The sequence below is a fragment of the Lissotriton helveticus genome, chromosome 11 (genome assembly GCF_964261635.1).
Source record: "Lissotriton helveticus chromosome 11, aLisHel1.1, whole genome shotgun sequence".
In the NCBI taxonomy this organism is placed as follows: domain Eukaryota; kingdom Metazoa; phylum Chordata; class Amphibia; order Caudata; family Salamandridae; genus Lissotriton; species Lissotriton helveticus.
Window position 1 is genome coordinate 57720338 of NC_136072.1, and position 130523 is coordinate 57850860.

Genomic DNA, 130523 nt, shown 5'->3' on the forward strand with positions numbered 1-130523 from the left:
CTTTTGGATTCTATCAACATGTTCTCTAAACACCAGATACTAGATAGGCTTTAGGTACATGTCGCTCTGACACTCCAGACTTTCGTCTCCTCTTCTAGTGCAGAAGTCATAGCCCCAGCTCCTCCTGGTAACACGTCATTGCCAGCTTGCGCGCACCACTAGGTCAGAGGTCCCGGCTCCTTAGGTAGCCCCCTCCATGTTTCCACCCCTTTTATGACATATTCTGTTACGTTTGCATCACATGTCTATGTATCCGCCTTGTACACACCTCTTGTTACACCCACTTTATGCCTTATCTTTCGCGACTGCTACAAACCCCGCCCACTGCTACGCCTACTGTACTGAATGCTATGTATTTTGTTTAACTATATATACTTGTGCACTGCTATTAAAAGTTGGTTACCATTCCTTTGTCCTTGCCCCAGGCAGCTGCCATCCCATCCCCGTACAGGCTGTCCTGTTCCAGCCCTTTATGCTTAATTAAAGCCTGTCAACTCTAGCTACCTCGTATCTTGACTCTTATTTATTGAGCTATCTATTTGTATGAGTATCCTGAAAAATAGTACCGGTAATTAATTATTTATTTACCACAGACTCCTTTTGAAAATGATTGACTCTTGCCCTGGAACCTATGGAATCAAATACTACTGCAATCCCACTAGAATAACAGGGACCTCCTTTTTAGAATTTGAACTCCCGGAGGGTATCTCGAGGTAGATCAGACTTACACTGAAGCAGATGTAGATTTAAAGAAAAGGATCCAAATATCACATAAAGGGTGCACAATAACTTGAAAGCCAGAGCAGGCGTATAACTTCATAAAAGTATAAGCCTTTTATTCACATTGAGGTTCAACAGCATTGTTAAAGGGCATATAACTCTATGGGGACTGGGTAAGGCTCATGATCTTTGTAGATCTGAGCATAAGTTTTTCAGAGATTTGGTAATGCTGCCCCAATCCATTCCCCTCACCCCCCTAACGCTTGACATGGGCAGGCGGTCCATTGGTGATATAGGTGATATAGCGTGGCTGAACCCCCTTCTTTCTGGGCCCGCATTAGGTGAACCTCAGTGCTTCTTCCATACGCCAAAGGTTTTACTGAGGTAGTACGATTGGATACCGGCCACAAAATAGGCTAGATCTCCTACGTCAGGAAAGGGATCTTAGCCCTAGATTTTAAAGTGCATTGGAAGGTCAAGAGCCACCTATGAAAGATGAGCTAAAACACTGCTACTGGGAATGGGTGGACCACCAAGAATCATGTAATTCGAACCTAGGTAGACTAATTTGTGAATGTTATCTCCACAAACAAACTAGATGCCTTGAGCCTTTTTCAGACGGTATTCAGGTTCCACGGGACAGGATGCTTTACATTCATTTTAGGCTCGGCACACTTCCTGTTTGTGAGTTCACAGCGAAATGGCACTCGCTTAACCAAACCCCAAAGAATTACCCTTGTTGCGAGGCCACAGTTGAAAGTGTTGCCCATGTCCTGTTTGCCTGCCCGGCTTTCAGCCACCTGAGGGCTAAATGGCTAACACTACTGTGCCAGCAATTGGGAACACGGAATTATCAGGTTGCCTTATGTATTCTTAGGACCGATCCAAGACCCTTCTTTGCGTGTTGCGTGGAAAAATTTCTAGGCCACGCTTGGCAAATCAGACAGAAGTATAGGCCTGGTTTGGCATAGTATATTGCTGAAGCATTCTAACATCCAACAACTATAAGGCTCTCCGCCTGCTTTTCCTTGTCCCTAAATCTTACCTTATGCACTGGCACTTTTTCATTAAAAAACCCATGTGCTGCTATTTTATGGAAGGCGGGAACTTTTTACAAGGTTTTTGGAGGGCTGTATCCTGGTAACCGACTCCACCTAACATGAACTGTCACGTGATTCATTTAATTTCCCTTTTTATTGTATTACTTGTATGTTTTTATTGTTAACAACTTGTGTATATATATATATATATATCTATATATATATATATATATATATTTTATTTTTTTAAAGAAAGGTGGAAAAGGTAAACGGAGCCTAAACGAGGACGCAAGAGTGCCCCTGGACGGGCCATACATTATACCACTTCTCTAGCGCATTGCACTTAAAATCTATGGAACAAGCTGATACTAAAATAGTATAGGGTCCTACGGCTTGCCCTATTAGCCCTACAATTACATGCTGTGCACATGCACTTTTCTCCACTCCTTCTTTTAACGTCATATTTTTTTTATTCGTGGAGGGTTGGGTCTTTTTACAAGGCCCAGGGGGGGTGGCATCCCGTTGCCTGACTCCTCCTACGATGACATGCCACAATGATTCTCTTTTATTCCTCCTATTGCATTGTTTGTATGTTTTTACTGTTATGATCATTTTCACTCTTCAAATGTGGAACTAGGTAACTGTAGTCTATTCCGATGGGGCAGCTGAATATTTGGAGGGTCTAGTATCATATCACCGTTTAGCGCATTGTCGAAACGATAAAACGACTGTGTATTTGTTTTTAAAAGTGTTTTTTTATTGCTTTAATGGCACTGGATGTAGAAATAAAAAATAAATGATGATGTTGATATAACTCTAAAATGTATCTATCTGAAATTTTTAAAGTGAGCTATTACCCCAAATTGTGCTCTGTCCCTGGGATTTGAGTAGGAAGAACACACAAATGTGGATGGGCTGGCAGCCAGGAAATATCAGTGACAAAGCCAATTGAGCTCTCCATTTATATATAAAAAAATGTTTAGAGCTACAGGCTTTAAAATGCCTGGTTACATTCTATAAAATAACTTAAAAAACTAAATTAAATTCCATGAAGGCCATCCATGCACGATCATACGCATAGTGATGCACTGCTTTTTATTTGTTACGTTTTTCTATTAATTTACTGTTTCAAGATGGCCCACAACCATTTATGGTAAATTAAAAAGTTACGTTTGTACGGGACGAAGCAAGCAAGCAGGTAGCACTGTGCAGCTGTCCGGACCTTGCATACATTTTTCTTTTTTAATTAGAGGAGGGAAGGGGATAGTGAAGCCATGCGCTTCCATGGTGTACAAGGACAAAAATTAAAAAGCATTGGTGAAACAATAAATCTAGTGTCATCTAACAACCTTTTGACTTAGACCATGCTAGTTTTGTCACAGTTTTTGTAAACCTCCATTTTTGAGAGCTATTGGACCCTTACCAACACAAAAAAAGACATTGGCTAAATAATGGCTGCATGACAATATCCAGGATTCTACATTGCGTCTCGTACTGGTAAAGACTGGATAACTTTACTGGTGAAGGGAGAGTGCACTACCCAGCCCAGGTAGGCTGAATGCACTGTATTGTCCCTGGACCAGCAGCATGGCTGAAGGCAGTGTGGAATGTGGCCCAGGTGTACTGCTGAAGGAGGTTTGTTCTACTTGACCCAGTGTGCTGTATGTGGTGAACGTATATGGTCAAGGCAATGCTTTGCACCTGGCCCAGATGTACAGATGAGAGCAGAGGAATGTACCACCCCCAGGTATATGACACAAGGCAATGTGTAGTATCTTACTTTTTATACAGTTCAAGGCATATTGCTGTACCTGGTTTACACATATGGCCGAAGGGATTGGTGTATCCGGTTCACCTGTAATGGTAAAGTCAAAGTGATGTATATGGCTGAAAGCAAAGTGTAGTACCTGGCTCAGGTATACTGCTGAAATGAATAAGTTGTTCCTGTACCATGCATATGGCTAACTGTACCTTGCCCATGCATATGGCTGAAGGCAGTACATTCTATCTGACCCAGGTATATGCCTTATGGTACTGTGTTGCATATGTCTGAGGGCAAAGTGCTGTACCTGATCCATATATACAGCTTAATTTAGTGTGTTGTACCTAACCCACAGGTGGTGATTGGAAAAGTATGACCCACTCACCACCTGGCCTGACAATCTGGGACAACCGCCTAAGGAAATAAGAAACCTCAAAATTACCATGGAATCCAAGCTATCAATGAATGCTAAAGTGGACAACTTAGCAAGATCTAGCTTCATTACTTTAAGAACTCTACGATGCTACTTTACGCACCTGGGATTTCACAACAAGTTCCAGGCTACCGTCTCTTTTGCACTGTCTAAACTTGATTATGCCAATCGCCTCTACCACGGATCATCTTTAACAACTATGAAAAGACTACAACAGATCCGGAACTCTGCTGCCAGACTACTCCTACATGTAAAGCCACAAGGCCACTTTTCCCCGGCCTTGAAAACCTTTCATTGGTTACCGGTTGCCAGAATTTACACATTCAAGCTGCCTAGTATCACCCACAAAGCAATACATGGAACCAGGCTGCTCTTCTTCAGGAATTAAATCATCAAATACATTGAACAAATAAACCTCTGCTCTAGATTGGTATTGGTATAAAATTCCCACAATACAAGAAAATACCATAGGTGGCACGTCCTTCTCTGTTCAAGCAGCCAAACTATGGAATTCTTTACCCCAAACATAAAATCCACAGATAACTATCTTATCTTAAGAAGACTACTCAAGAGTTGGCTCATCCCCACATAACCACCATACTCAAACATAAATATACAGCATATTTCTGTGTATAAAAGCAGTTATTTGGATTATATGTGTGTACCTAGATATGTGTATCCCTTTCTATAAATCTGTATAATAATCTTGTTTATAAATATATAGATTTTCATTAGTTCTGCTTAACAATTGTACACATTACTTTGTGTTATATTTTCTTCATGTACAATTGTTTTACTATTGACTTGTTAAAAGGGAATACAATATATTTAAAAACAAATAAATTCACCTAAAGTACAGTAACACTTGAAAGTCTGAGCTTAATAAAACCAACTTAAATCTAGATATATTACCTTCCTTATACATATATACATTCCATATACTTAGGCTCTTCCCACATCTACCCCTCCATCATCTCAAACCTCATTTTCTATTCAGATCTCCCAAACAAGCCTTTCTAAACCCTTCCCTTATGTATCCCTCTTCGACTCATACAATACCTCATCATGCTCCCTAATCCACTTCTAGAGACTCTAACCCTTCCATCTCTCCTTAACCCATCCCAAACCTCTTCCTACTGCTACGATCTCCAAGTAAACACGTTCTAGACCCTTCCCTCTTCTATCCCTCCAATATCCTTTTCAATGCAAACAACAGACTCACATGTCCACCACTCAAATACATTTCATATTTCCTATAGTAACTCACTACTAATCCTTTTTGGGTTCCGGAGTAGCATGCTACTCACCGAAAAGTGCTTTAGAGGACAGTAGGAGTGGCTTACTGGATGCTCCAAAGTGCACATATCACTTTGGACTGCTTTCTTGTGCCTGTCAAAGTGTCATGCTCACTTTGAGGTGCTCCACCTAATAGTCTTGTACAGCTGGGTGGAGACTAAGCACATGCCTACAGTGCCTGAAAGAGTGTCCAGCCAACCTGCTCCATCCAGTCCTGGCGTTCCTCTCACAGCATGAGAGCAGCGCCAGGATTGGTTAAGGGAGTAGGCTGGGCCCATGCTGCGGGAAAGAAGAAGATCGGGACCGAAGTTAGGAGTGCAGTGAGGTAAGTGATTTATTTAACTTTTTTCTTTTTCTTCTGCCCTCTGTTTCCATCCCTCCTGCCCTCCCCGGTCTTCTTAACTGGCAGCCGCCACTGAATATAGTATGAAGAAATTTGTGTGTACATTACGGTTTCTTTTTTGTCTTGAGAAAAAATCAGCTGAATATTTATAAAGCATGGATGGTGGTCCCCATCTATGATGTGAGGATGTGATTCAACCTGTACTTTTTTGGTATAAGTCTGAGTCGGAATACATATTAACACAATACCCCCACTATAAGTCCATAAGCATACCGAAGCTGCAGTCCATATGTTTTATAACCCTCCGCTTGCAAATGAAAGGTAAGGTGGTATTGCTGTGGGGATGGGGTGCTGCCTTTGACCGGATATTACTCCAATGGTGGCCAGTTGATGGTTCTGGACTTAAAAGAGGCTGAAAGATCTGCAAGTTTGGTGGGACGCAAAACCGCTGCTTTACAGCCGCACTACTATCCCATCAAGCTCCAAATTGCCCTCAATCAGTAAAATTTTAAAATGAATACCATGATCCACCACCTTCATAAATAACACAATTATATAAGTAGAATAGATTTAAATACTATGCTAGAAATAAAAAAATTATGACACAATATATGAAGAAATATCTTGTTTTTCAGTAAAGCTGAATACCATCGCATGGTAACCATAGATATGATACACTTACACCCAATGCTTCAGATATCCCCAAAAAGAAACGTCTTTATAAAAAAAACTGCTTACACATTACAATGAGCCAGATATCATGCATATCCAATGGCTACAAGTGTTGGACAAAAAATACATTTGCAATGTCTCCATCTAAGATTCTGCAGAGAGTTATCAAAAAGAAGGAACATTAATGTATGCAAGGTCACTGGCTGTACATCCCAATGATTTAGGCATTCACACATGCAAAATAAATATAGATAAGTGCCTAAAACTGGATCTTGTTGCATTGACAGCCCCCAGTTTACCCTATAAAGTAGTATCACCACATAACATGACATTAATTATTATTGTTCAACACATGAATAACACCACTGTTATTTCGCTATTATTGGCGTATACTTCCCATTCAAAGGAAGCACATTTTATTTTTATTATTTAAAAATAAAGAAACTAAGACCGTGTTTCTTTATGAATGACTCTGTCATGCAAATTTCCATATTGACGTTAAACACTTATGAGTTATGTAATAAAGAGTATCAACATGATTTAATTCCATTTTTCATATAATCCTGAAAAAGTAGTACTATATATTTATAAATGCAGACATCACATGTGCACTAGTAGAATTTAGTCGACTAATCCAGCACGGCCAGTTAGCATACACTTTGAGGCAGTAAAAGAGAGCTGATTTCCACCGATGATATAAATGCAGGCAGACCTTTGGTGTTACCACGGCGGCGACTACTCTATATCCGCCATGGTTACACCCCCTCCGATGGCCGGACAGAGAAGGACTCTCAGAGGTTGACCTGTATGTCTGCCCACCTAACTTAGATGGTCAGACACACATGTCAGTTTTTACTACCCGTCACTGCCAGGAAAACCCTATGGCAAGGGAGGCACTGTTGTTTTTTAGTTTAAAAAAAAAATCCCGCTATTACTTTCCATTTTTGAAAAACTAAATCGCGCTCTCGCTCTCCATCACTCCTATGGAAAACGTGGTTACAGGGGACAGTAAAAACATTTGTATGATCCCCACACCATGGGAGACAACTACCATTGTGTGGGGGTCATTAGTTTTTGTTTTTTCAAATACAAAATACCGGTTTGGAGTTTTGTTTTTTAAAATAAAAAACATTTTGACTTTGCTATAGGGCACAATCATCCTTGACAGAGCTGTATGGAAAAAGTTACAAAACAATGGCAGCAGCTTCCTGTCAATGTTTGAAATGCTCGCCAGCCCGATGGACATCTTAAAATTTGGCATTCAGGACCTCCACCAGGGCGACGGAGTAATTTACTCCATCACCCTCGTGGAAGCCGGCCCGGACGCCAAATATTAAATTAGTCCCAGTGTTTTATATTTTAGTCTTGACTTGCATATCTTTTCAAATATAGGCTTCATGGATCAGTTACAAACAGAAAGGTTATTCTCACTGCATATTCTTTCAAATAAGCACACTTTGTGAACCTTATTTATTTCTTGTTTTGTTTCTCAATAAAAATATCTGATCTGGCTGGCTTTCCTTTTTTAGAATTCGCCTAGGCAGTGCATGCGTTGTCTCGACGAGAGATGCTGTATCCAGTATAGCGAGGCAAGTTCCGCCCACTTTCCGATCATAACTTTGATTGGCTACAATCAAAACTTCTGCATTTTGATTGGTGTCCGGCATTTTTGTCCCGCCTCCTGACTGCCCTGGCGTCATTTTTGCACATCCGAGGCTATCAGCCCCTTTACTTACAAAAACATTTACTTTCCCTCCCTCTCCCCGTTCCCTCCCGCAGTCTTTAACTTCGTGTGTCACAACCACCTCCCCACCCCCTCCCGTTCGTGCCTTCATTCGTGGTCGCTATTCCATTTAAAATGCAATAGCGCTCAGGTAAATCCAAGTCCTGTTGCATTTTCAATGCTTGTTTGCATCGTGATTCGTGGCTTGATTCGCACTCTGTCTTGCATGCGTGCGATGCCTTGCATCTTACGCATGCACAACAAAGCAGTGGCTTTCTTAATTGATGACGGGAGGCAGAGACAGCACAAGCTACACGCGCCTGACTACATAATCTTGCTCTATAAGTACAACCTACTAAAATATCAATTGACTATCTAAAAACAATTGAACATGCCACAGAGTAGCAGTAGCAAAAGCTGCTGGCTCATTTTTTTTACACACTCTCCCTATTGCACACTAATTCGAATGTTTTCCATGAAACGTATGTTGAAATTATTCATAGGAATCTTATGAGTGCCTGGGTGGAAGAGTCTGTTAGTGGTGATGAGCATTGACCCGTTTTCAAAAGTCATCATTTAGAGTTAACGTATCATAGGTCACTTGGCATTTCCTTCGTCTTGCGTGGAATGGCACAGATCTTATACGGATGAGGCTGCAAAGTGGCCAATAAAATAAAGTCAAGTCTCACTTCCTTCACCCCTTCAGGAAGCCGGAGTGTGAATGCCCGGAGGAGGTTGGTGAAGAAGATGAAGAGCTCAATTCTGGCCAACTGCTCCCCCAAACACATGCGGTGTCCTGTCAGAGAGAGAAGGGGGACAGAGGGATAGCTTTTATGGAACTTTACAGAGACAGTGAAGATATGATTGATTAAGTACGCAGGATAAGCAACATTTTGCAGGTAGAGAAAGACAATAAATGCTTATTAGTGAATTTGACAAAAGCAATCATGAACAATTCTTCATTCTTGAAAGGATCCTGGTGGAAACTTCCATGACAGATGCTCACTGCTATGTTTTTGCCTTAGACAATGTGAAATCTCCATGACCCTTCTACTTCTCTTCCAATTTCCATTTTTCATCTACTTTTTTATATACAATGCCCGAGTCACTGCTCTCATGTCATCGTTCACTAGGTCACCTACAGCCTTAGCTGACAGGCCTTTGTTTAGCACATCCAATTTCTATTCACGTTGTCTTTAATAGAACTAGGTCTGGTGGTTCACTGCCATACACCGAAGGGTAACAACTTACCTGTATTGGCGAATATGAGCTATTAACGCATGATGTTTACTATGCATGCGTCTACCACAGATTTTAATGACACGCTGTCATTGACAACGTGATGCTTTACAAGATGTTATTTTACAATTTTACAAGGCATTACTCATTGCAACAACTTATATCCTATAAGTGTGTGCGTGTGTAAAAATACATAGTTGTATGTTTCTGTACACCTATTTTCATTGTTTTATATGTGTGTGTGTGAGTCTGGGTGTGTGTGTGTGTCAGTGTGCGACACACATTAATATGCATGTGTATATACCTCATTTTTATTGGAATATATATTTATATTTAGATGTGTGTGTGTATTTTATTTTTGGAGAAAAAAAAACGTATTTTAAATTGAAGGAAATCTATAAAATTCCCAGTGTTTACATTGTATATAAAACTAGGATATGGTGTTTTTTGGTCGAGGGGTGGCTACGAGCCATTAAAACAACAACAAGGAGCACTGAAACTTTTCAGACACTCACCCCCGGGTTGAATTCATCATCGTTCTTTAGCTTACTTCGACACCTCAGTTCAGCATCCTGGGACCAGTTTCAGTTTAACACGCCTCATCAGCCAGGCTAGCTTGAATCCAGTGGCAAAGAGAGCAAGGGACCCACGTTTGGGCATACCCTGCCAACTTAGGGCGAACAAAGCAAACACAAGGAGATGATAGAAGGAGAACTGAAAGTTTTCAGACTCTCACCACCAGTCACAGATCTAGGATGAATCCATCATCATTCTTTAGCTCATTTCGCCACCCCAATTCAGACTGAGCCATATGCAAATCAGTCTTGACCCTGTTCCTCATGGGAGCAGTCCAGCCCGAACTGCTAAGCCAGGTCTTCCCTGGACCAGAAACAAGCATCCCGGGACCGGTTTTCATATAACACCCCTCATCAGCCCCAGTCATAGATCTGGGTTGACTTCATCATTATTCTTTAGCTCATTTCACCACCCCAGTTTAGACCCAGCCATAAGCAAATCAGTTTTGACCCTGTGCCTCATGGGAACAGTCCAGCCCGAACTGCTAAGACAGGTCTTCCCTGGACCAGAAACAAGCCTCCTGGGACCGGTTTCGGGGTAACACCCTACATTCCTTATCCTGTTGTTTGTCACTTTCACCCCCGCCTCACCGCACTTAACTGCATGGGCCGCTACTGCTTACATCCCTTTACCTCTGGCCACCCCTCGACTCTAAAAACCCTAACCATCATAACCTCTACCCCTTCCTGAACCCTATCAAATCCTTACTTCCTTTTACTTCAACCAACCCCTGAATCCTTACACCGGAACACCCTTTTCTTCTACCTACCTCTGAACCCTAAATACCCCTTACCTCCCTTTACCTCTACCCCTTACCTCTCTTTACCAACACCGGCACTTATGACAGTCTGCCACATGATGGGGATGTTTGTCTTATTTAGAGATAAGCACACCAACAGTTGTTTATTTTTTCAATATACATACAAAATTACTAATACATGCTACCCAGGCCATTCTTATAGCTTTAGGTGCCTGAAATTGTTTGAAGTGTCACATGTGTAGGAGCATGGTGTTAGACTGTTAGCAGATGTGTTTTTACTGTCATTGGCAGTGCTGGCTGGGTTAAAGAGTGATGCAAGCTGCAGTGGTCCCCTGACGAGGGCCCAGATACTTATTTGTTTTTACAAATTTAGTACTTGGTGTCACATAGTAGAGCACATTTGTCACACTAACACATGCATGCCCATGTCTAGACCTGATATGCACAAATTATTGGAAACAAACAATTGAAACACCATATTGGACAAACCCAACTCATGGAAAACCAGTTTTAAGTAAATACAATGAAAAGTAAAGGAAATATTTTAAAGGAAAGATCATTTGAAGGTAAAATCGAAAATTACATTAATTTTGGGTAGAGTTTAGCAGCAGTGAATATGGTTTTGCGTTCAGCGATGGGTAGTGTTGGGATTTGAGGTCAGGTATGGGTGGAGTTTAGAGGTGGTAATAGGTTTTAGGGGTCAGGGATGTGTTGAGCTTATGGGCAGAAAAGGTTTTTGGGTTGAGAAATAGGGGAATTGAGGGTTTTTGAGGGTTCAGAGATGGGTAGAGTTTACGAGGGGTGTGACGTTTCTAGGGATCAGGGTTGTGTCGGGTTCAGAAGTGGTTAGAGTTTTCAAGGGTTCAGGGATGGGTGGGGTTAGGCTTAGAGTGCATCGCCCCATGAGCACTAGTTACCAGACACCATGTCACCCCCACTTGAATGTATACTGCCCCCCCTAAGAAAAATGTAATCACCTAGAAAAGTTGGTTGGTGGGTCTATTCGGAATCTTTGAGCATCCTTTTTGGCTTAGTAGCTAAGCATTGGGCGAGTTCCTCAATATACATGCAGATAAAAGCTTGAAGGGATAGATTGGTCAACATAGCCTGACTCCAAGGTAAAAAACATTATTAGTCACAATTAATGCCAAGTAGCCTGAGGGCCCTTGGGTCCTAAGAAAAGGCCTCACAGGTACAACATTTAATGGGGTATTCCCTCTCCACTAATTGGGGAAGTGCATTGGTATTACCTCTTCCAACTGAAGGACCTAGCATCACCAACCTATGTGCTCTTCCATCATGATTCTACAGTAATGGAAATCCACTGGTGTCGACCCTGTCATCATTCTTGCTCGAATATATGAACATTGTTGATAGAGATTTTAAATACTAACCTAACGTGTGCACAGGACTTGTTGTAAAATTTACAGGGTGGCCCCTTCCCACTCGTTTCAGGGGTTCTTTGGGTCTCCCCTAACCTAGTAGCACCGTGTTTATTCTGTATATGTTTCCTACTTCACCGCTATCAGTTAAGAGCGCCAATCTTCCTCTATACCCAAACCCCCACGTAAAACCCTCTTTGTAATGGAAATCAACACTTAGGCTTCCAAACTACTTGTTCAAAATGGCCATTGGAAAACAGACAGATTTCAAATAATTGAATAATATGGATGCCATTAACAATAACTATACCCCTACTGAACGTCTCAAATGCTGTAGTCTGGTACCATTCACAAGTCAAGGCCACCATAGTTCATACCTTTCAGAACTATTGGTTACCACCTTTTAGATTTTCTAATGCACCAAACATCTTTTAGGGAATGGTTAATTTGTAAAACAAAATAGGTGCTGGGGCTCTTGTCAGGAGGTAGCTTACGCCAGCCCATTTTTACTGTTAGCAGCGCTTAAAACAGAACCAACTACTAACTATGAAAGTTGGGACAGGATCCAGCGTAGTGGCCAGAGCTGCTGACTTCTAAGCTGGGGGACCAGGTTCGAGTCTCGGTGTCGGCTCAACACCCTGTGATTCTGGGCAAATCACTTAATCTCCCAGTAAATGAATGTGTCTTTAATTGGTGCTCTTGAAAAGCACTGGTTTTGATGATTAAATTAAGTGCTGGTGTTGAGCCCTGGAAACCACTGGATCAAATTAAGCACTGCTTTTAGGCATTGCCCTAAAAAATGCTATGCTGGTAGCAGATAAGGGCTTACATTTCTTCACAATCTAATATGAAAAATCTAATTTTGTCAATTATTGAACCGGATGAAGTACTTCATAAGTATCTACTCACTCTAGTGTAAAATATATGAATGGAAAAATAATGCCTGGTAGGTGGAAAACATAACGATGGAGCAGTGCCTAAGATGATTTGTGGTCTGCCCAAAAAGATGTGTCTTTAATTGTATTAGGATGTTGTTGCTGCAAAGTTATAATCCCACAGAAATTAAAGAAAATCTATTACCTGCAGAGAAGGGTAAGAACGCATCCCTGTTGATGAACTTTCCTTCTTGGTCCAGGAAGTGGCGCGGGTTAAACTGCTGTGGTGTCTCCCAGCATTCAGGGTCATACAGGACTGAGGAAATGTTTGGTAAAACAGTGGTTCCCTGCAATGAATTATAGGGGGCAGTCAGTAGGACCAGGAGAAAGAGCCCAGAATTTTGACCTGCATCGCATTTGTCCCCATTGAGATGGAGAGAACATGTCCCACCTAGCTTGGGGAACATCCCACAATGCTCCTCTGTGGTCCAAAGCATCCAGAACCTCTTCAGACAAGAGTGAGACAATAATAAAGCAGACTATGAGAATGATAATCAGAATATATTGTTAAAAGAACTCCCTTGATTTTAGGCTAACACAAAATCTACTCTACCGGATGTGAAGTCCTACATACAGGTCTTGACAATACTGATCAAATAGAATGATTTCAGTCAATTGTATTTATAAACCAGCCGCCCCTAGAGCTGCTCTGATCTGCATCATATAACGTTGCTCCAGTCCCCGATTATATTCTGCAGGGTAGTGGGGGCTTTTACCCGCATAGAGCATTTGTTTGAGATGGCCTAAAAATGACCATTCCAATTTTATGAGAATTACAAAACCTCAAAAATAATCTTAGAGACATGTCTGACAGTTGGGGAGGGTCAATAGTGTGAGGTTAATCAGGGGTCCCTTAATAAAACCACAGAGACATATGGATTGTGTGAGTTTTAATGAATTGTGTGTGTATCCTTTACAAGACAAAAACATAAAAAGCAATTGCAAAGCTTGTAAGTATCACCATTAAAAGGCAAGTGCTGAGCTACTGGCTTTGTAAATGATCCTTTCCACTGGCAAAACCAAAATATGATCTGAAATGGCTACTACAGCATCAGTGCACAAGTGCATGCAAGTACGTTTATTGGATAGTTTTTTCCCATAAAGAAAACACATGCCAAGAGAGGCTACAATGCATGTGTAATAACAGACTAAAGCTAGTTTGGAATGCTTTAAAAAGTTAATTTACAGTCCTAACGTGGTGGACAGCTAGTTTAGAATGGTAAATTGAAAATGAAAACAAAGGGCCCGATTAGGATGGCGGACGGACCAGCATCCGTCCGCCACCCCTGAGGTGGAGGGACCATCCGCTGGGTCTGCGGCGTTCCCTCCTTTGGAATTAGGATGTGACCGCCACCCTGGCGGTCACATCCCCTATATTTAATATTGCGGCGGATGCTGCTTCAAGCAGGACCCGCCGCAAGGTTAAATGTGCATGTTTTCATTTGCATGCACGAAGCGGCAGGCACCGCGTGTGCCTGCCGCTTCGTGCATGCAAAGGCAGGGGGGTACCATAGGTACCCCTCATGTGCACCCTCCACCCCCCAACACCCCTGGGGGCCCGTAACGGGCCCCCATACTCAAAACACCACATGCTTTTCTACGGCGGAAAACCCGCCGTGGAAAAGCATGTCTCCGCCGGCATCCTAATATGGCTGGCGGTGTCTGATAGACACCGCCGCCATATTAGAGCTTTTCCGCCCTGGTCGGAAGGAGACCGCGGCGGAAAAGGGGCGGACGGAAACATGACCCCCCCAGACATCCTAACCTGGCGGGGGTTCTTTTCTGTGTCCGTAGCGGTGAATCCGCATCCTCCGGGCCGGCGGTGGCTTCCGCCGGCCCGGAGTGTGGAATTTTAGTTCATGTACTGAACATCATCTACGCCATCTTGCAGACTCACGTATGAGCATACACGACAGCCATTTTAGGTACCATGGTCTCCCTGTTCACGATCGCCCGTCAGCACACTTCCCTGAACCTTGCAAGCCTTCCCCGCACCTCCTGGCTGCCCCCGCGCTCACATGCACAAGCCATGAAACCCCCCCATGACTCTGTCTCAGGGAATCACACCCCGCGCCTGACCAACACCTCCTTTCCGCCCATGAATACCCCTCCTTTGATGACCCCTTCCTCTGAGCCCGACTGCCTGTACGAACCGCTGGTCATCCCTTAGCCCGAGGATACAGTTTATTGCCCACTACTGCATGCACTCGCTTCTCCTGAAAGGGCTCACTATTGATCATGACGTCCCCACCCCCTGAGATTCGATCAGGCACACACATTCCAAAGGAATCGGCAGAACACTCAGCTGCGTGATGGCCCCTCCCAATCATATGAGGGGAAAGGGCCTCTACTGTTGTCATGTGTTGGAATGGGCCGGAACTGGGGGGGGGGGGTGCCGGTGATGTCGTTCTCATACTTCACAATGTCCCTGTTGTAATAAAGGACGTTCACATGCCTTAAACCAGTGTATAAAAGACCAGGTCTCAAAGAGGTTAGAGAGCACCTCGAGACGATACCTTGTTGTCTGATCTGATGTGTTCTACTCCGACGGAATAAACTTGTTTCCTGTCTTCCTGTCTCCAGCGCCTGCCTCTTTATTGAATAACTTCGTATGGTATTAGAGGCGTTTTACGCCGGGCAAATTTAACTTAGGAAACATCTACTGAAATCGCCTGACCATTTTGAATTGATCTTTAACAATTGGCGTCCCAAACGCGGGGCCCATCAGCGACACGTGGATCCAGTGGGAGAGGTCCCGACGACAGAGTGAACAACTGCAACGATCGGAAAGAGCTCCTGTCCGATAGACCCTCGTCTGACAGCCGATCATCTGAACTTCACTGATTCCGAGCTGACCTCTCCCGAGTGATCTACGGTCCTGACTGGGAACCACCAGGAGTGCCGCGATAGCAACAGAGAGTAGAGGACGATCGGGCGCTGGAAGCGGAAGACGAGAAACTGTCCATGCGGTCCGGGTAAGGTCGTGATACACGACAAATTGCGAAATTGATTGATTGATTGTTTGAAAATACTAGTATTACTTATTGACTGTTCCTGAGGAATTCTCTATTTGCAAACAAGTACAGAATCGCCATACTCTGTTTAGTCTTTGCAGATAGTGAATGGTAGGCAACGCAAGCCTTTAACACGTCGTGCCTATTTTTTTTTCTCCTCATTTGATTGATTGATTGAATCGAGCATTGAATTGTTCGAAGTTGGTTCTCTTAAGGATCTTCTCTGTCCGCAAACGGGGAAGAATAGGAATATTCTCTCTCCCTTTGCCGATAGTGAAGGGTAGGTAACGCAAACCTTTAACACGTCGTGCCTATTTCGTTCCTCATTGATTGATTGTTTGCCCGAACATTGACTGTTTTGGGAATTGGTTCTTTTCGGAGGTATTCTCTGTTTGCAAATAGCGTAGAATAGAATATTCTGTCCAGTCTTTGCAAATAGTGAAAAGATAGGTAGTGCAGGCTTTTGCCCCCATTGTAATCCGTCATGCCTATCTTCTCCCCATTGGTTCATAGTTGGGTCAACCCGGACCGCTTATTAGAGATGAACCATCCAGCTCCACTGGAAGGCACCCCTAATAAGGACATGTTTACTAAGCAAGGACTAGTCGCTATAGCTTATAGTAGGTTATGGCATAAACATACAAAAAAGGATCCTAAAAATCAGTGGCCACTGATAGGTTCTTTTGATAAAAATAAAATAAAAACACTAGAAGCAGCTGTAAAAATAAACAAGGCAACGCCCACTATGCTCGATTGTATTGGCATGTGGCGCAAAGAAGCAGAACATCGCAGGAAAAGAGAGGAAGCGAAAATAGTGAAAGAGTTACGAAAAACAGCCCATCTGGCCGCAAAAGAACTAGATGAAGAAATAAGAAGAAGAGAGGAAGTTAAACAAACGCAAGAATCAGGAATGGCAGGCCAATGCCCTGTCAGGACCACCTCTGCGCTCTACCCGGAGATGCCCTCCAAACAGCGGGCAAATGACGAGTTACTACTCGGTCCTCCAATTATCTACATGCCTCCTCCTTATGCTCCCAGCCAGCCTCTAGCACAACACTCACCAGTCCAAAGTGCAGGCGTGGGTGACTCTAGCGCTAGTGCCCCGGCTCTTACGGCCTTCGCACCAGCCGCATTGGTAACAACAGCAGATGAACATGAGACTAGCAGGCACCTAACAGCCAGACCAAATAGGTTGAGCAAAGATGAGCGGGATGGAATCGACAAGATAGCAAAAACATTGGTAGAACGGAAGGAGAGCGAGGAATATACGATGAATATGCATAATTCACATGCCGGTAGTCACAGACGGCATTTCATTTTACGGTTCAGCTACCACACCCTGAACGCGTATGAGGATAGGTACCAGAATAAAGGTCCTGCTAAATTGACGGCTCTATATAGAAGGGTTGATGTTGGAGATGGAACTGAGAGCGATGTGACGGACCTCTTCATGCAAACGCTTGAGGTCTTCCGCCACCTCACGGAACAGAAACCAGAGGTCAAGATCACAGTCCCTGAGACGATTGAGCCCTCAGTAGAAGCAGCCAACACGATGATGCCCATCAGAGAAGCCGCCCCCTATTGGGTTCCCCCAAGAGGTCAGGGAACAAACGATGATATCAACCACGCAGATGCAAAAGGGAGGGTTGTGTACAACTGGGTTTACCAACCATGGGATCGGCAAGATATTTTAACCTTTAGGCAAACCCTGCCCGATCTGCGAAAGAACCCTACGGCATTTTATACAGAACTAGGCACAGCCTTGGGCTCAACCATAATGACTCTAGCGGACATTGATTTGTTTTTTGGGTTGTGTCTGCCGGCTGATGTGTGGAAGCAAATCCGGAAAGCCGACCACACAGACCTGTTCGGACACACCTGGAAACAACTCGATGACCTAGATAGGCAACGAGAGCCCGGAAAGAAACCTGTAGAAGACATACTGGAACTCCCCGACAAAATAGTGCAGAAGCTAAAGACGTTGATCCCAGAAAAGAAGGTAGACTGGTCGGTAGTCACGGCTTGTCGCCAGTAGCCTCAGGAAGATGTATCAGAATACTTCTCACGATTTGAAACAGTGTTCTCCGACTACAGTGGCCAAGATATGACCACCGCAACCGGACAACACCTATTCGTGCAAAACTACGTAAAGGGGCTATCGCAAGAGGTCTCCCAAAAGTTACAGACTAGCGAGAGTAGTTGGGGAGCCTCTAAACCTGCAGCTATCCTTCAGATGGCTCAGTATTACGAACACCAAAAGAACGAGAACGAAAGGGCAACTGAGAAAAAGAAAAAGGACTTAAAGGAACGAGTAATGATTGCTCAACTGCAGGGAGTGACTACAGGAAGGGAACGGTATAGGGGAAACTACCAGTCGAATGCCCCTAGGAATTCGGCCCCTAGAGACCGCAACCCCACACCTGGCGCTCCACGAACCGACCTCGATGAGAACCAGTGTGCATTTTGCAAAGAATTTGGGCACTGGAAGTCTCAATGCCTGGCCCTTTGGGAAATGATTAGAAATAAAGAAACAAGGGACATGACCAATGGCTCCAAAACTGGAGGGCAAGGACGAGGGCAGACCCGCGACTCCACCAATGACCGATCTGACAGACCAAACACATTTGACCGCCCCCGACAGAATCAGTGCCAACAGTCCGACTGCAACAATGCTCACGACTCTGCATAGGACTGCCAGGGGCAAGGGAGGGATCCAGTCGAGCTCTGTGTTGACCAGCAAGGTCCTTACGTCACTGCTAAGGTCCTGGGTACAAAGTCTCCATTTTTGGTAGACACTGGAGCGACACGTAGTGTATTATCAAAACGACTGATTCCAAGGGCACCCTTGTCTGGCTCACACATTACCTCGATAGGTTTCGATGGAACGCCCTCCACTAATCCCCTGTCTGTACCTATCTCCTTTGACCTAGGAAACAATCCCACTGACACAACGTTTCTGCTCTCCTCCAGCTCCCCTGACGCCATTATGGGTATTGATTTACTGAAACATTTCCGAGCTACTATTAGGTGTTCCCCGGATGGAGTCCGAGTCATCCTGTACGACAACCCGAGCATGTCCAGACCCCAACCCGCACGACATATGTACGCCATAACAGATGCTGACCTATCCTTGCTCGATACCCTACCCCTGTACCTCTGGGCCAGAAACGACTCGGATGTAGGACGAATGATGATCGATCCTGTACACATAACTGTTCGACCAGATGCAATACTCCCGAAACTCCCACAGTACCGGATATCGCCCGAAGGCGAGAAGGCATTGGTAGCGATTATTCAGTCCTTGGTAGATGCAGGAGTGGTAGAGGAAGTGGTTAGTAATGTCTGCAATAGCCCTATCCTACCCATTGTTAAGAAGCAAGGTGAGGGAGATGAGAAAGCGTACCGCTTCATCATCGACCTGCGAGAAGTCAACAAAGTGGTGGTACCACAGTACCCCTTAGTCTCAGACATCGCCACCATTCTGACTCTCATCCCGTCCACTGCCACCACCTTCACCGTCATTGATCTTAAAAATACATTCTTCTCTATCCCCATCCATCCAGACAGCCGTTATCTCTTCGGCTTCACTTTAAAAAACCGTTCGTACCGATTTTGTAGAGCTCCCCAGGGCTACACTGAAAGTCCCAGCATCTACAGCCAGGCCCTCAAAAGACAGCTGGACGCCGTCCAGCTACCAGATGGAGTGGTGTTGATCCAATATGTCGATGATATCCTTCTGGCGGCCGACATCACTCCACTTGCAATCACAGCCACTATCCAACTCTTGCACTTTCTTGCGGAGAATGGCCACAAAGTCTCCAAAAAGAAACTGCAGTTCTGCCAGCCCCAAGTAACATACCTAGGCCATCTCCTGTCCAAAGAAGGGAGGAAACTTACGCCCGACCGAATCCAAACCATCCTAGACACCCCCATTCCAAAAACACATAAGCAAGTCCGTTCATTAGTGGGCCTTACTTCTTTCTGCCGACAATGGTAACCAAATTTCAGTCTCATTATAAAACCCCTACTTTCCCTGTTGGCCAAAGATGTTCCGTTCCCACTCCCTTGGACTCCCGAATGCCAAGCATCCTTTAAGGAGTTGCGGGATGCCCTTTGCTCGGCACCCGTTCTAGGAACACCAGATTACTCCAAGCCCTTCTCCCTCTTCACTCACGAAAGGGAGGGATGCGCATTGTCTGTTCTAACTCAGCCCATCGGCGCCAAACAACGCCCTTGTGCCTACTTCTCTGCCACTCTTGATCCAGTCGCCAGAGCTCTACCTGCCTGCCTTCGAGCAGTAGCCGCTGCTGCTGTCTCTATCCGCCAGAGTGAGGGAATTGTGCTTTCAAGCTCCCTCACGGTATTAGTGCCCCATGCAGTTGACACCCTTTTGAACCAGACTAAGACTCAACATCTGACTAGCGCACGACTAACAGGGTACGAATTGACTCTACTTGCACCCCACATCACCCTGAAGAGATGCACGACATTGAACCCTGCTACACTGTTACCCTTGCCCGAAAATGACCCCGATGTGCCCCCTATACACGACTGTGTGACCCTCACGGACGAACAGACTAGGAGTAGAGTTGACCTCCGAGACATTGCTCTTACAGATCCTGATGGAGAACTATGGGTAGATGGCTCTTGTATCAAACTCCCAGACGGCACCACTTCTGCTGCCTATGCGGTGACGACAGCTCGAACAGTAGTTGAAACCGCTCGCATCACACAACGATCCGCACAGGCAGCAGAACTAATTGCCCTCACACAAGCATGTATCATAGCAGCAGGAACCACGGCAAACATTTACACGGACAGCCAGTACGCCTTCGGGGTGGTTCATCATTTTGGGCTCCTGTGGAGGGAAAGGGGATTCCTGACGTCCCACGGTACACCCATCCTTCACGGAGATTTAGTCTCCGCCCTGATTGAAGCAGTTCTTCTCACCAGACAATTAGCAGTGATCAAATGCCAGGCACACAAGAAGGTGACAGATTTAGTTGGACAGGGAAACGCACTAGCCGACACCACTGCCCGAACCACAGCTGAGAATAGGACAACGACACGCATGTATGTGACCAGGTCACAAGCAGAAAAATGGACCGACGCTAGGGAAACAATCAGGGACATCCAATCGGCCAGCACACCACACGAATTGACTGAGTGGGCGCGGGTGGGTCTAAGGGACGATGAAGGCTGCTGGCGGACAAAAGACACGAACAAATGGTTGCTGCCTGATGCATATTTGATCCCCATACTGACAATGGCACACTCCCCTGCACACATAGGCTCTGCCCCCATGATTGAACTCATTTCCAAAGTTTGGCACAACAACAAGATCCCCGACTCGGCCAAACGCCTAGTCCAGCAGTGCCTCATCTGCTTACAACACAACCCCGGGAAAGGAACTGTGGTACCCCGGGGAGGGTTTGGGATCCCCGACCACCCCTTTGAGGTCCTTCAGATGGATTACATCCAGCTAGAGAGGTGCCAAGGCTTGAAGTACGTATTGGTCATTGTATGTGCCTTCAGCAAATGGGTGGAAGCCTATCCGACCCGTGATAACACTGCCATGACTACTGCCAAAGTACTACTGAAAGAGTTTTTCCCTCGCTACGGCCTTTGTCGAATTTTATGGAGCGACAATGGCCCCCACTTCGTAGCTGAAGTTATCCAACTAATCCTGAAGGGGTTGGGGGTAAAACAAAGATTCCACGCAGTCTTCCACCCCCAATCTGCTGGCCTGGTTGAACGACACAACGCTACACTGAAACTGAAACTGTCAAAAATAGTGGCCACCACAGGACTTAAGTGGCCAGATGCCCTTCCACTGGCATTACTATCGATGCGCTCCACTCCCACTAAGCACCACTTGACCCCCTACGAAGTTGTGTTTGGGCGGCCTATGAACCTCTGGACTGCCCCCAAACCGACCTCCATTCACGACGTCCCCGACGTCCTGCTGTCAGATTATTTGTACAAATTAACTAAAACATTGTCTGTCATTCATCAACAGGTGCAGCAGGCCATCCCCGATGCTTCCAGGGGTCCCGGTCACGATATCCAACCGGGGGACTACATCCTAATCCGGAACTTTCAACGAGCGAAGAGTCTGGAACCCCGGTGGACGGGTCCCTGGCAAGTACTGATCACCACTCGGACGGCTCTTCGAGTGGAGGGGAAAAAGAACTGGCTGCATGCACACCACTGCAAGAAAATTTCCTCGACCCTGGCCACGACAGACAACGTCAGCACCCAAGAAGAGCTCCTGAACAAAGACCGACCATCACTGAACTGCTATCCTGATACCGAGGCACTTGAACTTGCAAAACACTCTGATCCCACTGTGCCATCCCGAGAAGGGTATTTCCTGCGTCGAAAGGAGGGAGCTTCGGCTAAGTAGGCCACTGACTAAGTTAAAAATCTCAGAACGGTGACCCAAAGCAACCAAGGGTTACCCGGAGAGAAGCTAAACGAAGTCTGTGGTTCTGCCCACTACCGAGCACCTTGAAGATGAAGATGATGGAAGCGCCAGATAAGAAGATGATGGAAGCGCCAGATAAGAAGACAGCAACAGGAAATACCCACTACAGGAACCCAAAGACTGACAATTTGCACAAATCAAAGACAATCGCTCTCTTAATTGTCTTCCTCTTTTGCCTCCTCCTCATGACTTCCTTCTGGATCTTGGAGGAAAGCACACCCGCTAACCAGATGTTGCCAACCACTGTCCAGCCAACCACCATGAAAGAGCACCACCTGATCACCCTTTCACCTCAGCTCCGAGAAAGGCGTAGGGAGTTCTGGAACAATTCCTTCGTACAACTGTTGCACCAGCACAACCTTGCTGCAAATGCCACGAACTGCTGGATCTGTGGGTTGCTCCCACATGCTACCGGACACTCCATCCCCTTCATCCCTTCTCCTTTCTCAGTTCACGGCTCCTGCCTCGCCTGGTTGATCCTCATGCAGGAAAGCCACAAGGACAACACCACTTCTTGTGAAACCGTGTCACACTTCTACTATGGGTTCTGGCTGAATAAGACAGGAAAGCCCTTTTGTCCTGCAATTTCAGGTTCAACCTTCCTTACGAACATCCCTGCCAAAGAAAGGGTCGAAATGCAAGTGCTCCACAATCCAGCCAGACCCACCTTCTCCCACCTGCGGAAACAAACGGCTGCCACCCTGACCGTGGCCCTGTCTGTCATCAATGTCATAGGACTCGTATGCCTCGAAGGACAAGGAACGCAGCTGGTGGGTCACAGTTCTTGTCGCATCACCGAAACATTGGTCTCAGCTGACCCCCCCACCTTTGTTGCTTCCCCGAATATGTACTTTGTTTGTGGCACCAAAGCTTACACTTGGCTCCCAAGAGGCTGGAGGGGTACGTGCTACATCGCCTTCATTCTTCCTCCCACGTATGTGGCTTCAGCCAACCACCACCGGCAAAAGCGTGCCGGAGATGTTGAACAAGCCGACTCCACCGGAGCACAGTTCCTGGATGCAGCAAAGGGACTTGTTCCTCTGTGGGGACCAATGGCAAATAGCCGCGCTATCCGGCACCTGACTCAGGCATTAGAAACAACCATTAACATCACCGCTGGCATCCTTGCTAACAACACGGCTGAGCTTCAGGCCGTCCGCCTGGTGGCTCTTCAAAACCGTCTTGTTCTAGATGTGGTTCTGGCAGACCGCGGAGGTGCATGCCGCATCATCGGCTCCAGCTGTTGCACCTACGTGCCAGATAACTCACCTTCAGTCTACAAAGCAATCGAACACCTCCACAGACTGTCCTCGGAGGTTCACCAGGAGCAGGAAGGATGGTCGCTTGGAGGCTGGTTCTGGGACACTTTGAAGAACTGGGGGTGGAGATTGTTCACGTTTTTATTGATACCAATCATGATACTATGTGGGTGTTGCTTAGGTATTCAATGTTTACCACATTTATGTGCACTCATTTCCAACAGTATGTGCCCAAAGACTTTGAACTTTAAACCTGAGCACATGAGTCCCCTATACGAGATAGAGGTGCGTGGTCTCATGGGGATTGATCCGAACTGACAAGCTGGCGAGACATGTTAAAGGGAGGACTGTGGAATTTTAGTTCGTGTACTGAACATCATCTACGCCATCTTGCAGACTCACGTATGAGCATACACGACAGCCATTTTAGGTACCATGGTCTCCCTGTTCACGATCGCCCGTCAGCACACTTCCCTGAACCTTGCAAGCCTTCCCCGCGCCTCCTGGCTGCCCCCGCGCTCACATGCACAAGCCATGAAACCCCCCCATGACTCTGTCTCAGGGAATCACACCCCGCGCCTGACCAACACCTCCTTTCCGCCCATGAATACCCCTCCTTTGATGACCCCTTCCTCTGAGCCCGACTGCCTGTACGAACCGCTGGTCATCCCTTAGCCCGAGGATACAGTTTATTGCCCACTACTGCATGCACTCGCTTCTCCTGAAAGGGATCACTATTGATCATGACGTCCCCACCCCCTGAGATTCGATCAGGCGCACACATTCCAAAGGAATCGGCAGAACACTCAGCTGCGTGATGGCCCCTCCCAATCATATGAGGGGAAAGGGCCTCTACTGTTGTCATGTGTTGGAATGGGCCGGAACTGGGGGGGGGGTGCCGGTGATGTCGTTCTCATACTTCACAATGTCCCTGTTGTAATAAAGGACGTTCACATGCCTTAAACCAGTGTATAAAAGACCAGGTCTCAAAGAGGTTAGAGAGCACCTCGAGACGATACCTTGTTGTCTGATCTGATGTGTTCTACTCCGACGGAATAAACTTGTTTCCTGTCTTCCTGTCTCCAGCGCCTGCCTCTTTATTGAATAACTTCGTATGGTATTAGAGGCGTTTTACGCCGGGCAAATTTAACTTAGGAAACATCTACTGAAATCGCCTGACCATTTTGAATTGATCTTTAACAGGAGGATGCGGATTCACCGCGATCCTAATCGGGCCCAAAATGTGCAGTAGATGCTGGGCCCTCACAGAATTAAAAAAATATAAATATATTATAAAGCATGGCACTGAAATAGCTGATCTGGTAGCAGTGTGCAGATGCTAGATCCTAGTAAAATGTAAAAAAAAGAGAACTATAAAGTTGCAGTGTAGAGTTGCATGGTTGCAACAAATGAGCAGAAGTGGAGAAGTGTGGCTCACTGGTTAGAACAGGCAGACCCTGAAGCAGAGGTCAGACCCGGGACCAGGGTTCAATTCCCGACGCGGCAGGGTCTCGAGCTCAAATGTCCACGGACTCGATAATTCTCGCTTCGGTGCCTGACCTAATCATGGGTTCACACTCTGCAACTCTGGGCATTAAGCTTGCTTAATCTCCACAACGGCCCCCCGCGGCGGGATGCCTGGCTTTCACCTTGGGGATGCCCTGTAGGGGCTATCTCACAGGGAAAAGCCAGGACGGGTTCCCAAGGCTAAAGCGCTTAGAGACCCCTGGGTTATAAGCGCTATATAAATCCAAAAACAAAACAAACAAAAACAAAGGGTTGGTAGCGGCAGTAGGCGGTTCAGAGAGAGAGCAAAGCCATTCACTCCCACAGTGTGCAAAAAGAAACCAATGACAAAGGAGTTTCCACATGTCAGCAGTGGAAGTATACAATTCAACCTATCAAAAGGGTGATAAAGAAACCAAGCTCTAAGGCCAGGGCAAAAACAATAGTGGGAAAAGCCACTGAATCAAGCATAGGGAACTGATAGAGAAGATAAACGTCAAATCTTGCGCAAGGGGATAATTCCAAGCTCTTGGTAATGGCTAGTTGATACTTTTAACTGATTTTTTAAGCCACACGTCTTCAGCCTTCCTTCACTTACCATGATATCATGGCTGTTTTGATACTAAATCCCAGAATGTGTACTTTTTATTACACCTCTTGCTGCTATTATGTCATTAACCATTCGAGCCTTCATATTCTGATCATACTCTCTATTTATAGGTTTCAATACCTATGGTGATGTAACTCTGTATAACCATATTTTTGTTTCCTCTTTAATGTTATTCATTTCTGTGTGGGGATCCTGGGGAAGTTGAAGCTCTCTCATAAGCCATCTGTTGCTCATCATTTAGTTGTTCTACACCGCAAATTATTACACCAATCGCACAATCTGCGTATTTGGAAAATATGCTTACGGTCACGCCTAATATTAATTCTGCAGTCAAGCCTCAGAAGGCTGACCCTACTAAATGCCTTAAATAAGATCTTCCCTCTCCTGATTAAGTATCTTCCTCCATATGCTTTGAAATTCTCCAAGAGGAAATACGGGCTTTGCATCCATTTGTGGAGGAAACTAATATCAGTATACAGAAATTAGATAAAAAAAGGACTTCCATGGAATTTCAAATTACGGAAGCCCAACAATGGATCAGTGATTTTCAAGACAATATTTCAAGATTGCGGTCACACAAAGAGAGATTACCTCACTTAACTAACATGCTGAAGAGCTTAAAAACAAAAAAGAGGCGCAATAAACTTTGCATTTATTGGGTTCTTGAAGATTTTGAGGGCAAAGATCTGGTCTTCTTCTTCACCACTTTCCTGCCACAGATTATTAATCTTCCTCACTCAACCAACCTCAATATTGAAAGTGCTCATAGACTTGGTTGCAAACTCTCTACTTAATCTAAATCAAGAGGTATTATTAACGCCTCTGGAAACTCTCTTCTGTGGATGCTTCTTCAGTTTTACTGAAGAGTGGACTCCGCATTATGGGGGGCAAAATAATTTGAGTAAGCTTCTATTCAGGTATCTCAAAATCCAAAATGATTATGCAAAAGTGGACTCTTTACATTCCTTCATCAGCACACAGATCTTTAAAGATTGTGATATTCTTCATGAATTTACAACATTTTATAAAACACTTTATGCTCCAGAACACCATCCTACAGACTCTGATATTGATTTTTTTCTTTAGACTCTTTGCAAATCAGCTAATTCTATGCCTGGTTTATCCAGTTTAGAACAAGATATTTACCTTTCTGAATTAACACCTGCTCTTTATCTCTTGAAGAAAGGTAATACACCTGGACCTGATGGTTTTATTATAGAATTTTACTCACACTTTGCTATTGTACTACTACCCTAATTCATTTAATCTAATTCACTAAAGGTACCTTTCTAGAAGCAGTTATCTGCCTTATTCTGAAAGAGGGGAAAGATCCCACTTCTTGTAAAAATGATTGCCCTATTTCTCTGATCAATGATGACTATACAATTTTTGCTAACATTTTTTACCCGAGTTACTTAGCCCAGAACAGGCTGGATTTATTAAAGGTCAAATGGGTTCTGACAATACTCAACTGTTTTTTACTGTCTTATATAAAGCCTCTAATTTCAATTATCCCCTTGCTGCCTTTAACATCAAAGAAGAAACCTTCGACACATTTAATTGGTTGTTTATATTTAACGTTTTACAAGGGTATGGATTTGGATATAAAATTCTTTCACTCTTATCCGCATTATGCGATTCTCCCAAACCCTCTGTTATGGTTAATAGCTTAAATTATTCAAACTTCACACTCCAAAGAGGCATCCGACAAGTTGTTCCCTATATCCTCTATTATATATTTGAATTAGAACCACTTTTTTCAAATGTTTGACAAACCCAGTATAAGTCTCATCATTTATAACTAGCTGCATCTGCTGACAATATTATTCGTTTTATTTCGAACTCTGAAACCTCTCTACCACTTCTTTCTCAAGAAATTCTCTTTTTTTTCAAAGGTCTCCAGTTACAAAATCAAACTTGATAAAACTAAAGTTCTACCATTAAATAAGTACTGTGTCAAACCATTATTTGCCTCTTCGGATTTCACCAAGGCTCCTTTCAAAATCATATATTTGGGATTTTGGTTAACCAATTCCATCACTTCTTCTGTCTCCCTTAACTTTTCGGACATTCTTCTTAAAATTGACTCTCTTCTATCCAAATGTAACCTGCTTTTCTTATGTTGGTGGTATCGTTTAGATTCTATCAAGATAACAATTACATCCATTATTCTTTATACTACATCCATTATACCAGTACATATTCCCCTCACATTTGTTTTTAAATAACTCACTTTTATCCAAGTTTTTTATGGAATAAAAATGAATCTCAAATTTCTCTGTCTAAACTCAGGCACAGTAAATGTAATAGTTGGAAGATCTTCCCTGATTTTGAACAGTATCATGTGGCTTTCTCCCTTTGCCAGGCTTCTTATTGGTTAACCAATAACTCTTCCCCTTTCTTACCACTTTGGTTATCTATAGAATTTTTTTTATCCCTCCTTTTTCTTTTCAAGAATATCTGGCTCAATCATGCCACCCCCAACATTTAACTTCCCATTTTCCAACATTTGTGTCAAATACTCCAGTTCCATTCTCCATCTAATTTGTTGAATCATTTTACCTTTTTCCAGCTACCCATATAGTATAATAAGGTCATTATGATTAATAATAGACCCCTTTTTTAGAAAGCATGGAAAGTCGGGGAATTAATTGGGTCGTGATTTCATTGAAGGTGAAATTCTGCTCTCTTTCCCCAATTCCAATCAAACTTTAAGTGCCCTAAATCCTTTCAATTTAAACATTCCATTTCATTGAACATACTATTAGACGTTCTGGTAACTTTGCTCGATAATTCTCCTGAGACTCCTTTTATTAATTTTCTCATTCATATCGTGTCCGGTTGACCCAAAGCCTTTCTCATCTACAAATTGTTAAATGCTTCCCCACGTCTGAGACCTACTTGGTCATTGGAACCATTGTAGGAAACTGACTTAGGCCATACTTGACCAACTTTTCCCTGTAACAAGGTAAGGCTTAAAATTCACAAAACGTTTACAATGGCTACACTTACTCATACTTTATTTTTTGTTTAGGAGAGAATTTATTATAACGCAATCCATGTCTCATTTTTTTTTATTCCAGATGATTCCAAATGTTGGTCCATTCCATTTCCAGATTGCAATCTCAAACACATATTTTTTTTTGTCCTAACGCTTTACTGATTTGGCATAAGGTTTGGTAACAAATTAATTGATATTTCCAAACTTCCATTCCCTTTACTTTTACTTCTCTTTTCCATGGTAGCCTTGACAAGGATTGGCACTCGACTTTTTTCAATAATAAATTATTGGGACTTTCAATTGACATTGCTTTTCAAGAGATTACCATTATTTGGAAGCGTACATCTAACATATCTAATAAAGCCTGTTGGTATGCAGTCTGTCACCACAATTGGCTGGATAGAATTTACAAAGAATCCATCCTATCACCTAAAAATGATTTGCAATGGTTACGTCTTACTTTCTTTTTAAATATAATGTGTGCCCGTTATAATACTATGCAAACTCCATCATTTCATACTTTTAAACCTCACTTATTATTATTAGATCCTCTACTTACCAATTTTTTCATGTTTCCATTTTTGGATACACATTCTCGCTTGTTGTTTATTCAATGAAGGTTATTTATGAAAAATTATATTTCCTAGAAAAATCTATAAAATCCTTAAAAAAGAGATTGCATTATATCTTCAATTAACTAAGCTTTCTCAATGGTAGCCTCTTAAATATTATGTTATTATAATGTTCATCATACATTTTTATGGTTAAGTTTTGTACCTAGACGGATACATGCTTGAATCCCAGGGGGTCCTATTCTATATTTCAAACTTTGTCTGTTCCATCTGTTATATATATATAATGTGATTTTAAGCAGCCTGCATCTGGCTTTTCTCTGGAGGGTTTTATCATCCCGGGAGCAGGGACATGTGAATGGAATAGGCCTAACAATTGGGCCATCCCAAGTTGGACGTGCTCTATGCTGTCCAGATCTGTGTGCTCAGGTTAATTAAAAGAACAGGCACTGGTAACAGAACATCGCAGGAGATAAGACTATCCTCTGGCCAGGCAGGTGACATTCCTTTGAGTGCCTGAGCCAAAGTCAGGCCTCAATACCGTGTATTATCCATGTGCCCCCAAGTCTTGAGATCGCATTGAATTGTTCCCAGCACACATGTGTAAATCATGCCCTATTGCTATGTGAAGGGGAGAATCAATAATAGTCCTTTTCATGCTAGATCCGAAGTGTCTTTGGCCTCATTACTGTCCACTCCCAGCCCAAGGAGCAATAGCAATGCTCTGAGTGTACCTCACAAATCTTTACCCCGTGGTTAAAGGGTGTGGAAAGAGATGGCATTCCCTGCAGTCCTCTGCACTCCTTCAACTTGTAATACAATTAGCTGGTGTTTCCTCTGGAGATGGTGGTAGTGTAAGATGCCTGCATCTAATGCCCATGCTGTAAGTGGACAATATGCCAATGTGATCTAATAATTACCTCTTTTATATCTCTTCATGCCACGCTCTGTCAGCAATCTTAACAATGTAACCAGCAGATGATGCTAGTTAATTTCGCAATGTTCCTCAGTTTATTGTCCTTGAAAGGATAAATAACTGGGTTAACTCAACTGGGATTTGATCCTGTAACCTGCAGGTTTGTGCCAGAGCACTGCATTTTCAGACATTTTCTAAGTTCTTGTTTTTACACATTTAGCGGAGGAGATAGGGAATATTATACTTGACTCTGGCCAATCAGGCCTGGTGCTTCCTGTTGAAGTGTAATTTGCCAGATTGCAGCACAGAAAGGCCTCTTGGAACATCATGTTACTCACACGGAGACGCCTCTTAGAACATGATATTTCTCACAATGAGAGTCCTCCTGGAACATGATGTTACTCACACTAAGAGTCCTCTTAGAACATGACGGTACTCACATCGAGAGCCCTCCTGACACATGAGGGTGTTGAGTAAACAAAATTGTGTACCAAGGCACCTCTTAATGTATGTGAAGTATGTGCTGAAAAACATCTTATGTCAACAGTAATACTGTATCAGAAAAGGCCTTAGGGTTGTTAAGAGTGTAAACCTCTGCTTATCACCCTGTTGGGGTTCAATACTTCAGTCAGAGATGGTCTTCCATGCTTTTAGAGAACAAGACCTTTGCCTCTGTGTTTCCAATTCTGTTAGAAGGTAAAACCTCTGTGGAGCACTCTGCCTGCCAAAGACAACCTCCCAGCTCTTTTAGAAAGAAAGACCTCAGTCAGATGTTGGTCTCCAGTTTTTTTACTCTGGCAGAGACAGCTGAGATTGCAGTTAAACACATCTTGGTAATAGCTCTGTAGTCCTGCCTATGATGTCATCCTGCATCCACCTCAAAGTGACAGAATGCCAGCGGCTTAGAATCCCGCCCAGAGGCCTACTGCACCAGCATACAGGCAGCGGGGAAAAATACCATACAATGTATGCAATTAGTCTTGACTGTAATTAAGAACACATTCCAGGCAGACTTTGGTATTTCAAGCAATTATGTGTGAGTAAATTCTCTCCAGTGATAATATTTCTGCAAAAACATGACTTACTCTTTACTGTGGGTGCTGCTTTGTCCCTCCCTTTCAGGCCTGAGGTCACTGTTGGAGCCTTTGCACAGACCCCACTGTAAATCAAAACCTCAGGCTGCAGCAGGAATTCAATGTCTTAATCTGCCTTTTTATGTACCAATGAAGATGGAACCGCCTATTCCATGTTTCTGTGAGCAGTGTGGATCACTCCCCAAATCTGTTCAGTAATGTGTACTGACACCCTCTTAACCTGATTTGTATTAATGTGCACTGAGGACTCCTCCCCTTTATCTTACTGCACTTGCATCTCTAAAAGGTATTTCTTGGGCAGTGAAACTGCATTGGCAGGTTGTTCTGGCCTGGATCCATGGCCCTTATTAACCTGGCAAGAAGTGACAGCAGTCTGGAGCTCGAGCAGCAGAGGTACTCAAACTGCTCCAGGGCGCTTTGTGAGCCCCACCCCATGCTCGGCTTATCACAGGGTGAAGCATGGCCAGCAAGGTTTGTGGATCCCACACCACTCACTGTCAAGTTGTGAAAGGTACATCCTCACTAACTGATTCACAGCCTTGGGCTGAAGCCTAATGCGCCTGTGCTGTGTTCAATCTGTAAGAATGTTGTGTGTCACAGGTGGGTGTATCCCAACAGGGTCGCAGGCCACAAAGGGTCAAGACTGACATCAGAAAAGCTTTGCAACCGGGGGAGGGGCACATGAGCCCAAGGGAATGCACCTGAGAGAAGTGCCAAAACTCCTGCCTGACCATTTGCACAGAGTGAAAGCAAAATAGTGGCTAACACTGCTGCAAACAAACTTTCAGAATTCAGAGGGAGAACTTGGGGAATAATCGGAGCCCCAACATCCCTTTTAATAAGCCACCACTGCAGTTTAGTGGTGTGTTTCATGCTTGCAATGCAAGCACTGCTGACTTGCTTTAAGACTGTACTTGGAACTATACTTGCATTTTTGGGGTTGCTGTTTTCAAACAGTAGTGTTTCAACAACCTTTATTATTGTAGGTACAATTCTATTCATTATACTTCTGAGGCAATGAGGTTGAATATTCTGTAACCATCTGAGCAACACTGTTGTCATGCTACAACTTTCTCCTTGGGAGTAGATTTGTTGTCCTGCCTGAGTGACCACTGGACCTTGAGCTTTCAAAAGCTTTTACTACCTGTAGTAAGATTGCTCTTCTAGTACCCAATTGTTATCACACTATTGTCTGAAATATCAATTAGGACCAATACATTTTGTTTTCTGTGGATCATTGAGAGCTGATTCAACCAGTGGTGCTGCATTGTTCATATTGTGGTGCTCTGCAGTTGCTTATCATCAACTCTGATTCATATAGTTCACTGTTAATGCTGTCACATGTGCCACAACTGTAAGCTAGAGCTACATTATCTCTGTTCTTAAACTGATTTCGCTCTGTGGCTCATGTACTTCCTGTTGATGCTTCCACACCACCAGTACATTACTGATTCTAATGCCTTATTTGCAAGTATGATCTTAGACTTCACATTTGTGTTTGCATCTTCTGGATATTCACTGACAGTTCTGATGCAACCAGCCCCTTCTGTACATCTGCCTTCTTTGAATTTTGGCCCCGGTTTGTCTTTTTTATTATCTCCTCCAATCTTTGAATCTGGATTCCATGCTTCAGTATTGGAAGTCTCACATTTGCATGTTACACCAAGCTCAGACAAAAGGAACTCAGTTCAACAAGAGATGAGAGATCAGTGGCCATCCTCTTCTAGACAGATTATTATTATTATTATTTTTTTTTTCACGGTCTACAAACAATTTTTATTCAACGCCTAAAAAAAAGAATTTTTTGCAAACCGAATCCTTGTAGTGTACTTCCTATATTCCCAATAGGCTCTGCACATTGGAATAACATAAACGATAGTTTAGAAGTAGGACTGAGGTCGACTAGGTCTCTATTGAATATGTTAGACTTAATTATGAATGCCAGCTAGCTCAGAGGTCACTAGAAGCTTTCTCGAATTCACAAGAAGGGATTAGTTTCTGACAACCACATAAACATGACAACTTTGCTCCCCTAGCACAAGGAGTATATCTCCAGAGTCGCGGACACAATAGATAACTATTTCACTCAGTCAATCATGCATGCTTAGTTTCACCAGGTGTGCAGAGAAATAGAGAGACGGGCGTTTTCAATAAAAGTGGTTATTTATTGAGCAGTCTTCTTTCTCATGCAAGAGAAGTGCATTGCCACAATTGTAATACTTGTTATAAAGTAAAGTGCGTGCAGTAAAAGGAGTATTATGAAATAATACTGTAAAAGCATTTATATGGTTTCTAAGCCATAAGATACTTAAAACGGATAAAATACATACAATGAAAAAAGTTGACTAAACGTACTCAACTGGTGCTTCTAAAATACGCCTACCCCGGTGTACCTAACCTAAGCCTAGTACGTGGGAAGGAGTAAGTGAGATGTAGTTTGAGTTAAGATAGTTTTTGCCAAGAATCTGAATCAAGAATTCTCTAAGGGTCTAATCAGCTCTGTACCTTGGTTATAGAATGAAGGAGGTCTTGAATCTCTCTCTCAGGACTCGATCTCCCAGCAACCCACGAGGGTGACAGGGAAACACTGGAGCTGGATTTCTCGGCAGGCTCTCTCAGTGCGTCAATTGGAGGGTCGGCTTCCTTCGGCACTCGCTTCAGCAGGGCGTTGGGCAAGTAGATAGCCGATCTGCTCCAAACCACCGTGTGTTTTGCTAGGGCAGATGCTGGTATATTTATACCTGAAAGGTGCCGAGTTTGACATAAGGTTGGACATAAGATGTCACTAAGAACTCGTAGTTCTTTCAGGACTCCAGGAGTTCTAGTACAAATCAATACAGAAGCAGGGGGGATTCCCGGGCTGCTGGAGGCTTGGTTTGTTTAAGAACCCGTTGTACTTTCTAGGAGTCTATGGGAGTAGCCTTGCCGTATTTGGACTGCATTGGCTATGACTTAAAATGGGTATGATTCTTATGCCTTTATAAGGATATGATTTGATATAACCACATAAGGGCATGAATGGGGAATATTTAAATAGGGTCCTAGATACGTTTACAACACTCATCTTGTCATGAATTTGAACCCGATATTCCTGTATTTCTGCACAATGCCACAAAAAATGCATGAAGGTTCCAAGCTCCTCGCACTCCCCACTCTCCGCCCGACCCATGTGCACTAGCCGGGGCCCCGTGATATACGACCTGTGGAGAATCTTTAATTGCACAAGCCTAAGTCTCATTTGAGGAGCCACCACCTTTGGAGAAGAGACTGCCTCCCTCCAGTCCTCATCGTCTAGTTCCAAGCCATCGGCGTCCCATTGTGCCCTAATGGTTGCCAGCGGGTCTCCCATATTGTTAATAAGTTTTTTATATATCAACGAAATAGTCTTTTCCTTGAGATGGCCATCTAACACTCGATCTTCCAGGGGGGAGGCGTCTGGGAGTGTGGCGCCTCTGGGAATAAGTGTAAGTAAGGCATGTCTAACTTGGATGTATTGGTAGTGCTCACTCTCCTGTAGGTGGAACTTTTCTTGGAGGGCACCGAATGTAAGAATTGTGTTTTTTCCCCAAATATCCTTGATCTGCGAGATCCTGATGAGGTCCCATTTGTCAAATCCCTTTGTTTTCCACAGGCTGCCCAGCTTCTCCGAGTTCCATAGTGGGGTCGCAAGGGTGAGTTTTCCGTCCCACTTAAGGTGCTGAGTAGCCGCATGCCACACCTGCACTGCGTGGGCCGATGGTCTGACGAGGGGAAATCGGCCAGCCTTGCATATAACGCCCTCGTAAAGTCACCCCCAGGCACCTGCACGCGGTCCATCGCATATCTGGGGTCTGTGGGAGACCCGTAAACTGGGTGGTTCACCGCCGCTAGTTGGGAGGCCCAGTAGTATTTCTGCAGATCCGGCAAGCCGATCCCCCCATCATACCAGGGGGGAGAAAGTTTAGAGAAGGCGATGCGAGGCTTGCCCTCCCAAAGGAGCTGCCATTGAAGGGCCTCAATTTCCCTAAAGTAGAACGATGGCACCGGGTCCATTGCGTTCTGGAGTGCGTACAGGATTTGGGGAAGGGCCATCATCTTGAAGAGTACCGCCCTACCCAAGAGGGAGAGCGGTAGCGCCTTCCACCTCGCCACATTTTTACTAAGCCGGGCCATCGGGGGGCCCAAGTTATTGGCGTATCTGAACTTTGGGTCTAACGTCACATAAATGCAGAGGTATCGGAATCCTACTGGTTCAATTTGTAACGGGCAGGAATTCGGGACTACCGGAGAGTCTCCACTAGGGATAAAAAGCACTGATTTTGACAAGTTAATTGCGAAACCAGAGTACCTCCCAAATATAGTAAGCACATCTAGAAAACAAATCAGCAATTCCCTTGGAGTGGTGAGGTAAAGCAGGATTTTGTCTGCGTCCAACGCAGCCCTCTAATCGACCGGTCCCATCGGACCCATGCCGCCAATGGCTAGAGAGGCAGGGCAAAAAGAAGTGGGGACAGGGGACCCCCCTGTCTCGTGCCTCTGCTCAGAGAAAAGTCAGCGGATTTTCAATTGTTCACCACAACCCTGGCAAGGGGATCTGCTTACAAGAGATGGACCCAGTTGATAAACTCAGGGCCAATGCCCATCTTCCCCAAAACTGCGAATAAGTAGGGCAATTCAACCCTGTCAAATGCCATGGTAGCATCCAATGACACCAGCACCGCCGGCTCATGTATCTTCGAGGAGCCGCCTAATATCCCATGCAGCCTTCGTAAGTTAAGGGCCGTTTATCGATGCGGCATAAAGCCAGATTGGTCCGGGTGAACCAGGGTGGTGATTACTTTAGCTAGTCTCATTGCCAGGAGCTTCGCCAGCACTTTAGGCTCAGCATTTAGTAGTCAAATGGGCCTGTAGGAGGAGTGGTGTGCCTTGGGCTTTCCCGCTTTGTGAATAACTACAATATTCGCTACCCGCTGATCATAGGGAAGCTGACCCCTCTCTTTACTCTCTACAAACATGGCGCAAAAAAATGGAGCAAGCCTATTTGCACTCAATTTATACAGCTCTATAGGGATTCCGTTCGGGCCAGTGGCCTTCCCGGAGTGTACACCTCTAATGGCCTGTGCAACTTCATCATTTGTGAGAGGGGAATCTAGGTAGTTCCGACAGTGCGGGCATACAAATGTCGTGTATCATGGCAGCCCTTTCTGCCTCTGTGTAGACCCCTGCGGACGTATATACTGATCAAAAATATTCAGAGAACTCATTCGCTATAATTTGCGGGTCAGTTATCCTATCCGAGTCACTTTTCTGCAACTCTGGCACTAGCCTCGATGCAAACTTCCCTCTCTCCAGCCACGCTATCAGTTTACCTGCTTTGTCACTGTGTTCATATATCCTGCTCTGAGTGTCTGCGTGCTGTGTTTTGGCCCTATCCCTAGCTAGGCTCCTATATTGATCCTGTAGCAGTTTCAATCGGTGTGTACCCTGGGGGGGTCACATCCTTAGATACCTCAATCTCCATCTTGGTCACTTCTGCCTCCGCACGGTATACTTTGGCCCGATTTGTCCTCTTTTTCCCTGCGACTAATGATAAAACCTCCCCTCGAATAACCGTCTTGTACTCCTCCCACAGGATCAGTGCCGAGTCTACAGAGCCTGTATTATCATGAAAATATCTTTCCGTGCTCTTAACGATTTCCTTCTTGGTGGCGGGGTCTCTTAAGTGCCATGCATTTATGGGGGCTATTCTACCTACGTCGAGTTGGCCAACTTCCACCCAGAGCCAGATCGGTGGGTGATCAGAGATTCCCCTACCCAAGTGTCGCACCTCTCTGACCGTTGCCGCCTGAGCCGCTGGTATCAGTACATATCTATTCTGGATAGGGTGTGGTGTGCAGCAGATGCGTGTGTGTGGTGTATCCCACGTCGTGGCGTCATACGACTGTCCACACCACCCTGCACCCTTACCAACAGGCGGGCCTCACCATGGCAGGGCAGAGTGCACCAAGTCAATGCGCCTCCCGAGCCGTTCCTCACGCAGTGCGGATGATGGGCACCCCCCGCACCACTTGCTCTCATTGCCAGCTTCTCAAGTATACGTGCGGTGCAGGGCAGGCAGAGGAGTCTCAAGGAGGCAAGCTCCACCAATCCAGTGCTCACTGGGGCCTCAGTTCGAGTTTCGGGCTCCCCAGCAGCGTCACAGTTCATCTCTGTCTGCCTCGAGCCATCACCGCGCATTGCAGCGCCTCGTAGTTATGCAGGACGGCCCCACTCTCTAACTCCACTGGGCTGTCCAGGCGAGTCACTCGGCGACCGGGTCTCTCTGCTGTCGCCCTGCCTCTCACGCAGCCATCTTGGTCTCGCTCCTCCCCCCTTCTAGCCAGATTTAAAAAACTTTCAAAGCAGCTTGTAAACAAGTTTTTTGTACATGATTTATAGCCCTGAAGAAGTCTCACGTGGACGAAGCGCGTTGGCTAGAGCTACAATTAATGCACTTTAATAAGAAGATATCTAATAAAAAGTTGAACAGAAATTGAACTCGGAAAATTGTGTGACTATATTGACGTAAGGACAATTCTTTATATGGAGTACTGAATAATCATATCTTTGACCTAATTGGGAGTGCTGAGTGACAGTGCAATAACTTTGGAACAAAGTTTTTGTTTGGAAGAGCGTTGTTGGTGGTGGATCTCTTACCCTTGTCCACCCATATGTTTTACTTATTATTTGCAAACTAATGTGATGTACTATATTGATATGTGCGGTAGGTTATGAAACATATATATATATATATATATATATATATATATATTCACTGAAAAAACCATAGGTTAGAGACCATATATAGTTAGGAATTAGCATTTAAAAAACCTTGAAAATTCACTGAAAAAACCATAGGTTATAGACCATATAAAGTTAGGGATTAGCATTTAAAAAACCTTATTTTACTTACACAAAACCATTGAAATTCCATATATAGTTAGTTGCACTAACTATATATCGCGCACCCGCAATCCACTGCTGATGATGTCACATATTACATCATTCATGACATGGTCAGTGACATCACTGATGACATCACTGATGACATCTCAAATGACATCACTGATGACATCATCCAGTGACTGTGTGTTTCTGTAAAGTTTAAATATGTTTTACATATTGAAGAATGAGTAGATGTAGAAGTGTCTGGATGAAGGATTTAGTAGGTGCGTGACTGACTGTATGAGTGAGTGATTAAATGTGTCTCACTGAGTGCATGGGTTAGTGACTAAACTGTCTTAATTTGTGCATCATTATGTCTGTTGTTCTGTAAACTGCTGCATGTGTTGGTCAGTAGCTATATGAGTAACTATATGGGTTATTGATTGATTGCCCAAGTATTTGTATGGGAGACTGAGTGTGTGTGGCTGGCTGGGAGGTGTGTGACTCTGTGCAAATCAATGTGTACTTGTATTAATGATTGTATAAGAGAGTAAGTATGTGTTAGTATATGTTTCAAAATGTAAGGTGCTCTATGTTTAACTGTATAGATTAGAAAATGGAAGTGTGATTGATTATTTACAGGACTGACTAGGTGTGTGAGTAACTCCATGGATGAGTGACAGAGTGTGAGAGTCTGTATAGGTGTATGAGTGCATATGATAGTGTTGTAAAGATGAGTGATTGTATGTATGAATGATTGTATGGGTAAATGAGTGAATGTGTGTGTAAACATAGGAATCACTGAGTGCGTATGTAGTAACTAGTATTGGTGTGTCAATGGTTTCAAAAATTATACTCTGTATTTAACACTGGGTGTAACAGAGATTATATTAAAGTGTGAGGAGATGCATTGTATTGTCACATGAATGATATCATCAGTGATGTGGTCATTGATGTCAAATGAGATGTCATCAGTGATGTCATCAGTGATGTCATTTGAGATGTCATCAGTGATGTCATTTGAGATGTTATCAGTGATGTCATTTGAGATGTCATCAGTGATGTCATCAGTGATGTCATTTGAGATGTCATCAGTGATGTCATCAGTGATGTCACTGACCATGTCATGAATGATGTAATATGTGACATCATCAGCAGTGGATTGCGGGTGCGCGATATATAGTTAGTGCAACTAACTATATATGGAATTTCAATGGTTTTGTGTGAGTAAAATAAGGTTTTTTAAATGCTAATCCCTAACTATATATGGTCTATAACCTATGGTTTTTTCAGTGAATTTTCAAGGTTTTTTAAATGCTAATTCCTAACTATATATGGTCTCTAACCTATGGTTTTGTCAGTGAATTTCAATGGTTTTTTAATAGCAAATATCATAAGCTATCGAATGTCAAGTACGTGGTAAGTAAAAACATTTTCGTGTTTATGCACACTGATCTGCTTTGAATGCTGCCCCCCCTCCCCCTCATTTCTATTAGGAGTACTCTCTCTTTGCAGATAGTGAAGGGTAGTTAACGCAGGCCTTTGCCCCCGTTGTAATCCGTCGTGCCTGCTTCTCTCTCCATTTGATTGATTGTTATGCAAGCATTTACTGTTTTAGAATTGGTTCTCTTTGGTTCATTCTCTATTTACAAACAAGCACAGAGTCGCAATACTCTGTTTAGTCTTTGCAGATAGCGAAAAATCGTGTAAAAAAACAAAAGGAATCGAGCAAAATCAGTAGGCCACTAATGGGATCTCTTTTTGACCTCGCTAAAATAGAAACATTAGGAACAACCCCTCATGACAAACACGAAACTATTGAGATGAACTGAACTCCACACCATGATGGCTGCAATACAGCTCGGCTCCGCCACCCACCCCGCCCAAAATAACGATAAACTCTATGCAAATATTACAAATATATACAACACACCAGCAAAGTAACAGGGTAAAACATTTTATTAAACAACTATTTACATGACTATTTTATACTTTTTGTTGCCCGATCCGGCTAGCTCAATCGATCGAGCATGAAACTCATGCACTCTGATGGTTCAAAGTTTTGAGGAGTGATTGTAACACTGTCTGAAGCCTATTTGCACTTGCTTCAGCTTCACTATTCTCAAAGTAAAGTGGGGGCTGTTTGAGGACGTGACTGCATTTGTGAACAATGTAATGCGGTGCCACCCTGAACCGCTTGACGGAGGCCCCCGAGGGATGGTGTGATGGCGCGGACTCGGAGGGGGCGCTTGGCTCCGGCTCCCTCCCCAAGTCGTGTTCTCCTGGTGTAGCCTGAGATCGCCCCCGACATAGGTGGCCGGCTCCCGGGATCAAGCGGAACTTTTTGCCTTTTGGTAACTCTTCCATTCTTGACCTTGTCCCACAATCCGTTTCACCTAAAGACACGCTGTAGTGGGGCGGCCCTTTACCATTTCAGTTGCCATTCCGCCCGCTTTTGCTACACTGTGCCTCTTCCGCTATTCAGCTGTTTACCGCCCGCTCTTTCGACTACAGCGTCTCGCTCACCATGTAGTTGAGTTGCTCCCGCTCTTGCGGTGCAGCGATAGCCGGCTGCCACAGTACTCTCAAAATGGCGGCCGGCTCTTCAGATTTGGGCGTGGTCCACTAAAATTGCCCTGCGACACCTTGGAACTCGGACGCTTGTCTGCTAGAGATTGGGCTCCATTCTCGAAAGCGTCCCCTCAGCCTTGAAGATTCTACAAAAGTCTTGGGGGCCCCCGACTCCCGCAGGCTTCTGGTGGGGAGCGGCTAGCATTATTGCTCGTCGAATGGCCACGACGGAGCTACGAAATGGTGGTGCTCTCATGCTAACGCCAGCTTCAGTCTGAAACATCCAGAAACACTGTAGACTACCAATTCGATCAGTTCCGGTAGCGCCCCAACGTGACCCGGTAGAGAAGAACTAGCCCTCCCCTCTTTCACTGATGGTTCTTGTTGCCTGTCCCTTCTGTTGTCATTTAACAGAACTATTTAGCCTGCTGAAAGGGGTTGTGTTCCGACCGCTGGTTGGTGGAGACATTTTGACTATATTCTGGACCTGCGTTGTCGCGTAATGCGTCATATGACGCGCCGCGTTAGCGCATCCGGAAGTGATCCGGGGCGCGACGCGCAGCGCGTAACGTAAGCATAACAGGTCATGTGACTTGTTAATAAAACTTTTCATTGGTTCATTTTACTTTTCTTATTCTAATGATGAAAGGCTTGGTCATATGACCTAAAAATTACGCTTTTTATTACTTTCGAACATTATTTTTTCTTAAATATATGTTATAATGTTCCAGGCTAATGTACTTTCCTGGAAAATTTACAACTGTCCTGCAAGTAAAATATATTCCTTTTTCGAGAAAAAGGGCGTTTCTTCGTCCCATGACGGAGCCGTTGAGCAAAAGAGGGTCGGCCTGCTGTCTTAGTCGCCGATACGCCTGAATATGAGATTCTTATCGATCACTTTATGTTGCAGGAGTAGAAAACACAACAGCCCTTGACCATTTATCTTTACTGCGTTCCTGCGTATTATACCTTTTACCCTTCATGTAATTGGTCTGCTTTATTTCACTTGCCTTTTACTGATTCTAAAACAGTGACTATTATTAAAAACTTTACCAATGTATATACTACTACCATGTTTTCTTTTAAAAACCTTTATTGTGAAAATGTCATTATACAAATACGGGCCTATAACCACGTGGGCCGGCCACGGAGCAAACTGTAATCGTATATGATGAGTAGACATTTACACTGTAGAGGAACGTAACGGGCGGGCCATTAGGTTGCAAGAACTAAAGTGTCTAACAGTTGCGGAATCGGTGGACGTACATTTTATAATTAAAATACGACAGGGCCAGTTACAATAAAATTATCTAGATATACATTTGCGGGCAAGTACCATGGGTGACGTTAATTCGAACTTTCAATAGTACAGTAATCAATAACACATCAGAACTTAATATCAATAGGGATATCGAAATATTCAATCTATTCTCGTCCCCGCCCGCCATGTGCTTCAAAACTGCATACGTATCTCGTGATATCAAGGTTGTGCAACCAGTACACAACAAGGAGTTACGAGTCCCATTGATTCCGGCGCCATTTTGGGCGAGGACGGGCAGGTCCAGGATATAGTCAAAATGTCTCTACCAACCATCGACTATGATGATGTTCATATGCTGTATTTATTAGAGTAACACTCATCTGTCCACATGAAATTAATTTGCCACAATCTAAACATGTCATTTTAATCTTTCCAAAGTTCTTCTAAATATTTGGGACCGTTTCCCTTGCCTCTGATGCTGTCAGTGCCACTTCTTTGATGAATGTACTGGCAGGTCGGGGGTTCTCCTCCAAATCTCTCTTTTATGCAGCACTATAATTAATCGGTGCCACCTCTCCATATGACGATGCATGGTATAGTTACCATAACTATATTTTTTTTCGGTTCCTCTGGAGAGTACATCGTGGCAGATGAAGCGTGTAACGTACCGGGCATTTACCTTTTTTTGCATGTAGAGGAAAGGAAAAAAAATTCGAGCGTCCGAGTTCTAAGGTGTCCCAGGGCCATTTTAGTGGACCAGGCCCAAATCCAAACAACAGGCCGCCATTTTGAGAGTCCTCTTGCAGCCGCCTGTCGCTGTAGCATCAAGAGCGGCCGAAACTCAGCTGAATGGCAACTGAAACGGTAAAGGGGCGCCCCACTATAGCAGACGAGCCTCCACCTACGAAGGCCCGTTCACGCCGCCTCCCCCCCCCCCTTCGGGCACCCCACGCCGTTATTCGGAGCAGGATTGTAGGATGGCCACACCAGTACGGCAACTTGCTAGACACCACCTCGGTGCCTACCGAATCTCAGCGCCTTGTGGTGTCTTCTATTCAGAAAACATTGTTGTGCTGCCTTCGACCTATTCGCCGCAAGTGCGCACGCAACTCAGCTGCATAGCTTGCTAGACACCACCTCGGTGCTAACCGAATCTCAGCGCCTTGTGGTGTCTTCTATTCCGAAAATATTGTTGCGCTGCCTTTGGCCCCATTCGCACATCGGTCCGCTACTGACGCCATCTCACAGGCCAACGGGGCGCCCCACGCCGATTTTCAGCATTGTAGGATGGCCACACCAGTGCGGCAACTTGCTAGACACCACCTCGGTGCCATCCGGATCTTGGCATCTCAGCGCCTTGTGGTGTCTTCTATTCAGAAAATATTGTTGCGCTGCCTTTGGCCCCATTCGCACATCGGTCCGCTACTGCCGCCATCTCACAGGCCAACGGGGCGCCCCACGCCGACTTTCAGCATTGTAGGATGGCCACACCAGTGCGACAACTTGCTAGACACCACCTCGGTGCCATCCGGATCTTGGCATCTCAGCGCCTTGTGGTGTCTTCTATTCAGAAAATATTGTTGCGCTGCCTTTGGCCCCATTCGCACATCGGTCCGCTACTGCCGCCATCTCACAGGCCAACAGGGCGCCCCACGCCGACTTTCAGCATTGTAGGATGGCCACACCAGTGCGACAACTTGCTAGACACCACCTCGGTGCCATCCGGATCTTGGCATCTCAGAGCCTTGTGGTGTCTTCTATTCCGAAAATATTGTTGCGCTGCCTTTGGCACCATTCGCACATCGGTCCGCTACTGCCGCCATCTCACAGGCCAACGGGGCGCCCCACGCCGACTTTCAGCATTGTAGGATGGCCACACCAGTGCGACAACTTGCTGGACACCACCTCGGTGCCATCCGGATCTTGGCGCGTTGTGCTGCCTTCGGCCTATTCGCACATCGGTCCGCTACTGACGCCGCCTCACGTGCCAACGGATTTTCTACGCTTTTTATACCCTATGCCGCATAACAGGTCATGTGACTTGTTTATAAAACTTTTCATTGGTTCATTTTACTTTTGGTTTCCTAATGATGGAAGGCTTGATCATATGACCTAAAAATAACACTTTTCATTGGATGAAAACTATTTTTTTTTCCCAAACGATGAAAGCCCCACCTTGTTTCTGGATGTTTCAGACTGAAGCTGGCGTCAGCATGAAAGCACCACCATCTCGTGGCTCCGTCGTGGTCATTCCGCGAGCAATCATGGCAGCCGCTCCCCACCGGAAGCCTGCAGGAGTCGGGGGCCCCCAAGACTTTTGTAGAATCCTCAAGGCGGAGGGGACGCTTTCGAGAATGGGGTCCAAGACCTAGCAGACAAGCGTCCGATTTCCAAGGTGTCCCAGGGCCATTTCAGTGGACCAGGCCCAAAAAGGAAAGAGCCTGCCGCCATTTTGAGAGTCCTGTGACAGCCGCCTATCGCTGCACCGCAAGAGTGGGCGCAACTCAGCTGAATTGCGGATTTTGACACAGTGGACCAAAAGCGGACGGAATGGCAACTGAAACGGTAAAGGGGCGCCCCACTACAGCAGACGAGGCTCCACCTGGGGAGGCCCGTTCAGGCCACCTCCCCCCCCCCCCCGGGGCGCCCCACGCCGTTATTCGGAGGGCGGCAACTCAGCTGAATTGCGGATTTTGACACAGTGGACCAAAAGCAGACGGAATGGCAACTGAAACGGTAAAGGGGCGCCCCACTACAGCAGACGAGGCTCCACCTGGGGAGGCCCGTTCACGCCGCCTCCCCCCCCCCCGGGGCGCCCCACGCCGTTATTCGGAGGGCGGCAACTTACTGGACATCACCTTGGTGCCATCGTTCTGCTGCCTTGGAACTATTCGCACAACAGACCGCTCCTGATGACCCACCCCCCGCGACGCCCCACGCCGGATACCGAAATCAGTGCGGCACCCAGGCAACATCACCTGGGTGCCGTCCAGAAATCTGGACGTTGTGCTGCCTTGGGACTATTCGCACAACCGACCGCTACTTCCTTCTTTTTCCCTAAAAATGTTTAAATGTTTTTACTGTTTTTGTTTTGTTGTATATATTTATAAGTTATTAAAGTTTTATAATCCTACTACTTTGTTGGAGTGCTATATATTTTTAATGTGACACATAATTGTAAAAACTTTGATGTACAAAGAGTCATCCCTGGAATCTTCCGCTTCAGGCTCGGTCCCCTCCCCAATCACAATACAGGATGGTTTTCAGATAGTAGGAACGCGTGTGGTGTGACGGATCTCATCGGGTGTGGGCCTTGATCTACTATAACTCCTTTGAAGAGGGGTGATTCTTTACAGCTGGGGCCATAAACTACATCTGCAGGGCTAGCTGATAGCCTGGGACCGGCCTGGACAATCGGACACAGAGGAAGAGGAGTGTCAGGGGATGCGGTAGTGAATAGGGCGAAAGGGAGGTGTCGGGCGGGCACAGGGTGTGATTCTCAGGGAACAGCAGCGCAGATGGGGGGAGGTTTATTGCCCATGCATAAGACAGAGAGTATGGGTGACCAGTGCCTGGGGGAGATGCTTGCGAGGGTGGGGAGCCATGCTAAGGATCGACAGCGTGCAGAGAGTGGGTCTGGTCAAGTCATCTAAAATGGCTGCCGTGCACGACAAAAGTGTGGCATTTGAAAAAAGGCAAGATGGCGCAGACAATGTTTTTCAACACTTCCTGATTTCCTTCGAATCGAACGTTAACAGACGTTGGGGCATATTACCAAAGTTAAGCGATATTTATCCCTAACGATGCTTAGCAACGAATTTTTTACCGCTAAGCATCGTCAGAAATTATCGCAGATAAACCTTGCTATTATCAAGGTTTCTCGCAAATGCGATAAAAAACGGCCGCAATGCATTAATATCGCTGAAAAGTCAGCGATATTCATGCATTACCGAGCTAATGCTCTTAGCCATGTTATCCACCTCCCATTGGATAACATGGCTAAGAACTGCTCAGGGCAGGTGTTACTTTTTGGAGATATTCGCGCTTAGCGCGAATATCTCCAAAAGTTGGTAATAGGAGATAGCGATGTTAGCGACTGTTTCCAGTCGCTAACATCTTGGCATGCCCACTTTGCATGTCATTAGTGATAAATATCACTGACATGCAAAGTGGGGCCCAAGATGGTCGCTATCTCCTACTAGCGGTCGCTAACTGGTGTTAGCGACAGCTAGGTAATACGGAGATAATTTTATCTCCGCTTTCTTGGCTTTTAAAGCCAAAAAAGCGGAGATAAACCCCCTTGATAATATGCCCCGTTATCTCTCCCACACTACCGGTCCCCCTGGGCTTAAACGCCGAGATGGTAGGGACTGCATCCCGTGAAGATAGGCCGAGACGTCACTCAGCAGAAAAAAAAGTAAAAAAAAAGTCTATAAACATACAATAAGTTAAAAGTCAATCATTCTTCATTCCTTGTAGTACGCTCCCCAGTCCGCTTCCCGTTACGCTAACCGGGCGCACCCCACCAAAAAAAACGTTTTTTTTTTGTTTTTGCCCCGCGGAGCCCTTTTAAAGCCTCCACATCAAACCTATGGGGTCAGGGAGGATCTACTATGCCCCCTTATGTTCATTTGCCCCTTCGCTTTGGCCTCCTCTTGTCTCTCGATCCTACCGAGAGACAAGATGGCGGCCGCTACGGACTGTTTGGAATGTTTACAGACGCCGGAGAACCAATCAGCTTCGCTTCACAAAGCTCCGTAACGCGAAAAGTACGCGAACTGGAGCGCTGCCCGTTCCGCTGTTACAGATATATATCTTTTTTTGAACGTTAATTTCTCAAAATCCACTGGAGCACATATATTGAGACCTAGCAAAGGCACATCGGGCTACCAGTCCCTACAATTTTGCCAAGTTTCGTGCAAATCCATTCAGCCGTTCGATTATTATTATTTTTATTTTTTTTTGCCCCGCGGGGCCCTTTTAAAACCTCCACATCAAACCTAGGGGGTCAGGGAGGATCTACTATGCCCCCTTATGTTCATTTGCCCCTTCGCTTTGGCCTCCTCTTGTCTCTCGATCCTACCGAGAGACAAGATGGCGGCCGCTACGGACTGGTTGGAATGTTTACAGACGCCGGAGAACCAATCAGCTTCGCTTCACAAAGCTCCATAACGCGAAAAGTACGCGAACTGGAGCGCTGCCCGGTCCGCTGTTACAGATATATATCTTTTTTTGAACGTTAATTTCTCAAAATCCACTGGAGCACATATATTGAGACCTAGCAAAGGCACATCGGGCTACCAGTCCCTACAATTTTGCCAAGTTTCGTGCAAATCCATTCAGCCGTTCGGGCTAAAAGTGAGGCCAACCGCCCTATGGAAAACTCAATGTTAAAAACACGTTTTGGGACCCCCCTTTTTTCTCGGCCCCCCCTTGACGAAACCCCCCCAAATTTCTAGGGGCTGCTCAGAAACAGAATGTTCCATTTTCCTGAAAATTTCAGCCAATTCCGTCCACAAACGCCAAAGTTATTAGACATAGAATATTCAAAAATCCCATAGAGAAAAAATCCTAACTATATATACCTACTGGCGACCGCCAGTAGGTAATATATATATATATATATATATAAAATCAGAAACTGCTGAATGCCTGAGTGCTAATTCATGTATGTGAATTTATGCTATTTCATGTATGTAGATTTACAGTATCTTTTTTTTTTTTTTAGTTTTTTTATTTGGGATTTACAGTGCATCATAAAAAAATACAGATATTAATAAATTGATCCAGTCATAAAAAATAATCATATATCGGGTATCAACAAGAGTTCATAAATACAATCCATAGTTAATAAATAACAGAATACTTCTTATCTAACAATACAGATTGACTCATCATATAAAACGGGCTGATAAAAGCAGATAATAGAAATTAAGAACTGATATAGCTCCAGCGATTACAGCTTATTCTGCCTCCAATTAGTTACTGGGGCCCATATCTTCCTTCCAAACTCTCTTACCTTCGCCCCTTTTTGTTCGTACAAGCACGATTCAATATTATGAATTCCCAGAAGCCTGGAGAGCCACATTTGAAAGGACGGAGCCACCACATCCTTCCAACCTGCTGAGATTAAGATCCTAAGGACAGCCACAGAGATAAAAACAAGGGCTTCTTCCTCTTTGCCCAACTTTTGATTAAAATTAATACCCATGATTGCTAGGGTAGGGGATAGGTCGATCTTTTTACCTAGCAGCCCCTCCCAGAACTTCTCAATCTCATTCTTCACAGGGGTCAAGAGATTACAATTACAAAACATATGCAATAAATCTGCTTGTCCAGCCCCACACCTAGGACATGTATCGTCATCCCTCTGTCCCCAGGAAAACAGTTTAGAGGGAGTGAAGTACAGATTAAAGACAGTTTTGTAGTGCTGGGCCCGTAAATTTGAGGCTCTAAGGATCTTTCTATTCAGTAATAAAGCCAGATCGAGATCTACCTCAGGGTTCCCAAGTTTCCTAGACCAGGCTGCTTCCACCTTATCAACATCGTCTTGAACCTCCAAGAGAAGTATGTTATACAAGATCTTAATTTTTTTACATCCTTTGGTCAGTGCCTCCAAAAGCGGGCAGTTATCCTGATTTGGCGGTTTTGGTCTAAGTGCCTTCAGAGATCGCAGCAGTTGAATCATAAACAAACCAATGATTGGAGGGAATTCCAAACCTATTTTGTAGGACCGAAAAACTTACAACTGCGTCTCCATTCATTACTTCTCCCAGGGTCTTAATGCCCAACCCCCTCCAAATTTTAAAGGTCCTATCGGCCCCTATCCCTGAGAAGAGGCTTGAATTATAAATCTGTAGGAAAGGGTTAACCTTTGGGATGTTACAATGCTTTCGACAGGCCTTCCACACCCGCCAAACACTATCCATAACCTTTTACCTGGCTTTCTTATAAAATCTGCGGTCCACTTCAAATAGCATTAAACCCATTGCCTTCCTACCTAACAGCAGCTCATATATAGAGGGGGGTTGCTGATCTTCAAAGTTTACATCGTTAGAGCATACCTCTGTCTGAAAAAGTACCGACATTTGTGATAAAAGACAAGTCCAATGGTACAGCCTTAGATTCGGCAAGGACAACCCACCCCTTTCTCTTGGAAGTGACAATAAATTTGTTGACCGCCTTACTTTCCCGAATTGCCAAATAAATCTAATAAAGACAGCCTCCAAATTTTTTATTATTTTCTCTTCCAGGAGTAGCGGTATAGCCCTGAAGAGATATAATACCTTAGGGAACATTGTCATCTTAACCGCGTTAATCCTCCCTATCAATGAAAGATGTAGCCCATCCATTCTTCTCAGATCAGTCTCTATGGATTTACTAAGTGGTATATAGTTCTCTTCGACTATTTTCCCTACTGAGGCATTAATTTTCACTCCTAAATAAATTGCTACATCAACAAATCTGGAGTCAGTCTTTACTATATTTTTTGTACAGATAATCTGCGTCTTGGCCTCGTTCAATAAATACCCTGAGGAGGCACCAAACTGTTTGGTGAGCTCGGACAAAACAACCATTGCCTGCTGGGGGTTTGATGAAACAAATTCAAGATCGTCTGCATATGCTAGAATTTTATTTTCGAAACCATTAAAAACCACTGGTCTTAGCCTGGGGCAGCCCAAGATAGCCTGTATGAGAGGGTCAATATAGAGAGAGAAAAGGATCGGGGAGCACGAGCACCCTTGGCGCGTTCCTCTCTCTATGGAAAACAGGTCAGACTTCTCACCCATAACTATGACTCTGGCCCTAGGCTCTAAGTACATTGCCCTTAGTGCTCTGATGGATTTCGGCCCAAACCCTCTACCTTCCAAGATACCCCAGAGAAAGCTCCAGTCCACACGGTCGAAAGCCTTCTCTGCGTCGAGCAGGATCATGGCCATCTCACCTCCCGTGGCAGCATGGGCGTCAAATAGGGCTATTGCCCTGCTGGTATGATCCGTAGTGCCACGACTGGGGACGAACCCATGCTGCCAAGGGGAAACGAGACCACCAATAATCCTGCCCAACCTTAAAGCCCAGATCTTTGAATATAGCTTGGTATCCGCATTGATTAGAGAGATGGGTCGATAAGACCCAGGGTTCTCACTAGGTTTCCCCTTTTTGTGGAATATGACAATATTAGTTTCTTTCCACGAATCCGGAATCAACCCGGTGCATATGACCCCGTTAAAAAGATCTATTAATAGCGGCATGATTTCTGGTTCTATATGCTTGTACACCTCTAATGGAATGCCATCTGGGCCGGCAGCCTTCCCAGAGGCTAGCTCCTGTAGGGCAGCCTTAATTTCCTTTTCCGTAATATCCCTATCCAGTTCCTCCTGACATGACTTGTCCAGTCGGGGTCCTATATCTAAAATATCATCCACTTGTCTCCCAACCATAACCTCTGCACCATACAATTTCTGGTAATATTTTCTAAATACCGCTAGGATTTCTTTAGCCTCTGTGAATTCCCTACCGCTCTCTACTATTTTTAAGATAACATTTTTTGACTTCTCTTGCCGTAAGCGAAGGGCCAGGGCTCTGCCTGCATGTTCTCCCGTTTCATACCTCTTAGTTCTGGTGGCCTGATATTCCCCTATCGCCTTCTGAGTAATCAATTTCTGTAGTTCTGCCTTAATTACAGATAGAACATTATGGCTGCTACTACCATCACCCCCAGAAGTGATATCATTAATGTGCTCTTCTTCTACTGTCGCTAACCTCTTTACTAAGTTCATTTCCTCAGTCCTATCTTCTCTCCTCAACCTGGCTGCAGTGCTGATTGTTTCGCCTCTAAATGCCGCTTTAAAAGACTCCCACACTACATTACGAGAGGAGCTATATCTGTTGGCAGCGAAAAAGTCATCCGTCCAGCACTTGATATGGGCCACATATCTAGTATCTTCCAATAGCTTCCTCTCGAAGGACCAAGCGGACCTTACCCTTTCACACCTCTCTTTTTGGTATGTAATTACTAGAGGATTGTGATCGGAGATTACCATTGGTAGCCTAGATATATTCACTCTATTAATTTCGGGGGTGGAAATAAAAAAGTAATCCAATTTGGAATATTTCTGAGCTGGGTTTGAGAAATAGGTAACTCCGGGATTTTGGGGCTCCTTAGTCCCCCAGATATCTACTAATCCGAGCGAGTCCATGAGAGCATTTATGGCCCTGAAAACCCTGGGCTTGCGCCCAGCATAATGCCCCCAATTGACCCAGTCTGCAGAGATATTTAAATCCCCGCATACTAACAACGGTGCAGGCCAACCAGCTAGTTCAATTTCCAAGTGATTAAAAATCTCAGGGTCATCACTATTTGAGCCATGCACAACACACAAAGTATAGCCCAGTTCTGTTTCTGCTATAGCCCATCTACCACAGCTATCCACCTTTGTCCTTCTCACACCTCCCAAAGATTTCCTAATCAATATAGCGACCCCCCTGATTGTAGAGGATTGGGATGAACAGGCGGCCAACTCATACCCATTGATAGCCAGCAAATTCCGCTTAGACCAAGGAATGTGGGTCTCCTGGAGGCATAACACATCAATCTTATTAAATTTGACAAAGTAGGCCAATCTCTGTCTCTTCCGCCAGTCATTTAGTCCACCCACATTCATGGTACAAATTCTAATGTCTGCCATCCTTGCTTTCAGTTCGGCCCTCCAATCGACCATATATCTTATACCTTCCAAGGTTCCTTAGATACCCTTTAAGTCCAAATAATGTGACCACAAAAACAATACCGATGATGCACCTTTCCCTCCCATTTTCTTTTTTCCCCCTAACACACCCACCCACTTCCCTCACATCCCTACCCCCCACCCAACCCTTCTGTGACCCAACCCCCTCATCATCCCCCTCAATGGGGCGCACAGAACTAAACTGTGCTTGCGATGAAAGTGCAGTGTTTGCGGTGAGGACAGCGATAAACACCTCTTAAACCTACATTAAGCCCAAAATACTAAACATGTGGAAATCTAAACACTAAAGCAGGGCACCAGGAGCAGCTATCCTTCAGATAGAGGCACCGACTATTACCCTTATGACATGCCCCATATGAAACCTATTTGCCCAAGCTGTCCAGGTACTCCTTGGCCTTGATTTCTGAAGAGAAGTACAATGTTTTCCCCTCATTAATGACTTTTAACTGCGCTGGGTTGATTAAATATGCTTGGAGTTTCCTGTCCTGGAAGGGTTTGATCAGCCCCCTAAGGCGCCAGCGCCTTTCCACAGTCACGTGGCAAAAGTCAGGGCGGACAAAAAACAACACCCCATCACAGCTTCTCCTGGCGTCAGGTTTTGCCTTCTCTGCAATTGCCTGTCGTAAAATAAAATTGCCAAGGAATATCAGCACCGCCCTGGGTTTATCTCCTTCTTTAGCGTTCCGTCGTATTTTAAAAGGGGTGCGATGGACTCTTTGTAGTTCATTTGACCAGTCCCAACCGGACAGCTCGGGAAAGGCTTGCTGGAAGAGCTTGATGACGTAAGACCTGATGTCGGACCCCTCGACCCCCTCCGGGATTCCCAGGACTCTTAGGTTATTCCTTCGAAGCCTATTTTCCATCTCCTCCAGCTTCCATTGTATGTCCGAGACCTGGGAGTTCTGCGAGTCCACCTTAGCGACTGCTCCTGCCACTTCGGCTTCTGTAGCCACCACCCTCTCCTCCAAATTAGACACTCTATCCCCCATCGTTGCACAAGCCCTAGAAAGTTTCCGAACCACTACCTGCATCTTCCTCATAGCGGCCTGGGATTTATGGCTATCTTGACGCGTTTCCTCTCTATGCGCTAGGATCTCTTGGTGTATAGTCTCCAGCAGAGACAGTTGTGTCTGTTCCAACAGAGGGCTGCCTTGCAGCGGTAGAGCCGAGGAGTGGTCCCAGGTTAATTCCCGTCGCAGGTGAGCTTGACCCACCGCGGCATTTTGGAGTTTCAAAGCTGTAGCCGGCTAGTCGTTCTCGGGGTCGCTTTCGGACTCTACAAAAGAGCTACGTTCATCCTCGTCTTCAGACCACTCTGCCCCCCCATCTGAAACAGAATAGAAGGCTTCGCTTGGGACGCTTTCTTTCTCGATGCTGGTTCCAGTCGCCCCTTCGACAGCTTCATCCAGTACAGCTTCCGGGGGTACTATTGAGCAAGGGAGTTCGCTTTGCACTGAGGATTGAGGGTCTCCAGCTGGCTGCCCTATCACAGGGGGGCTCGTGAGGGACTCCTGGCTCCCCTTACTAGCGGTAGCCAAATTTACTGCCTCCAAGCTGCTACCCAAGCTTGCCAAGCTTGCGATCTCAGTTAGGGTTTCTGGAGCCAGATTCGGGTTGCCAGCTACGTTGCAAACATTTTCCACTTCTAGCTCTTTAGAGCTTTTCTCCTTGCCCACTTTTGTGAATAAATCAACAATCGTAGCAGCCTGCCGAGTCTTAGGGGCACCTTGCTGCCTCTTCTTTAGCTGGGGCTGGGATTGGGGCTGGCTATCCTCACAAATATCCTCAGTGGCGTTATGCTCATTTTCCCCCTTTAATGCCCCCTTTTTCTTCAGGCTGTTAGCTTTTGAACCCGGGTTCTGTTTTGGGGCCATACCTCTGACCAGCAACCGTCTCTGCAGCCTCCCGAATCGGCTATGAGCACTACCAGCGCCCTCAGTCTCAGAAATCTGCCGCTGCTGGGTTCCAAGTAGTTGTCTGTGTCCACTAAAGGCTCCCGCGGTCTCCGCTCCCGTTTTTCCTTTACTCCGCGAGCTCCGCCGGCACTGCATTAGGCTCCGCCCTCCTGCTGCTGAGAGGCGTCCTCGACCGGTAGCGAGTCTCTCCAAAATCGACACCGCTGCCCGTAGGAGCAATTTTGTCAGGGCGGACCCGGTAAGACCCGACAACATTGCAGCGGTCGAGCTCCAGGTTAGAGCACAGTTTGTTTTGCGCTTGCTCCTTGCTTCCTGCTTAGGTCTCCATCGGGCTGAGACCAAACAGCTTCCTCACCGCACCTCCGCACCGGCCACTAAGCGGCCGCCATCTTGCCCCGCATTGGTGAACGTCGTAGATTTACAGTATCACAGTGTTTTAATATTTCTTTAATAGTTATTTCATACTCATTAAGAATGACATTTGCAGAAAAGCACTGGGATTTTGAATTAATAAAGCCTTTCAAATTAATAGTGTGGATTTCTTGTATGAGTGTGTCTTCTGAGGAAAGAGTACTAGCAACCAATGAGAATTATAAATGTATTCCTGACTGTCTCTGGCAGAACCTGATTGTTGCCTAATACACAAAGGGCCAGATTTATCAATGTTTAGAGTCGCCCTTGCTCCATGCAAGGGGGCTAAGGGCAACGCAAAACATAAGTGAGATTTATCAAGCCAAGCAAGACCACCTTTGCATAGCCCTGCATGGCTTGATAAATACAGACGAGTATTGTCAGTACAAAGAGTTGCCTTGCATTACTCTATGGCAGGGACGCATTCCATGGGTGAAGTGTGGGAGTTCCTCCGTATCCACCCATGGAAGTTGGCTCATTCCCTGATTTACCATTAGTGGTAGACCTGGTAATGCATCAAAATGTTACGCCTCCACAGGTGAGGTGTAACAGGGAGAAATAGCTTTAATTCTCCTTGTATTTTCCTCTTTCTAAGTATGCTGCATATTTCAGCACAAAGAGAAAGAGGAAAATGTCTCCCAGAATTGTTTTTTGAGCAGGAAGGTGTCCCTTCTGGCACAAAAATAGTCCTGCCTACAACACAGACTCCTTTGAACCATGAAGCGAGGGTGCCTGAATAGGCACTAGGCAGTCAAAAGTGCTCCTGAGCTTGAAAAGGACAGGAATGCGCTGTATAATGGTGAATACAGTGCATTCTTGCCCTTTCCCTTTCATGCTACAATAAGATAATGTCCCAGTGGAAAGCTATTTAAGAAAGATAGATGTGTACAAGAGTTAATCCGTTGTATCTGAACAAAGTCAAGCACCAATATGCAATATAACAACCAAATGAGTGTGACTTTATTTCATCACGACATTGAAGTTAATCAGTTTATATACAGTAGAATACAATTCATAAGTGGGTATTTTTCGAGCAAAAGGGGCACAGAAAAGTGAGGTGGTAAGTGCATGGGAGGGATTGTGATGAAGGACAGTAGTGCGCATAAATATGCATCAATACATTGATAAATAACTATCCAGACAGTTTCCTGCCAGATGCATTAAATAACAAATCATAACATAATTACAGATATAAATTCCCTAAAATATATGTACACTCTCAGATATCTTCAATGATGTTGCTTAGTAACCTGTGGCTGGGGGCTGCTGGCAGGATCGATGAACAGCTAACCAATCAATTCTGCCAGCAGCCTCCAGCCACAGGTTACTGAGCAACCTGGGCCTTAACTTCCTGTTCAACACGATCATCACTGCAGATATCTGAGAGCATACACAGCCTCGTTTTATATCCACAGCCAGAAGCGATGAAGCTGTTTGCACTGGTGCCCACTCCCCAACCTTCACCTTGGTCCTGATGAAGACCCCGTTAACGATGCGCAAAATTGGTTGATCCGTTTAGGGGTCGAAACATCAACATTTCTCCTTTGTTTGTATTGTCAGACATATATGACAAATAATTTATATCTGTAATTATGTTATGATTTGTCATTTAATGCATTTGGCAGGAAACCGTCTGGATAGTTGTTCATCAATTTATCAATGTATTTATTGATATTTATACATGCGCACTACTGTCCTTTATCACAATCCCTCCCATGCACTTACCACCTCACTTTTCTGTGCACCTTTTTGCTTGAAAAATACCCACTTATGAATTGTGTTCTACTGTATATAAACTGATTAACTTCAATGTCAATCACACATCATTTGGTTGTTATATTGTATAGTGGTGCTTGACTTTGTTCAGATGCAACGGATTAACTCTTGTACATATCTATCTTTCTTAAATTGCTTTCCACTGGGACATTATCTTATTGCACCATTATCTACCCAGGCCCAGTGGCCTTTTGGGTGTCCCCATTGTTACTTGCTGCCTGAAACTTTGCTACATCTGGCTCAAAATCTCTGGGTAAGCCGGGGTCATATTTGAAGTGGGTTTGGAAAATCTCCTACTGATTAGGCACCCATTCAGCAAAAAAAAGAATATGGATTAAGAGAAACACCCATTCAGCAAAAAAAAAGAATATGGATTAAGAGAAACAGACAGAAAAAGAGCATATAGGATTGCATTCAAAATAAAAAAACATTTTCAGAGATTAATCAAGTTGAATTTGTCAATTTATTGAACACCGTCCATCTTGAAACTGTTGAGAAAGAATTTCGGTTTGATAGGGTTTATAAGAAACTGTTTCAGCAAGATGCTTATCATCAAGAAGACATAGAACCATAGCTTGTGAATAAATAGCATCAAGAGTAGAACTTGGTGTCTTGAAGATATCTCTGTAATCCTCTTTCTATATGAGTTACGTTTTTGTATATCACCAGGCCGGAGATAAGCTTCTGATTTACTCCAGGACTAGTGACTCAACGACTTAGGGCTGAAGCTAGTAAAGGAGACTTCCTAAGTCAAAAAAGATCCAGATGACATAGGAAGCAGAGACGTTGAAATAGAGTACTGTAGCTGCTCAACACTAAGTTAAGGGAATTAAGGACTTCAACATCAAATGCATGCCTGAGGTTCATTGACAACGACAATGAAAGTTTACACTCCAAGGGTGGGTCAGAGGGTGAGATATCTGAAATTTCCACGCCTTCAGATGGCTTTACGGAAAACCCCATATATATGTATCAGAATCAAGAAAAATGAGAAAAAACAACTCGACTGAAAAACCAGGAAAATTGTTCTTCTTCGAACTGGTTGTGATCAGTTATCTGTGACCAGACACGATCATCACTGCAGATATCTGAGAGCATACACAGCCTCGTTTTATATCCACAGCCAGAAGCGATTAAGCTGTTTGCACTGGTGCCCACTCCCCAACCTTCAATTTGGTCCTGATGAAGACCCCGTTCACGATGCGCAAAATTGGTTGATCCGTTTAGGGGTCGAAACATCAACATTTCTCCTTTGTTTGTATTGTCAGACATATATGACAAATAATTTATATCTGTAATTATGTTATAATTTGTCATTTAATGCATTTGGCAGGAAACCGTCTGGATAGTTGTTCATCAATTTATCAATGTATTTATTGATGTATATACATGCGCACTACTGTCCTTTATCACAATCCCTATCATGCACTTACCACCTCACTTTTCTGTGCACCTTTTTGCTTGAAAAATACCCACTTATGAATTGTGTTCTACTGTATATAAACTGATTAACTTCAATGTCAATCACACATCATTTGGTTGTTATATTGTATAGTGGTGCTTGACTTTGTTCAGATGCAACGGATTAACTCTTGTACACATCTATCTTTCTTAAACTGCTTTCCACTGGGACATTATCTTATTGCACCATTATCTACCCAGGCCCAGTGGCCTTTTGGGTGGCCCCATTGTTACTTGCTGCCTGAAACTTTGCTACATCTGGCTCAAAATCTCTGGGTAAGCCGGGGTCATATTTGAAGTGGGTTTGGAAAATCTCCTACTGATTAGGCACCCATTAAGCAAAAAAAAGAATATGGATTAAGAGAAACACCCATTCAGCAAAAAAAAAGAATATGGATTAAGAGAAACAGACAGAAAAAGAGCATATAGGGTGGGTCAGAGGGTGAGATATCTGAAATTTCCACGCCTTCAGATGGCTTTACGGAAAACCCCATATATATGTATCAGAATCAAGAAAAATGAGAAAAACAACTCGACTGAAAAACCAGGGAAATTGTTCTTCTTCGAACTGGTTGTTATCAGTTATCTGTGACCAGACAAAAAGAGTGCCTGACTGAGCGCCCCGTCCCCTTCCCCCATGCATAATGCTTTAGTGCAGTTTCTAGAAGTCCTAAGGTGGAAGGAACCCCCTTCCACAGCTGTGCAGAGTCACTGCTGATGCATCATTTGCTGCTTTTTTCTTTTACAAAATACATGAGTGAAGTGGCATTTTCAGTCAAATGTTCTGTTGTGTGTCAAATGTGGCTCAATCAACTATTTTGTAAATAATATGGCACCTGTTGCCTCCTAAAGACATATTCTTTGTTAAAATGGTTTCAATTTCAGAATATGTTAGAAATGAGTTCCTAGGCCACTGAAATACCTTCACCCTTTGATGACTATCAAACTCAATTCCATAATGGAGACTTATAATTGTGCCCTCAGTATTCAAACAACATTTACATTTAAGACAAAAGGCTGCTGCAGGTGGGTCCTACGTGCATGTGGGACAGAGTGAAACTGGAATTGAGAACAAGACAGACACTGAAGGTACCTTGTTTTTACCTTTTCAATATGAAAACCCTGGATCTCTGTGTTTTTCAAGGCTTGCCGAGGAATCCCCACAGAGACAATATTCCCATAGCGAAGGATCTCATGAATCACGGCGCTGGTGTAAGGCAGCTTCTTTCGGTCTTCATACTCAATGACCTGAGAGGGTCCAAGAACAGCATCCAGTTCCTTCTGAACCTCACCTGGAAGGGAACAGAGCAAGAGAAGCATCTGTATTTGTAAACCGTATTGGATCATGGCTCACTACAGTGCCTAGGATTCCATGTCCCATGCTCATTCAACATGTAGGTGGCTTCTTTCTTCCAATCCTCATGGAATAGGAACATCCTATGGGAAACAATCTTTACAACGCAGTCATTACATCGCACTACCTTTACATAGCAGTCATTACATCGCAACATCCTTTACATCGCATGCCAATACAACGCAGCCATTACATTGCATGTCACTACAACACATGTCATTACAATGTATGTCACTACAATGCAGGCATTACATTGCAAGTCATTACAGCGCATACCGTTACGACGCATAGTACCCTTACACTATCTGACACTTACCCTACTTTTGCACTCACTGGAGTTAGAATAATAATTATTACCCCTATACTATCCAACACTTACCTTAAATGCAATGTAATGGTATGCGTTGTAAAGGTATAATTTGATGTAATGGAATTCGTTGTAAAGGTAGTTTCTGAAAATGCAATGTAATGGCATGCTATGTAAAAGAATGGTCTGAGCCGTTTCCGACAGCATCAGAATCTGCCCCTAAGTCTCTAATTATGAGGTTGGTGTGAACATTGATGCAGCAACACCAGACCAGTAAGGGACAACTTAAGGGGCTCTGGGAAAGGTATATTCTGTGGGCCCTGGTTGAACTAACTTTGAATTTGTTGCCCATTTTCAGTTAATTCAAGGACTCATTATTCCAAACAATATTGATTACTATCTTAACCTTAAGAAACAGGGGCACACAGTAAATTAAAGTGCTAAACCATGTGATTATTTTAAATGTTTCTGCATGCACACTTTTCACATGCCTTAAAATGTCTCAGCCCAGACTTACTCATACCACAGGTAGGTAATTACTAGATGTGGTATTTTCATGACATTAGGAGTCTTTGGTCTTAAGTGATGAATAACTGTGTGTAAATGTGTGTTCCTCTTATTCCAAAGTCTTTTCTTTGACATATTGTGTCTAGAAAATATCCTAAATGTGCAGGTTTTGATAGGACTGTGCAAACTTTTCTTAGATTCTTTTTGCATTCTTTTTGCATAGTTTTGGAAAATTTCAGAAAAATTACATAACATTACAAATTCAGCATTTAGCATTCTATTTTAGTGTAAAATGTGTACTTGTGTTCAATTTTGGAAGCAAGAAGATCACATTTAATGCTAAAAGAATAGGCCAAAAACACAACTGTTGTGAAGAGAATGCAAGCAGGTGTTGTTCACAGCAGTTGTGTTTCTGGACTATTTCCAGTGAGCCGATTTTAATCTTAATGCTCGTGAAATTGTATGGCGTGGCATATTATGTAATATCGCAACACAAACATTACGGAAATGCCAGAAATTTCTCAGGATTACGCCAGCATAACAAAAAGTTCAGCTAAACCTAGTTTTATTGCAACACTCCTTCCTACAATTTGGGCAGAAATTCTTCCTTATTCACTATTAACTTTAAATATGTAATGAGAACTACACTTGCTCTATCCTTTGCTTAATCTTCCCATTGTTAACCTTTTTTACTGACATATTTGTATCCCTCGCTTCTCTGGTTTGATACTTCTTCTCCCAACTATGTAAAATGTAGTTTTGTAGCTTTTTCTGAGCCCTTTTCTTTCCCTCCTAATCAATATTTTGTATGCATTTCTTTTAATCCCTTTTTATGCAGCTCTTTATTTGTCCACCTTCACTTCCTTTTTGTCACAGCTTCCATCTTCTCTGTTTACATTTCTGTTCCAATTGTGCCTCAGAGTTTGTGGAACTTGGGGCTGAATTTTTGACTCCCCATCCCCACCCCTCAAGACCCCCAAACCTGAACTGAACATAAGCTTCATGGACAGTCCTCATCAATAAAGTACACGTGTTATAGGAACCACGAAACCCTGGCAAGCTTCATGTACCTATGCTGGTCTATTTGTGAGTTCTGCAAATCTAAAACCAGATCCACGGTTTTAGACCTGTCAGCCTTAGCGTGCTATTCCCCTCAACTTTTTGCCTTCTTCCTCCATTTTGTCTAACCTTGTTTTTGCTGGCCTTAGGAATCTGAGCACTTTACCACTGCAAGCCAGCGCAAAAGTGCATGTGCTCTCACCTCAAATTATGGTAATATTGGCTCATACTCAATTGCCATATTAATTTACTTATATGCCCCTAGTAAAGTGGTACTATAAATACCCAGGGCCTGTATATTAAATGCTACTAGTGGGCTTGCAGCACGGATTGTGCCACCCACTTCAGTGGCACTTTAAACATGTCTCAGGCCTGTCATTGCAGAGCCTCTGTGCAAGGTTTAAAGTGCCATTTCGACATAGCAAAATAAACATTGCCAGGCCCAAACTTTCCTTTGTTATACATATAAGTCACCTCTAAGGTAGGTCCTGGACAGCCCAGCGGGCAGGATGCAATATATTTAAAAAGCAGGACATGTAGTTTCGTTTTTTGCTACTGCAAGTCCTATATCTCCCATGATGTTTGGATTACCCTATTACATTTCATAAGTGTAATTTCCAAATGGGAAAATATAACTGATTTAAGTTTAGTGTCTCTGAAATCCTAATTAAAAAATCCCAATTTCTAGTAAAGTCAGATTTTAATTTGCAATTCTGAAAATGCCACTTTTAGAAAATTGGCATTTTCTTGCCTGCTGCCATTTGGTGTCTGCAGCCTGTCTCTGGTCACATGACTGGGTGTAGTTGGCAGTTGGGCTTTGTTTATTCCTCCTAGATAGCTACACACAATGGGAGCTTAGGTGTGACAGAGTGGGCTATCACTGGCAGAATGGGAGGAAGGAACTGGATACAGCCTCACTTACACTTGAATAGACTGTTTCCTGTCCTGATACATAGGGCTGCATACACCATGTAGTTAGTCTGGAGCCAGGGGAAGGGAGGCAAGGCACCTGTGCACTTTTAGAGGCATGCCTCTAAAAGCTTCTCCCCACTTCAAAGGCACCACTGTGTATAAAAGAAGGACCTCAAACACCACAACCTTAGTACACTTCTGTACCTGTGGATAATCTGCTGTGCTGCTGAAGGATTGCCACTCTACTGGACTGCACTCTGCTGGATCCCTGCTTTGCTGTGATGATCTTCTGTCTGCTTCCCTCTTGCCAGGGTGATGACTGGACTTGCAGCTCTTGGGCGTTTTACCCCAGAGTGACTCCAGGGGCTAATTGGCTGGCCTCCTGATCTGAAGCCAGTCTTTCAGCCTCCTGCACCTAGACTCTGCCATCTGTGAGTCATCCTTGCCAAGTGGTCCCACCCCTGTCCTGGACCATTGGAAGTGGGCCTAAGGTAGCGGTGACCGGCACAGGTAAAGCGGGGTGGAAGCGGGGGACGTCGACAGATGACGGAATATATATAATTAAATAAATAAATAACACCTATTTTGTTGCCTGTCGGCTTACCCCCTGCCCTGCAATGCTCTGCATTTACCTGTGCTGGCTGCCACTGGCCTAAGTGACATCTTCTCTGCTGAGTAATGTATCCCAGAGCAGACCCACATCGCCCACCATAGTCCTCGGAACCAGTGCATCGCCTCCATGGCATGGTGCATTCATAGCCCATGTCCTCGCATTTCTCATTGGGGGCAGCCTCGACAATGACGCCTTACTCCACATCACAGCCTAGTAGTTCCTCGGAACCAACACATTGCCAGTTTTGTGCCACATCCCTGGCACCAGCCTTGGCATTGCAAGCCCCACCCACAGGATCCTCAATGACGATGCAGCAGGTCCTTGGCAGCGCTGCATCTCAGAAGTGCCGCATAGCTTCAGCTGCAGGGCACATCTTTGACACGGATCAATGCAACGCTCCCCAACTAGGATTTAAGGTACTCTGTTCAGGGGTCCCTGTAGCAGTTAATGCTCCATTGCGGTTGGCCTGAACTTGTGACTTTGTCCCGGTCTGACGTAATCAGATATCTCTAATTGGCGCTTTGTGCTCTTTGGTGTAATTTTCACAACAAACTTTAAAATTCAATAACTCTAGTTCTACTAATTGGATATTTGTCATTCTGTACTGTTTTATTTATTAAAGCTTACTCTATTTTTCTATATCTGTTGTGGACTCATTTTGTGGTGTGTTTTAACTGGTTTTCTGTTTGAAGTGTTGCACAAATACTTTACACATTGCCTCTAATTTAAGCCTGGCTGCTCTATGCCAAAAAACCAAGGCGGTGAGCACAGGTTAATTTGGGGTTGGCTTGTGCCTTACCCTAACAAGGATTGTCGCGGTTGTTTGACCAAGTCGTACACCCCAGTCAACCAACAACCTGATTTCTTACTCAAGGAGCTCATTTAAGGTCCAACGTAGGTCCAAGAGAAAGAAGGGCTTCATGAATCCTATTATAGGATCCACAAACCCTAAAAAAATACACTTTAAAGAAGGCAAGCATCGTGGGACTTGGCCATACACTGTGCATTGGACACAGGGCCCTTTACTGCTGAGACACTGTGAGAATGTTGGTGTAATGTTCTCCCTTGTTTGAAGGTCTTATTCTAGTTTTTGTGTGCGTTGTACTGTTCTTGTCTCTTGGTCTTCTAATCCTGTTTGTTTGTGTATCCAGAATCCTTGTCTTGAATTCCAGTGTTCCTAGTTCTGTCTGCATGCTTTTAGTCCTTAACTTGTTTGTGTCCAGATTCCTCCTTATGTACTTCGGTGCTCCTTGATCTGCATGCATCCTGTCCTGTTCTTGTTTCTTAGATTCTAGCCCTTCTCTTCCTAAATATCCAGTTCTCTTGCTCCATTGCTTTTACCCTTTCTTGTGTGTATGTGAAATTCTTAGTTATTGTAAACAGAGATTACCAGTGACTTTTGAGGCAGGGTGGTTATTTCACAGAGATTTATTTAGTGAGCGTCTACCATCGGACATGTTGGTTGCCTTCCAATAACCTGTGAGATTACCTGTTCCTTGTCTTTGTGCTAGAGGTCTTATCCATTACACAGTGCTGATTTTCCACAGAGCATACAAACTATCAGTTACAGTTCTTTGTCTGTTCCTCTGCTTACTTTCCAATTCTATCCAATTATGTTCTGTAATGCGTTTATGCTGTCTTTCTTATTTTATATAATGCAGGCATTACACAGTTCATATCCAGCATCCCAATTCCAGTACCTTTCATGGTTCTCCATTCATCAGCTTCTGTCCGCTTCTTCTATGTTTTCGGATACTCCCTGATGTGTGTTAAACTCCTTCTCTTGAATTGCCTTGTCTCTGTAGAGAACAAGCTCTTCCTGTTAGGTAGTGTAGCCCAGTGGCGCAACAAAAGCCCCTACAGACCCACCGGTGTGAGCGGGTGGGGCCCAGCGTTGGGCCCCCTCTGGCACTGGGACAGATTTTTGGCCTGAGACTGGATCTGGAGCATGAGGGGAGGGGGGGCTGAATGTACATTTTGGAAAGGGGAGTGGGGCACTCAAGTTTTGTTATGCCACCAATCAATCCCTGGTCTTAGCAGAGAGCCTGACAGATGCAGGTTATAGCTGAAGGCCAGTACCTACAGCCAACCCCTGCTGTGCACAGAGATATGCTGTACATGGTGGGGCCTGGCCACCAGTGGGGGGTTGGATGCAGGTCTTGGCACTAAACCTCTGCTGCGCATGGCTGAAGGCCACGCTTGCTTGCAGAAATTAGGAACAAGACCTGTGGCCCACTTCGCTGACATGCGCAGCAGTCTGGCTCTTGGGAGTTAAGCTCAGGGCCTGACTGAAGCACAATGTGAGCTGGTCGCTCACACAGAGTTGGATGCTGGGTTTGGCCTTTGGCTAACCACCTTATGCACAGCCAAGGGCACAGTACTGGTATCATTACATGATGTCAGCAATTGTGTCATTTCAAATGTTGTGAGTGATGCTTTTAATGACTTCATTTAAATTATCATGAGTGATTTCATATGAAAGGTTATAAGCAGTATGTAAGTTAAGTATATATATATATATATATATATATATATATATATATATATATATATTCACTGAAAAAACCATAGGTTATAGACCATATATAGTTAGGGATTAGCATTTACAAAACCTTATTTTACTCGCACAAAACCATTGAAATTCGCATATATAGTTAGTTGCGCTAACTATATATCGCGCACCCGCAATCCACTGCTGATGATGTCACATATTACATCATTCATGACATGGTCAGTGACATCACTGATGACATCACTGATGACATCTCAAATGACATCACCGATGACGTCACTGATGACATCACTGATGACATCATCCAGTGACTGTGTGTTTCTGTAAAGTTTAAATATGTTTGATATATTGAAGAATGAGTGGATGTATAAGTGTCTGGATGAAGGATTTAGTAGGTGCGTGACTGACTGTATGAGTGAGTGAATAAATGTGTCGTATTAAATGCATGGGTTAGTGACTAAACTGTCTGAATGTGTGCATCAGTATGTCTGTTGTGATGTAAACTGCTGCATGTGTTGATCATTAGCTATACGAGAGGCTATATGTGTTATTGATTGGTTGCCCAAGTATTTGTATGGGAGATTGAGTTTGTGTGGGGGTGGCTGGGAGGTGTGTGACTCTGTGCATAGATGTGTGAGCAGTTGATTCACTAGGTGTATGAGTTCAAGAGTGCATGTGGAAACAGCTACATGGGCGGTTGACTGTGTGCATGAGTGTATTGATGAGTGAATGGATATCTCAATGCTACATGTCATAGTAAGTACATATGTAAAACACAGTACATGTGAGAGTTGGCATATATAAATAACTGTGCATGAGAGCCACTGAATGTGTGAGTGGCTGTATGGATCATTGTGAACTTGTATCAGGGATTGTATAAGAGAGTAAATATGTGTTAGTATATGTTTGAATAAGTAAGGTGTGTATAACTGTATAGTTGAGGAAATGGAGGTGAGATTGTTTCTTTGCATGACTGACTAGGTGTGTGAGTAATCCATGGATGAGTGACAGTGTGTGAGTGTCTGTATACACTGAGTGTATCTAAGGTTATATTAGAGTCTGAAGAGGTTCATCGTATTAGCACAAGAATTATGTCAAATGAGATGTCATCAGTGATGTCATCAGTGATGTCATTTGAGATGTCATCAGTGATGTCATCAGTGATGTCACTGACCATGTCATGAATGATGTAATATGTGACATCATCAGCAGTGGATTGCGGGTGCGCGATATATAGTTAACGCAACTAACTATATATGCGAATTTCAATGGTTTTGTGCGAGTAAAATAAGGTTTTGTAAATGCTAATCCCTAACTATATATGGTCTATAACCTATGGTTTTTTCAGTGAATTTTCAAGGTTTTGTAAATGCTAATTCCTAACTATATATGGTCTCTAACCTATGGTTTTTTCAGTGAATTTCAATGGTTTTTTAATAGCAAATATCATAAGCTGTCGAATGTCAAGTACGTGGTAAGTAAAAACATTTTCGTGTTTATGCACACTGATCTGCTTTGAAAGCTGCCCCCCCCCTCATTTCTATTAGGAGTACTCTCTCTTTGCAGATAGTGAAGGGTAGTTAACGCAGGCCTTTGCCCCCGTTGTAATCCGTCGTGCCTGCTTCTCTCTCCATTTGATTGATTGTTATCCAAGCATTTACTGTTTTAGAATTGGTTCTCTTTGGTTCATTCTCTATTTACAAACAAGCACAGAGTCGCAATACTCTGTTTAGTCTTTGCAGATAGTGAAAAATCGTGTAAAAAAACAAAAGGAATCGAGCAAAATCAGTAGGCCACTAATGGGATCTCTTTTTGACCTCGCTAAAATAGAAACATTAGGAACAAACCCTCATGAGAAATACGAAACTAGTGAGATGAACTGAGCTCCACACCATGATGGCTGCAAGACAGCTCGGCTCCGCCACCCACCCCGCCCAAAATAACGATAAACTCTATGCAAATATTACAAATATATACAACACACCAGCAAAGTAACAGGGTAAAACATTTTATTAAATAACTATTTACATAACTATTTTATACTTTTTGTTGCCCGATCCGGCTAGCTCAATCGATCGAGCATGAAACTCATGCACTCTGATAGTTCAAAGTTTTGAGGAGTGCTTGTTAGACTGTCTGAAGCTTATTTGCACCTGCTACATCTTCACTATTCTCAATGTAAGTGGGGGCTGTTTGAGGACGTGACTGCATTTGAAAACAATGTGATGCGGTGCCTCCCTGAACCGCTTGACGGAGGCCCCCGAGGGACGGTGTGATGGCGCGGACTCGGAGGGGGCGCTTGGCTCCGGCCCCCTCCCCAAGTCGTGTTGCCCTGGTGTGGCCTGAGATCGCCCCCGACATAGGTGGCCGCCTCCCGGGGTCAAGCGGAACTTTTTGCCTTTTGGTGACTCTTCCATTCTTGACCTTGTCCCACAATCCGTTTGACCTAAAGACACGCTGTAGTGGGGCGCCCCTTTACCGTTTCAGTTGCCATTCCGCCCGCTTTTGCTACACTGTGCCTCTTCCGCTATTCAGCTGTTTACCGCCCGCTCTTGCGACTACAGCGTCTCGCTCACCATGTAGTTGAGTTGCTCCCGCTCTTGCGGTGCAGCGATAGGCGGCTGCCACAGGACTCTCAAAATGGCAGCCGGCTCTTTAGATTTGGGCGTGGTCCACTAAAATGGCCCTGCGACACCTTGGAACTCGGACGCTTGTCTTCTAGGGCTTGGGCTCCATTCTCGAAAGCGTCCCCTCAGCCTTGAAGATTCTACAAAAGTCTTGGGGGCCCCCGACTCCCGCAGGCTTCTGGTGGGGAGCGGCTGCCATGATTGCTCGTGGAATGGCCACGACGGAGCTACGAGATGGTGGTGCTCTCATGCTGACGCCAGCTTCAGTCTGAAACATCCAGAAACACTGTAGACTACCAATTCGATCAGTTCCGGTAGCGCCCCAAAGTGACCCGGTAGAGAAGAACTTGCCCTCCCCTCTTTGACTGATGGTTCTTGTTGCCTGTCCCTTCTGTTGTCATTTAACAGAACTATTTAGCCTGCTGAAAGGGGTTGTGTTCCGACCGCTGGTTGGTGGAGACATTTTGACTATATTCTGGACCTGCGTTGTCGCGTAATGCGTCATATGACGCGCCGCGTTAGCGCATCCGGAAGTGCTCCGGTGCGCGAAGCACAGCTTCCCGGAAGCGATCCGGGGCGCGGCGCGCAGCGCGTAACGTAAGCATAACAGGTCATGTGACTTGTTAATAAAACTTTTCATTGGTTCATTTTACTTTTCTTATTCTAATGATCAAAGGCTTGGTCATATGACCTAAAAATTACACTTTTTATTACTTTCGAACATTATTTTTTCTTAAACATATATGTTATAATGTTCCAGGCTAATGTACTTTCCCGGAAAATTTACAACTGTCCTGCAAGTAAAATATATTCCCTTTTCGAGAAAAAGGGCGTTTCTTCGTCCCATGACGGAGCCGTTGAGCAAAAGAGGCTCGGCCTGCTGTCTTAGTCGCCGATACGCCTGAATATCAGATTCTTATCGATCACTTTATGTTGCAGGAGTAGAAAACACAACAGCCCTTGACCATTTATCTTTACTGCGTTCCTGCGTATTATACCTTTTACCCTTCATGTAATTGGACTGCTTTATTTCACTTGCCTTTTACTGATTCGAAAACAGTGACTATTATTAAAAACTTTACCAATGTAAATACTACTACCATGTTTTCTTTTAGAAACCTTTATTGTGAAAATGTCAGTATACAAATACGGGCCTATAACCACGTGGGCCGGCCACGGAGCAATCTGTAATCGTATATGATGAGGAGACATTTGCACTGTAGAGGAACGTAACGGGCGGGCCATTAGGTTGCAAGAACTAAGGTGTCTAACAGTTGCGGAATCGGTGGACGTACATTTTATAATTAAAATACGACAGGGCCAGTTACAATAAAATTATCTAGATATACATTTGCGGGCAAGTACCATGGGTGACGTTAATTCGAACTTTCAATAGTACAGTAATCAATAACACATCAGAACTTAATATCAATAGGGATGTCGAAATATTCAATCAATTCTCGTCCCCGCCCGCCATGTGCTTCAAAACTGCATACGTATCTCGTGATATCAAGGTTGTGCAAGCAGTACACAACAAGGAGTTACGAGTCCCATTTATTCCGGCGCCATTTTGGGCGAGGACGGGCAGGTCCAGGATATAGTCAAAATGTCTCCACCAACCATCGACTATGATGATGTTCATATGCTGTATTTATTAGAGTAACACTCATCTGTCCACATGAAATTAATTTGCCACAATCTAAACATGTCATTTTAATCTTTCCAAAGTTCTTCTGAATATTTGGGACCGTTTGTCTTGCCTCTGATGCTGTCAGTGCCACTTCTTTGGTGAATGTACTGGCAGGCCGGGGGTTGTCCTCCAAATCTCTCTTTTGTGCAGCACTATAATTAATCGGTGCCACCTCTCCATATGACGATGCATGGTATAATTACCATAACTATATTTTTTTTCGGTTCCTCTGGAGAGTACATCGTGGCAGATGAGGCAGGTAACGTACCGGGCATTTACCTTTTTTGCATGTAGAGGAAAGGAAAAAAAAATCGAGCGTCCGAGTTCTAAGGTGTCCCAGGGCCATTTTAGTGGACCAGGCCCAAATCCAAAGAACAGGCCGCCATTTTGAGAGTCCTGTTGCAGCCGCCTGTCGCTGTAGCAGCAAGAGCGGGCGAAACTCAGCTAGATGGCGCTCCACTGCAGATGAAGTGCCTCAACCTGGAGAGGCGGGAGAGGCTCGTTTGCGCCGCCTCCCCTCCCCCTTCGGGCACCCCACGCCGTCTTTCGGCGCAGCATTGTAGGATGGCCACACCAGTGCGGCAACTTGCTAGACACCACCTCGGTGCCATCCGGATCTCGGCGCCCCACTGCAGATGAAGTGCCTCCACATGGAGAAGCGGGAGAGGCTCGTTTGCGCCGCCTCCCCCCCCCCTTCGGGCACCCCACGCCGACTTTCGGCGCAGCATTGTAGGATGGCCACACCAGTGCGGCAACTTGCTGGAGACCACCTCGGTGCCAACCGAATCTCAGCGCCTTGTGGTGTCTTCCATTCCGAAAATATTGTTGGCAGCATTTTGAAAGGAAATATAAACAGCCGTTTGTGGCCCTCACTACACCGTTCTCCTAGTGAGTCTCACATTGTTACATTTAGGAAGAATGTTGAAGAGTAGTATGTTGAAAATCTGAAGCCATTGTTCTACAAACTCTCAACCAGCCTTGGATGGAAAAATCCTGAAGAATGTACAAACTGAAAAACAGTTTTTGTCTGTATAGCATCAGCAGCAACGCTTGAGTCAGCTTTGTGTGAAGCCGCCATTTTGATTCAATCAATAGCGTCCCCCTGCACACATTCAGGGACCTGGTCGTGTCTTCAGGTCAAACGGATTGTGGGACAAGATGCACAAAGGAAAAGGAAAAAAGTTCCGCCGGACCCAGGGAGGCGGACGCCTATGTCATGGGCGATCTTAGGCCACACCAGGGCAATAGTGAAGCTGCAGCAGGTGCAAATAAGCTTCAGACAGTGTTACAAGCGCTGCTCAGAACTCTCAACTATGACACCACCTCGGTGCCATCCAGATCTTGGCGCCTTGTGCTGGTTCCGGCCTATTCACACATCGGTCCGCTACTGACGCCACCTCACAGGCCAACGGGGCACCCCACGCCGACTTTCGGCGCAGCATTGTAGGATGGCCACACCAGTGCGGCAACTTGCTGGACACCACCTCGGTGCCATCCAGATCTCGGCGCGTTGTGCTGCATTCGGCCTATTCGCCACAAGTGCGCACGCAACTCAGCTGCATAGCGAGTGAAACACCAAGGGGCGCCCCACTGCAGCCGAGGAACCTCCATCTTGGGGGCGACGCACAGCATCACATTGCTTTCCAATGCAGTCAGATCCTCAAACAGCCCCCACTGACTGACGCGAACTCACAGGCCAACGGGCGCCCCACGCCGCCTTTCGGCGCAGCATTGTAGGATGGCCACACCAGTGCGGCAACTTGCTGGACACCACCTCGGTGCCATCCGGATCTTGGCGCGTTGTGCTGCCTTCGGCCTATTCGCACATCGGTCCGCTACTGACGCCGCCTCACGTGCCAACGGATTTTCTACGCTTTTTATAGCCCTATGCCGCATAACAGGTCATGTGACTTGTTTATAAAACTTTTCATTGGTTCATTTTACTTTTGGTTTCCTAATGATGAAGGCTTGATCATATGACCTAAAAATAACACTTTTCATTGGATTAAAACATTTTTTTTTCCCAAACGATGAAAGCCCCACCTTGTTTCTGGATGTTTCAGACTGAAGCTGGCGTCAGCATGAAAGCACCACCATCTCGTGGCTCCGTCGTGGTCATTCCGCGAGCAATCATGGCAGCCGCTCCCCACCGGAAGCCTGCAGGAGTCGGGGGCCCCCAAGACTTTTGTAGAATCTTCAAGGCTGAGGGGACGCTTTCGAGAATGGGGTCCAAGACCTAGCAGACAAGCGTCCGAGTTCCAAGGTGTCCCAGGGCCATTTCAGTGGACCAGGCCCAAAAAGGAAAGAGCCTGCCGCCATTTTGAGAGTCCTGTGGCAGCCGCCTATCGCTGCACCGCAAGAGTGGGCGCAACTCAGCTGAATGGCGGATTTTGGCACAGTGTACCAAAAGCGGGCGGAATGGCAACTGAAACGGTAAAGGGGCGCCCCACTACAGCAGACGAGCCTCCACCTGGGGAGGCCCGTTCACGCCGCCTCACCCCCCCCCCCCGGGGCGCCCCACGCCGTTATTCGGAGCAGCATTGTAGGATACCAAAACCAGTGCGGCAACTTACTGGACATCACCTGGGTGCCATCCACATCTCAACGCGTTCTGCTGCCTTGGGACTATTCGCACAACAGACCGCTACTGACGAGGCCTCCCCCCGCACCCCCCGGGACGCCCCACGCCGTTTTTCGGAGCTGCATTGTAGGATACCAAAAACCAGTGCGGCACCCAGGTAACATCACCTGGGTGCCGTCCAGAACTCAGCACGTTGTGCTGCCTTGGGACTATTCGCACAAAACACAGCTACTGACCATTGTTGCTTCTTTTTTCAAAAAAATGTTTAAATGTATTTACTGTTTTTGTTGCGTTGTATATATTTATAAGTTATTAAAGTTTTATAATCCTACTACTTTGTTGGAGTGCTATATATTTTTAATGTGACACATAATTGTAAAAACTTTGATGTACAAAGAGGCATCCCTGGAATCTTCCGCTTCAGGCTCGGTCCCCTCCCCAATCACAATACAGGATGGTTTTCAGATAGTAGGAACGCGTGTGGTGTGACGGATCTCATCGGGTGGGGGCCTTGATCTACTGTAACTCCTTTGAAGAGGGGTGATTCTTTACAGCGGGGGCCATAAACTACATCTGCAGGGCTAGGTGATAGCCTGGGACCGGCCTGGACAATTGAACACAGAGGAAGAGGAGTGTCAGAGGGTGCGGTAGTGAATAGGGCGAAAGGGAGGTGTCGGGCGGGCACAGGGTGTGATTCTCAAGGAAGACCAGCGCAGATGGGGGGAGGTTTATTGCCCATGCATAAGACAGAGAGCGGGGGTGACCAGTGCCTGGGGGAGATGCTTGCGAGGGTGGGGAGCCATGCTAAGGATCGACAGCGTGCAGAGAGTGGGTCTGGTCAAGGCATCTAAAATGGCTGCCGTGCACGACAAAAGTGTGGCATTTGAAAAAAGGCAAGATGGCGCAGACAATGTTTATCAACACTTCCTGATTTCCTTCGAATCGAACGTTAACAGACGTTATCTCTCCCACACTACCGGTCCCCCTGGGCTTAAACGCCGAGATGGTAGGGACTGCATCCCGTGGAGATAGGCCGAGACGTCACTCAGCAGAAAAAAAAAAAAAGTCTATAAACATACAATAAGTTAAAAGTCAATCATTCTTGTTTCCTTGTAGTACGCTCCCCAGTCCGCTTTCCGTTACGCGTACCGGGCGCACCCCACCCTAGGGTGTCAGGGAGGATCTACTATGTCCCCTTATGGTTATTTGCCCCTTCGCTTTGGCCTCCTCTTGTCTCTCGATCCTACCGAGAGACAAGATGGCGGCCGCTCCGGATTGTTTAGAATGTTGACAGACACCGGAGAGCCAATCAGCTTCGCTTCGCGAAGTTCCGTTACGCGTCAAGTACGAGAACCGGGGCGCTGCCCGGAGCGCTGTTACAGATATATATCTTTTTTTGAACGTTAATTTCTCAAAATCCACTGGAGCACATATATTGAGACCTAGCAAAGGCACATCGGGCTAACAGTCCCTACAATTTTGCCAAGTTTCGTGCAAATCCATTCAGCCGTTCGGGCTAAAAGTGAGGCCAACCGCCCTATGGAAATTGACATGGGAAAAACGCGTTTTGGGAGCCCCCTTTTTTCTCGGCCCCCCCTTGACGAACCCCCCCAAATTTTAAGTGGCTGCTCAGAAACAAAATGTTCCATTTGCCTGAAAATTTCAGCCAATTCCGTCCACAAACGCCAAAGTTATTAGACATAGAATTTTCAAAAATCCCATAGAGAAAAAATCCTAACTATATATACCTACTGGCGACCGCCAGTTGGTAATATATATAAATAGATTTATCAAACACGAGGAGATGATGGATGGAGCGCTGACATTTTTCAGTCACTCACCACCAGTCACAGATCTGAGTTGAATACATCGGCGTTCTTTAGCTCACTTTGCCACCCCAGGATAGACCAAGCCATATACAAATCAGTCTTGAACCTGTTCCTTATGGGCACAGTCCAGCCCGAACTGCCAAGCCAGGTCTACCCTGGACCGAAAACAAGCATCCTGGGATCGGTTTCGGGGTAACACTCCTCATTGGCCAGGATAGCTTGAATCCAGTGGCAAAGTGAGCAAGGAACCCACATCTGGGCATACCCTGCCAACTTAGGGAGAACAAAGCAAACACATGGAGATGATGGGCGGAGCACTTAAACTTTTCAGACACTCACCCCCAGTCAAAGATTATGGGAACAGTCCAGATCACACTGCCAAGCCAGGTCTTCCCTGGACTGGAAACACGCATCATAGGACCAGTTTCGGGGTAACACCCCTCATCAGCCAGGCTGGCTGTTCGGGCTGGACTGTTCCCATGGGGAAGATAGTCAAGACTGAATAGCTGGGTCTGAACTGGAATGGCTTGGGAACCCAAAAAACAATGGATTTAGGGCCAGATCTCAGTACTGGGGTGAATGCTTGACATTGTGCAGCATTCTGTCCATCAATTATTATTTTAGCGTTTGTCACCCTGAGTGGGACAGGTGTGCCTTGACGTGGGTCCCATGCTCTCCATGCCACTGGAGTCAGGCTAGCCTGGCTGATGAGGGGTGATGTCACGAAACCTGTCCCAGGATGCTTGTTTCCAGTACAGGGAGGACCTGACCTGGCAGTTCGGGCTGGACTGTTCCTATGGGGAACAGGGTCAAGACTGAGTTGCATATGGCTGGTTCTGAAGTGGAATGGCTTGGGGAGCAAAACAACGATCGATTTAGGCCCAGATCTCTGTACTGGGGAGAATATTTGACATTGTGCAGCATTTTGTTATGTTATGTTATGTTATGAGGCATTTCTTGAGCGCACTGTCACCATGAGTTTCCTGGCGCTGATCGGATCCTGAAAGTGGACAGAGGGAATTTAGTGGAGGTGGGAGAAGAGTAATGTTTTTAGGGATTTCCTGAAAGAAAGAAGGGAGCAGAAGGACTTAAGTGAGAGTGGGAGGGAGTTCCACAGCTTAGGGGCCAGACAGGAGAAGCTGCGACCACCTGATCTAGTGAGTTTGAAGCGGGGATGACTAGGAGCTGGAGGTGGGTGGACATCAGGGTACGAGAGGGACAATAAGGAGTGATTAGGGACTTAAGGAAGACAGGAGAGGGACCAGTAAGAGCCTTGAAGACCAGGCAGTGGACCTTGAAAGCTATTCTTTCACTGACTGGTAGCCAGTGGAGTTGACGTAGTAAGGGTTGGGCCGACTGCCATCTGGGGATTTTAAAAGCAAGCCTAGCAGCCTGGTTCTGGACGATCTGTAGCCTGGACAGCTGAGATTTGGGGAGGCCGTGGTATATTGAATTAGAAAAGTCCATCAATTGTTCTTTTTGCATTTATATATATTTATTTCACTCACTCTCATTCTTAGTTTTCTTGAACTCTGATTAATTTAATACTTTCTGTCATTCTTTTCCCCTCCCCCTCCCTCTCATCTCGCTCAATTTCTCTATCTTCCTTCCACACCTTTCGCTCGGTCCCGTTACCGTCTTGCACATTCTTACCCTGAATGTCTGGATAAGCCACCATGTAGAGCAATGCCCAACGCAGGGTAGTAGTGGCGGTTTCTGTCCCAGTAAGAAAAAGGTCAGCCACCATCTGTACCATGTTTTCTTCAGTATACGTAGAACTGGGGTCATCTCGGGTCTATGAGTGGTTCACACAAAGACATGGTTAGTACACTGTGTTTTATTATTCAATTGGAGCACATTGAACTGTAGTAATAGGAAACACTACCAAAACATCAGTGCAGTCAAGCCTCATTTAGTATAACATACCTTTGATATTTGATCCAGATAGAAGCCAATATAATCTTGGGGATTTTCTTCTGGGTTTTCCCGGTGATTCTTGACCTCTCTCTCGATGAAATTAAGAAACATGCGGTAGTGCTGGAAGACATTGTGGTGGGGTCCTGGAAGAAGTCTCATCAGTTGTGGGAAAAGGTCATAAATCTGCAGGAAAAACACAGATGTTATCAGAAGATGAGGGGAAACTCAGGAAAAATAAAATTACTTAATGCATCATTGAGGAATGATCTGAATTGCTGGGGCCGCATTACAGATAGTGTCCCCTGATCGCTACACACGTGTCCCATTTTCTGCACCCCTCAGCACTATCAGACAGGGCTTCAGATGCTCATATGTCCCTTTGTGTAATCCGGTGCTGCCTCAAGAGTGCATTCTCCAATTTGCATGGAAGAAAGGAAAAAATAAACAGGAAGTGCATTTAATGTGTGTCGCAAAGTGGTGATGCACAGTCAGTGTGTATCCTGAGGGAATCCTTCCAGAGAGAGTAAAGGAGTCCAATTAACAGTAACTCACTGCACCCACCTGCATGGGGATCTCTGTCTGACGTCCAGCTATCACCAATACCAAGTCAAGGGCAAAGCATGTGAGAGTTTACATGTGATGGTGCCTGTGCCACTATTCATTCATGGAAAATATATAGACAGAGAAAGACGCTTTGAGTCAACCTCATTTATCCATTATTTACTTTGGCTCTGGAACCTTTGGCCATTGACTGTAGACATTGTCAAACACATACTGAATCAGCCGACAATATTATTTTGGTTGCACCATTTTCCTATTGGCTGATTGGGTGTATCCTTCCGCCCCCATTAGAATGCTATAGGGAGTGCAAAGTACTCTGAATCACCACATTTTCCTCACATTTCTCTGATACTCATTTCCTAACGGCACACATGCATTTACTAAACAAAGTAATTCTTTTTGTAAATTTCTTTGAACAAAGGCAGCTATTTTTTATTGTTTTCTTCAATTTGTCTGTAATTATTATTAACAGCCTCATATAAAGGTCCTACTCTTTATGGCTTTGATACAAATCTACTATACTAAGACAGTAGTATGTTTCAAGGGCTTTCTTTGTAGACAAAATTGAAAAAAGCACCTATGCAAGCACATAAAAAACAAGCATTGGCAAGCCAATAGGACTGTATTTAGGGCCAGATATATCAACAGTTTTTGCATTTGCAAATGGACCAGTTCACAAAACATAACATATAGAAGCCTCCCTAGACCCTCATACCTTCTAAGGTGCGCATTTCAAGATGAAGTGTAGTGGATGCTACACATGCATTTTTGAGGCACGGGAGGGCGCATTTCGTGTTTTAAAGGTGGCTCGCTTCATCTCCTCAGAAGTGGCAGCCATCTTGATTAAGAGACAGGTTACCGGCAGCAATGTCATTCTCCTCATTCTTCAGCAGTTTTCAGATAAATCTTCTGTTTGTTAACTGGTGATGACCTCTTGGTTAACTTTCCTTCTTAGTGTTTAATTCCTCACCACTTTTTATGTCAAAGTGTGAGGGAATATTTACAGGCATACCTGTTAAAGACCAGTCTTCTATTTTTAGATGTTTTTGGCTGCTTTTTGAGCGTATGTGCTGGCTCTCAGTGGCAACTGCTATAAACCAAAGGATTTTATAGCTCCACTTGTGGCAATTTGAGTGCATGGGTAGATCAAGAGTTATTATTATTAAGCCACCTATGAAGTCCTCTCCTGGCAAATTGCTTATGAGTTCTCCTGTGTTATTAATATTTAAGGCAATCGAGGGCTTCACTTCAAGTTAGTGGTCTACTTCAGCCTCTTCTTCTGTTTTCCACAGGCGCAACTTCAAGCTTGTAATATCTTTATTCGGCAATTTATCACCATAAAAGAATACATATACATATACATTTCCAATTTACCAGTAAAAGATTATAAAATACAATAAAAAGCAAGGGCACCTCATTTCAATAATTTACTACACAGAAGTTCAACATCAGCCTGTAGGACCCCCCAGGAGCAGTTTTAGTAAGCGGGAACGTATCAACCATGCATTTCCCAAAAATTTGGCCACCCCACAGATCATAATAGCAGATGAAGAATCTGTAGAGAGGACACGTAGTGCCTGGCTGTGGCACCTCAACCCTAGTTCCCTACAGACGGGTTTCAACCAGAATTTCCGCGCCCCTTTGTAGGCTGGACAAGCGAAAAACAAATGAGCCACCGATTCCTTTGGGGCCGCACAGCCAGGACATGTACGCAAGAGGGCATCAGAATTCGACCATCTCGCCGTAAAATCATGCACCGGGAGCGTCCCATATCGCAATTTTAGGTACAGCGCTCGATCCAACGGTTTAGTTATCAGGTCTAGAAATGGTTCCAATTTTCTCACACACTTAATTGACAAAAATTGGTCAGTGAGAGAGCCCACATTCGTAGCCCTCGTGGCATTACTCTGTACCCAATCCCAGTAAAGTTTTTTAATAACAGCTTTGGGTGGCGGAGATTGCGACTCCCATGCCTCTCTTAGTCCCAAATTAAAGGCCAGTTCTTTCAATTTATTTAGCCATCCTATTTTATTACAAGTGTCCAGCAAGAGTAGATCGTCCAGCCCTTCTGCATACTTTGCAAGCTCCTCAGTTCTTCTTAATCGGGACCAGAAAAGCAACGGGCGTAACCTCACCAAGTCCTTTAGTGTTCTTCTGCCCAGATCTAGTCTTAGAGGGATCATTGGGGTGGAAGCGGGAAGGGCTACCACTTTCCTAAAGAAATTGTTTTCCGCTACCATCAGATCTGTAACCCCTTCGAACCCCCACAGTTCGGAGCCATAAAGTGCTGCCGGAAGAATCTGTCCCTCATAGATGGCCATGGCTGGAGAGACCGGTTTACTACTTGATTCCCGGAGCTCCTTCAGCGTCACCCCGGATACTCTACGGTGACTAAGTAGCATTTTGGAAAGATGATCCTTCCAGGTCATACGGCTGTTTATCCGGACTCCTAAATAGTCAAAGGATGCGACCAGCTCGAGGGGGGCATTATTGAGCACAAAGTGATTTTTAAATCTTTTTGAGGGGGCAAAAGCCATCAATTTAGTTTTCGATGTATTGATGGTTAAGCCTCGGGAGGTGCAGAAGGAGCTAAACCGATTCAAAAGTTTTTGTAAGCCCACCGGGGATTTAGAAATTAGTAGGGTGTCATCCGCGAAGAGAAGTGTGGGGATTCTCTCCCCCGCCAGGGATGGGGCATCCGTCTCTTCCCCCTTCAGATGGTCCACCACTCCATTTACGGATAGGGAGAAGAGGGTCGGAGCCATGACACAACCCTGACGTACTCCTCTCCGCACAGGGATCCTATCTGTTAGTTGACCCTGGGATCCCCATCTAACCCTCGCATAATTCCCCTCGTGCAGCTTCACGATTAGGTTCAGAAGACTGCTGGGAAAACCCATCTCTCCAAGTATTTGCCAAAGTTTTGCACGAGGGACCAGGTCGAATACAGTCTTGAGATCTATGAAGGCCATATACAAACTGCCTTTCTTGATGGTAACCGCCTTCCAATAGATTGCAAAAAAGCGAAAGACCTGGTCCATCGTGCCAACCTTCCTTCTGAACCCCGCTTGTAAGTGGGAGAGGATACTAGCCTCCTCTATCCAGTCGCCAACTCTTGAGATGATGACCCTGCCGACCACTTTCTGGATGATGTCTATCAGACTGATAGGTCTGTAGTTCGCAGGGTCATCTCTTGCCCCCTTCTTATACACGGTGACTACCTCGGCCCCTTTCCAGGAGTCAGGTACCTGGTGTCCCCTCGTGATCAGATTCATTATTCTAGCAATTAGTTTGGCCCAGGCCTCTGGCTCCGCCATCAACAAATCTCCAGGGATCCCATCCTGCCCGGCGGCTTTCTTAGGGGTTAGATGTCTAATCGCCATCATTACTTCTGAGGACGAAAATAACAGAGCATTGTCCTCTAGATGGACCCCTTCACCCATACCGTTCACCCCAAGACTAGGTGTTTCCTCTAAGTCGCCGTATAGGGATGAAAAATGAGTAAACCATTGCTGACTAGTTATATGAGCAGCCAATGGTTGCGATTTTCTCTGCCTTGTTTTATTAATCAAATCCCAAAAAAGGTTCGGGTTACTACCGTTCACAGCCGTGGAGAGTTCCTGCCAATGCCGTTCCTCCCACTCCCGTTTGGCCAGTGATAATGCTTTCAGATAATCCTTCCTGGCCGCTCTAACCAGTAAAGGGTCCCCTGAAAGCAGGGCTCTTGTCAGATTTTTCCTTGTGCTCTTACAATGATCAGTGTACCATGGTTTACAAAGAGTAGAGGGTATAGCGGTAGCCCTATTACCTTTCCCTTTCGAGATGAAGAATTGGCCAACTTGATCTATTGTCGCTTTGTAGGCAGAGTCAAGTGAGGGGTGTTGGGGGTCGATGATCCGATTATCTCCCTCCCAGATCTCTAAATTAGAAGTCAAATCCTCAATCAGGGATTTAATGATACCTATATCATCCTCCTTGAGGTTAGCCTTATCCCATTTCAATCTACGGTTGTTATTGGATGGGATCACCTCTTTAGTTATTTTTAAGGAGTCGCTCGCCCGCCTGACGTTAGAAACCCCCCAATTGAACTTACAGCACAGGGGGTTGTGGTCACTATCCTGACTTGGAAAGACCTCCATATCAATAAGGTCCGCCCAGAATCCAACGTCCATTAAGATGTAATCTATTCGGGACGGCCCTGAGAGTCTATTAAAGGTCAATGCCCCTGACTGGTCGGATATGGTCCTGCCATTAAGGGCTCTTAGATTGTGGTCCCTAGTCAGTGCATTAATTTGAATGACCCTGGGTGACCACTTCTTAATAGGGGGAAGGGAGAGCGTTGGAATGGACCATTTCGAATCCTCCTCTTCAATTCCTAAGGGATCATCTCCAAGGAGGGGTTCGAAAGTACAATTAAAATCACCCCCCACAAGGATTTTAGCCGAACCAGAGCAATTGGCTAAGGCCGAGTCAAGAGCTGTTAGGGTCGAAGAGGTAGAGTCGCCCGGTGTCCCTCTCGCATACACATTAAAAAGGTCAAGCCTGACGGCATCCTCCCGTCCTCTTGCCGAAAGGTGGAGTATATCATTACACTCCACATTGTGGCATGTGACCACCCAGTTCAGATCTATTTTTAACCAAACTATGAGCCCACCCGCTGGTCTACCCTTTCCTTTGCTTACAGCAGGCACAAAGTGGGTGGTGTACCCCGATTTATATAGCGGAACTAAGCTCCATGTTTCCTGAAAGAGGCAAACATCAAACTGCTCAATGAATGTATGCCACTCCGGAATTTCGAGCTTCCTCTTTAACCCAGCAATGTTCCAAGAAAGGAGGTTTATTACCCGCCGTCCTCTAGGCATAGAAGAATTACCCACCACAATCACACTCTCATTAACCACCCTGCTCGTAAGACTCCCCCCCTCCTGGACCAGTGAAGCGGAGGTTGCAGAGCAACCAGCCATAATATTCAAAGGCCCAGCTAGCCTAGAATCTTCAATGAGGTCATTGGTGGTGGCCATATGGGCTGTAGGTAAACTAACTTCTCCTGCGTCTATATTCCCACAGAGTAGTCCAGGATCCTCTACTCCATGGAGTTCATTATCCCCCCCCCCAGGCCCCAAACTTCAATCGCAGTCTTCCAGCCCTGACAGCTGGGAAAACCGATTGTAAGAATCCAACGGGGTAAAAGGTATCAGGTGATTCATCCTTGAGCCCGGGTTCAACGTATGTCTATAAGGAACCATGGACCAAGCGGAGTGTAAATCGGGCATCCTGGTGGACTGATGCCCATACTGGGGATGATTGTTAATATAGGGTAGTGTAAAGGACGGCCTAGAAGACTGAGGTCTGTTTGCGTATTTAGTGGTAGTGACTTCTAACCTGGGATAGAAGTATGTTAAAGCCCGTGGGGTGATGCCGGTTTCCCCGTTCCCAGGTGGCCAGTTTAAGATATACTCAACTGCCCGAGGGTCTCTAAAGTTGACCACCACTAGATCCCCCTCTATATTTTTCGTAGTACTCCCCAGCCAGTTAATCCTTCTAACATGAACTATGTCCCCATCTATATTTGGCGCTATCGGCCTATGCAACCTCAACCAGTGGATGATTTTATTCTTAAGGTCAGCATATCCCTCCTTCTTGTTTCCTGTTAACTGTGGCACCCCCGTTAGAATCACAACATAGGGCACAGCTTCTGGGGGGATCTCTACTTGTGGGACCCTTTTATGAGATGTTCTACTTTTTTCACCATCCCCATGTGCATTCTGATTGTTGCTAGTCGAGGCCTTTAAGGTTGGTTTGGTGGAGACAGCACCCGATACAGTGGCTGGGGCCTTTAAATGTTTAGGCGGCGATGTATTTTGTGGAGGGGGAGCAACTCTACCCTGAGGCTGACTAGTTTGCTTAATCTGAACAGGGACAGATGAAATTCCAGATTTCTTTTGAGGTATAGTGGGAGGGGGCCCTGTCAGGGGTATAGAATGCACCGCCCCACTTCCTTTATTAATGGTAGGAGTGGACATACTAGTTATGGCAGCTTCCAATATGGTTAATCTAATTTCAACCTTTTTAATAGACTCATTGATAGGAAGGAGAAGAGATCTCAACAAAAATTCCAAGTTCCCTGTCACTGAAGAGAGAAGTTGGGGTGTAGTAGCGGATGGGGTGGCTCTATCGTTGTTAACTGGAGCCACATCATGTATGGCTACTACAACAGGGCAATGAACCGGTAGAACCGCACCCTGTGGTATATGATCCTGCTCTGCAGCTGATGGGGTCTCGGTTGTAAGGAGAGTTTTTATCCCTTTACCAAAGTCGGTGTGCGATGTTTTGGCTGTACCTGGTACCATCCTTTGTTTCTTCCTTCTTTTACTAGGGGGAGGGCGGTGGATCTGGGCTACAGGTAAGGACTTAACTTTCTGTTGCTTAGGTTTAGAAGTCTCAATAACGCGGCTACAGCTAGGGGTAGGTGAGGCAATTACAATATCATCCGAGGGCAAACAGGGAGTGGCTACAAAGTCACGAAACAGTAAAGGGACTCCGTCTTGGCTTGCGTTATCCTCACTCAAATCAATCAAATCGGTCGAATCTCCCTCCCGGTTCAATACAAGTAAACTATCGGTGAGGGGTCTATATTTCATATTCTCAACTGAGCGGCGCCGCTCTGCCCTACGCTCAGCTAGAATAGCGTCCTTTTCTCCCTCACTCTTCTTAGGAAAGTAATTCTCCAATGAGCCATTGCGTAATTTAGGATTTTTACCCGGAGTAACCTCTTCTGTTGCCATAACCAACTTGTGATGAGACACTAACCTCCGAACTACAAGATAAAAGGGGTCAGGCCCAGCCCGGCCTCTTCCGGCCCCGGACGGCCACAGACGGTCCCGCCCTTGTCCCGGGCTTCTCCCGGCGCGCTCCCGCGCGCTCCCGCGCTGCGGGAGGAGACTGCTCCTATAAAGAAGAACTAGGAACTTAGGGGGCGTGGCCGGCAGGGAGAGGAGCCCAGCTGACAACGGGCGCGCGGGGACTCCTGGAACTTAGAGTCCACCCGCTCTACCCTCGCAGCCCTGCCGGTGTCCCAACGAAGCCCCAGGCAAATTCCTCACAGCTGCTAAAGCCGCGAAGCGGGACCCGCGCAGCGGGTCCGGCGAGCAGCAGCGGCTTAGCAGACAGGTATCCAAGAACGGAGGTCCGTGGCGTGGTGAACTTTAAAATGAGTGTCCCGAAGATGTGAGGGCTGGAGGTGATTAAATCCGCTGTGTTGGGGGCGTGGCCGGCAGGGAGAGGAGCCCAGCTGACAACGGGCGCGCGGGGACTCCTGGAACTTAGAGTCCACCCGCTCTACCCTCGCAGCCCTGCCGGTGTCCCAACGAAGCCCCAGGCAAATTCCTCACAGCTGCTAAAGCCGCGAAGCGGGACCCGCGCAGCGGGTCCGGCGAGCAGCAGCGGCTTAGCAGACAGGTATCCAAGAACGGAGGTCCGTGGCGTGGTGAACTTTAAAATGAGTGTCCCGAAGATGTGAGGGCTGGAGGTGCAACTTCACAATCTAACATTGGCAAGGCATCAATTGAAAAGGCTCAAAAAAGACCCAGGTTCTCTTACAAAATCTACACCTGCAGTTTCTTTGGATCTTTTATTGGAAGAGATCAGGGCATTGCACCCGTTTATGGAAGATACTTATGCCAAATTACAAACTCACAGTGATAGATGGTCACTCATAGAATGATTAGCGCAACTTCCAGCAGGGGAGAGAGTCCCCAATTGCACTCTTAGAACTTTTTAATAAACTTTAAACCATTTGTATATCTTTTCCAAGAATCAATTTTTATTATTATTCTTTTCATATCAATTACTTTCATCAGTGAACTTGATGAAATGGTTTTCATGATGTTTTGGTTTTGTGCCCCATGCATTTCGGGCCTAGCCCTTCATCAGGTGCTTGATGATACGATGGGTTATTCAACATGGGTTTTACGTTCAATATTCCAACGAGTATGAAGAGTGTTGCGTAGGTTTCATACCTTCTTACGCCATGTCTCCCTTAAAAGGTCGGATGTGCTGTCTTTTCCATGTGGTCCCCTTCCCACTCTCATCAAATTATTGTTAGGTATGTTCCCCTTTTTGTTACTTGGTTGGCTTCCTTCCTCTTCTCTAGTATTAGATCTACTCTTTATTCTATTCTTTGTTTTCTCTCTACTGTCTCCCTCCCCCCCTCTTTTTGCTGGAATTACCCTGGATATCATACATTTTTCATCTTTCTCATAGAAATATTATTCTCACCATTGTTATGGCTTTGTTGCTTCCTTTCTCAGTTGTCGTCATTTTACAATTTGTTTTATCTCAATGGTTTTGACAGTGTTTTTTTAGAATGTATGGGGTTTGAACTCTCCAATCAAAAGACAATGAGTTCTAACTCATGTGTCAACGTTTAATGGCCATATATGTTTTTTTAGCAAGAATCCCGCCTATCTCATATTGACTCTATGAATTTACGGAAGAGGTTGTTGGAGAAGTTTTCTTTTCACCTGAAATTGGGAAAAAGCCTGGTGTTGCAATATTGTGTCACAAGGCCTAAAAAGGAGGGTAGATTGTTATTGCCTAAATTGTACATTGAGGAAGTTTTGATTGTTCTTTTTAATTTATATGGCCCCACTGCTCCTGATTCTAAATTTCGGTCCTTGATCTCCCAGAAGCTCTTACAGTAGCCAAACGACAATGTAGTTGTATTGTGTTATATTGTAATTGCATTTATATAGCGCTTACTACCCCTGATGAGGCGTCGCATCGCTTTTTCGGCGAGCAGCACGCTACTCCGGGACCCATAGAGGATTAGTGTTGAATTAGTATAGTGAAACATGCAAGTACATTTTAAGTGGTGGATAGGTTAGTAAGTTATTTGGATTTGGAATGATAGCAGAAGGATTGAGGAGGACAAATGTTTGTATTTATATAGCGCTTGTTGAAGCACGCTATTCAGGAAGCCTAAAAAGGATTAGTGGTGAATTAATATGGTGAAATATGAAGTAATATCAGTGGTGGATATTAGTCAGTTACTTGGACTGAGAAGGATAGCGGAGAGATAAAAGGGGAAGAAAGATTTGCATTCATATAGCACTTACCCCTGATGGGTGTTGAAGCGCTTTTCTGGCGAGTAGCACGCTACTCCGGAACCCATAAAGGATTACTGTTGAAAATGAGTATAGTAAAAAATATGAAGTAATTTGAGTAGTGCACATGTTACTCAGTTATTTGGGTAGTATATTAGTATCCTTAAATTGGAATTTGAGAAGTGAACATATTAGTCAGTTAATTTCGATTGAAAGGGATAGTGGAGGGATAAAAGAGTGAAGGATTATTTTTTTTAGGTCTTATCAGTAGGAGGATTCTTTTGGATGAGTAAAAAGGAGTTTTGGAAGGGAGGACTCAGAGGGAAGAGTTTAGAAAGGTTTGTTTTAGGGGATCGGTATAGTAAAAGAGGTGTCAAATGATGCAAGGGGGGGGTAGAGTAGGAGAGAGTCTAGAAAGGGCCACCTTGGCAATCACTGCAGCAGTATGGGGTCTGGGACAAATGAGAGATTGGATGCAGAGGATATACTGATAGATGTATAGGATGAGAGATAGTGTAGTGCATTGGAAGAAGTAGTAGAAGAAGTGTGAGATGAGTCAGAAGGTTGGGCTAGAAGATATATTGAGCGAAGTATAGGCTGAGAAATAGGTTAGTGCATTAGAAATGCTAAATTAGAAGAACGTGATAAATATATAGATCCATAATTACATTGAAAGTATATAGATACACAAAGGAGGTAAGTATATGTAGATTCAAGATATTGATAGAGGCACAGGATGAGAAATAGGGTAGTGCATTGGATATACTTTTTCAGGAGAAAAGTAACAGACACACAGATCCAAGTACATGGAAGGTAAATAGATGCACAATTGAAGTATGTACATGTAGACCAAAGATGATTTTTATTTATGCCCTTTTCCGGACAGACTCTCCTTATCTTATTACAGACCACACAAGAAATCACAAAATGCTTTTGTTCATGCTTTCCAACAGCAACATTTAATAGATGCCTGAAGATTATGCAATTCACCTTTACAGGAATATACATTATTCTCTCCAGTTCACCACACACAATCCCGAATTGATCATTTTTTCATATCACTTCATCACACTCGACTCATACAATCATCCAAGATCGGCTCTATTTTAAACTCTGATCATAGGCCGGTATGTGTCCATTCAGACATTTTACCCAAATCTAACTCTCCTAAAAGATGATTTAATAAGTCATTATTATTGGACACCCCTTTCACCTCTTCTTTCACTACTTTTGTCCAATATTTTTTTCTCTTTAACCAGACAGAGGAACTCTCCTTTAACATAGTTTGGGATGCTTTCAAAGCTTCAGCCCGAGATTTTATAAATGATTTAATTTCTAGAAAAAAGACGTGTTTCTCAATCAAAACAAATTCTTGAAGAAATGATGTGTCTGGAGCATATCTATTACGCTTCTCACTCAGCATTATCTAAATCAACTCATTATCCCCAAGCTTCAGTTTAATATGATCTCTACAGAAAATGCAGCTTTTTATCTTCTCAAATCTACTGCTAATTATTACAGAGGTGAAAATAAATCTGGCAAACTGTTAGTAAATTATCTTAAAATTAAACTAAACAAACTATTATCAAGTCAGTTCAAATCATAATCTTCATTCAATTGAATACAAAACAACTATAAAAGCACATCTGTAAAAACAATATACCAATATAAAATATAGACAATAAATGCCGGTCACATCATAAAATCCATATCATTTTAGTACTGCTAAAAACACATTAAAATATAGTCAGTCATCATCTGATATAGTATAGTTAAAAGGGAAAACTGGTTCAAGATCCCCCATGATAAGCTGTCCTTATTTTCATTCCATTTAAGATAAAAAGTGGAAAATTTAAACACAGGAAGGGGTCACCTAATGACGCCAAATGCTCGTTGCCACTTTATAAGATCTAATATTCTGGGAAAATAACAAAGGATTTAGATAAATTGCCCTGGGGTTCCGGTACAACTTACAAAATAATAAAAAGTGCAGGGTGCTCTGTTTACTCAGTCCATCGCAGGGACAGGGATATGTGTTAGAGGGAAAGGAACTCATGGAGGGAAAAGCAACAGGGTGATGCGCTATTCCACATTTCAGCCTTGTTAAAAAAAAATCAATGCTGTGCCATTTTTACATCGGGTCAATTATTGATGAGAATGGATTAATTTATCACAAAGACCCAGATATTCTTGCTCAATTCCAGAAGTTCTACACTATTCTTTACACACCGCAATACCTCCCATTGGATCATGAAATTCTATGGTAATTGTACTCAGTTCGAAAAATGGACTCCTCTCAAATAGATTTTTCAGATGTAGAGTAGAGACTGTTACTCAAATAGAACTTCCCCTTGGATTGCTCTCCCTCCAAAAAGATAAAGCTCCAAAGTCTGAGGGCTTCACAGCTGAATTTTACATACAGTTTTCCAAATTACTTCACCCCAAACTTGATACGTTGATTTAATCCTTTACCAACTCAGTCATCTCATCGGGCCCCTTTTTGCATGCCATCATATGTCTCTTTTTGAAAGAAGGGAAAGACACACCATTTTGCAAGAACTATAGACCTAGTTCTCAATTTAGATTATTAGATCTTCTCTAAGGCACTAGCTTTCAAGTTAAAGTCAGTTCTCCCTGACCTTTCAGGAAAGAGCAATCTGGTTTTGTCAAAGGAAGATATCTCTCAGATAATATTCGCTTGTTCTTTGACATTATTTCCAAATCAACTGGCATGTCTGAATCTATGTCAGCCCTTGTTTTAGATGCTGTGAAGGCTTTTGATCACGTTATTTTGTCTTTCCTATTTCATACTCTAGCCAGGTTTGGTAATGGCTAAAAAATCACTACTTTAATTTCCCTTCTTCATAGCTCCCCTCAGCCTGCAATTTGTGTTAACAATTTGACATCCTCTTATTTTACTCTTCCCAGATGAGTCCATAAGGGTTGTCCCCTCTCCCCTTTCTTTTTAACTTAGCACTAGAACCATTCCTGTCAAGGATCCGTCAAAATGCTGACATATATGGTTTCACCCATAACTCCCTACAAGTTAAATTAGCTGCGGACACTGATGATATTTTGTTATTTATTTCTCAACCTCATTCCTCACTACCCTTTTTCAAATCAGAAGTTTCCTCTTTTGCCTCTGTCTTTGGTTACAAATTGAACACCAACAAATAAAAAATTCACCTTTAGGGAGGATTTCTACTCCCCTAATTTTAAACGGCATTCTAAACAACATAAATATATTGGTCTCCAATTCACCAAATCCCTCACTTCTTCAGCCTCAAAAAATATTGACACCTGCATTCAGAAAATCACTTTCCTGACCAGTAGATGGCACTCTCTTCATCTGTCTTGGTGGGGTCGATGTGACACTAACAATATGAAGCTGGTTCCCTTCATCCTCTTTACTCTCTCTAACATTCCTCTCACTATCCCTCTTAAGTCGTATAAGAACATTTATTCAATACTGTCTTCCTTTCTGTGGAATAACAAAAAAACCTTGTATGTCTTGAGTCAATTTAAAACATTCCAAGGTTGAAGGTGGAGTACATTTCCCCGATTTTTCTAAATACCACAAATCTTTACAATTACGGCAACCCACACAGTGGATTGAACCCTCCTTATTATATACTTCATTTTGGGTTGATTTAGAATGCACATTTGCATCCCCTTTTTCATTTAACGAATTCTTAACATTCATGCGTAAACCTTGAAAGCATAACCCTCCCATTTTCAAAAACATTTTTGTTTGAACAACACTCCTCTATCTCTGTAGAACTAGCTCAGACACTTTTTGGTCTCCCAATTACCTTTTGCAGTAAGTTTAACACTCTAAAAAATAAAATTTCTCAAGCATGCAATAACTTCACATCAATTTCTACACCCATCTTCTCTACACCTTTACCTTTGGCTAATCTTTTACATTTACACACTAAGGGCTCCAACATCTATTTACACCTACTGGATATCTCCATTAATATTCGTAAATCTAATACAGAAGTGGCATAGGACAAGGGCTCTCTACCACTTTTCCCATATCTATTTGGAAACAGATTTGGATTAAGATTAGGAAATCCTCCCATGTGGCCAACACAACACAAACACTTGTTTTCATTTATAATATTATTTTCCTGAGACCTGAGTTCCTACATAAGATTAACCAGGACATCCCAGAGACCTGCTGGACTTATTCGATGCAATCAGTTGATTTGAAAAAACCTACTTTTTTACTTGTCCCTCCGGTTCTGCGTTTTGGTCACAGGTTTCATGCCAGAATAATTCTATATTTCATTTGAATATATCTTATTCGGATCACTGACTAAATATCGAAGGACAAAATATAGACTACCCAAAATATAGATTCCAAAATATCGACAGACAAAATATCGAATTCTTATCTCCAAACAGGTAAGTCCCAAAATATCGACCCCAAAATATCGTTTATATATATATATATACATTATAAAAATATCACATTTCTTAAAATTAATGTAAAATTAAAATAAAATTAAAAATAAATAGCTGAAATATACTTAAAAATACTTAAATTACCTTAAAATTATTAAATACCTAATTTAACTTATATAAAATAAATACAATCCTATCTGTTAAAACATATATATATATATTAACATAATATTAATAAAAAATACACAATATTATTACCGTAGGATAGCGGAGGTGTAAAAATTACTATTCCCACTTCTGGAAGTGCAACAGTAGGGAAAGCGTTGGATAGAGTAGGGGTAAAAATTACTATTCCCACTCCAAAGAGTGCAACAGTAGGGAAAGCGTTGGATAGTGTATGGGTAAAAATTACTATTCCCACTCCAGAGAGTGCAACAGTAGGGAAAGCGTTGGATAGCATAGGGGTAAAAATTACTATTCCCACTCCAGAGAGTGCAACAGTAGGGAAAGCGTTGGATAGCGTAGGGGTAAAAATTACTATTCCCGCTCCAGAGAGTGCAACAGTAGGGAAAGCGTTGGATAGCGCAGGGGTGAAAATTACTATTCCCACTCCAGAGAGTGCAACAGTAGGGAAAACATTGGATAGCGTAGGGGTTAAAATTACTATTCCTACTCCACACAGTGCAACAGTGGGGAAAGCGCTGGATAGCATAGGAGTACAAATTACTATTCCCACTCCAGAGAGTGCAACAGTAGGGAAAGCGTTGGATAGCGTAGGGGTAAAAATTACTATTCCCACTCCAGAGAGTGCAACAGTAGGGAAAGCGTTGGATAGCGTAGGGGTAGAAATTACTATTCCCACTCCAGAGAGTGCAACAGTAGGGAAAGCGTTGGATAGCGTAGGGGTAAAATTTACTATTCCCACTCCAGAGAGTGCAACAGTAGGGAAAACGTTGGATAGTGTAGGGGTAAAAATGACTATTCCCACTCCAGAGAGTGCAACAGTAGGGAAAGCGTTGGATAGCGTAGGGGTAAAAATTACTATTCCCACTCCAGAGAGTGCAACAGTAGGGAAAACGTTGGATAGCGTAGGGGTAAAAATTACTATTCCCACTCCAGAGAGTGCAACAGTAGGGAAAGCGTTGGATAGCGTAGGGGTAAAAATTACTATTCCCACTCCAGAGAGTGCAACAGTAGAGAAAGCGTTGGATAGCGTAGGGGTAAAAATGACTATTCCCACTCCAGAGAGTGCAACAGTAGGGAAAGCGTTGGATAGCGTTGGGGTAAGATTTACTATTCCCACTCCAGAGAGTGCAACAGTAGAGAAAGCGTTGGATAGCGTAGGGGTAAAAATTACTATTCCTACTCCAGAGAGTGCAACAGTAGGGAAAGCGTTGGATAGCATAGGGGTACATTTTACTATTCCCACTCTAGTGAAAATAAATTAATATAATTCACATAATCATCAATTAATCAATTAATAAAAATTAATTATCAATTAAGAATTAATTAATTTCCAATAAAAAATTAATTAACAATGTATTCAAAATAAATACCAATTAATTAATAAACATATTTAATTAATTATAATTAAATTACTTCCCACCCTATTCCCCTATAATCCCACAACCCGCTACAGAAAATAAATTAATTTAATTCACATAATTATCAATTAATCAATTAATAAAAAATATTTATCAATTAAGAATTAATTAATTACCAATTAAAAATTAATTAACAATTTATTCAAAATAAATACCAATTAATTAATTAACATATTTAATTAATTATAATTAAATTACTTCCCACCCTATTCCCCTATAAACCCACAACCCGCTACAGAATTAAACTACACAATAATTAAATAACATAAAATTAATTACTTAAAATATATTAAAAATTCGATATTTTTAATAAACTATATTATGTACTTCGATATTTTGACTGTCTATATTTTTAAAATCGATATTACATTACTTACCTTCAAAACGATATTTTTGATGTCTATATTCTGTCCATTCGATATTTGTCCATTCTATATTTTGGACTCGATATTTTGGTTTGTCTATATTTTGGATTCGATATTTTGACCATTTACCATCTTATTCTGTTTCTAATGTATTTTTGGGAAGTATTTCCGACATTTGGGTACATGTTTCATCTAACATGAAGACATTGGACCTATTGTTAGGAATTGCCTTTCGGCTAATCACTCGAAATTGGAAAGACTCTACGCAATTATCATCTAAAGTGTGATGGTATGCAGCCTGTCATAATCATCGACTTGACGCTGCATCATCAGTTCTTTGATCATTCTGCCATTGTGTCTTTTGGCCCTCCACCCAACCCCCTGGAGGTTCTACAGCCTCCCTGACTTCCCACTTCTGATCATCTTATTTTTCTACAAAGCATTTTTTATTCATTTTAACTTATATAATATACTTATAATCAGTCGCCATTTTCTTTGAATTATTTGCCTATTTCCCTCATTATTAACCCCCAACTAAACGGTTGTCTTTTGTTATTCTAATGTATTGTTACTTTTCTCTAAATAAACTCAATTTTAAACTTGAGAGTCTTACCCATCTGAGGAAGGAGTTCTGAGCACTGATGGTAAGATTGACAGCCTCCAAGAGCTGGTGGAAGATGGGATCCTCTATGGAGAATCGATGTCCAAAAACTACACCGGAAATCACATTGCACACAGTATGGACAAGGCTCTGTGAGGGGTCTATGGGATTCCCTAAACAAAAAAAACAATTAGTTAAAGGAGATAAGAAATGGTCCAACCCAACCTGAACCATGGCCCTAAACAAGGGAAAAATATGAAGTGAATAAGCAACTTGAATCTGATGGTAGGGAAAGTACTCACTGATTACACGGAGAATAAAATGATATGCAGTGGTCAGCACCTGGGCCTACCTACACATTTGCGCTATTTGCATGGACAAAGGGATTTGCAACGGTATGTCTATCGCATGAACACTTAACACATACACAAGGGCTTTTTCATGAAAAAATATAAGGGGAAAGTATACATATCCAACCCTAAATGTTGAGTTTTGTCTGTGGGCAGTTAATGGTAGAATCCTGTCGGACAAGCACGGTGCACACACGTATAAAAGAGTCAGCTGTCCATCCCGCATCGACTACATTCTTCTTGATGTGAGGCTTTGGAGAGTTTTGGTAGACATGAAAGTGGGTGAAACAACGGAGAGCGACCATAATCCTCTTTGTTCAAGCATGAACCCTCTGTGGAAATCATCTTACTATTTTGTGCGCAGCCCACCACCGTTCTACACCAGAGAGGTCCTTCCCTCCAATGACAAGAGATCCTTCAAAAATGGCAAAAGGTTGCTTTCTAAGGGATGTATGACGTTACAACGTATACTTTTACATCGCATGCTTTTACAACGTGGTTTTTACATCGCATACCTTTACAACGCATAGTGCTTTGGGGTGCTGGATAGTGAATAGTTTAATTTACTATTCCAACTCCAGTCCCCGTGGACACTAGGGAAGATGTTGGACAGTAAATTAAATGTATTCCCTATCCTAGAGCGCCCCCCCAGCGCAATGGGCTGTAATGGTTCGCGTTGTAAAAGTTGCGTCGTAAAGGCACTGCGTGGTAAAAGTTGCGTTGTAAAAGATGCTTCCACTTTCCAAGAAAACAAGGTTAAAGGTATTCAGCATGACCCATTAGTAATAACTTCCGAGCTCCAGTCCTTGGCTGCTAGCAAATGTGGAATGTCCGATGTAGCCAAGGCTCACTCTGGAAATTTCGTCTGCCTTAGCTCATACTTTTTAGCTCCTAGGTCAGAACGGAAGTCCAGCCTCTCATCAGGAGGAACATATTCATGGTACACAAAGGATTGTAGATGTGACCGATCCCTTCTAGCTATAGCAATCAAAGCTAAGAACGGCCCTCTGATTAAAGCATCTAGGAAGCGCAAAAAGGCTACCTCGCGCACAGTAAACATGGCTTGGGATGAATCCGGCTGGCAGCAGCCTAAGGAACCTGGTATTTGTTAGCGAGTGCACAGCCTGGTGAGTTATAAGTTTGTGGAGGGTTTATATAGTTAGTAGGTGCTCCTATGGTACCGTCTCCTGTCCATGTGACGATATATAACTTGTAGACCTAAGATGTGCTTCTAATTGGAAATTAGTTGCATCCCATAGGGCACACTGATAAATGAAATCCTTCTTCAAATTCAAACAATAAAGTTCATTCAAGAACGTTTTAGTTGATTCTTTGCATTTTATTCCATTGATTTAGAAATTGATGTCATTTCTTCATTCTTATTTGAAAATAAATTCACATTCTCAATATTGGCTCCAATGCATTTCGGGCCAGTGCCCTTCATCTGGGAGCATATCTACAATTGAATTAACATAGCTGATGATTAATACATAAGGTCATCACAAACCTGAACATTAACATATTGACGATATTCATGCGAAAACGATGTCATACTTAGTGAAAAAAGTGTCAAATGTGATGTGCACAACGTAAAGTGGAAAGCGTGGCTCACAGAGTTAAAACCACGCTTTTCACTTTACGTTTTGTTTGAATTTGAAGAAGGATTTCATTTATCAGTGTGGCCATTGGGATGCAACTAATTTCCAATTAGAAGCCTATCTTAGGTCTACCAGCAGCCTAAGGAAGCCAGCACAGCGAAGGACTCTAACAGCCAGATTCATCATCGGCATGTTTTGCGAGTCTGTAATAGCGAATAATAAGGAATCGCTATTACAGACTCGCAAAACGGGATTCATGTAGGAATCGCAATATTTATTGCGATTCCTACAGCTTCCTTATTTGCGAATAGCTAATTGCTAATCGCAAATAAGGAATAACTCCCCATTCATTCCTATGGGCCTAAAGGCCCATAGGAATGAATGGGAAGACATATCAATGTGCGGATCGCTAATAGCGATTCGCATTTTGATTTTGCGATTTCAAGGGTGCAGGGGTGTCCAATGGACACCCTGTTGCACCCCTGAAATGACATTGGATGCTGGTGTTACGCACACACATGTCCTTGGGACAGGTGTGTGTGTAACATACAACTTAGAAAAACGCACTTACGTGCATTTTTCTAAGTTTCCGCTATTTACCACGAGGTTTGACTTCGCGCTAAATAGCGGCCCAAATTTGCGCATTCGCAATTTTTAAATGTTTCAGGAATTGCATTTAAGGAATCTCAAATAGAGATTCCTTAAATGCAATTCCTCGCAAATTTGCGAATTCTATTATTGCGATTTTTGTATTTGGGATGATGAATCCCAAATGCAAAAATTGCGCTCGCAAAGGGCCAGATTCTCAGAAACTGGCCATTTGCGAGCTGATTTCACTTTGATGAATCTAGCTGTAAGTCATTCTGGTCCTCAGTCACCTGGGGTAGTATTTCAGGAGCCCGATCACCCCCTAACTTTATCACTGATCAGGAATGGTATGAGCACTTTTGGAAGCTCTATACAACCTCTGGAGACATGCCCACAGGGAAGGCGGCTGACTTCTACTGCATCCTTGCGGAGGATGCTTTTTTCACCTCGGGAGAAATAGAGGCCGCAATAGGCAGAATAGTGCGATCCAAAGCTGAAGGCCCTGATGGCAGACCGGGGGATCTATTTTTAGCTGACATTCCAAACTGGACCCATTATATTTTAATCTTGTCCAATGCTAGTGGTGCCCCAGTCCCAGAGTCTTGGAAGGGCGCAGAGGGGGTCCCAATCTATAAGAAAGGAGCTAGAGATGAACCCTCAAACAATAGGCCCATTAGCCTGATCAATGCTCTACAGAGCGTCATCTGCAGAGTTGTGCTGCTAAAGATATCGGCATTCCACCACCCATCCTTAATTTGTAGTTCGGCTACACGAAGGGAACTACACACAAAATCAGATGGGGGGATGAAGGGCCAACTGATCGATCACATCCCAGTAAGTAGGGGAGTTCTCTCTATATGAATGGAGTGGTGAGCTTTCTGCAAGAGATCCAGCAAACGCTCCAACCTTGGGGGGCGACAAGGTACAGACCCTCTTGTTTGCAGAGAACGCCCTGCTGGTGTAGAAGACCCCAGAGGGGTTGCAGCGGTTACTTAGCAGATTCCTCTCCTTCTGCGACACCAGGGGGTTGGTTATTAACACATCTAAAACCACATTTTTGGCCTTCAACCTCCACAAGTCCTACAATGGCAGTCCCCTGCTAGGTGGGACTCTCCTGGAAAGAGTTGACACCTTTGACTATATTGGTGTTCGACTCTCAGACAAAATGTTGTGGAAGCCCTACCTAACTAAGATGCTGTTGGGCCAGACGCGAGTAACAGGCTCACGGGGAAAGGAGCATCGCACTTCACTGAGCAGGCCGGTAGCCCCAGCCCTTCAGGTCTACAACGCAAAGGCTGGTAGCACAGCTCTGTATGGTGCAGAGCTGTAGGGATTTGACAAGATCCATGATCTTTGTAGATCCGGGCATACATTTTTAAGGGATTTAGTGATGCTGCCCGAAAGATCCCGCTCACTCCCCTAATGCTCAATATGGGTAGACTTTCCATCGGTGATATAGCGAGGTTTCACCCGCTGCTTTTTTGGGCTCGCATTAGGCGGACACCAGAGCTCCTACCTTATGCGGAAGCTCTATCTGAGGTTATTCGGCTAGATACAAGTAATAAGGTAGGCTGGATCACCAATGCTAGAAAGCTGATGTTTGCACTAGGACTTCAAGCCCAGTAGGCCAAGCAGGATCCACCGAGGAAAGACGCTCAATATATTACTAGGAATGGGTGGATCAGCAAGAACTCAGCAAACCTAACATGGGGCGATGAACTGTAAAATTCCATCTCCCCAAACAGAATAGACACCTGGAATCTTATCTAGACATAATCCAGGTCCCTCCGGACAGGATGTTGTACATCCATTTTAGGTTTGGAACACTTCCTGTCTGCGAGACAACAGCTAACTGGCACCCACGCAATTCAACATCCAACATTACGCCAAACCGAGGCTGAAATGGCTAACACCGATAGGCCTGCAACTGGGCACACGGAACCATCAGGTCACCTTGTGCATTTCAAGATCAGACTGTAGACCACATTTTCTGCTTGCGGAGTGTCTAAGTTCCTAAGCCATGCACGGCTTATAAGACGGAAGGCTCAGTTAGGAATGTCATAGTATCCCCCAGGATTAGGACTACACATAAGGGCTCACTGGGTGGCATTTTATGCTTTTAACCATACGTCAAGCACATGCACTTTAGTGCTTTTTAGCCTCTTTGCAATGTTGCCCCACGGATGGTTGGAATAATCAATAATAAGACACCCAGGGTATTGGGAACAGGGTCCAGCTGTATAGACCAAAAAAGTGAAAGCACTGTGACGTTTCTTCTTCTTCTAAACATATTTGTTTTAAAGTATGTTTTACTACTCTATCGTTTTAAAGTGGTTTATATCATTGTCAAATTTCATATTGCTCTGTTGCAACTGTGCATAAGTTGAACTATCTGCATGTGTTTAACTGTAACAAGCTATTGCATGAGTTGTTTATCTTTATATCCCGATTCTATTATTCTAACAGTTTTTTTTATAGCTTTTATGACACAAACTGGTGAAATAAAGCTTATACATACATATTTAACTGACAACCTAAAGAAGAGCACAAAATATTCCTGAAATGATTGATACCATCTAATAATGCTCTCTACAATTCCCTATGGGATAGAGAGGGATTTCTAAATATCTGAATTAATTTATTCTTCAGTCATGTCCTCTGTTCTGTATTGAGTTTAATTAAAGACAAATCTGAGTAGTTCATTTATCAAATGTTTCCTAAAGTGCATGTAGTTGGGTTTGAATCTCTGATTATGGCTGAAATCATTCCAGAGTTTGGGTCTGTGTATGACCAATGATGGGATATAAATTCAATATATATTGATATTGGCCTAATATATACAAAATAACCTTATAACCGCACATCAGTATTACCTTATCTTTATTGTATTTCTATAGTTGAGAATGATTCACTTTGATATCACTTAAACCTATTGACATGACCGAAACCACGCTGTTTCGTTTCTCTGTTTCAAGTACGGTTTCCCTGAAACCACGTGATTACGTTATCTGTATGAAACGATGATGGCTGGCTTAGCTGTCTGCTCCATTTGATAGTTTGTAGCTCAGGGAAACCCAAGGTCACACCTGCCCTTCTTGTGGGATGCGCACATTCTAGCAGAGCATGTACCTGTACTACCCGGGCTACAGATAGACCGGGAGGCACCTCACTGACCTGCCCCCGGAATAGCTTAGGCCTAGGCTGCTAGCAACTCAATTGTGCCGTATATGGGTATTCCTCTTGGCTCGCTGACAACTTGTATCTTTCCTTGTAAGGTGTCATTGTGAGATGTATGAAACGTATATACGCTTTGTATCTTATGCATGTAGTCAGTCTCCTCTGCGCACCTCTGTGGGTCGTGTAGACCGAGGCTCCCCTGTCAGGGCTTGTATTTGTGGAATAAACGATTGAACCTTCTCCATTGCCGACTGAATTCTTGTTAATACTATTGGTATATGGGCTATTGGTGAGTATGGTCCATTTGTATTTATTTTGAATCCTTCAGTTGGCAACTCCGCCGGGACTCCGTGTTGGGGTCGTCTCCTCCCGTAAACAGGAGTAAAGGGACAAGGAGGTGTTCTGGCTGAGTGGGTGGACGGAAAGAGGATCCTGATTTGAAACACCCGTTTGTGGTACGAAAACAAGCAACTCCACTCTCGAGCCCAGTATCCCTCCCAGCTGCTGAAGACCCCACGCCGGAGTCCCACGGGCTTAACCCGAAAGAAGAACAGACTGCGCCGGTCTGTCTAGGTGTCGGCAGTGGAGAATTCGCAATCGACCTGAGTGCACCAGGTGAGTGATTTGTCTTGGTTGGAGTGGATACGGAACACTTGGAGGAAGTGTTTCCTTTTGATGACGGTTAACTGTTTCTGTTGGTGGCAAGGGAAGCCGGATCACAAGGGAATTTGTGGGTCTGACGTTGCGGCACAGTGGCTGTTCGGACAGATACCTCACAGACTTGTTTGGTGAAAACTTGAGATTATACTCAGTGCCTTAGCGGTGTAGGGCGTTACTCGCTCGGCCGAATCCTCTTCGGGAAAGCCCTGGGAGCAACTGGGTAAGCCAGGGTTTCTGGAGCTAAAAACCCAGTCGCCCGGCCTAACCAGAACAGGACCATGGGATGGCCTGTAAGAGGGTTCGTGGTTCGCCTACCAAGTGATCTCAGAGCAGTCTAGGGACTGCTTCTTTGTGTAATTGATCTATTGGTCTGGAATTCTGTTGAATCAATTCCCCGAACGAGAGTCGACGGGCTCTGTTCGATTTGAAGACGTCATTTGCATAGAAAGATAATACGAAAGAGTTATGCCTTGCACTACTTTACAGCACTTTATACGTACAGATGAGATGTTGAAGACTGAGTGATGAGAGGGACGCGTCCGCATGTGAATGAGATTTTTAGCTTGTGAATAGGAGTGTGCAAGTATTATCATGCCTTGTTTTAGTAAAATATGTTTTGGGTGTTGCTGTCGGCGAGGTACACGGCTGGAAGAAAAACAGCCGGCCCCTCCCGAAGGCAGCCCTAGCTTTGATTTGTATGTCAAACATGGCTTACAGCCGATTCTATTTAATACACTCTGGCACAAATATACCAGGGATAATTCGGATTTGCAATGGCCTCTAACGGGGTCATTTGATGAACAAAAAGTAAATTATATACAGAACAAATTGTTTATGAAAAGAAGCCGTCAGTTGATGTTTGACTCCTTGAACTTATGGTTGAAGGAAGCAAAACGACGACGAATTAGAGAAGAGAAGTTGAGGAAACCTAAGGCAGGACAGACCGTCACCCAGAAGGCTGTGGCTTATGACAAAGGAAAGGTGGAAGAAAATATTGTACAGATGGATAGACGGTTCCGTTTGGAGACAGACAAAAGTTATGTAGCACGGCCAGAAACGGGAGATGAGTTAGAATAATTATTAGAAGCCCGTCCGCCTCCCCCTTATGCTCCACGAGGCTTATACCCAGCAGTACCTTATGAACGGGCTGATCAAATAGGAACTGCACCATCTCGAACACGGGGGGAGCGGTCGCAACGGCCCCTGTTGATGGGTCAGTATGAAATGCATTGCTTTCCCCACCTACTCTTCGACCAACTACCTCACCCTTGATATCTTTACAGCCGGATGCGACTGCTCCTTCTTCCTTACACCCTTTGTTCCTCTCCCCTCCAACTCCGGTTGCTTTTGACCCCAGGAATACAGTCTGTTCAGATGCCACATCCAGGCGACCGGTATCTGACTTGAGTGATCAGCGAGCTTATACACGATCGCTATTGGGTGCGGAAGAAAGGAGAGCTATCATAACTCAAGCATCCCAGTGGATGCGGAACGTTATTTATACTTTGGAAGACATTTGGAGCACTATGAAAGATTATGAACCAGTCGCACAACAATTGGCCTTAGAGAGAATGGCGATCCGTCTAATATCGCTGTGGGAACAGTGCTTTGAGGAAGAACTGCCACCTCAAATACTGCGCGATATAAGGGATCGAGCTCATAAATTTCATTTACAATCAGATGAAGTATATCAAAATGTGACGACACTTTTGCATTATCGGGAGCGGATGCTCCGAAAGTATGCAGATTGGGGAGCACAACACCCCATGAGAGAAGTACATTCTCTCTTTTTCCCTGAAGTACCTGAATTGAAAGACGCTAATAATGTAACTCGGGCTAGAGTAGATGCGAGGCTTTAGGAACAATGGGTTTATACCCCTTGGAAACGAAGCGAGGTCCTTACCCTAAAAGCCCAACTCCCTGACCCTCATAAAAATCCTACTGCCTACTACAAGGAATTAATTGAAGCAGCTAATTCCGCTATCATGACCATTGCTGATATCGAGTTGTTTTTTGGTCTTTTGATTCCGGTAGATATTTGGAGACAGATACATGATACGGATCACGTTCCCGTACTAGGGGGAACGTGGGACCAGTTAAAGAATTGGGACAAAGAACAGAAACCGGGGGAGAAACCCAGAGATGAAGTCTTAACGGTACCAGATAAAATTATTACACTTATGAAGACTCTTCTCCCACCTAGGAAAGTCGACTGGGACAAATTAACTGCTTGTAAACAAAAGAAAGACGAGAGTGTGTCAGATTTCTTCACTAGATTTGAAAAGGACTTTATAGATTTTAGTGGGCAGGATTTGTCTACAGAAGGGGGAATAAGGCTGTTTGTGAATAGGTTTGTTACTAATTTGATCCCGGAAGTAATGTCTCGCCTTCAGGCGGCCGAAAGCACATGGACTACGGCCGCCTCCTCTGTAATTCTAAGCATGGCATAGTATTATGAGCATCGAGAGAATGAGAGCAAGCAAAAATCAGAGAAGAAAACTAAGGACTTGAAGACTAGGGTGTTGTTACAGCAAATTAGTAGAGGACAAAATGCGGGAAGGGGAGTGCGGGGCTCGTTCCGTGTGGTGGCTGGACGAGGACGAGGTGGCCCTCCGAACATTGGCATAAACCAATGTTCGTATTGTAAGCAGGAAGGACATTGGAGGACGGATTGCCCTCTGTTGCTAGCACAAAATGGTCCTAGCAGAGGACAAGGAAGAGGTTGAGGAAATGTCGACCGGAATAGCATGAGAAGGGAGGAAATGCAACATGAGGGTTCTAAGAAAAATTATTTTGATGACCCCAAGAATAGGCAGTTTTACAATGAGAATTACCAGGATGATGGATATGACGGACAGGAATATGCATGAGACAGCCAGGGACAGAGCGGGGGCCATATTACAGTACCAATTGACCAGGAGGGACCTTAAGTAAAGGGGGAACTGTTGGGCACATCGGGAACGTTTTTAGTGGATACTGGGGCAATGAATAGTTCAGTTGCCCATACACTGGTCCCAGGGGCTGCTCTGTCTGGCCAAAATAACGTATCAGTAGGATTCTCTGGAATACCGGTGGTGAGCCCCATTTCGAAACCCTTGCCTTTCACTATAGGCCCTATTTCCGTGCATACGCCTTTTCTTTTTACTTCTAATTGGGGTGAAAATCTTCTGGGTTTGGATATATTGAAAAAATTGCATGCTAGAATTTACTGTTCCCCTGATGGTGTCTACTTAACCATGCAGAAACCATCCGTAGAGATGACACAATATTTTGTTCAGAATGAAACCCTTCCTTCTGAAATCTCTACCATTCCTCAGACACTGTGGGCTACAGGAGACACCGATGTCGGCCTGTTACAAATAGCCCCCGTGTCAATAACCGTGAAACCTAATGAGCAGCTGCCTCGCATTCCGCAGTATAAGATTTCACCAGAAGGTGAGCAGGCCTTGTTGCAGATCATTCGCGACCTCATTAAAAGAGGTGTGGTAGAAGAAACGACGGCTAATGTTTGTAACAGCCCGATTTTGCCGATTTTGAAGACGGCACCTGTTGATGGTACCCCTGACTATAAAAACACATATCGTTTTGTGATTGACCTCCGGGAGGTCAACAAGATAGTGGTCCCACAATACCCAGTGGTACCAGACATTACTGCTATTCTAACAATTATTCCCCCAACGGCGAAATATTTTTCAGTTATAGACCTTAAGAATGCCTTTTTCAGCATTCCAATACACCCCGATAGTAGGCATATTTTCGGATTCTCAGTCGCTGGACGAAGCTTTAGATTTACGCGTGCACCCCAAGGCTATACAGAAAGTCCCAGTATATATAGTCAAGCCTTGAAAGCAGTTCTTGATGAATTAATTTTGCCTGCAGGAAATGCGATCATCCAGTACGTGGATGACATTTTGGTGGCCTCTGATACGGAAGATGGGTGTAAGGAGGCCATCGTCAAATTGTTAAAACATTTGGCTGAAAAAGGAAATAAAGTGTCCCTTTCCAAATTTCAATATTGTCAACAGGAAGTGACCTACCTTGGTCACTTACTGTCGAAAGCGGGGAGGCGATTAACTCCAGAACGAATATCTGTAATTACTAACATGTCTGTACCTCATACTCAACGTGATGTTCGTGCTTTTCTTGGCATAACTTCTTACTGTCGCCAATGGATTCCTAACTATTCACTCCTCTCTAAACCCTTGTTGTATTTGACTACCAAAGATGTGCATGAACCCCTACCCTGGACGGATGAATGTCAGGAAGCCTTTGACTCTTTGAAATCTGCTTTATGTTCTGCGCCTGTCTTGGGTACCCCGGATTACCGGAAGCCTTTTTCACTTTATGTGCACGAGGTGGACGGTTGTTCGCTTTCAGTATTAACACAGGATTGTGGCGGTAAACAAAGACGTTGTGCCTTCTTTTCATCAGTCTTGGATATTGTGGCACGAGGCCTTCCCAGTTGTCTGTGGGCCACCGCTGCAGTGGCGATGGCCATCCGGCAATTGGAAGGTATAGTCTTGAATACCGATCTCACAGTCATGGTACCACATGCTGTGGATATCCTTTTGAATAGAACCAAGACTCAGCACCTTACGAGTGCTCGATTGACAGGGTACGAGTTAACATTATTTGCACCCCATATTACGATCAAAAGATGTGCTTCTTTGAACCCAGCCACATTATTGCCTCTCCCTTCAAAGGATAGCAGAGATGATGTTCATGATTGCATTTTCAGAACTGAAGAAGAAACGAAGGGACGTGTAGATCTCTCCGACACCCCTTTATTAGAACCTCATGGAGAACTGTATGTAGATGGCTCTTGTTTTAAATTATCTGATGGTACTACAACAGCTGCATATGCTATTACAACTTTAAGAACGGTGGTGGAAACTGCACGGATTTCTCATCACTCTGCTCAGGCAGCTGACCTAATAGCCTTGTGACGAGCATGTGAGTTGAATGAAGGGCTGAGGGTAAATATTTTTACAGACAGCAAGTACGCCTTTGGCGTTGCCCATAGCTTTGGGAAGCTGTGGAGGGAGAGGGGTTTCTTTACAACACATGGCCAGAAAATTCAGCATGGTCCCTTAGTTGATTGATTATTGTTTGCCTTGACTCTACCAGAGAAAGTAGCTATCATTAAATGTAGCGCCCATAAGAAGATTGTCGATTCCACTGGGAAAGGAAATGCCTTTGCTGACTCAGTAACTAAAGAAACGGCCCAAACGAGAATGATCCCTATGTTTCCTAGTACTTTGGCTCGGTGGGTGGCGGAAACGTCTTTGTTTGATAATACTATCGATCGTGTTGAAGAGTTACAGAAAGAGGCCACTATAGATGAAGTACAAAGATGGCAGCAGGAGGTAGGAAAACTAGATAAAAATGAATGTTGGATAGACCGATCTGAAAAACAGCGATGGTTACTTCCTAATGCATTGGTCTATGCCGTAGTAACTATGGCTCATGGCACCGCTCACATTGGTGCAAAAGGTATTTGTGCCGTTTTGGACCCAGTCTGGAATAATCCACTTATTCCCAAGACTGCGACACATGTGGTGAAATACTGCCCGTGTGTCTACGGTACAATCCTGGGGGAAGAGAGTCTGTTTTGAGTGGAAACTTTGCACCACCGACTCTGGCGTTTGATGTAATACAGATTGATTACATTCAGATGGATAGAGTAAATAACTTGAAATATGTGTTGGTGGTGGTCTGTGTTTTCAGTAAATGGGTTGAAGCCTACCCCACCAAAGAAGCCACTGCTGTAGCAACTGCCAAAGCCTTAATTAAGGAATACTTCCCCAGATATTGTTTGCCCCGGATTATTTGGTCTGATAACGGGATACATTTTAACTCTTTGTTCGTCCAGAGTGTCTGTGATGGGTTACAGATAAAACAAAAGTTCCATGCCGCCAGACGTCCTCAGTCGGCTTTTTTGGTTGAAAAATATAACGGCACGTTGAAGCTGAAAATGGCTAAGATCTGTGCCAGTACTGGACTAAAGTGGCCCGATGCACTGCCATTAGCATTACTGTCAATAAGAACAACCCGCCACACCAGATCAGGTCTATCACCTTATGAGGTCATTTTTGGTGGCCGTCCTGCTAATGTATGGGGAGTCCCGAGACCCAGATCCTTTAGGGATATTGATTACCCATTAATGACACATTATTTGTATGCTTTGACTAAAGATCTGCGTTCTATTCATCAACAGGTATCGAACACATTGCAGCCACTACCAGAGGGTCCTGGACATCGACTGGAGCCAGGGCAGTGGGTCCTTGTAAAGAACTATCAGAAGAAATCGAGTTTGGAACCGAAGTGGTCCGATCCCTACCAGATTATCTTGGCTACGAGACCGGCAGTTAAGGTGCACGGAAGGAAGCATTGGATTCACATTATTCACCTGAAGCGCCTGCCGTTGCCTTTGCCCTTTGATTTATAAAACAGCATTGGAGTCCCGAGCCAAGAAAGAAAACGGCCGAGAGGTTTTGTGCCCTTTTCGGATGCCCAAGAGGAGGGGCAGCAAAAAGAGGTGTTGGCCCCCAGTGAAAGGGCAGCGGCTCAACCAGCAGAGGCTGCTGTCCCCAGGGCATCACCGGTTTCGAATGCATCAGATGCCCCTGCAACGGAATTGTTTTCTGATCAGGAGCAACCTGGCCGTCGTAAATATGACCTGCGGCCCCGAAAACAGCGCTGTACCCCAGCTTTAAATTGTAGGAGTTAGAAAAAGACTTGAGTTGAGGAATATCGAATAGAGTCACTGGGGTACTGAGCGAGACACTGGACTGAACACGTTGAGAGCTTGGAACACTGTAATAAATAGCTCTGTTCAGAAAGAAAGACTGAGTTAAGGGCCGCGGTCGTCCCACTGGAGAATAAGTTGTTTCCCTTTTCAATGGATGATAAGAGTCTGCCTGTGAGGCTCTAAACGGACACAGGAAGAAGATCCCTTGGCGGGAAGAAGAACCCCTCTGGTGGATACAAAGATTAGATTTGGACTTATAGAAAGGGACCGAGTTAGATTTGGACTTTTAGAGAGCATGTTTCCTTTTGCCCGATTTGCGATGGAGGACGAACGACCACTTGCCCCCCGACGTTATATTGATAACATGCATTTGTTTTCCGGATAGCCCATCAGAGTGAAGGTGGCATTTGTTGCTTTTATTGTTATAATCACAGTGATTTTGATATGTGTATTTGCATATTTAGAATTTCAGCACCCTGTACAGAAATTGTTAGGAACTACCCCTGCCCCGGAGGAACACCTCTTTTATTCCTTACCTCCTCATAAGGCTCGGCACCGGGAAACTTATGTAAAAAATGCTTTTATTGAAATGCTACATCAAACCCACAGCACCACGAACAAAACAAATTGTTGGGTTTGTGGGTTACTTCCGTCAGTTATGCATCAACATGAATTGTTTATTTCTCTACCATTATCTTACTTAGCTAGTTGTGAAGCCTGGTTCCAATTATTGTCATTGATGTATTCTCATTATGTAGCTGAACCTAAGATATATACTGAAAGGGATCACAAGGCCATTCTGAAGTATATAGAACAGCATCAAGGATTTGATGCCGAGGGAAATGGAGGAGAGGGATCTTTGGATCCAAATGCTTGCATGAATGTATATACTGATTATAAAAATGTTACTTGGTTGCAGGAGGAGATGCAGGATTTTGAGCTTTTCAATTACACCATGTATTTTCAGCATTTTAAAGAACGAAATGTTACAAATGACAAAGCCCTGCCAATCCCTATCATTAACACTACCTCCCCCTTTTGCATACAGGGACGGGGTCATGTTAAGGTAGGTAAGAGTAAATGTAATTACACTTACACCTTGCAAACATATAGTACTCCTCCTATAATCACTCCTCCCGATGTATATTTTGTGTGTGGAGAAAACGCGTATACTTGGCTTCCAAGGGGATGGGCAGGGCGTTGCTACCTCTAATTCCTTTATCCCCCAGTTTATATTGCCCCACCTGATTACCACAGGACCCATCAGTTGGTTCGAAGGGAAGTAGCAGCTAATCGAAGCATTAGGAGTTTTGATACTGAGGGTACTGACCAGACCGACACCTCCCTGCAACAATTTGAGGATTTTGCTAAAGGTCTCACTCCTTTTTGGGGACCTATTTTTAATAGCCGTAGTATAAGACGTTTGTAAAGAATAGTGGAAAATGTGGTTCAAACCACTACTGGGATTCTGACCAACATTACCGTTGAGCTTCAGGCGACGAGGCTTGTTTCGCTTCAGAACCGAATGGTTCTTGACGTCATCCTCGCAGATAGGGGCGGAGCTTGCTGTGTGATTAGCAGCTCTTGCTGTGTATTCATTCCTGATTCGGCCCCTACCATTCACCTTGCAATACAGAAATTACATCGATTAGCTAGTGAAGCACATGTGGAAAATGGTACTTGGTCCCTTAGTGGTTGGTTTTGGGGTCTCTTGGCTACTTGGGGTTGGAAGTTATTCATGGTCCTGGCTGGAGCCTTTGAAGTAATATTTACTTGTTGCCTATGTCTCCATTGCGGCCCAGCCTGTTGTTCTTTCTGTGCATCAAGAATAACGTCTGCCTTAAACATCTCAAGACAAGCCAAAGCCGACAAGCAAATGATGCAGAAGGAGGTGTCTGATCTGATGCAGATTGATGAGGAAGTGTTTGTAGAATGAATCTAAGTTATATTGGCTACAGTAGGCCAAAAGGGCCGTCTGATGGGATATAAATTCGATATATATTGATATTGGCCTAATATATACAATATAACTTTATAACCGCACATCAGTATTACCTTATCTTTATTGTATTTCTATAGTTGAGAATGATTCACTTTGATATCACTTAAACCTATTGACATGACCGAACCCACGCTGTTTCGTTTCTCTGTTTCAAGTACGGTTTCCCTGAAACCACGTGATTAAATTATCTGTATGAAACCATGATGGCTGGCTTAGCTGTCTGCTCCATTTGATAGTTTGTAGCTCAGGAAAACCCAAGGTCAGACCTGCCCTTCTTGTGGAATGCGCACATTCTAGCAGAGCCTGTTCCTGTACTCCCCGGGCTACAGATAGACCGGGAGGCACCTCACTGACCTGCCCCCGGAATAGCTTAGGCCTAGGCTGCTAGCAAATCAATTGTGCCTTATATGGGTATTCCTCTTGGCTCGCTGACAACTTGTATCTTTCCTTGTAAGGTGTCATTGTGGGATGTATGAAAAGTATATATGCTTTGTATCTTATGCATGTAGTCAGTCTCCTCTGCGCACCTCTGTGGGTCGTGTAGACCGAGGCTCCCCTGTCAGTGCTTGTATTTGTGGAATAAATGATTGAACCTTCTCCATTGCCGACTGAATTCTTGTTAATACTATTGGTATATGGGCTATCGGTGAGTATGGTCCATTAGTATTTATTTCGAATCCTTCACCAATTTTCTTCCACCTTGTTCCAGCTGCTTGAATGATTGTCAGATGATCCGGTGGGTGGAAACTAAGTGAAGGGATCCTGTTTGGTGTGGTAAGGTGTAGTAGGTATACGTGACCTTTACAAAGTATGCTTCATGGACAGGACACAGGATCCTAAGGCAAGTGTTGTGATAGCAGGTGTGATTTTGTTTCACCTATAAAATTTCAGCCTGGTTCTGAAGCCATTGGGGTCTAGCAATGAATTGTTTTAGAAGACTAGATTTGACTATGTTACATTAGTCCAGATGTGCTAGGTCTAATGTGAACATATGTGCTAGAACCAATAGGGCTTTTAACAACTTTATTCTCTGTTGGGTATTGAGACGTGGATGTTTTTTCAGAAAGAAAGAGATGCATATTTACAGCCCGTGCCACTGAATTTATCTGCAAATTGAATGAATGATTGGAATAAAAAAGAATTCCAAAGTTTCTTACTTTAGACGAGTGGGAAGGCAGGGTTTGAAGGCCTGAAGGCTAGTTGAACAGAGGTTAATTAGATTAAGTGAATCTGACGACTGGGGTCAGATGCCATTCATTCAAAATTGCTTGTCCTTCATACACTGGACCACAGGTTCCAGAAACCAAGTAAGGGTTGGGTTGCCAGCCCCATTATCTGAATGAAAGTGGATTTTTGTGTCATCAACACTCATTTGGAAGTTCAACTTTTAATGCTCATATGGAGTTGAGCCAGGGTTTGTGTACAAGCTGAACAAAAGGTATGAGAGAGATGGTCTTTGAGGAATACCAAAAGACACAAGGCATATGAAGGAATCAAACGAACACATTTGGACCTTTTGGCTGCAATTGGTGAGAAGTGAATGGGCCCATTGCATCAAATGCCAGGACAACCCTTCCTATAGTTTTTTGCTGCTCAAACTAGACTGAATAGTCCATAGTGATGTAGGCTGCAAGTTGGTAAAAGAAATATGGCCTGATTATGAATTTGTCAGTCTTCCGGCCGTCCACCACACCCGCATCCTGCAGGAAGACCACCAACCCCGTAGTCAGACTGCCCGCCAGATTATGAGTTTAGTCCTGGAGGGGGATATGTGCAGTCCCACAGCGGTGTCTTTCTAAGGCTCAAAGGTGAGCCGTAAAAAAAAGACACCGGTGTGGGAACGCCGCAGCTTGTTCCTGCATGTGAAGAAATGCACTTCTTCCCGTGCAGGAACAGGGGTCTAGAAATACAGGGGGGTACACCATGTGCCTCCTCCATACACTCCCATGCACACCCGTCCACAGACCTCCACCGCAACTATGACGGTCCAATGGAGCGCCATAGTCATAATCAGGCTGATAGAAGAATGGGATAAGTTTTAGCTTATTTGCACCTTACTATGTGTTGGATCCTGACTAAATGATAACAGCAGAACATTCAGATCCTGGAGGGGGGCGCTTAGCAGTCAGGGACAGCCAGGCCCAAAACAAGGTGGTTGAGGTTGTTCGCCACTGGTGTACCTCCTACGATGGCTCTGTAACCTGGGCCAACTACACCTCTTACTGGCCTTGACTCTCACAGTAGCGAGCAGTCCAAGGCATCTCAAGGAGGTAGAGCTGAAGTAGAACCTTAGCCCTCAACAATCACAGATTAAATGCAATAATATAATGTTCAGTCCAATTATTGTTTTAAGTATTTTAATAAAAACACAATTTAATCCATTACACACAGAGTTAGACACTCTAAAGGATGCAGTACAGGGTCCTCTACAGAAAGGAAAAATGGAAGAATTCACAATAAAATAAAATAATTAAAGCTCAGGTAAAATCTCACTGTGTTGCAGGGGAGCAGCTTCCTAAAATTCTGTGCCCTGTAGGTCGGTCTATACAGCAAATAACTAGTCAGTTCTTGCTCACTGGATAGCAGCATTGGATGTATTGTCCCACCAATCTCTGTTAACCAACATTAACACTCACTGTTTCTCAGGTGTGTTGAATTGCCTAATGTGGGGTTGACCATGGATTACCAAGTGTGGGAGGACTGGTAGGGTTTGCATGGAGGGAGCTGTCATGCTCCTTGTGGCTCATTTGTGCAACTCCGCCTCCTCTCCACGGTCAGGCAGCTGGAATGCGAGAGGCTCCACAAAGCCTCCTCCAGCAGGATCTTCCTCTTTTAGTCCATGGTGCTGGAGTTGTTGCTGAGGTGCAATGAAGTACAAAAGGGGGGTGGTGATGGACGGAGCATCTGAACCAATCAAACACTCACACCCAGTCAACAGATTTGGGTTTAATCCATCACTGTACTTTAGCCCACTCTGCCACCCCAGTTCAGACATGGCAAGATGCAAATCAGTCTGGCCCTGTGCCTCATGGGAACTATGTGTGATATACGGCTCAAATCAGGATGATCCTGAAATTTTTGACTTTTTGGAAGGGGAACTAGCTAACTGAGTAACAACCATAATAGTTTTTGGGGATTTAAATATCTCCGAAGATTGGAATAAATCAGGCAACTATTCTGGGCGGAAATCTAAGGTGTTCCGAGCTCTTGATTCTCTTATGAAGTCACATGGTCTTAGGGATGTGTGGGCGGTAAAGGAACCCTTAGACCCAGGCTACACCTATTTTTCTAGCCCCAATCTGAGATATACCAAACTAGACTACTTTTTGATTTCCTCCACAGAGTTGAATAAGGTGCGCATCAAGAAACTCCCAAAGTCAATCTCCAACCATAATCCTTTAGTGTTGTTTTATGATATGCCTAAAATGGAAAGGAAACAAACTAGCCTGTCTTTTGAGAGAAAACTATTGTTAGATACCAGATTTGTGGAACATCTCAGAAAATGGGCTGTTGAGTTCTATGATACTAACCGAAATAGCACGTCTCGGAACGGTGTGTGGGATGCCTTTAAGGCCTCTCTAAGGGGAGAGATGATAAGCTGCTCTGCTAGGCTCAGGAAAGATGATAAGAGAGAGATTGAGAAGCTGATAGACATGTTAGCGGTAGCTGAAGAACAGCATATTAAGGATATAGGCCAGGGACGGGAGGGACAGGAGATTTTATAAAGAATAACTGTCATGAAAGCTGATCTGCAGAAAATAGTTATTCAGAAAGAAACCAGTGAGTACCAGGTGTCTAAGGCAAGACGTTATGAAACAGGGGAACCGGCGGGTAGGGCACTGGCTCTACAGATAAGGCAAGAGAGGACTAAGAACTTAATCTCCCTTATACAGGATCAAGATAAGGAGTATACGGAGTCCAAAGACATTCTAAGGGTCTCTTAGAACTTTTATCAAAAGTTGTATAATGAGGAGGGTGTTATTGGTGAGCAGGTCTCAGATCCTGGTTATGCTGATGGTGGCCCGGGTCTAGATGTACAGTCCAGAGAAGAGCTCGACAGAGACCTAGATATGCTGGAAGTAACTAAGGCCCTACAGGAATTAGCTGAAGGTAAGGCTGCAGGCCCCGACGGAATCCCCCTCGGGGTCTATAAATGCCTAGAAAAGGAGATCGCCCCAATTTTACTCGATCTATTTATTGGGATCTTGTGGTCAGGTATAATACCCGAGTCCTGGAAGGAGACTAACATCGTTATCTTCCATAAGAAGGGGAAACCTAAGGAACTACCGGGGTCCTATCGCCCAATATCATTAATTAATGCAGACACAAAATTATATTCTAAAGTCTGGGCTAGCAGGTTGGGGGGATTATTGGCTGTCTTGTTTCCCCGTGGCAGCATGGGTTTATACCTGGGAGAGGCACTACGGAACATACTAGAAGAGCAATAGCGCTATTTGATGCCCATGGTGCCACGGGGGGGGGGGGAGATGCCCATGATCCTCCTCGATGTGGAGAAATCCTTCGACCGTGTGGTCTGGGACTTTCTCTGGGGCATCCTGGCCGGTAGAGGCTTTGGTAACAACTTCCTGAGGGCAATTAAGGCTATGTACACTGACCCGGTGGCTCGTGTTATGGTTATGGGGGAAAGGTCTGATAAAATAGTAATTAAGAGAGGGACGCGCCAGGGCTGCCCTTGCTCCCCGATTTTGTTTTCCCTATATATAGATCCTTTTATTCAAAAAATGTTAGCCTCTCGTCAAATTAGTCCTGTAGTGTTTAATGGCTTCACTACAAAATTGCTTGCCTACGCCGACGACTTGGCGATAACTACGTCTGACCCACACCAAGCAATGCCTGCATTGGTACAACTAGCTAACGAATTTGGGCTTCGATCTGGCTATCAGTTAAATGAGGGGAAAACGCAGATTATATGTACCAAAAATATTGCGAAGACCGACTATAGATTTGTAAACTCAGCCGTATATCTTGGGGTCAGAATAAATGCAGCAGTTGAGAAGATGGTTGGAGAGAATTACCTTCCCCTCATTAATTCAATTGAAAAAGATCTGAAAAGAATTGACGTGTTACACTTATCTTTGATTGGTAGAGTGAATGTTTTAAAAATGACCATGTTCCCCAAAGTTTTATATCTGTTTAGGGCTATCCCACTGCTGCTAGAGGAAGGTGTGTTGAGGAAAATGGAATCCACATTTGTTAGGTTTGTTTGGCAGTATGGTAAAATTAGACGCTCAATTAATCTTATGTCATTACCTTGGGATAGGGGAGGGGATGCCGAACCTTAGATTATATCACCTGGTATGCCTCCTCACTCAAATGAATAAAATGATTCAATCTGATCCCCTACCATCTGATGGTCAAACTGAGAGTCAGGACCCTCCCTCTATATTCGAGCTAATATTAGGGAGGAAGGCCTATGGATTACTGCAGTGTGAGGTGGATCGAAGGTACTATAGGAAGGCAAGGTATAAGATCATTGAAGGGATTTGGGGAACCTGGAAAGCAATTAGTAAAATTTTGAAGATCCCCAAAATAAACGCCAATACAAACCTTTGGAAATCTAACTTATTTCCTCACTTGGGCCAAAGCGCGTACCGTACAGTATGGAGAGAGCATGGGATAAGATGCCTGGGTGACATCATGACAGGCGTTGTTGTCCTTAGCTTTGATGAGATACAGAAGAAATATGGGATTCCCGGTAGCCACTGGATTTTATATGGACTAATTGCTCAAACCCTATTGGCATATAGACCAAAGATTTTGCTACCCCCAGAAAGTCAATTGGTTGAATATTTAAAAAAAGGGGGAAAGAAGATAGGTACAGCCTACAATCTCTCCCTGCCAGGCCTCCCGGATGATCTGGAGAAAACAGAGGCCACATGGGCACTAAAATTGGGGGATCCGGATGTTGATATAGACCTTGCCCTAATCTTAAGTAAGAAAGTATTTCAAGCATCAAATTTGAGGTCTCAACATTATAAGACTCTGTTTAACCTCTATTATACTCCAGCGAAATTGTACGGGTGGGGACTTAGAGAAAACAATAAATGCCCTAAATGCAATACAGGTCCTGCAGATCTACTGCATATGTTTTATCACTGTCCCAACTTGGTTTTAATACGTAGTGAGATAACCCTGTTTTTGGAGGGGTTGCTAGGTATTAACATCAACCTATCCCCTACATTGGTTCTCACAGGGACAGATGATAAACATAATGTTGGGAGAGATACTCAAGCGTTATTGTTCATCGCAGTAGCGGTATTACGAATCCTTATCTCTGCTTGGTGGAAGGATACCACCGCTCCCACGTTTCATATGTGGCTGTCCAGGTTCCTAGGTATGCATAATCTAGAGGCATGTTTATATGAATTTAAGGGGAGGATAGTGCGAGAATTTGGTAGGAACATCTGGGCGCCACTGAAGAGATGGAGGAACTAACAACAAGACAAGTTTTATGAATACATTATTTATGAATGTTTTAAAGCTGATTAATGTTCTTGTATTAGAAATATGAATTTTCCATGAGCTATGATTGTATTTATATTGTTATTGAATCATGTTGACTAATTTATTGCACATTATGAATTTTATATCTTTAAAATGTATAAATTGAATATGTATTGGATCTTAATGGAATTACACCTTATTTCTCAATAAAAAATAAAAAAAATGTATGATTATTAGATTGTTTGATACTGGGCGATGTTATCAATTCATTAGTTTTTCATAAGTTACTGTATGATTCTTCACTTCCTTTAAGTTAAACACATCAAAGTGGTTTACTTTTTGAAAATTCTATATTTTATGTGGTTTCACTGACCTCACTACTATATGTTAAGGAATTTAGGGGCTGGTGTATCAGAGGGTTTTCCATTCTGTGTCAATGAGAAAATTTGCTAGTACACATGGGCTGTAATTATCTTTTATTATACTTAAGTGCAGTATCTTCGAAGAAACTTTGAAAGCTATTAGAACCAATGTTATATTTGCAGAAATTGCAAAAAAGAACCCATCTGGATGCTGGATTAGGAAACTTTATTGAAAGATTACCACCTTAGGGAAGGGTACCTGCAATGTTAGTGAGTGGCTGACAAGCGCAGTGGACCTGTGCATCCAGTGCATTTATATATGTGTGAGCTGAAGGTCAATCTGGCTGATCATTCTAGTGCAGGTGACAAAATAGGTGTGAAGTAGTTTAGTATTTCAATCAATCAATCAGGTTTTTCGTAAAGTACAACTACTCACCTGTTAGGGTCTCAAGGAGCTAGGGGATCTGTGTTTCAATCGAAGAGCCAGGTCTTGAGCTACTTCTTGAATTGAGGCAGCGGCGGTGATTGCTTGAGATGCAGAGGCAGAGAGTTCCCCAGGTCTTCACAGCAAGGTAGTAGAAGGATCTTCCTCCAGCCGCAGTCCTGCAGATTTGTGGGATGTGACCAAAGCCAGTTTCAGCGGAGTGGAGATGTCTGCTGGGTGAGTAGAAGGAAAGGCGGTGGTTGAGGTATGAAGGTCTGGCGCTGTGGAGGGCTTTGTAGGCATCTGTGAGTAGCTTGAAGGTAATTCTTTTGTTGATCCAGAGTCAGTAGAGGTCTCTCAGGTGGCTGGTGCTGTGGCTGCAGTGGGGCAGGCTCAGGATGACTCTGGTGGTAGGCGTTCTGGATGTACTGCAGTTTCTTTAAGACTTTTTGGGTGGTGCTGGCGTAGAGAGCGTTGTGTCTGCTGCTGACCAGTGAATGGATGACTGTTTCCCTGGGCACACGGTGGCAATTCACTTGAAAATTCTAAAGCAATCAGAGCATGTGGAAGCAGGAAGACGAGACTGCGCTGATTAGATGGTTCATTGAGGGCGAGGAGTCTAGGAGGATGCTGGGGTTTTGTGCATGATCTGTGGTTTGGCAGGGGTTCCGAGCGCTGTGAGCCACCAGGAATCATCCCAGGCAGAGGGGGTGTAGCCTAGGATGAGGTCTTTTGTATAGTCTGAGTTGAACTTGAAGCAGCTGTCCTTCATCCAGGTGGTGACTGCCTTCTTCCCATTTTTGGGAATACTGAGGAGGGTTTTTAGGTCTTGCCTAGGCAGCACTTGCGCTGTCTCTTCGAGCTATGCCGTATTCAGGTATGAACTTGAAGCTCTGCCCACTTTCTGCCTATCTATTTAAATGGCTCCTGTCACTATCATTTGTAAACTGTGGCTTTTCATTCGTCAATAGGCTTATTAGTCCCTCCTTAGTACCACCTTGTCTCATCTTGTAACCTGTCAATCACTGGAGGGTCACTGTTCCTAATATGGTTGCTCGCCCATTCGGCAGCTTAAAGTATAGGTGGAAAGCTAACTATCTTCATGAATGGTCAAAGGTTGGATAGAGAAAAGGGGAATTCCTCCTAGTTGGAGACACACCCATAAGGGTGTCATGCTTCATCATTCGGCGTTTTGCTACCCGTGGGGGTGGCACTGCAGTCCCCCATGGACCCTGCGAGATGGCTATTTGGTGGAGATCTTTTCAGAGGAATGCTGCAGTGGTGAGTGTGGGTGTGTGGGAATTGATGCAGGTGGGTTAAAAATATCATACTGGTATTTATTCTTGGGTTCGTGCGAAATAGTCTTTTAAAAGACCATTTACGTGTTAATGAGGCTTTGTTGTTTTTTCACCACTTCATCTCCACTCTGCCTATTGCCTAAAGAATGAGCCCCCCCCTGACATTTTTAGTAGCCCCTCCCCACTAAATTTGGCTTAAGTTGCACCTCTGTCTGCCACCTTTTCTGAGACCTTGCGCAAGTGGAAAAGATGCATTGGTTGAGCATGTCCTATGTAAGAATTGTTTGTTGCCTCTTATCTTGGAGCCAGAGATGTGCTCCAGGTATGTTTGGGGTTCAGCAGAGAGCAAATGCTACCTTTTATGTTTTTACTTATTTTACATTTATGTGGCACCGAGGGGATTAAGTCAGAGTGGTTGACATGAGGCATAAAAATACAAATATTGTGGAGAAACATCAAAAGAGTTTTCATGAATATTTACATGGTGATGGTAGAAAATGCAATCTTTAAATAAGTTTGCATTTGTGTTTGTATTTCATTTTGTTAGCTTTGATTCAGAAATGTCGGCACTTTCATTGTGTTTATAATGTTGTTTCTGGTTGAGCGTTCCCAAAAAAGTGAAATGTAATTCAATACATTGAGCTTTTAGCTCAATAAAGGTCTTTAACCCCATGTGTGCTTATGACGAGACCAGGCGGTCATGAGTCACAGTTGATCTGTGCTCATGACGGCCTGGTCTCGTCATAACGCCACCCTCCACCCACGCACGGTTAATTCCCCGCCTGTGTGGGAGAATTAATGAGTGGGCGAGGTCGTGACCAGACCAGGCCATCATGAGCACAGCTCCACCGTGACTCATGATGGCCTGGTCTCGTCACGAGCACCGCGGCACCACGCTCACCTCCTGTCCCCCACACCATGGGGGAATTAGCCGCGCGGGAAGGGGTTAATAGGTAAGTAAACATTGGTATCCCCTGCTAGAGTAATAGAGTTCTATAGATTTATAAATGTAAGCATTGGCACACGATGTTAGAGTAATAGAGTTCTATAGATTTATAAATGTAAGCATTGGCACTCGATGCTAGAGTAATAGAGTTCTATAGATTTATAAATGTAAGCATTGGCACTCGATGCTAGAGTAATAGAGTTCTGTTGATTTACAAATGTAAGCATTGGTTCTCCATGCTATCATAATAGAGGTCTATGAATTTAGAGACGTAAGCATGGGTACCCCGTAATAGCATAATTGAACTCTGTGGATTATGAGAAGTAAGCATTTGCCTGCATGCTTCTATAGCAATAAAGAAATAGCTATTTAAGGAAATATTGTATTGCGTAATAATTATTTCATTCTTTGAGTTAAGGAAGTGCATGATGGGGCATTCCTAATCATATGAGCGGTGTTGTTCCAGATTCCAGGTCAAAAAGGAAAAGGTGCGGTCGGAATTTCCAGCACAAGCCCTTCTTTGTTTCCAGACGTACCAGAACTGGACCTCCATGTTGTCCACCAGATCTCAAAGGATGGGGGGTTCGACCCCAGCTTCAAATCTATCTTAGGTGCACACTAGAATGTAGCCAAGAAATGTGCCATTGAGTGGAGGTAATGTGCGGGGCACACCCTCCTTAGGAAATACCATCACAGGGGTGGATAGGGCGAATGTAATTGATTAATGAAGCAAGAACTGTCCCTGTTTTGCCTTCACTTCTGAGGCCCTTCAGGTTGAGTCTTTGGGCTACTTCCAGGTGAATGTTGTCTGCTTCCATGTTGTGGCCACTGGGAAGAAGGGTCCATCTCCGCAAGTCTTATTTCTTCAATCTGAAATAATTATTTATAAATGGAGCCACCCTGTTTCAGAACCAAGGGCTAGATCTATAAAGCTTTTCTTGGGTCACGAATGCCCAATCTAGAGTTTGCAATCACAAAAAACGTTTTTGCCCATGTACCCATCCAATTTTAGAAGTCTATAAAATGTTACCAACTCATAAAATGGGATTGCAACTGGATACCACTCTTGTATTTGGAAGGTCTGGGTTGTGGGCGTCTCTATCAAATACTGAATCAGTACCAGAAGTATCAGTGGTTTGCAACCAGAATTCCTCTTGCAAACTATTGAACAGTTACTGACTCCAAAGTTAGGACAGTAACTTATTCACAAAAGGGATGGGGTCTCATTTGTTCCGTTTTTCCTTTGTGAATTGTACAAAAAGTTTCAAGGGGAATCGGCAGGGTTCCAGGAGATCATTAATGAAAACTTTTTGAAATATTTTGTTTAAACCAGTCTTGTTCCTATAAGGAAATAGGATTGCTTATAAAAAAATCTTTATTAAAAGTAATCACTGACATAAGGTCCTCAAATTTTTGCAAGCCTCTACCACTGTAATTGTTACCAATCAGAGTGGGCTACAATTGTTAACCTACCTCATTAATATTAATGATCGAGTTCGGATTTTGACCTATTCAGATCTGAGCCAACCTATTAGCAGTTGCAAAAAGACTGTTAGCAAATTGCAACTGCTTGTTGTGACCAGCATATGATACAGCTGGCCCCTTGTTCCTTCATGTTCCTAACAGTGCGCACATCGTATGGAATAGGTTGTATGACGATAAAATGCATACTTTTACAACGCATACCTTTACAACGCATTTTTACAACGCAACATCCATTACAACACATTCCATCACAATGCATGCCATTACAACGAATATTTAAAAACTACCTTTACAACGCATTCCATTACAACGCATACTACCTTTACAACGCATACCATTACAATGCATTACATTACATTGCATGTATGATAAGTATTGGATAGTGTAGGGGTGAAATTACTATTCTAACTCCAGGGGGTGCAACAGTAGGGTAAGTGTTGGATAGTGTAGGGGTAAAAATTATTATTCTAACTCCAGGGGGTGCAACAGCAGGGTAAGTGTTGGATGGTAATGGTATGCGTTGTAATGGTATGCGTTGTAATGGTATGCGTTGTAGTGTCATGCGTTGTAATGGTTGCGTTGTAATGGCATGCGATGTGATGGATGTTGCGCTGTAAAAGTTTCGTTGTAATGGTAGTGCGTTGTAAAAGTTGCGTTGTAAAGGTTGTTTCCCATGGAATATGAGAGTAAATCTTCAGTGAAGATACGAGGAGGCCTGTGACTGCCTTCTGCTGTGAGTTCATCCCCCTCCCACAGGTGACCTTCCTGTAGAGCTGCAAATGGGGGTCTATTAATAAAACTCTAGGCACATGAATTACCAAAAAAAGAGGATGTAACATTTTTGCCTAGAATGCTGCAGAAAATGAATTTGGCAGTGAAAGGAGTCAAAACCCTAATTTTGATTTAGGCCCTAGCCTTTCTGTTCATAATTCAGTTTTACCTGTCCCTTTCCCAGAAACCGTGAAGCAATATTACCGTGTAAAGAAGGACATTTTGTATGAGGCTGTTTAAATGTGTGGTTAAAAGTGTATGTTTAAGTTGCACATTTTTCAGATAATCTACAGCCTACGTCAAAAAAAGGTCTGAATGCCGCCTGACTTAAGTATTTTTTTCCTTCTATTATGTGTTTCTAGGAACCTTCATTAATTGAATATGTTGTAGGAAATTCAGAGCAGCAGAGAGTGTTCCAAACATAGATCTGTATTGGTAGCGTGACTGTTAAAGTCACAAGAACAAGAAAAAGCAGCGCCATAAGGAAACGTGTGCAGTCCAGGTGGGACATAACGGAAAAGCAGGAAGCTTTTTCTATTGTTAATATTGTATTGAAGTTATGGGTGTTTGCCAAAAATATTATAACCAGAATTGACTCGCAGCGTGTGTAATTTGAGACTGACTTATGCTTCTCTTCTGGTGCAGTCACTCTCCCACCTGTCTTTTCTGTGTATAAGCAATAAGCCTGTTTGTACTCCCTTTGTTGCAGATGTGATGATTAAATGATTTTGGCTACTTAAAGTATTTTTTTTTCCCGACAGCAGCTTTATGGGGCGGCGGAGTTGGTGTCTCCCCACTTTTCCTATGGCGCTGATGCCACAGGGATTGAAGGGTCCCTCCCAGTTTGAAGGAGCTTAGAGACTTCTCTGCGGAAGGACACCCTTCTCAGCATGAAGTCTCTGATGGCCTCTGACCGGGTCTCATTGCTCCCCACAGAAGGATCTATTTCTGGCATAGGTCCCCAGTACATCACCCAATACCTTTAATGTTCTAAATAAAGATGTTTGTGCACGTGCTTGTGGAGGCAGTAAGTAAAGTAAAAATCTTTATTGTATGATTCCCTAAAATCTTTTACAAAAAGTGATTTTATGACATGGCACCAAGTATAAAAAATATAAAAAGACAATGTTGATTTTGCCGTGAAGTGACACCAAATGTAAAAATATAAAAAGTGTCAAGACACTTCTCGCCCAAACAAGGTTGACAGCAACAGGAAGTGCTACAGCCCTGTGTTGTGGCAAAAAGCAAGTGATTTGTGTGGCAAATGCAGAATAAGAATTTGAGATAGGGTGAGCAACCCAATATACCCTTGCCGGCTTGGGCAAATGATAAATTCAGACAAATAGGCCAGCAAGGGATTTATTTGAGTTATAAGTATCAGCACATTGGGGACTTTAGTTGATTAAGAACCCTCACTACTGTAAGTTTAGTGGCTGAGAATAACAAGAATCTCTGAAAACAAGTGAATAATGTTACCACACTAACAAAATAAATGAATACAATAACCAGGTTTTTTGGTCAAAAGTTTATTATTTTCTTAAGAACAAAAGAATTTTGATAATATAACAGGGTACAGAAAAAAATGCATTTCAGATATACAAGGGGGTATCTCATACACTCCTATAATACATCGGAAAGTAGATCTAAACTGCTGAAGAAAAATAATAATACAATGACTTCAAATCCAAGAATAAATGAAAATCAATCGTGGTTGGTGAATAACGTGCAGAATTAGACACAATAGTCGACGTTTTGGTCTTGGCAAAATTATTTCATAAGACCATCATCAGGACATAGGTTTTATGCATCTATGTGATGACCCTTTAAAAGTATCAAACATCCATTTACTATTTGGATCAATGATATTATTTAAGTTGATGAGGACACTCTGTCGAATAATTAGTCAGGAACTTCAATGTAGGGAATGCTTTGAAGCATATTTCGGGAAATAGGCAGAAGAAAGCCACCCTTCACTTTCTTAGTGTTTGGTACTTCGATAACAGCTGATAAAACGTCACAATTTGTCTGATCGAAAAAACGAAGCAACAGCGTTGTCAACGTCGGCAGCAACAGCATGTTCTGCAAAAACAGCTGATGCAGAATAAGGCGCCGCTAGGCAGAGGCAAAGCCGGAAGTTGCATGAGTGTGCAATGTTGTGCCATGCAAATGTGCATAGAATTAAGCTGTACATGGGGGGGCATTTAAATTAGTGCAACATATGACGCGAATTAATAACAATTCTCATCCAGATCAATGATGATGAGGTGTTAGAACCAACAAACTATGTAAGCCAGTGAGTCTATGTGACACATAATTATGCCAAGAACCCCACCAGGAGGTTGTGCTAGAGGAAAATAAGATGGTAGATGTGGAGTCAGACCCACGTAGGGGCCCCTTGAGTGGTGCACCTTTCATGCGTGCCAAAGTGTTCCTCATAGAACCCTGGGCGCGAGGTGCAAAAGTGAAATCGTTTAGGGCCAGTTCATATGGGGTGCTGCTCCAGAAGGTGTTCCTGCTTCTGCGTAAAACTTGCCAATTTGTGCAAGAGCCATCGGTGCCATTGTGGTGTGAATAAGCATTAAGGCCATTTTGCATGTTCTCACACCAGTTTGTAGGAGCATTGTTATTAGGTATGAAAATATAATTCAGAGCACAACACCAAGATATTTTAGAACCGACTCTGTTGTCGGTTGGTTTTAATTTAAACAACACTCCAAAATAAACAAAGTTGAACAGAGGGATAAAGTCCATATGTATACACCATATTTAAATATAGATGGTTAATTTGTTGACACGTAGGTAAAACGTAGACGCAAACCGCCGACACGTGTTTCGTCGTGTAGACAACTTTTTCAAGGCTTAAACTGTAATAATTCTGTTTGTTATTTGTAAGCGCTGGTTAATTTCCAGTCCCCATCGTGTACTGAGGTATTAGACAGTAAGACACTTATAGAATATCCAAGGTACAGCGGATGTACTTTCAGAGTCAAAAGCGACCTCTCAGATGAGAGAGTCAAACTCACAAACAAACTGTAGTTAGCCTACTCGTTATAATAGACGAGAAATGATCCAGTATCATCATCGAGTAAACGATTTTACCATTATTCATACAGGGCGGCCCGTAACTGCAACGCTCCCGATTTCCTTTGGCAGTGGAAAGAAAAAGAAAACAAATAGTGGCAAGGCAAACAGACCTGGCCTTGGCAATCTTGCCGTGTTTATTTTTATTAATTCATCATTCGCAAAGATATTTAATATGCAAAGAAAGTTGCCAGGCATGATAAAATATATACATTTAAATGAGTGGCCCAGCAGCCTTGACATGCATATATATAATCTATATATATCTATCTATCTATCTATATATATATGAACTTATGTAAATAAGGGTAGAGTGTACACAGATATGTCTTTTTGCATCATATCATAATCATGTTTAAATTCAATTGTATCAATTTTTTTGAATATAGGGCACAAAGCTTTTGTGATGAGAAAGGGAATTGGTAAGTTGTATATATTGTATATAAAAAAGACAATAGTAATATGGCTATGAGAGGTAGAGAAAAAGGTATTATTAAATGGATATTTCCTTCTGAAATAATTAAGACAGGGATTCTAAAGCCACTGGAGGCATTAATTGAACTGAAAGAAAATATTGAACCAAATAATTAATCCCATGATAAACACAAAAATGAACTAGAGGGTTCTCTACAAAACATGTTTAAAATCTTTTAATTTAGATTTTTCTTACAATTTACAGCAATCATCACAAATGGTTAAATTGTATTTTATTTCATATCATTTGCAACAATTAATATAATTTTGGTTTTGTTACTGCACGTATTTTATTGTTTTGAAAATAGCACTACAACAACCACAATGCCTTCCGAGTAGGAGGAGGTTATCAAGCTAACACATGACCTTTAAAAATGAATGGAAAATGGAGGGCGGCACCATGAACAAGATCTCAGTAAGAGATTGAAACGCATTGGTGTTTGGAGTGTTTGGAGTTTTTTGAAAAATAAATACCTTGGATTTACTTTAAAGGACTATTGGTGTGTGATCCAACTTCTTTTTTGTGTAAAGAGAGATTATTTGATTTACGGCGGTCTGCTCGACTGCGGGATAACGCACGGCTGAGAAGCTGCGCCTGGACCGCAAAACGAGCATCAAGGTATTCTTCGAAAATAAGCGGATTGTGGCGATCACCGACACGAGGTGCAGCGAAGGAGGTCTAATTGCTTCCCCGAACCGCAAGTGGAGAAGGAACACGCAAAGCCGAGTTTAAGCTGGGAACGCACCCGACTGCCGAAAGGAAGAAGAGAGTGAAGTGAGACTAGGCGAAGATGAGGTAAGTGGACACCCTTCTCACAAACGGAAGGGAAGCGTATGGAATTTCCCACAGTGAAGCGCAATAAGCAAAATGTCGGTCAGCCCGTGAAATTCACTTATGAGAGGCGTGAACTAATTAATACCATTAAAGAATGATTTTAATGTAAATCAGGTGGAGAAGACGCATAACTCGCCTAGTGAATCACGACAATTACAACATAAAGTGTAAAATACGGTAAAAAAATCCATAATTAATAAAACTCCAAACGGACAAACAAAATGGAATCACGTGATGCAAAAAGACAAACTCTGTTAGACAAACCTGAATTCTTTGAAACAGGAGGAACACAAGGAACAGATCATAGAATTAACAAAAAGACTGATGCTCAGACAAAATTGAAGAATTGGGAGAAAATCTCCAAAAAAGAGATAAATAAGTGGTGGGAAGTCACTACTTTAAAAAAATACATAGAGGTCCAAAGGGTACCAAGAGGCTTGAGAATTCATCTAATGCCAAGCCATAACAACTCAAGCAATGACTTACTACAGGAATGGGGCGAATATCTGCTCAGTTCATCACTTGGCCTAATGAATATTTTAATCAAAGATAATGAAATAGCGCTACAAAAAATTAAAGGTCAGGTACAAGAAATGGAAAAAGAAATCACAACACTTGATCTAACACCTGAACTAAAAAAAAATCAAAGCATAATTGGAAAAACAAATTGAAGCTCATGAAGACTCAGTACAAAACCGTAAATGTATTAAATTTATGAGAGATAAAAAAGATTATAGTGAAGGAAGAATCTTCACATATGCGAGAAAATACGACCACCTGCAGCAACAAGATTACAGTCAAAGCAATGCAAGTACTTCGGACAGCCTATCATCAAATGTATCTGTTGAACAAAGTGATGAAGAAATCACATCAATCAGAAAGCAGTCTTTTTTGGGGGATATGCGGCTGGTCCTGCAGCAACGTCAGTGGGAACAAACAAGAGGATTTCAGCCGCAAAATCGAGGACCTGGCCGTGGAAAACCAAGAAGCCACAAACAAGGAGAGGAAGAAGGGGCAACAGGCGGGTAGAGAGTGGGAACACTCACATGCAGTATGAGATTGAAGAAAACATTTTAGAGGAAGATCAAGAACTGACTGTCATCAACTTATCAAGTCGTCAGCTAAATGAACCAGAAAATACATTATTGAAGAAAGGCTTGAACTTCTGCCCAAAAGTGCACCTAGACATAGCACAAACGAGAATTGACTTATATAAGTATGTGCGCAAGATCAAACTAGCCAAGCTCTTTAAGGAGAAAGAGAATTACACCGACAAAAATACGTCATTACCCAAAGTCACAACAAGCACTACTTTACTGGCCCAAGACGCTGAAAGTTACATGACACTGATGAATTTGGACACTGTCAGTGAATCTCAAGAAATGACATTAGAACAGACCTGTAAACAATTGGGAGCCGGCGTGAGTCAGAAAAAGCGGAAATCTCGGTTCTATCCGCAATTTCCACCGGGCAATAAGGTGGATATCTTTCATGAAGCAGTAATACAGGACATTTACAAACTAAAAAAACAGTGTTATTTTGACGACTTGAAAACAGAAGAACGTAAAGCGTTAACAACATTGAGTCTGGATAAAACCATTGAAATTAAAATGGCGGATGAAGGCGCAAATGTCATCGTATGGGATAAATTGGAATACGCAAAAGTAGCCCATGACCAATTACAAGATCAAATGTACTATAAGAAATTAACAGCTGACCCTACCAAACAAATAAAAGAGTCATTGGACAAAAAGTTGAAAGAATGGCTAGACTTAGGTTTGATTGACTTTGAAGAACATAAATATCTCACAGTGGAAGACCCGGTGACTGCAACTATGTACTTCTTACCGAAGGTACATAAGAATCGAACTAGACCACCAGGGCGACCGATAGTCTCCGCCAAAGGTTCCCTGTTCGAACCAATAGCAAATTATCTGGATTTTTTCTTGCTTCCGTATGTTTCTAAGCTAAGTTCTTTCATAAAAGACACAACGGACATGCTAAAACAACTGAAGGGAATTCCCTGAAAATCGTCGTATAGATTGATATTAATGGATGTCGTATCCTTATATATAAATATAGATCATGAGATGGGAATTTCAGCGTGTAAATTCTTTCTCCAGGATAGGAATATGCATTATTCACTGCAAAACAACATGCTGGAAGAAATTATGAGACTATGCCTGAACCAAAACATCTTTTACTTTGGAGAGGAAATATACGTCCAAACAAAAGGGCCGGCTATGGGTTTTTCTTTTAGCCCTAGTTTTGCTTGTCTCACCATGGGATGGTGGGAACAGAAATGGGCGTGGCAAGAAGAAAATGACACTATGTTGAATAAAGTGATACTGTGGCTACGCTTTATCAACGACCTTCTCATTGTATGGGATGGTTCAGAAGAGGAATTTAAAGAATATTTCCAAGTCCTCAACTCATCACCTGCGAACTTTAAATTTACATATGAAATAAGTGACAACAAAATAATCTTCCTTGACACCGAAATTTACATTAAAGCCAATGAAGTACATACTACCTTGCATAGGAAGAAAACCACAACCAATGCAACATTGCACGCTAGTAGTTTTCATCAACAGTGTTTATTTGAAAACATCCCATATGGAGAATTTTTAAGACTCCGGAGGATATGCTCGGAAGAATCAGAATGGGACAAACACGGCACATCCATGAATAAAAGATTTGAGAAGAGAGGATACTCAAAAAGTCACATAAAGAACGGCTGGGAAAGAGCAAGCCAAAAGGATAGAAATACCTTACTGCAAACAAGGAAGAAAGAAAATAAAAGTGACAAAGAAGTAATAAAATTCATAACAAACTTCTCCAATGAATCAAAACAAATCAGGAACATCCTAAAGAAAAATTGGAAGATCTTAAAAATGGATACCACCATCAGGTCCTATTGTGGGTGATACACCACAAATAACATACCGTCGAGCACCAAATCTAAAAGACAGATTGACAAAGAGTCATTTCTTCAAAGAGGAAAAGAAAGTATGGTTGAAAGGAAAAGGTTTAAAGAAATGCTATAACAGCAAAGTTTGTCAAATAAGCAAACCTATCCAAGAAATTATGTTATCAAATGGAAAAATCTGGAAGATTGATGAACTAATTACGTGCACAACACCATATGTAATTTATGTAATTGAGTACCCGTGCGAACTAAAATATGTGGGCAGTACAAAGAATGAATTGAAAAAGAGGGTTTTGGAACATGTGAGGGCAACTGTACATCAAGATAGTTGCCAAACATATGGAGTCTTATCACAACAGCGAGTGGAAAAGTTTAAAAATTCTATGGCATTGACACAGCAAAAAAGCCACTGAGAGGAGGAAATAGAGAACTCATACTGAGAAAGAAAGAATCAAGATATATTCTCAGTCTGCGAACCATGACTCCGTATGGTCTCAATCAGAGCGAGGAAATGTACATACATTAGTAAATTGACTTTGGAACAGGAAAAATCATGAACTTATGTAAATAAGGGTAGAGTGTACACAGATATGTCTTTTTGCATCATATCATAATCATGTTTAAGTTCAATTTTATAAATTTTTTGAATATAGGGCACAAAGCTTTTGTGATGAGAAAGGGAATTGGTAAGTTGTATATATTGTATATAAAAAAGACAATAGTAATATGGCTATGAGAGGTAGAGAAAAAGGTATTATTAAATGGATAATTCCTTCTGAAATAATAAAGACAGGGATTCTAAAGCCACTGGAGGCATTAATTGAACTGAAAGAAAATATCGAACCAAATAATTAATCCCATGATAAGCACAAAAATGAACTAGAGGGTTCTCTACAAAACATGTTAAAAATCTTTTAATTTTGATTTTTCTTACAATTTACAGCAATCATCACAAATGGTTAAATTGTATTATATTTCATATGACTTGCAACAATTAATATAATTTCGTTTTTTTTACTGCACGTATTTTATTGTTTTGTAAATAGCACTACAACAACCACAATGCCTTCCGAGTAGGAGGAGGTTATCAAGCTAACACATGATCTTTAAAAATGAATGGAAAATGGAGGGCGGCACCGTGAACAAGATCTCAATAAGAGATTGAAACGCGTTGGTGTTTGGAGTGTTAGGAGTTTTTTGAAAAATAAATACCTTGGATTTACTTTAAAGGACTATTGGTGTGCGAACCAACTTCTTTTTCGTGTAAAGAGAGATTATTATATATATATATATATATATATATATATATATGACAGCAGGTCTGCCGACTCCAACTTCCACACGGCGATGAAGTACTGGCACGAACTCCACTTCAGTTGGCAAAAAATATTTATTGTTCACCAAGAACTGTCACAACACGTTTTGACTGACTTTGCAGCCTTGACATGCATATATATATATATATCATGAAGTTTGGGTAGGAGATATAAAATGGGTGTCTTTGGGTGTTTACATTTAAGACTCTGGTATTCTCCTTTTTCCAGTGTACCACTTTCATACCAGTGCAGAAGCATCTCATCATATTTAACATATGAGGTAGTTAACTCTTCCAACGTTGCTAGCAAGTAACACTGTTTGGGCGAAAACAGACTATCTGACAGAGGGTTTACAACAGTTGGAGGACAAACAGTGTTACTTGCTAGCAACGTTGGAAGAGTTAACTACCTCATATGTTAAATATGATGAGATGCTTCTGCACTGGTATGAAAGTGGTACACTGGAAAAAGGAGAATACCAGAGTCTTAAATGTAAACACCCAAAGACACCCATTTTATATCTCCTACCCAAACTTCATAAAAATCCATCCTCACCCCCAGGCAGACCAATTGTGTCCTCGATGGGGTCACAACTGGAAACAACATCTAAATATATTGACTATTTTCTGCGACCTTTTGTACTGTCACTACCAGCATATCTGAGGGACACCATGCACTTTTTAAATTTAATCAATGACTTAACCTGTGAACCTGACTATTTACTGATCACCTTGGACGTGACCAGTTTATACACATCCATCAAACATGACTTAGGGATCCAAGCCATAAGACACTTTTTGAGAGCTAGGTCAATCAATTTGCGACCTCACACAGAAATGTTGGTTGATATGACCCATTATTGTCTCACCAACAATTTTTTCTACTTCAACGACCAATTGTACAGACAGACACAAGGGACGGCGATGGGCACCTGCTTCGCCCCCAGCTACGCGAATTTATTCATGGGCTGGTGGGAGGAGCAGGTGTCCAGTTGCCAAGAAAACCAGGGAGAGTGAGTTATTATTTGGACTCGTTTCATAGATGACATATTTATGATATGGAAGGGTGATGAGGCAAGTGCCAGAAGTTACATCTCGACTCTGAACAACAATATTTGGAATATCAAATTGACATCTCACATCAGTAATGAAAAAGTAATATTTTTAGATGTGTCCGTGGAGATAAAAGACAACAAATTGGTGACAAAACTCCACAGGAAAGAGACTGCGGGCAACAGCCTCCTCTTCGCATCCAGTGCCCACCCTTACAGTCTCATTCAAAGTATTCCCTACGGGGAATTACTAAGAGCCAAAAGAAACAGCAGTACTATGGTAGAATTTGAAGTGGAAAAATTGGTGATGGTGGACAGGTTCACAGAAAGAGGGTACACAGAAAAAAAAAAATCAAGCTATTGAAAGAGTAACCAAGGTAAATAGGACTGATTTACTGGTGCCCAAACAGAAAGTGGCAGGGGAGAATGATGATACAGCGAGATTTATCACTACCTACTCGGGGCAAGCGTATGGGATTCGCCAAGTTTTAAAGAAAAATTGGCCAATCTTAACTACAGACACTTTCCTGAGTCGGTATGTGAAAGAAAACCCTCAGATTACCTTCAGAAAAGGGAAATCACTGAAGGATGATCTAAGTAAGAATGCAGTGACAGCAAGAAAAAGCTCTAAAAATTCCAATTCAAGTGGTTTTGAATGTTGTATGAAATGCAAGGCTTGCAAAGGCAGTAAAAACTGCACCAAAATCAAGGTACCCAATAGCTCTAGAATGTTTACAATCAAGGGGCCCTTTGACTGTAACACGGAATTCTGTGTGTATTGTTTAATCTGCCCTTGTGAAAAACTGTACATAGGCAGCACGGAACACAGAGCAAAAATCAGGATACTAGAGCATAAGAGAGCAATTAGGAATAATAACGAACAATACCCAGTTGCTCGTCATTTTAAGGTGTACCATGATCAAAATGACAACTTGCTCAGATATGTTGTGTTAGATGCAGTCAATCAATCCGTGAGAGGGGGGGATCGACTGCATCAATTAAGAATTCTGGAATCCAGATTTATTATTGATTTCGAAACATTACAGCCCATCGGGATGAACTGCAGTGAAGAACTGGCAGTCCATCTATGATAATTCAGTGTGTTGAATTCAGTCTAATTACCAAAGTATAATCCTTTTAATTTCTGTTTATATGAATGAATATAATAGGTTCTTTTAAAATCACTCTCACACACATGTGGTGCTATTTTTTTTATTTTTTTACACAGGAATCCAGGACACATTGAAAAACATCTTTGGACTTTTTGAATTGGACATTTTCATTGTTGACCGCGGTTGAAATTACCCATTTGGTGGACATTGGATTTAGTATATTATGCCCACTTGGGCGCGATTTGATGAATCAATCTTGTTTATTTGCAGGGAAATATTAGCCCACTTGGGCCAAACCCACTTTGAAATATTGATTTTTATGTCATCGATAATTCAACAAATGTTTAAATCATTCTTCAACTGTCTACCGCCAAGTTGAAATTTAAGCCCACTGGGAAAAACGTGGATGCAAATGATTTACTATCCGGATGGATGTAGTATGTGTAAATATGAAATACTTTACCATTCCAAAATGTCTGCCAGTATTGTGCTACAATGCGAGTGAATTGAGTCCTGTTTCTATGTTGATCATTTTAGTATGTAAATAGCACCAAGCACATATCGAATGTATCGTGACCAAGCCTTAGTGGCGAAACGCGTCGGTAGGCAGCTACTTGATTTTGTGCCTTAAATAAACACCATTTGAGCATCCAGAAGTAGCCTGTGGTTTTCTTCGTGAAAGGGAGAAATGTGGATCGTGATATATATATATATATATATATATTCACTGAAAAAACGATAGGTTTTACACACGTTATAGTTAGGAAATAGCATTTACAAAACCTATGAAATTCACTGAAAAAACCATAGGTTTGACACCAGTTATAGTTAGCTCGAAATTTTACTCGCATAAAACCAATGAAATTCCCACGTTATAGTTAGTTGGACTCACTATAACTTGCGCGTG

At 43.6% G+C, this 130523-nt stretch overlaps 1 protein-coding gene across 1 annotated transcript; it reads right to left on the reverse strand.

Annotated features, from left to right (window-relative positions):
* Positions 1-6271: 6271 nt before the first annotated feature.
* LOC144790708 (cytochrome P450 2J2-like) lies at positions 6272-117380 on the reverse strand. The gene is made up of 8 exons (XM_078665428.1): positions 117251-117380; positions 91978-92114; positions 81668-81691; positions 75306-75479; positions 75033-75174; positions 58493-58680; positions 13027-13168; positions 6272-8785 (listed from the first exon to the last, which is right to left on the reverse strand). Exons 1-8 carry the CDS (start codon positions 117378-117380, stop codon positions 8580-8582), a joined length of 1143 nt encoding a protein of 380 aa, XP_078521554.1. The 3' UTR covers positions 6272-8579.
* Between the last annotated feature and the right edge of the window lie 13143 nt (positions 117381-130523).

Bases quoted from the DNA above. Each gene is read 5' to 3' on its own strand.
- LOC144790708 (XM_078665428.1), bottom strand. From the start codon at position 117,380: ATGGAAGCAGACAACATTCACCTGGAAGTAGCCCAAAGACTCAACCTG. The intron at 81,692-91,977 runs GCTCAGAACTCC...AAACATTTAAAG, and splicing joins CTGTCAATCTTACCATCAGT to GCCCCAGCCACTGTATCGGG. The intron at 8,786-13,026 runs GTAATAGATTTT...TCTCTCTGACAG, and splicing joins GTTCTTACCCTTCTCTGCAG to GACACCGCATGTGTTTGGGG.